Raw genomic sequence first — 144179 nt, forward strand, 5'->3', positions numbered from 1 at the left:
TCACTCTCACCTCACCTCTTGAGTTCAGCTCTTTTGTCCATGTTTGAACCAAGGCTGTAATAAGGTCAGGAGCTGAATGGCCCTGGCCGAACCCAAACTGAGCATCACTGAGCAGGTTATTGCTAAGCAAGTGCCGCTTGAAGGCACTGTTGATGACACCTTCCATCACTTTACTGATGTTTGAGAGTAGACTGATGGGGCGGTAATTGGCCGGGTTGGACTTGTCCTGCTTTTTGTGTACAGGACCTACTTGGGCAATTTTCCACATTGCAGGGTGAATGCCAGTGTTGTAGCTGTACTGGAACAGCTTGGCTAGGGGCACGTCAAGTTCTGGAGCACGGGTCTTCAGATGGGTGGTTGATGTTCGGCACAGACTCGGTGGGCCGAAGGGCCTGTTTCAGTGCTGTATCTCTAATCTAATCTACTATTGCCGGAATATTGTCAGGGCCCATAGCTTTTGCAGTATCCAGTGCCTTCAGTCGTTTCTTGATATCACGCGGAGTAAATCGAGTGAATCGGGTATATCCTGTCCCACTGGCAGGACAGACCCACCAGAGGTGGCAGCTATATGATATGCAGTCTGGAGGGAGTTGCCCTGAGGGTCCTCAATATTGACTCCAAACTAGAAGAATATGGGCAAGGAAACTTCTTGCTGATTACCACCTACTGCCTCTCGCCCCCTCGGCTATTGAATCAGTGCTTCTCCTTGTTGAACACCAATTGGAAGAAGCACTAAGGATAGCAAGGACACAAAATATACACTGGGTGGGGGACCTCAATGTCCATCACCAAGAGTGGTTCGGTAGCACCACTACTGACCGAGCTGGCTGAGTCCTAAAGGACATAGCTGCTAGACTGGGTATGCGACAGGTGGTGAGGGAACCAATAAGAGGGAAAAACCTACTTGACCTCGTCCTCACCAATCTGCCTGTCACAGATGCCTCTGTTGATGACAGTATTGGTAGGAGTGACCACCACACAGTCCTTGTGGAGATGAAGTCCCGTCTTCACATTGAGGATACCCTCCATTGTGTTGTGTGGCACTATCACCATGCTAAATGGGATAGATTTCGAACAGATCTAGCAATGCAAAACTGGGCATCTATGAGGCACTGTGGGCCATCAGCAGCAGCAGAATTGGACTCAACCACAATCTGTAACCTCATGGCCCAACATATCGCACTCTACCATCACCATCAAGCCAGGAGACCAACCCTGGTTCAATGAAGAGTTGAGGAGGGCATGCCAGGAGCAGCACCAGGCATACCTCAAAATGAGGTGTCAACCTGGTGAAGCTACAACACAGGACTACTTGCATACCAAACAGTGGAAGCAGCATGCGATAGACAGAGCTAAGCGATCTCATAACCAACGGATCAGATCTCAGCTCTGCAGTCCTGCCACATCCTGCCGTGAATGGTGGTGGAATATTAAACAACTGACATGAGGGGAAGACTCTACACACATCCGCATCCTCAACGGTGGCAGTGCCCAGCACATCAGTGCAAAAGACAAGGCTGAAGCATTTGCATCCATCTTCCGATGACCCATCTCGGCTTCCTCCTGAGGTCCCCAGCATCACAGTCTTCAGCCAATGCAATTCACTCCACATGATATCAAGAAACAACTGAAGGCACTGGATACTGCAAAGGCTGTGTGCCCTGACAATATTCTGGCAATAGTACTGAACCTGCCGCACTCCTAGCCAAACTGTTCCAGTACAGCTACAACACTGACATCTACCCGGCAATGTGAAAAATTGCCCAGGTATGTCCTGTACACAAAACGTAGGACGTTTAAGAGGCATCTTGACAAATACATGAATAGGATGGGAATAGAGGGATACGGTCCCCGGAAGTGCAGAAGGTTTTAGTTTAGGCAGGCATCAAGATCGGCGCAGGCTTGGAGGGCCGAATGGCCTGTTCCTGTGCTGTACTGTTCTTTGTTCTTTTTTTGTTCTTTTGAATCCAACCTGGCCAATTACTGCCCCATCAGTCTACTCTCAATCATCAGTAAAGTGATGGAAGGGGATAACAGCAGTGCTATCACTTGCTCAGCAATAACCTGCTCACTGATGCTCAGTGCCATTCAACTCCTGACCTCATTACAGCCTTGGTCCAAATATGGACAAAAGTGCTGAACTCCAGAGGTGAGGTGAGAGTGACTGCCCTTGACATCAAGGCAGCATTTGACCGAATATGGCATCAAGGAGCCCTAGCAAAATTGAAGTCAATGGGAATCAGAGGGAAAACTCTCTGCTGGTTGGAGTCATACCTCGCACAAAGCTAGTGTGGTTGTTGGAGGTCAATCATCTGAGCTCCAGGACATCACTGCAGGAGTTCGTCAGGGTAGTGTCCTAGGCCCAACCATCTTCAGCTGCTTCATCAATTACTTTCCCTCCATCATAAGGTCAGCAGTGGGAATGTTTTCTGATTGCGCAATGTTCAGCACCATTTGCGACTCTTCAGATACTGAAACAGTCCGTGTAGAAATGCAACAAGACCTGGACAATATCCAGGCTTGGGCTGATAAATGGCAAGTAACATTCGTGCCACACAAGTGCCAGGCAATGACCATCTCCAACAAGAGAGAATCTAACCATCTCCCCTTGACATTCAATGGCATTACCATCGCTGAATCCCCTGGGGGTTACCATTGACCAGAAACTCAACTGGACCAGCCACATAAATGCTGTGGCTACAACAGCAGGTCAGAGGCTAGGAATTCTGTGGCGAGTCCTGGTTCCCCAAAGCCTGTCCACCATCTAAAAGGCACAAATCAGGAATGTGATGGAATACTCTCCACTTGCCTGGATGGGTGCAGCTCCAACAACACTCCAGAAGTTCAACACCAGCCAGGACAAAGCAGCCCACTAAAGTGGCACCCCATCAACCATTTTAAACATTCACTCCATCCACTACCGATGCACAGTGGCAGCAATGTGTACCATCTACAAGATGCACTGCAGAACTCACCAAGGCTCCTTCGACAGCACCTTCCAAACGCGCAACTTCTACCATTTAGAAGGACAAGGGCAGCAAATGCATGGGAACATCACCACCTGCAAGTTCCCCTCCAAGCCACACACCATCCTGACTTGGAACTATATCGCCGTTCCTTCACTGTCGCTAGATCAAAATCCTGGAACTTCCTCCCTAACAGCACTGTGGGTGTACCTACCCCACATGGACTGCAGCGGTTCAAGAAAGCGGCTCGCTACCACCTTCTCAAGGGCAGTTAGGGATGGGCAATAAATGCTGGCCTAGCCTGCGACGCCCACATCCCACAAAAGAATGAAATCAATTTCTTGGTGGGGGGGGAAGAGAAATCGTACAGGTGGGAGAGAAATTCTGTAGGTAGAGAGGAATTCTACAAGGATTCAGGAATTCCACAGTCAAACAGGAATTCAATAGGAAAGCATGAATTCTACAGGCTGTACCAGAATTCTACAGGTAGAGAGGAATTCTATGGATGAGAACAGACACAGTGGCGCAGTGGTTAGCACCGCAGCCTCACAGCTCCAGCGACCCGGGTTCAATTCTGGGTACTGCCTGTGTGGAGTTTGCAAGTTCTCCCTGTGTCTGCGTGGGTTTCCTCCGGGTGCTCCGGTTTCCTCCCACAGCCAAAGACTTGCAGGTTGATAGGTTAATTGGCCTTTATAAATTGCCCCTAGTATGGGGTAGGTGGTAGGGAAATATAGGGACAGGTGGGGATGTGGTAGGAATATGGGATTAGTGTAGGATTAGTATAAATGGGTGGTTGATGGTCGGCACAGACTCGGTGGGCCGAAGGGCCTGTTTCAGTGCTGTATCTCTAAACTAAACTAAATTCTGCAGGTGGGAACGGGATTCTACAGATGGGACAGCAATCCTACAGGTGCGATAGGAATCCTACAGGTAGGACTTGAATTCTATCAGTGGACAGGAATTCTACAGGGAAAGGAATTGTACAGATGGGAAAGGAATTTTACAGTTGAGACAGGAATTCTACAGATGGGACAGGACCTTTACAGGGAGACATAATTCAACAGGTGGGATAGAAATTGCACAGACAGGTAACAATTTGTCAGGGAGACAGGTAATATACAGATGGGACAGGAATGCTAGATGTGGGAGTTGAATCCTACAGAGATGAAGAAATCATCTAGGTGGGAGAGGCATTCTACAGGTAGAACAGGAATTCTGCAGTTAGGCCAAGAACTCTATAGGGAAATGGGAATTCGACAGGGAGAAAGGAATCCTACAGGTGGAACTGGAATTCTGCAGGGAGCCTGGAATACATCGGTGGGAGATGAAGTCAAAATGTGAGACACGAATTCTACAGGTGGAACACAAAATATACATTGGAGGAATAATGCAGAACGGACAGGAATTTTACAGATGGGACAGGAATTCTAACAAGGGAGATGGGAATCTTGCTGGTGACACAGAATTCTACATGTGGGATAGGAATTCCACAGGTGGGAAAGGTATTTTGCAAGTAGGACAGGAGTTCTAATCGCAATCGCAAACCCACTGATATGCGACTTTCTCCATTGGTGGAGGGGGCAGGGGTGTGAGGTGATGCTGGATCCTCTGAGATTCTGTCCTCCCCCTTACAGGTGGCAGGTTCTCCCGCAGTCTTGGAGGCTCCTTGAGTAAACACCACGTGACGTGCGTGAGAGAACAGTGAAATGTAAGGGTCAAGGGCCTCGCACCACAACACATCACATACCCCTCCATTAGAGACCCCTGTCGGCACTGGACGCCTGATGAGCAGCATGACTTCATCGCTGCAGATTCACCCTTGTGCCCCACGATGATGTTACTGTCTTGGGAAGGTGCCCTGACTGACGTATGAAGAGAGATTGGGTTGATTATGTATTCGCTAGAGTTTAGAAAAAGGAGAGGGGATCTCATAGAAACCGACAAAATTCTATCAGGACTGGACAGACTAGATGCAGGAAGGATGTTCCCGATGGCGGGGAGTCCGGGACCAGGAGCCATAGTCTAAGGATAAGGGGTAAGCCATTTAGGACTGAGATGAGGAGGGATTTCTTCACCCAGAGACTGGTGAACCTGTGGAATTCTCTACCACAGAAAGCAGTTGAGGCCAAATCATTAAATATATTCAAGAAAAAGTTAGATATAGTTCTTAGGGCTAAAGGGATCAAGAGATACGGGGAGAAAGCAGGGACGAGTTTGGATGATCAGCCATGATGGTATTGAATGGCGGTGCAGGCTCGAAGGGCCGAGTGGCCTACTCCCGCTCCTATTTTTCTACGTTTCTATTAATTTTATTAATTTGCAGATGCTGATTGTGGTCCCGTCGCCAAGCAGTGGGGGGGGCACTGCTCCGGTGCCTCACCACCGCTGGGAGGATCATCGAGGGCTCCTTAAAATCCAGACCCAGGTCTTGAGCACAAAAATCAAGGCTGACATTCCAGAGCAATACTGAAGGAGTACTGCTCTGTCAGAGGTGCTGCTTTTCAGATGAGCTGTTAAGCTGAGGCCTTGTCTTCCCTCTCAGGCAGACTTAAAAAAAATCCCATGGCACTATTTTGAAGAAGAGCAGGGGATTTATCCCTGATGTCCTGGCCAATCTTTATCCCGAATCAACATCCCAGAAAAGATTGTTTGGTCATTATCACATTGCTGTTTGTGGGATCTTGCTGTGTGCAGATTTGCTGCTATTTCCAACAAGAGTAACTACACTTCAAAAAGTACTTCAATAGCTGTAAAGCACTTTGAAATGTCCAGTTCAGAAGCAGACTACTGCAGATGCTGGAAACCTGAAATAAAAACAGAAAATCTTGGAAATGCTCAGCAGTTCTGGCAGCCTCTGTGGAGAGCGAAACAGAGTTAATGGGTTAAACGATTTGCCCATGGCGAGGCTGAAAAGGCAGGGGGAATCCCACCTCGGCCAGCTAGAGCCCTTCCCTGGTACGATTCTATGGTGCGAGGCCAAAGAACAGCCCAGCACTCAAAGAGCTGCCAGACAACCAGAGAGCCTTAGCTCAACAGTATTAGCAGCACCACTGGGAGTAGTGGCCACTGCCGATACTGCAGAAGCCTTGGACTAAGGCCCAATGTTGGAGCTCCGATCCAAGATAAGTGAGTTGGGGTTGCCGGGGCCAGTCCTCAAGGCCCTGGCAAGGGTGATGGGGTGAAGGTGGGCGTTTATGGTGATTTGACATTAAATCTCTCCTGTCTTCCACCCTATCACAGACATTCCTTTTCATTCTTTTTGCCCCTCCCCTTTCACTTGCTTAGAATCTCTTACATTTATAACTTTTTCCAGTTCTGATGAAGGGTCATTGACATGAAACGTTGACTCTGCTTCTCTTTCGACAGATGCTGCCAGACGTGCTGAGTATTTCCAGCATTTTATATGAGACGTCCAGTGGTCATGAAAGGCATTATATAAATGCAAATCTTTGTTTTCTCTTTTTACAGGGAAACAAAAATTCTAAATCGGTGACACAGGAATGCTACAGGAAAACAGGAATTCTAGAAGCAGGTGAGACAGGAATTCTGCAGGGAGACAGGAATTTTACAGGGGAACAGGCATTCGACAGATGAGAAGGAATTATACAGGTGGGACATGAATCCTACATTGGGACAGGAATTTGACAGGGGAGAGAGGAATTCTGCAGGTGAGACAGGAATCTTACGGGTGGACAGGAATCCAGCAGTCGAACAGGACTTCTACAGCTGAGACATGGAAGATACAAATGCAACAGGAATTCGACAGGTGCAAATGGACTGTTATATGTTAGTCACGAATCCTACACATTGGACAGGAATTCAGAGAATTGTCACAGCACAGAAGGAGGCCATTCGGCCCCTCGTGTCTGCACCGGCTCTCCGAATGAGCAATTCACCTAATGTCAGTCCCCCAACTTCTCCCTGTGACCCTGCACATTCTTCCTTTTCAGATAGGAGTTAGGTAGTAAGTTAAAACAGGACCTCTAGGGTTGTAATCTCTGGATTACTCCCTGTGCCACATGCCAGTGAGGCTAGAAATAGGAAGATAGTGCAGCTAAACAGCTGAGCAGCTGGTGTAGAAGGGAGGGTTTCAGATATCTGGACCATTGGGCTCTCTTCAGGGACAGATGGGACCTGTACAAGAAGGACGGGTTGCATCTAAACTGGAAGGGCACTAATATCCTGGCTGCAAGGTTTGCTAGCGTCACTCGGGAGGGTTTAAACTAGTGTGGCAGGGGGGTGGGAACCAGAGCAGTAGGACAGCAAGTGAAGTAAATGAGGAGGACATAGCAAATAAGGCCAGTAGGACTAAGAGGAAGAGCAGGCAGGGAGATGTTGCTGAGCACAGCGGGACTGGTGGTCTGAAGTGCATTTGTTTCAATGTGAGAAGTATAACAGGTAAGGCAGATGAACTTAGAGCTGGATTAGTACTTGGAAATATGATGTTGTTGCTATTACAGAGACTTGGTTGAGGGAAGGACAGGATTGGCAGCTAAATGTTCCAGGCTTTAGAAGCATCAGGCGGGATAGAGGGGGATGTAAAAGGGGTGGGGGATTTGCATTACTGGTTAAGGAGAATATCACAGCTGTACTGCGGGAGGACACCTCAGAGGGGTCATGCAGCGAGGCAATATAGGTGGAGCTCAGGAATAGGAAGGGTGCAGTCACGATGTTGGGGGTTTACTACAGGCCTCCCAACAGCCAGCGGGAGGTAGAGGAGGAGATATGTAGACAGATTTTGGAAAGATGTAAAGGTAACAGGGTTGTAGTGGTGGGTGATTTTAACTTCCCCTATATTGACTGAGACTCATTTAGTGCTAGGGGCTTGGATGGGGCAGAATTTGTGAGGAGCATCCAGGAGGGCTTCTTGAAACAGTATGTAAATAGTCCAACGAGGGATGGGGCCATTCCGGACCTGGTATTGGGGAATGAGCCCGGCCAGGTGGTCGAAGTTTCAGTGGGGGAGCATTTCGGGAGCAGTGACCATAATTCCATAAATTTTAAGGTACTTGTGGATAAGGATAAGAGTAGTCCTCGGGTGAAGGTGCTAAATTGGGGGAAGGCTAATTATAACAATATTCGGCAGGAACTGAAGAATTTAGATTGGGGGCGGCTGTTTGAGGGTAAATCAACATCTGACATGTGGGAGTCTTTCAAACGTCAGCTGATTAGAATCCAGGACCAGCATGTTCCTGTGAGGAAGAAGGATAAGTTTGGCAAGTTTCGGGAAGCTTGCATAACACGGGATATTGTGAGCCTAGTCAAAAAGAAAAAGGAAGCATTTGTAAGGGCTGGAAGGCTAGGAACAGACGAAGCACTTGAGGAATATAAAGAAAGTAGGAAGGAACTTAAGCAAGGAGTCAGGAGGGCTAAAAGGGGTCATGAAAAGTCATTGGCAAACAGGATTAAGGAAAATCCCAAGGCTTTTTATACATATATAAAGAGCAAGAGGGTAACCAGGGAAAGGGTTGGTCCACTCAAGGACAGAGATGGGAATCTATGCGTGGAGCAAGAGGAAATGGGCGAGGTACTAAATGAGTACTTTGCATCAGTATTCACCAAGGAGAAGGACTTGGTGGATGATGAGCCTAGGGAAGGGAATGCAGATAGTCTCAGTCATCTCATTATCAAAAAGGAGGAGGTGTTGGGTGTCTTGCAAAGCATTAAGGTAGATAAGTCCCCAGGGCCTGATGGGATCTACCCTAGAATACTGAGGGAGGCAAGGGAAGAAATTGCTGGGGCCTTGACAGAAATCTTTGCATCCTCATTGGCTACAGGTGAGGTCCCAGAGGACTGGAGAATAGCCAATGTTGTTCCTTTGTTTAAGAAGGGTAGCAAGGATAATCCAGGAAATTATAGGCCGGTGAGCCTTACGTCAGTGGTAGGGAAACTATTAGAGAGGATTCTTCGGGACAGGATTTACTCCCATTTGGAAACAAACAAACTTATTAGCGAGAGGCAGCATGGTTTTGTGAAGGGGAGGTCGTGTCTTACTAATTTGATTGAGTTTTTTGAGGAAGTGACGAAGATCACTGATGAGGGAAGGGCGGTGGATGTTGTCTATATGGACTTTAGTAAAGCCTTTGACAAGGTCCCGCATGGCAGACTGGTGCAAAAGGTGAAGTCACACGGGATCAGAGGTAAGCTGGCAAGATGGATACAGAACTGGCTCAGTCACAGAAGACAGAGGGTACCAGTGGAAGGGTGTTTTTCTGAATGGAGGGATGTGACTAGTGGTGTTCCGCAGGGATCAGTGCTGGGACCTTTGCTGTTTGTAGTATATATAAATGATTTGGAGGAAAATGTAGCTGGTCTGATTAGTAAGTTTGCGGACGACACAAAGGTTGGTGGAGTTGCGGACAGTGATGAGGATTGTCAAAGGATACAGCAGGATATAGATCGGTTGGAGACTTGGGCGGAGAAATGGCAGATGGAGTTTAATCCGGACAAATGTGAGGTAATGCATTTTGGAAGGTCTAATGCAGGTGGGAGGTATACAGCAAATGGCAGAACCCTTAGGAGTATTGAGAGGCAGAGAGATCTGGGCATACAGGTCCACAGGTCACTGAAAGTGGCAACGCAGGTGGATAAGGTAGTCAAGAAGGCATACGGCATGCTTGCCTTCATCGGTCGGGGCATAGAGTATAAAAATTGGCAAGTCATGTTGCAGCTGTACAGAACTTTAGTTCGGCCACACTTGGAATATTGTGTGCAATTCTGGTCGCCACACTACCAGAAGGATGTGGAGGCTTTGGAGAGGGTACAGAGGAGGTTTACCAGGATGTTGCCTGGTCTGGAGAGCATTAGCTATGAGGAGAGGTTGGAAAAACTCGGATTGTTTTCACTGGAATGACGGAGGTGGAGGGGCGACATGATAAAGGTTTACAAAGTTATGAGCGGCATGGACAGAGTGGACAGTCAGAAGCTTTTTCCCAGGGTGGAAGAGTCAGTTACTAGAGGACATAGGTTTAAGGTGAGAAGGGCAAAGTTTAGAGGGGATGTGCGAGGCAAGTTTTTTACACAGAGGGTGGTGAGTGTCTGGAACTTGCTGCCAGGTGAGGTGGTGGAAGCAGATATGATAGCGACGTTTAAGAGACATCTTGACAAATATATGAATAGGAAGGGAATAGAGGGATATGGGCCCCGGAAGTGCAGAAAGTGTTAGTTTCGGCAGGCATCAAGATCAGCGCAGGCTTGGAGGGCCGAATGGCCTGTTCCTGTGCTGTACTGTTCTTTGTTCTTTTACAACAGTCTAATTCCCTTATGAAAGCCGAGCTGTAATACCTGCCCATTTACCTCCTCTCTCCTCACTATCCCAGGCCCCAAACACTCCTTTCAGGTGAAGCAGTGATTTACTTGTACTTCTTTCAATGTAGTATACTGTATTCGCTGCTCACAATCTGGTCTCCTCTACATTGGGGAGACCAAGCACAGACTGAGTGACCGCTTTGCGGGACACCTCAGCTCAGTCCGCAAGCAGGACCCTGAGCTTTCGGTTGCTTGCCATTTCAACACTCCCCCCTGCTCTCATGCTCACATCTCTGTCCTGGGATTGCTGCAGTGTTCCAGTGAACATCAACGCAAGCTCGAGGAACAGCATCTCATCTACCGAAAAGGCACACGACAGGCTGCCGGACTGAACATTGAGTTCAATAATTTCAGAGCATGACAGCCCCCCATTTTACTTTCATTTTTAGTTGTTTTTTCTTTTTCCTTTTTTTCTTTTTTACATTTTTTACAACCTTTTTTTGCATTTATTTCATTTCATCTTCGTTTGTTCAGTTTGCTTACCCACTGTTTTTTTTTCATGTTTGCACTTGCTGCTGTTCAATATTCAGTCCGTTAACACCTAATCTGTACGAATGCTTTGTCTTTCAACACACCATTAACATATTGTTTGCCTTTGCTCCATGACCTCTTGGTCAGCTATGTGGCCTGGTCCAATCTACACCTTCTCCTTTGTTATCTCTTGCCCCAACCCCACCTCACTTGCTTATAACCTGTGACATTTTTAATATTTGTCAGTTACGAAGAAGGGTCACTGACCCGAAACGTTAACTCTGCTTCTCTTTCCACAGATGCTGCCAGACCTGCTGAGTGGTTCCAGCATTTCTTGTTTTTATTTCAGATTTCCAGCATCCGCAGTATTTTGCTTTTATTTTAGTGCTCAATTCAACCTGCCTGCACCACACTCTCAGGCAGTGCATTCCAGATCCTAACCACTCGCTGCGTGAAAAAGGTTTTCTTCAAGTCGCTTTTGCTTCTCTTACCAATTACGTTAAATCTGTGCCCTCTCGATCTCGATTCTGCAGCTGAGGCACAAATCCTTTTAGGTAAGACATGTATTCTACAAGTGAGATAGAAAATCTACATGTGGTCAGGACAGGAATTGTACATGTGGAATAGATATTCTAAAGATGGCAGGAATGCTAAATTTGAGACAGAAGGAATTGTGCAGGTGTGACGTGTAACGAGTGGGACAGCAATTTTATCGGTGGGAGATGAATTCTACAGGTGGGTCAGGAATCGTACAGGTGAATGAGTTATATGTACTATTCTTATTCTATTAATGCAAGGGGAATAATATGTGGGAGACAAATCCAACAGTTAGAAAAGGAATTCTATCAGTGGGAAGGCCATCTGCAGAGAATCTTACACATAGGACAGAAATGCGGTGGGTGGAACAAAAGTTCTGCATTTTGGAGAGCTCTACAGGTGGGGCAGAAATCCTACGGGTTGACCAGGTGTCCTACGGATGGGACAGGAATTCACTTGAACATCGGAACAGGAGTAGACCATTTAACATTGCAGCTCATTACAGCCTTGGTTCAAACATGGACAAAAGAGTTGAACTCAAGAGGTGGGTTGAGAGTGACTGCCCTTGACATCAAGGCAGCATTTGACCGAGTGTGGTCTCAAGGAGCCCGAGCAAAACTGGAGTCAATGGGAATCAGGTGAAAGCTCTCCGCTGGTTGGAGTCATACCTAGTGCAAAGGAAGATGGTTGTGGTTGTTGGAGGTCAATCATCTCAGCTCCAGGACATCACTGCAGGGGTTCCTCAGGGTAGTGTCCTAGGCCCAACCATCTTCAGCTGCTTCATCAATGACCTTCCTTCAATCATAAGGTCAGAAGTGTGGATGTTCACTGATGATTGCATAATGTTCAGCACCATTCATGGCTCCTCAGATACTGAAGCAGTCCGTGTAGAAATGCAGCAAGACCTGGACAATATCCAGGCTTAGGCTGATAAAGAACAAAGAACAGTACAGCACAGGAACAGGCCATTCGGCCCTCCAAGCCTGCGGCGATCTTGATGCCTGCCTAAACTAAAACCTTCTGCACTTCCGGGGTCCGTATCCCTCTATTCCCATCCTATTCATGTATTTGTCAAGATGCCTCTTAAACGTCTCTATGGTACTTGCTTCCACCACCTCTCCCGGCAACAGGTTCCAGGCACTCACCACCCTCTGTGTAAAGAACTTGCCTCACACATCCCATCTAAACATTGCCCCTCTCACCTTAAACCTATGTCCCCTAGTAACTGACTCTTCCACACTGGGAAAAAAGCTTCTGACTATCCACTCTGTCCATGCCGCTTATAACTTTGTAAACCTCTATCATGTCGCCCCTCCACCTCCGTCGTTCCAGTGAAAACAATCCGAGTTTATCCAACCTCTCATCATAGCTAATGCCCTCCAGACCAGGCAACATCCTGGTAAACCTCCTCTGTACCGTCTCCAAAGCCTCCACATCCTTCTGGTAGTGTGACGACCAGAATTGCACACAGTATTCCAAGTGTGGCCTAACTAAAGTTCTGTACAGCTGCAGCATGACTTGCCAATTTTTATACTCTGTGCCCCGACCGATGAAGGCAAGCATGCCGTATGCCTTCTTGACTACCTTATCCACCTGCGTTGCCACTTTCAGTGACCTGTGGACCTGTACACCCAGATCTCTCTGCCTGTCAATACTCCTAAGGGTTCTGCCATTTATTGTATACTTTCCACCTGCATTAGACCTTCCAAAACGCATTACCTCACATTTGTCCAGATTAAACTCCATCGTCCATTTCTCCACCCAAGAGTCCAACCGATCGATATCCTGCTGTATCCTCTGACAATCCTCATCACTATCCGCAACTCCACCGACCTTTGTGTCATCCGCAAACTTACTAATCAGACCAGCTACATTTTCCTCCAAATCATTTATATATACTACAAACAGCAAAGGTCCCAGCACTGATCCCTGCGGAACACCACTAGTCACATCCCTCCATTCAGAAAAGCACCCTTCCACTGATACCGTCTGTCTTCTATGATCGAGTCAGTTCTGTATCCATCTTGCCAGCTCCCCTCTGATCCCGTGTGACTTCACCTTTTTTACCAGTCTGCCATGAGGGACCTTGTCAAAGGCTTTACTGAAGTCCATATAGATAACATCCACTGCCCTTCCTTCATCAATCATCTGTGTCACTTTCTCAAAAAACTCAATCAAATTAGTGAGACACGACCTCCCCTTCATATACATGGACTTCAGTAAGGCGTTTGATAAGGTTCCCCATGGCAGGCTGATGGAGAAAGTGAAGGCGCTTGGGGTCCAAGGTGTACTAGCTAGATGGATAAAGAACTGGCTGGGCAACAGGAGACAGAGAGTAGCAGTAGAAGGGAGTTTCTCAAAATGGAGACGTGTGACCAGTGGTGTTCCACAGGGATCCGTGCTGGGACCACTGTTGTTTGTGATATACATTAATGATTTGGAGGAAAGTATAGGTGGACTGATTAGCAAATTTGCAGACGACACTAAGATTGGTGGAGTAGCAGATAGTGAAGGGGACTGTCAGAGAATACAGCAGAATATAGATAGATTGGAGAGTTGGGCAGAGAAATGGCAGATGGAGTTCAATCAGGGCAAATGCGAGGTGATGCATTTTGGAAGATCCAATTCAAGAGTGAACTATACAGTAAATGGAAAAGTCCTGGGGAAAATTGATGTCCAGAGAGATTTGGGTGTTCAGGTCCATTGTTCCCTGAAGGTGGCAACGCAGGTAAATAGAGTGGTCAAGAAGGCATACGGCATGCTTTCCTTCATCGGACGGGGCATTGAGTACAAGAGTTGGCAGGTCATGTTACAGTTGTATAGGACTTTGGTTCGGCCACATTTGGAATACTGCGTACAGTTCTGGTCGCCACATTATCAAAAGGATGTGGATGCTTTGGAGAGGGTGCAGAGGAGGTTCACCAGGATGTTGCCTGGTATGGAGGGCGCTAGCTATGAAGAGAGGTTGAGCAGATTAGGATTATTTTCATTAGAAAGACGGAGGTTGAGGGGGGACCTGATTGAGGTGTACAAAATCATGAGAGGTATAGACAGGGTGGATAGCAAGAGACTTTTTCCCAGAGTGGGGGTTTCAATTACTAGAGGACACGAGTTCAAAGTGAGAGGGGAAAAGTTTAGGGGGGATATGCGTGGAAAGTTCTTTACGCAGAGGGTGGTGGGCACCTGGAACGCATTGCCAGCGGAGGTGGTAGATGCGGGCACGATGGAGTCTTTTAAGATGTATCTAGACAGATACATGAATGGGCAGGAAGAAAAGAGATACAGAACCTTAGAAAATAGGCGACATGTTTAGAGAGAGGATCTGGATCGGCGCAGGCTTGGAGGGCCGAAGGGCCTGTTCCTGTGCTGTAATTATCTTTGTTCTTTGTTCTTTGTAAAACCATGGCAAGTGTTAAGTGGTAAGTAACATTCGCGCCACACAAGTGCCAGGCAATGACCATCTCCAACAAGAGAGTATCTAACCATCTCCCCTTGACATTCAATGACATTACTATCGCTGAATCCCCCAATATCAACATCCTAGGGGCTACCATTGAAGAGAAACTGAACTGGAGTAGCCATATAAATACTGTGGCTACAAGAGCAGGTCAGAGGCTAGGAATCCTACAGTGCGTAACTCACCTCCTCACCCCCCAAAGCCTGCCCACCATATACAAGGCACAAGTCAGGAGTGTGATGGAATACGCTCCACTTGTGTGGATGGGTACAGGTCCAACAACACTCAAGAAGCTCGACACCATCCAGGACAAAGCAGCCCGCTTGATTGGCACACCATCGACAAACATTCACTCCCTCCACCACCGAAGCACAGTGGCAGCAGTGTGTACCATCTACAAGATGCACTGCAGCAACACACCGAGGTTCCTTAGACAGCACCTGCCAAATCCATGACCTCCACTAGAAGGCCAAGGGCAGCAGATGCATGGGAACATCACCATCTGCAAGTTCCCCTCCAAGTCACAAACCATCCTGACTTCGAACTCCTTCACTGTCACTGGGTCAAAATCCTGGAACTCCCTTCCTAACAGCACTGTGGGTGTACCTACCGCAAATGGACTGCAGTGGTTCACGAAGGCAGCTCACCACCTTCTCAAGGACAATTACGGATGGGCAATAAATGCTGGCCTAGACAGCGACACCCACATCCCATGAATGAATAAAAAAAACCTTTGAGCCTGTTTCACCTTGCAATGAGATCATGGTAGATCTGTGACTTAACTCCATATACCCATAACCTTTAATATATTTTGGTTAAAAAAATTAACAATTGATCTAGCATTACGTTTCCATTTGTGGAAGAGTGTTCCAAACATCCATCATCACCTTTTGCGTGAAGAAGTGTTTCCTAATTTCTTTCACAAAAGCTCTGGCTCTAATTTATGGACTATGTCTTAGGGGTCCTAGACTCCCCAACCAGCAGAAATAGTTTCCCTGTATCTACCCTGTTTCGCTTAATAACTTGAAAACTTTGATCACATCACCCCTTAACTCCTCCATGCTCCTTGATAGTGACCACAGGCCTGCCAATGCCCCATCATGTGTGTGTGCATGCTCATCATTCTTCTCCTGTACACTGCCCCATCAAAGTTCTCATTCCATCGTGTCTGTGCCAGCCATCAAGCACCTATCTATTCTCATCCCATGTCCCAGCACTTGGCCCGTAGCCTTGTATGCGTTTCAAGTGCTCATCTAAATACTTCTTAAGTGTTGTGAGGGTTCCTACCTCTACCACCCCTTCAGGCAGTGTGTTCCAGATTCCAACCACCCTCTGGGTGAAAAGATTTTTACTCAAATCCCCTCTAAACCTTCTGCCCCTAACCTTAAATCTATACCATAATAAAAACAAAATAATGCTGGAACCACTCAGCAGGTCTGGCAGCATCTGTGGAAAGAGAAGCAGAGTTAATGTTTCGGGTCAGTGACCCTTCGAAGAAGGGTCGATGCCCCTCATAATTTTGTATACCTCAATCAGGTCCCCCCTCAGCCTTCTCTGCTCTAAGGAAAACAACCCTAGCCTTTTCAGTCTCTCTTCATAGCTGAAATGCTCCTGCCCAGGCAACATCCTGGTGAATCTCCTCTGCACCCTCTCCAGTGCAATCACATCCTTCCTATAGTGTGGTGCCCAGAACTGTACAGAGTACTCCAACTGTGGCCTAACTAGCGTTTTATACAGATCCATCATAACCTCTAAAATAAAAGCAAAATACTGCGGATGCTGGAAATCTGAAATAAAAACAAGAAATGCTGGAATCACTCAGCAGGTCTGGCAGCATCTGTGGAAAGAGAAGCAGAGTTAACGTTTCGGGTCAGTGACCCTTCATCGGAACTCCCATGAAGGGTCACTGGCCCGAAATGTTAACTCTGCTTCTCTTTCCACAGATGCTGCCAGACCTGCTGAGTGATTCCAGCATTTCTTGTTTTTATTCCATCATAACCTCCCTGCTCTTATATTCTATGCCTTAGCTAATAAAGGCAAGTATCCCATATGCCTTCCTAACCACCTTATCTACATGTGCTGCTGCCTTCAGTGATCTATAGACAAGTACACTAAGGTCCCTCTGACCCTCTGTACTTCCTAGGGTCCATTGTATACCTTAAATTGTCTACCTTTAACTAAAAGCAATCATTGCCAGTAGAGAAAAAGTACTAGGAAAACTAATGGGACTAAAGATCGGCACAGGCTCGGAGGGCTGAATGGCCTGTTCCTGTGCTGTACTGTTCTTTGTTCTTAAAGGCTGACAGTCCCCTGGACCTGACGGCCTGCATCCAAAGGTCTTAAAAGAAGTGGCTGCAGAGATCGTGGATACCTGGTTGTAATCTTCCAAAATTTCCGAGATTCTGGAAAGGTCTCAGTGGATTGGAAAATTCAGGAAAGGAGGGAAACAGAAAGCATGAAACTATAGGCCAGTTAACCTATGGGAAAATGCTGGAATCCATTATTAAGGAAGTAGTATCAGGACATTTAGTAAATCATAATACAATCAGACAGAGTCAACATGGTTTTGTGAAAGGGAAATTGTGTTTGACAAATTTATTAGAATTCTTTGAGGTTGTAACAAACAGGGTGGATAAAGTGGAATCAGTAGATATAGTGTAATTGGATTTCCAAAAGGCATTCGATAAGGTGCCACATAAGAGGTTACTGCACAGGGTGGGCTGAATTTAATGGGCCCCCAGGAGATCGGTTTACAGGCGGGGGAGCCCATAGAATTGCAGTGGGGAATTGAGAGCCTATTGCCTTCCTGTTGCACTGGATTTTAGTCGGGGGAGGGATAAGCCGAAGACAGCCTTTCCGCCCAGAGGCCAATTGAGGCCCTTACGTGGCGTATTTCCAGCTATTTAAGAGCCTCTTTCTGCCGCCACTGGGATTTAACCAGAATTGGGGCAGATTTGAAGGGCCCTCCTCCATGGACAATCTGTGGCACATGGAGGACCCCACTCGGAAAAACTCCACGTATGTTAACACCCGTCCCCCTGAACTGAACGCCCACCCTCTGCCCCCTCCTTATCAGAGCCTGCCAGTCTGGCACCAGTGACCCTGCCTCACTTACCTGAAGTCTGGGGTTCCAGTGCTGGGCCTGGGTCCAAGGCCTCTTGTAGTACCGGTGGTGCTGCCGATACTACTGAGCTGCCAGGCCTCTGATTAGATGGCAGCTCTTAGAGGCGGGATCCCTGTCTTTAAAGGGGTGGGGATCCTGGCGCAAGGCACTTAAGTACCTGAGCACTGATAGATTGCGCTGGGCGGGGGGGCTCTGAAAGACTGAAGTGGGGTTCCCCTCACCTTTTCAGCCAGTCGCTGGGAGTCTCACCAATGCAACAAAATCCAGCCTGATGGGAAGAATTTAGTGGAGCTGTCAGGGCTCCCGGTGCCAGGCTGAAAAGGCGAGGGGAACCCCGCCTTGGCCTTTCGGAATCCCCTAGCTCTATTTAATGGTGCCTGGGCAATTAACATCTTGGTGCTGAGATCCCTGTCCCTTGACAGGGATCCTAGTCCTAGTGCTACCAGCCAATCAGAGAACTGGCAGCTCAGTAGTATTGGCAGCATCACTGGCAGCAGTGCCAGACTGGTAGGCCTGTGTGAAGGGGTGGGAGGATTGGGGGTTGAGTGCAGAGGGAGATTGGTTCAGGTAGGTGTTTTGTTTGCTGGCGGGGTCTCTCTGTGGGCCACAGATTGCGCACAGAGGAGGGCCCCCAACCGCCCCCTCAACCAAGCCCAAAAGGAGGTCACCTCGTTTTACTGGTTGACCTCCCTGCATGGAGGAGGCCCCCCGCAGTGGTGGGAAGAGGCCATAAGTGGTTGATAATAGGCCTCTTAAGGGCCTCAATTGGCCTCTGAGTTGTAAGGCCGTTGTCTGACTATTTCATTTATGACTAAATTGTGGTGCAACGAGGAGGCGACAGGCCCTCCACCCCCGTCGCAATTCTATGTGCCGCCCACTTCCTAGCTGGTTCCAGGGTGTAGACTCAGTAAAAATACATACAGTAAAAACATATAAGAACTTAGTTGAAACAAATGGCTAGTTACACATAATTACACAGTGTGTCGAAACATAGGGGGGTTGGGTAGAAATGGGAACAGCAAAGATGCGAGCAGACTCAGTGTCCTTGCACGTACCAGATAAAGGTGTCGCTATGGGCATGAGATACGATTAGACTCACAGTAGACAATGGGAAACTGTAAAGAAATGAACCAGGTTCTCACTGAGCCAAATAAGGAATTATCATTATGTCATTATACCAGACCCCTATGAGTAAGTCAAAGGGGAGGGTCTTGGAAACCAGATTTAACCCCTTACTGAAACTAGGACCGCAGAAACCAGTCAGTATGTGTGAAACCACATAATGATAGGGGCTATTGGATGTATTGTGTTGGGGAAAATAAAAAAAAGGACCGTTCCTATTCCAGGTTACCTCCCCATCCGGATTACCAATGAGTAGGGTTACCACCCCGCAGCCACAAGTGACTGGTCTCCCTTGCCCTGCTTTAACTGCAGGACCAGAAAATGGACTTCGGATAATAAAAACTCATAAAATTGTATATGATAATAAACAGCATGAGTTGGTACCGGTAATATTGAATATCTCAGATATCCAGCTACCTGACTAGTGCCTTGAGAATACCCGAGAGTTGTACAAGGTGTTACTGCAACAATTGCTGGGACAAGAATTTGCTGATGAGGGAATAATAAAGGGAAAGAGACGTAAATGTAGTTTAGTGAATGATGCAGCCACAGTCTTTAATACGGGAACTTCAATTGTCAATACTATAGATCTGGAAAGAGTGGACCAGAAGGTTAGAACTCTCAGCCAGCTAGTAAAGGATATTTTGAAAAAGGAACAAAAGGGACAGAGTGGTGTAGCTAAAGTAGGACAGGATCTGGCAAAAAACAGTGACAGGACTGGTGAGAGTACGGGAAGGTCATGCTCATACTATTAATGATATCATAGAAAAGGCAAAGGAGGTCAAATAATGAAATTTTATATTTCAAATAATGAAAGTGTTTGTAGTTCATACATTCGTGGATGTTAGAACAAACTCGGGAAAGTTTGAGGCAAATTGATGAGGGACAGGTGCCAATTTGGATAAATGACACCAGTTGGAGTAGTTACCAGTCACACAAATGATAAAATTACCAGGTGCCAACTCAGAAAACTTGTTAAGGTATGGAAAGGCCAGGAGTGTGTAAATACAGGATCTATGAACATTGGAGTAATATTGGGAATACTTGTAATTACAAGAGATAAGTTAGGGATGCAATTAGACAAAGTAGAAAATATGGGGTGATAAGGGCAAAAGATTACAAAAAATTGGATAAGAGATAGTTGGAACAACATTGTCTGAGTGTAGTCTGGAAAATCAGCTTGTCATATGTCCTCATCCTATATAAAAAACAGCAGAGTCAAAATGTGGATTCAATGCCACTATAAATTGCACCATGGAGACTAGTAAAGCATTGTCAGGGTTAACCCAAGTGGCCTATATGGGAAAGGGGAGATATTGTTTAACCACCACGGCGAAAGAATACCAGTATGGACATAACCGGACATGTCCGGTGAGCAACAGTACGTTTTGTTTCAACCCACAAATACCAACCAGAGGAGGAAAGATGGAGTTGGTAGACATATATAAACAAAAGACTGAAACGATAATTGTGACAGAAAGTATTAAGGAGGACTTGATAAATTTCCTCAGGGAATATGAATATACTATTCAGCCATAGTTTATTTTTATATATAGTAAGTAGTGTTTTTTCGGGAGTTCTGTAGTAATAAGGACCAGGGAAGAAGGACCCCAGAGTAATTGATGTTATTTGATATTAAGCATCTTCCAAAAGGTTTAATTTAAAGGGTTAAGTCATGGCAGGAAAGCTCAAAGCCATGGTGTGCTCCTCGTGCTCTATGTGGGAAGCCAGGAACAATTCCAGTGACCGGGACCAGCATGTGTTCAGGAAGTGTCACCAGCTGCAGCTCCTGGAAGCCCGGGTTTCAGAGCTGGAGCGGTGGCTGGGGACACTGTGGAGCATCCGCGAGGCGGAGAGTATCATGGATAGCACGTATAGAGAGGTGGTCACACCGCAGGCTCAGACTCCACAAGCAGGAGGGGAATGGGTGACCATCAGGCAGAGCAAGAGGACTAGGCAGGCAGTGCAGGAATCTCCTATGGCTATTCCCCTGTAAAACAGATATACTGCTTTGGATACTGTTGGGGGGAATGGCCTCTCAGGGGAAAGCAACAGCCCAATTCGTTGCACCACGGTTGACTCTGCTGCACAGGAGAGGAGCAAAAAGTGTGAGAATGCAATAGTTATAAGGGATTCAATTGTAAGGAGAATAGATAGTCATTTCTGTGGCTGCAAAAGAGACTCCAGGATGGTATGTTGCCTCCCTGGTGCTAGGGTCAAGGATGTCTCAGAGCAGTTACAGGACATTCTGAAGGAGGAAGGTGAACAGCCAGTGGTCGTGGTACACATTGGTACAAACGACACAGGTAAAAACAAAAAGGATGAGGTCCTAAAAGCAGAATATAGGGAGTTAGGAAGTAAGTTGAAAAGTAGGACCTGAAAGGTAGTGGATCTCAGGATTACTACCAGTGCCACGTGCTAGTCAGAGTAGAAATAGCAAGATATAGCAGATGAATAGGGTGGCGCAGTGGTTAGCACCGCAGCCTCACAGCTCCAGCGACCCGGGTTCGGTTCTGGGTACTGCCTGTGTGGAGTTTGCAAGTTCTCCCTGTGACTGTGTGGGTTTCTGCCGGGTGCTCCGGTTTCCTCCCACAGCCAAAGACTTGCAGTTTGATAGGTAAATTGGCCATTATAAGTTGCCCCTAGTATAGGTGGGGATGTGGTAGGGAATATGGGAATTAATGTAGGATTAGTATAAATGGGTGGTTGCTGGTCGGCACAGACTTGGTGGTACGAAGGGCCTGTTTCAGTGCTGTATCTCTCCATGACTCTATGAATAGATGGTGCGAGGGGGGAGGGTTTTAGATTCCTGGGACATTGGGACCAGTCCTGGAGGAGGTAAGACCAGTACAAACTGGATAGGTTATACCTGGGCAGGACTGGGACTGATTTGCTAGAGTAGTTAGGGATGGTTTAAACTTAAATGGCAGGGGGATGGGAACCTTTGCAAGGAGTCAGAGGAGAGGGGTGATCAAAGACAAGAACAAAAGACAGTAAGAGGAATATGAAATGTGATAGGCGTAGGAATCAAACGGGGCCACAGTGGGAAGGGAACAAGTAATGTTAAAAAGACAAACCGTAAGTGAGGAAGGATATAAAATGCTGGTTCGGCCACAGTCGGATTATTTATTTATTTAGAGATACAGCGCTGAAACAGGCCCTTCGGCCCACCGAGTCTGTGCTGACCAACAACCACCCATTTATACTAACCCTGCAGTAATCCCATATTCCCTACCATCTACCTACACTAGGGGCAATTTACAATGGCCAATTTACCTATTGTGTACAGTTCTGGTCACCACATTATAGGAAGGATGTGATTGCAATGGAGAGGGTGCAGAGGAGATTCACCAGGATGTTGCCTGGGCTGGAGCATTTCAGTTATGAAGACAGACTAGATAGGGTGGGGTTGTTTTCCTTGGAGCGGAGAAGGCTAAGGGGGGACATGATTGAGGTAGACAAAATTATGAGGGGCATTGATAGGATAGATCGGAAGAAACTTTTTCCCTTAGCGGAGAGGTCAATAACTAGGGGGCATAGATTTAAGGTAAGGTGCAGGAGGTTTAGAGGGGAGTTGAGGAGAAATTTTTTCACCCAGAGGGTGGTTGGAATCTGGAACACACTGCCTGAAGGGGTGGTAGAGGCAGCAACACTCATGACATTCAAGAAATATATAGATGAGCACTTGAAACGCCATAACATACAAGGCTACGGGCCAAGTGCGGGAAAATGGGATTAGTTAGGTTGGGTGCTTGATGGTTGGCGCAGGCGCATTGGGCCGAAGGGCCTGTTTCTGTACTGTAAAACTCTATGACTCTATGGTATTAGCTCTGACGATGTGGAATCTGTATGGGTAGAGCTAAGACACACTAAGGAGAAAATAAGTTAGTGGGGGTTGTATTTAGACCCCCAAACTGTAGTGCTGATGTTGGGAATGGCATTAAACAGGAAATTAGAGGCACATGCAATGAAGGAACATCTGTAATTATGGGTGAATTTAATCTGCATATAGACTGGGCAAACCAAATTAGTCACAATGCCATAGAGGAGGAATTCATGGAATGTATAAGGGATGGTTTTCTGGACCAATACGATGAGGAACCAACTAGAGAACAGGCAATCCTAGACTGGGTATTTGTGTAATGAGGGAAGAATAATTGACAATCTAGTTGTGTGAATTCTCTCGGGGATGAGCGATCATAATATGATAGAATTCTTCACAAGATGGAGAGTGATGTAGTTGATTCTGAGACTAGGGCCCTGAATCTTAGTAAAGGAAACTACGAAAGTATGAGGCGCGGGTTGGCTATGATGGATTGGGAAATGTTACTTAAAGGGATGACGGTGGATAGGCAATGGCAAACATTTAAAGAGCGCATGGATGAACTGCAACAATTGTTTATTCCTGTCTGGCGCAAAAGTAAAATGGGAAAGGTAGCCAAACCATAGCTTACAAGGGAAATTAGAGATAGCATTAGATCCAAGGAAGAGGCATACAAATTTGCCAGAAAAAACAACAGAGCTGAGGATTGGGAGCAGTTTAGAATTCAGCAAAGGAGGACCAATGGATTGATTAAGAAGGGGAAAATAGAGTACGAGAGTAAGCTTGCGGGGAACATAAAAACTGACTGTAAAAGTTTCTAAAGGTATGTGAAGAGAAAAAGATTGGTGAAGACAAATGTAGGTCCCTTACAGTTAGAAACAGGGGAATTTATTATGGGGAACAAAGAAATGGCTGACCAACTAAATGCATACTTTAGTTTTGTCTTCACAAGAGGAGGACACAAATATCATACCAGAAATGTTGGGGAACACAAGGTTTAGTGAGAGAGAGGAACTGAAGGAAATCAGTATTAGTAGAGAAATGGTGTTGGGGAAATTGATGGGATTGAAGGCCGATAAATCCCTAGGGCCTGATAATCTACATCCCAGAGTACTTAAGGAAGTGGCCCTAGAAATTGTGGATGCATTGGTGGTCATCTTCCAAGATTCTATAGACTCTGGAACAGTTCCTACAGATTGGAGGGTAGCTAATGTAACCCCACTATTTAAAAAGGGAGGTAGAGAGAAAACAGGGAATTATAGACCAGTCAGCCTGACATCGGTAGTGGGGAAAATTCTAGAGTCCATTATCAAACATTTTATAGCAGAGCACTGGGAGAACAGTGGTAGAATCGGACAGAGTCAGCATGGATTTACGAAAGGGAAATCATGCTTGACAAATCTACTAGAATTCTTCGAGGATGAAACTAGTGAAGTTGATGAGGGGGAGCCAGTGGATGTGATTTATTTGGACTTTCAGAAGGCTTTCGACAAAGTCCCATATAAGAGATTATCGGGTAAAATTAAAGTGCATGGGATTGGGGGTAGTGTATTGCGATGGATAGAAAATTGATTGGTAGACAAGAGACAAAGAGTAAGAATAAACGGGTCTTTTTGCAAATGGCAGGCAGTGACTAGTGGGGTACTGCAGGGATCGGTGCTAGGACCCCAGATATTCACAATATACATTAATGATTTAGATGAGGGAACTAAATGTAATATCTCCAAATTTGCAGATGACACAAAACTGGGTGGGAGGGTGAGTTGTGAGGAGGATGCAGAGAGGCTTCAGGGTGATTTGGACAAGTTGAGTGAGTGGGCAAATGCATAGCAGATGCAGTATAATGTGGATAAATGTGAGGTTATCCACTTTGGTAGCAAAAACAGGAAGGCAGATTATTATCTGAACGGCTATAAACTGAGAGAGGGGAATATGCACCGAGACCTGGGTGTTCTCGTACACCAGTCACTGAAGGTAAGCATGCAGGTGCAACAGGCGGTAAAAAAGGCAAATGGTATGTTGGCCTTCATAGCGAGAGGATTCGACTACAGGAGCAGGGATGTCTTGCTGCAATTATACAGGGCCTTGGTGAGGCCACACCTGGAATATTATGTGCAGTTTTGGTCTCCTTCTCTGAGGAAGGATGTTCTTGCTATCGAGGGAGTGCAGTGAAGGTTCACCAGACTGATTCCTGGGATGGCGGGACTGACGTATGAGGAGAGATTGAGTCGGTTAGGATTATATTCGCTGGAGTTCAGAAGAGTGAGGGGGGATCTCATAGAAATCTATAAAATTCTAACAGGACTTGACAGGGTAGATGCAGGAAGTATGGTCCCAATGATGGTGGAGTCCAGAACCAGGGGTCATGGTCTAAGGATACAGGGTAAACCTTTCAGGACTGAAATGAGGAGAAATTTCTTCACCCAGAGAGTGGTGAGCCTGTGGAATTCGCTACCACAAAGCAGTTGAGGCCAAAACATTGTATGTTTTTAAGAAGGAGTTAGATATAGCTCTTGGGGTGAAAGGGATCAAAGGATATGGGGGGAAAGCGGGAACAGGCTACTGAGGTGAATGATCAGCCATGATCATAATAAATGGCGCAGCAGGCTCGAAGGGCCAAATGGCCTACTCCTGCTCCTAGATTCTATGTTTCTAAGTGCAAGCTGCTAATGGTATGACCATGGAACACTTGCTTTCCACCCCACCCCACTTTCCTCACCAAAAAAGCACTGGTTAGGCCACAGCTGGAGTATTGTGTACAGTTCTGGTCACCACATTACAGGAAGGAGATAATTGCTCTGGAAAGAGTACAGAGGAGATTTACAAGAATGTGCCAAGGCTTGAAAATTGCAACTATGACGAAAGATTGGATAGGATAGGGTTGTTTTACTTGGAACAGAAGAGGCTGAGGGGTGACTTAATTGAGGTATACAAAATTATGAGGGGACTTAATAAAGTAGACAGGAAGGACCTGTTTCATTTAGCGGAGAGGTCGATTTAAGATGATTGGTAGAAGTGGAGGGGACATGAGGAAACACTTTTTCATGCAGAGGGTGGTGGGTATCTGGAATTCACTGCCCGGATCAGTGGTGGAGGCAGAAACCCTTAACTCATTTAAAAGGTACCTGGACCTGTATCTGAAGTGCTGTAACCTGCAAGGCTACAGACCAGGTGCTGGAAGGTGGGATTAGAATGGGCGGCTAGTTTTTTCAGCCGGTGCAGACATGATGGGTTGAATGACCTCTTTCTGTGCCATAACATTCCTATGGTTTCTAACCCTCCCCTTCTGATTTTCTGCTTGTGGGCACCCAAGAACTGCCACCAGCCCAGCCACAGGAGCCTAAGGAAGAAGGGCAAGAGCAATATCAGACCACTGCTGATGAATCTCTGCCATATGGATCATTTGAGGTACTCTGGGTCTGGATTGGTTGAGATTTCCAGACTGGCTGAGGAACTCCAGACCTGGATTGGCTCAGGGCGCTGGTGTCTCGACTAGATGGAACTTGGCGGGCTCTAGGGCCTGGTGGGAGCTGAGAGCTGAGTTGCTGCAGGAACGAGGTTGTTTACCAAAGAGTGGAGCTGCGATGGAGCGGGGCGGCGGACAGCGGGAGAGCCGGGGCCCGGGCCCGGGCCCGGGATCTCGGGGTAGGGTAGTCCCGGGGCTGCAGTTGCTGGCTGTATTCCTACAGGTTGTTTCGGCGATTGGAGCTGCCCAGTGGACAGGTAAACACTTGGGGGGGGGGGGGGGGTGGATGGGGAAGGGGTGTGGAGGGAGGGGTACTGGGGGAGGGGGTGTGGGTAATAGGTACTGGTGGATAAAGGGGAGGGGATTTGTACATTGTGTATTTTGTTTAATTGTAGGCACATGATGGACATTAACTGGGGATTGACTTGTGCTCATTTGAAACAGACTGAAACTATGGGGGTTGGATGAGGAGGTGCATGTTTGTAACTGTTAAATAGATGCTTCTAAAAGTGTGTAAAGATTGGGTCCAGTTCTATCCTTCACCAATTGGCTTTCTGGAATATAATATGATAGCAGAGAATGGATGCCTGAAAGTGGAAGTTGGAATCAAAGGAAAAGAAAATTCAGACAGAAAACAAATCCTAATAGCCAGTGCGGAAAATGGGAGAAAGCAAGTGTAAATTGGCTGGGTACAATTACTCTGATGATCTCAGAGTCTGAACCATATGGCCAGTGGAAGAATGAAGTAGATACGTGGACATGGGTTATGTCCCAACCAAAAGATAATAAGGTATGGCCTTGGCGTTACTGCTTTCTACAAGAAGTAAAATCAGAAGTAAAGTATTTCTATGTAAAGTTGGATAGTGATGAAGGTTTGGACCTTCTATTAGAGTTCTTGGATGAAATCTACAAGGAAGATGATCTGTTAAATGCCTCAGAGACACGATCAGAACTTGATAGATTTTGGAAAACAGATGGTCATTCCATGGAAGACTATATTATGGACTTTAACAGATTGTATAAAAGATTGACAAAAGTCTATTTGGGGATCCCTGGCTCAATACTAGTGTTTAAATTCCTGGATTGTGCTAAGGTGTCTTGTATGGACAGGTTACTGGTTTTAACTGGTGTCTGTTCTTGAAGAGCGAGACCCAGTTGGATCAGATGTCAGCTGCCTTGAAAAAAAAATCCTGGAGAAAGTTATTTCCTTCAACCTTCAAGGAACAAATGGGACATTGCGCGGTGACGCAGAGCACAGAGGATTCAAATATTATGAAATAGTCCAAATACTGGACACAGGCATCAGTACAATGGAAGGATTAAAGATAGGCAGAGTGAGGATAAAAGCACCTTTTAGCAAATCTAGCCATTACAGTAGAAGACAAAATTGGAATAAAAATAATGGGTGACTGGATCACAGGAATGCCCAAGGAACAGTTAATGCATGCTTCAAGTGGGATTCAAAGTATCATTATGTAGTGAACTATCCAAAGGGAAGAGGTAGGGTCATTGAAATGACATGACAAAAAGAGTTCTGAGAAGAAGGGTGAAGATAATGGTGAATCCAAACAAATTATACTGATCACAAGGAGTTTTTAGTCCTGTGATGAATTATTTGCAGATTCCTTTAACTGTGCAGTGCCATATAGTGCTTGTACTTCAACAGTATGTGGGCCAGATTTTTAAAGTGTTGTCTTGATTCACTAAGTTGTGAGGGTCGGCACTAGGTTAAAGAATATAAAAGTACTCCTTGCTTTAGATTTGGTGATGACAACACATTAACGTCACTGAAGACAGTTGCAATTCCATGTAAAATAGCTGCAGTAAGCTATTTTTTAAGTACTGATGTAGTCTTGAGTGAGATACCTTTACTGTTGAGTAAACCTTCTATGAAAAAGGCAAAAATGAAACTTAACATGGATAAGGCAATTATTTTTGCAAAGTCAGTAGATCTGCAGTTTATCCAGTCAGGATATTATTGTACAGTATGAAACAAATACTGAAATATTTTCATTCTACATATTGTAGACCTGGTGACCAGATTTAGTTCTGACTGATAATTGAGGGGTATTTGCCAATGACTAATTGAGAGACGTGTGAAAATATGAACATTGCGTTTATGAAAACTGCAGCTGAAAATTCTTTCAGCGTAAAATTTTAGCTGATCAACCAGGATGCAAGTTGACAGCCTCCCTGGCATGGGTGATTCATGCAAAGAATTCACTCCAGATGGTTGAAGGATATAGTCCCTATCAATTAGTCCATGGGCAGAATCCCAAATTGCCTTCTATTCGGTTCTCCTGCTATAGAAGGTAGTACCATTCTTTTCTGAGCATTTTAAATGCTTTACATGCAGGGAAACAGGTTTTCATTAAGTGCTGGAGGAAATTTTGAGAGCGCTGAGGCATCGTATAAGATCGTCCAAGACTGAGTTTAATTCAGGAGAATTGGCGTACTATAAAAAAAGAGGGCTATAGGGAATTGAAAGGCCCTGGTAAGGTAGTAGGTTGAGACATCAAGACAGTATTTGTGAAACACAAACATTTTTCATGATTAATCAGAACTAATTACAAAACCTCAGACTCTGAGTAGCTGATAGAAGTAAATGAGGCACCTTGTACCTCAAGTGCTCATGTGTTTTGTGATGAGGGTCCTGAGGAACAGAATGCAGTAAGGGCTGGTTAGTGGTAATATGAATGATCATGACACACAGGACAGAGCTATCACATCCAGAGGCCAATTGCCCAGAGTGGGTAATCAGATGATATATATTCCAGAGAGGGTCCAGTGATTGGAGGGATGGACAATTGTGGGGCGCGCAGGAAAGCTAGTGGCAAGTTTAAATATTAGTTGAGTGTTCAGGATTATGGCCAAGGAGTGAGGCCCATGGACTAGCAGAAATGGGGTAAAAGAGTGGAGAGTAAGAAAGTGCAGTAAGTGACAGAAAACAATCATCTACCAGAGGGAGAAAATCCTCCAATAGTGCAAGAGGGTGATTGTGCAGTAGTAGTCTTGACGGACACAAAAATGCAAGTAGAGGCCATAGCTTGAATCGATTAAAGGATGAAATAAAGAACACAGAACAGTCTCAGATCAGAACTAGAAGCGGAAATCCTCGTGACCGTGCAGTTTTGGTGGCTGCCAGTAAACTTGAGGATAAACTAATAAGAAAAGCAAAACAAAGGGAATTAGCTAGTTGGAGAGAGTTTGGAGTTTATTCTGAGGTACCAGCTTTGTCACACAGGTGAATTTGTACTTAAAAAATTCTTATAGATGGGACTTAAGGCTAAAGCAAGGCTAGTTGCGAGGGGTTTTGAAGAGCGACTGGGTAATACAGATGTTAGTGTATTCTCCCACATCTGGAAAAGTATTCTTAAAAATCTTTTTAGCTCTTTTGACCACATATTCTTGGGAGTGTAGGTCAGTCGAAATAAAAAGCTGTGCAATACTTTTCAGAGAAATGTTTCTGAAACTTCCCAAAGAGGCAGCAGATGCAGAAGGGAAAATATGGAATCTGAACAATTCTGTCTATAGTCTGAATGATGCTTCCAGGGTGTGCCATTTTTCGGTGAGATCTGTTTGGATGAAAATAGGTTTTCTTCAACTAAAAGTGGATCCTACAATGATTTAATGGTATCACGAAGGAAAACTTCTAGGCGTCTTCATGATGCATGTTGGTCTTTCAGAAATCATTTGATACGCATATTGTTCTTTGCTGTTGGAAATCAGCCATCATCATTCCGGTTGCCAAGAAATTGCGGCCTGTGGAGCTGAATGATTATTGACCAGTTGCTCTTGCATCAATAGTCATGAAGTGCTTTGAGCATATTGTGTCACAGCGTCTTTTAGATCCTCTTGTTCCACATATTGATCAGTTATCAACTTTAGGTCAGTGGACGATGCTGTTCTAACCTTGGTTCTTTTGACCCAACAGCACGTGCCACCTTTGTTGATTTCTCTTCAGCTTTTAAAACTATACAACCATTCAAACTTATTGACAAACTGAAAAACCTTGATGTTAATACTACTCTCCTACTTTGGATTAGTGACTTTCTTCACAACAGGACCCAACGGATGTTAGTCTCCAGGATTTACTCAGTCTATATAAATGAATACTGGATCTCCTCAGGGCTGTGTACTCTCACCCTTGCTTTTCATCCTCTACACGAATGATTGTCGATCAGAACACGAGGACATAACGATTCTGAAGTATACTGATGACACAGTACTTGTGGGCCTGATCATGGATAATGAAGTAAATTATAGGAACTTGGTGGAGGGGTTTGTAAAATGGTGTGATGGCAATTCCCTTAAATTGAATGGAAACCAGACAAAAGAACTAGTTATAGACTTTAGGAAGTCAGCTAATATTGTTCCTGTAAAGATTCATGATGTTGACATTGAAATATTCACCAGCTATAAGTATTTAGATATTAAAGTAGATGATAAGTTGAATTGGAGGGAACAGTATAGTGATGTGATGGCCAGGGGACATGCACGATTATATTAGAGTTAAAATCCTTTCGAGTAGATCCCACGATTATGAAACGCTTCTATATGGCTGTATTTGAGAGCGCTATCCTTTTTGGATGTCTCTTCTGGTACTGCTGTCTGGGGAATGGAGATTCTTTAAGAGTACGAAGATTGTTGAATCAGGTAGGAAGGGTGATTTCTTGACAAAGTCTGCTCTCGAAGAATTTTGAAGAAAGTAAAGAATGTTATGAACAGTGAGAATCACCCCCTTGTCACCGTATTACTGCTGGATGCATTCAGGAAAAAGGCTACAATCCCTTAGATGCAGGCCAAATCAGTTCGTGAAGTCGTTCATGCCTTTCTCTAGAGGAACTTTTAACACAAGCTTGATGAGGATACACACTCATGGGACACATTGATTATTTTAAAGCACTTGAATTAATTTTTAACATTTTTATTCAAGTTAGACTTTTTGTGATAAGGTAATTTTCTTTCTATTATTCATAGGTAATTTTAATGAATGAGTAATGTACTCAAAATGAATTTTTATATTGTTATGCCATTGTGTTTTTTTGAATGATGATTTTCTTCGATCCACTGACTGGAGATCTGAATTTTTTTTGGAAGAAGTTTAAAAGACATTTTAAAAAAGGATGACTGCTGGCAGCTTAAGTTAATATAGTATGCTACACTGTAACCTACATTGCAAAGGACTGTGAGGAGGAAGATGAAATGTCTGTGCGTTTCCCAGCAAGAACCAAGACCCAGGAAGTTTAAAGATTTTTCAGCAAGCAGAGAAATACCTGCTCGCTGCTATGTTTGAATCACTGAGTGACTGTCCTGTGGTTTTAAGATTTTTTTTTCTCAAATCCTGCTTGTTGACTGACCACATTTGCATACTGCAGCTACTATTGGAAACCCTGTTGGAAGAAATCATCCGCATCGCTGTCTCCAAGGGACTGTCATCTACCTCTTCAAAATAAAAGCCTCTGGACCACTGAATTCAGCTAGAAGCCAGCCAAATCACCAAACCTCACAGACAGTATACCCTTTTGTTTTATCAACTCTAACTCAACTAATCTTCCTTTCCCCACTCTGTAACCTATTTGTGTGTGTAAACCTCTAGTGTGCGTGCGTATGTATGGGACAACTTTGGCACGTTCTTTATTATTTTATTCAGTTTAGGTACAATAAAGTTAACAGTTTTCTTTGTTAACTGAAGAAAACCTGTCCAATTGGTTCTTGTTAAGGTCAAAGCAAGTAAGTAATCAAACACCTCCTGAATTGGCCAGTACATTCGCTTCAAGAAAGAATTAAACCTGTTGTGGTCAAACAAGGAGAGGGGAAACAAGGAAGCCCTTCGACCCCTCTTCACTTAAGGGCCTGTTTCTATGCTGTACGACTCTCTGACTATGACTTGACTGTAACAGTATAGACAATAAACTGCAATTGAATTGAAACTGATTTCTCATGGGGTGATACTGCAGAATTTGAGAAAAGATTAGAGTAAAGGCCGGCTACTCAACCCGAACCCGGTGGGACCCGACGACGTGTCGGGTTCGGGTCAGGTTGCACTTCCGGGTCCGGCATTCGGCCTTGGCTTGGGCCGGGTTGGACATGCTCTATCACAGGTAAGTGGCTCCACTGTTAATTTAATTTTTGGACGAGAGAGGTGGTTTTGTTATTTTAAGCTTGTGCAGTTCAGCAACAAAGTGAAAAATGGAAGGTAAGTTAACAGATGGTCGGGTTGTGTGCGGGTAAAAATGGAAGGGTGCAGGAAAAAATGGAAGGACTCTGGCTGGGTCGGGCCAGAGTCGGATGTGCTTCTGTCGGACTCCGGTCGGGATTTTTTTTTGCAGACCCGAGCAGGCCTTTCGAGTAGAATTTAAAATTGGCAGTCAGACTTGTGGGGCTTTGAAATATCTCCGTTTACATATTAAGCAGAGTAGGCCTGGAATAGCTTTAAATCAACAATCCTGTTTCGCTAGTGTTATTCCTCTCCCAGTTAATCATCCCAGGTCATCACAGAAAGATAGTGTTATATCTAAAGAAGAGACAGAGCGAGTTCGAGAAGCTGGAGTGGTCAGTTGAACTGGTTGTACAGTCAGACTGAATCTTATGCTAGTTTTGATGTGTTGGAGTTAAGTACTACAATGAAACACCCTAAAGTCCATAGTATTTTTAAGGGCAAATACAACATTGAGAAAATTAGAGCTGGATAAATACATACTCAAGTTCCCATCCTTATGTAACAGAGTATGAGAGCACCAATCAGCAAAACTAGCAGGGCTATAAACTAAGGAGAAGGAAGGCGGGAGCGCCGTTGGAGCAGCGCGAATCAGCGAGGCCAGCGTGACTGTAAACAGCAGGGAGAAGGCAGGGGAGAGCTCCGGCGGAGAAGCGCGAATCAGCGAGGCCAGCGTGACTGTAAACAGCAGGGAGAAGGCAGGGGAGAACTCCGGCGGAGCAGCGTGAATCAGCGAGACTAGCGTGACTGTAAACAGCAGGGAGAAGGCAGGGGAGAACTCCGGCGGAGCAGCGTGAATCAGCGAGGCCAGCGTGACTGTAAACAGCAGGGAGAAGGCAGGGGAGAGCTCCGGCGGAGCAGCGCGAATCAGCGAGGCCAGCGTGACTGTAAACAGCAGGGAGAAGGCAGGGGAGAGCTCCGTTGGAGCAGCGCGAATCAGCGAGGCCAGCGTGACTGTAAACAGCAGGGAGAAGGCAGGGGAGAGCTCCGGCGGAGCAGCGCGAATCAGCGAGACTAGCGTGACTGTAAACAGCAGGGAGAAGGCAGGGGAGAGCTCCGGCGGAGCAGCGTGAATCAGTGAGACTAGCGTGACTGTAAACAGCAGGGAGAAGGCAGGGGAGAGCTCCGGCGGAGCAGTGCGAATCAGTGAGACTAGCGTGACTGTAAACAGCAGGGAGAAGGCAGGGGAGAGCTCCGGCGGAGCAGCGCGAATTAGTGAGACTAGCGGGGCTCGCCATCGCCTGTAACCAGTCGGAGCCTGCATTGGGAAAGAGAAAAAAAGGTGTGACGTCACGAGGAAACAGGTAGATGATTGGCTGGTGAGTACTGCAGCTTAGGGGTTGCAACTCAACAACTGGCAGACTAAAAATGAGAAAAAAAATTAAGTAATAATGAACAAGTGAATAGCTGGTGAGTTTTTTTTTGAGTAAGGTTTATTTTAACTAGTGAACTGTATTGATTAGTAGTAGGATTTATCAGTACTGGTAAGGTTTTATTATTAGTTCTAAGGCGTTTTAGTATTGGTAAAAATTTTTTTTTAGCAGTAACAAGGGTCCAACAATAATGAAAGGAATGGCAGGGTTGCTTCAGCCTCAAGATTGCATCTCCTGTGCTATGTGGGAGTTCCAGGTTGCTTCCCGTATCCTGGCTAACCATTTGTGCAGGAAGTATCGTCAATTGCAGCAGCTTGAGCTCCAGACTTTGGAACTTGAGCGGCAGATGGCGACACTGCAGTGCATTTGTGAGCATGAGAGCTACATGCATTGCGCATTTATGGAGGTGGTCACCCTACAGCTTATGAGTATGCAGGGAGAGGGGGAATGGGTGACTGGCAGGCAATCAAAAAGAAATAATCAGGTAGTGCAGGAGACCCCTGTTCTGAATACTGATAAGAGTGATGGATCATCTGGGGAGTGCAGCCAGAGCCAAGTCCATGGCACCACAGGTGGCTCAGCTACACAGTGGGGTACAGGGAAGACTGGAAGAGCCATTGTGATAGGTGATTCGATAGTCAGGAGAACAAACAAGAGTAAAAGCAAAATACTGCGGATGCTGGAAATCTGAAACAAAAACAAGAAATGCTGGATTCACTCAGCAGGTCTGGCAGCATCTGTGGAAAGAGAAGCAGAGTTAACGTTTCGGGTCAGTGACCCTTCTTCGGAACAGGGTCCGAAGAAGGGTCACTGACCCGAAACGTTAACTCTGCTTCTCTTTCCACAGATGCTGCCAGACCTGCTGAGTGAATCCAGCATTTCTTGTTTTTGAACAAACAAGAGTTTCTGTGGCTGCAGACATGAATCCAGGATGGTGCCTCCCTGGTGCCAGGGTCAAGGATGTCACTGAGAGGTTGCAGAGCATCCTGAAGGGGGAGGGTGAACAGCCAGCAGTCGTGGTCCACATTGGAACCAACGACATAGGTAGAAAGAGGGATGTGGTCCTGCAGTCAGAATTTAGGGAGCTAGATAACAAATTAGCAAGCAGGACCTCAAAAGTAGTAATCTTCGGATTACTCCTAGTGCAACATGCAAGTAAGTACAGGAATGGAAGGATATGACCAATGAATGCGTGGCTGGAAAGATAGTGCAGGAGGGAGGGTTTTAGATTTGTGGGACATTGGGACCGGCTCTGGGGGAGATGGGACCTGTACAGGTCAGACGTGTTGCACTTGAACAGAGCCGGGACTAAGTTGCTTGCACGACATTTTGCTAGTGCTGTTGGGGAGGGTTTAAACTAGTTTGGCACGGGACTGGAGACCTGAGGGTAGACTCAGTTGGGACAAAATCAGAAATGAAAATGGAAGGCAAAAAATTAATGGATGAGTCTGGAAGACAGAGGAAACCAAGTTAGAAAGTTTAAAAAAAAAGTTTGGCAGCGTTCAAGCGTATCTATTTCAATGCAAGGAGTATAGCAAATAAAGCAGATGAGCTGAGGGTACAGATAGACATGTGGCAGTATGATATCATAGCTACTACAGAGACATGGTTTAAGTTGGGACAGGAATGGCAGCTCAACATTCCTGGTTACAGGTTTTACAAATGTGATGCGGAGGGGGATATGAAAGGAAGGGGAGTGGCAATTTTGGTCAAAGAAACAATTACAGCTGTGAGTTGGGGTGATCTGTTGGAAGGTTTATCAAATGAGGCCATATGGATCGAGCTAATGAACAAAAAAGGAGATGGTTACACTGCTGGGAGTGTACTATAGACCCCCAAACAGCCAGGGAGATAGAAGAGCAAATCTCTGAGAAGTGCAAGAACAATAGGGTAGTAATAGTAGGGGATTTTAACGAACCCAATGTTAACTGGGATAGTTTTAGTGTGAAAGGAATTGAGAGAACAGAATTCTTGAGGTGCATTCAGGAGAACTTTTTTGGCAGTGTGTAGCAAGTCGAACAAGAATGGGTGCAGTTTTTGACTTCGTTTTAGGAAATGAAGATGGGCAGGTGGAAGGAGTGGCAGTGGAAGAGCATTTTGGTGATAGTGATCATAATTCAGTCAGTTTAACTTAATTATGGAGAAGGACAGCGATAGAACAGGAGTTAGAGTTCTTAATTGGGACAAGACCAATTTTACTAAACTGAGGAGTAATTTAGCGAAAGTGGACTGGAAACAGCAGTGGGAGGCATTCAAAGAGGAGATTCAAGGGGTTCAGACTAAACCTTTTCCCACAAAGAAAAAGGGTGAGGCTGCCAAATCGAGAGCCCCATGGATGCTAAGGAGCCTACAGGCTCATTGTTTGTAATGAATATTTTGCATCTGTCTTCACAAAAGAGGGGGACAATGCAGATATTGTAGTTAAGGAGGAGGGGTGTGAAGTATTGGATATGATAAACAGGAAGAGAGGAAGTATTAAGGGATCAAGGGATATGGAGAGAAAGCGGGAACAGGGTATTGAATTAGACGATCAGTCATGATCTTTTTTTGAATGGCAGAGCAGGCCCGAAGGGCCTACTCCTCCTATTTTCTATGTTTCTATTAATCAGATTAGCATCCTTGAAAGTTGATAAATCACCAGGGCCAGATGAAATGTACCCCAGGCTGTTAAAAGAAGCACTAGAGGAAATGGCATTTTGCAGTCCTCACTGGATACAGGTGTGGTGCTGGGGGAATTGGAAGACTGCTAACGTTGTACCTTTGTTTAAAAAGGGAGCGAATAATTACAAGCCAGTCAGTCTAACCTCAGTAGCAGACAAATAATTAGAATCAAGTCTGAGCAACAGGATAAACTGTCACCTTAGAAATGCACAGATTAATCAAGGATAGTCAGCATGGATTTGTTAAGGGAGGATTTTGTGTGACCAACTTGATCAAATTTTTTGAAGAAGTAACAAAGGATAGTGCAGTTGATGTGGATTTTAGCAAGGCTTTTGACAAGGCACCACATGGCAGACTAGTTAAAGAGATAAAAGTCCATGGGATCCAGGGAAATGCAGCAAGGTGGATACAAAATTGGCTCAATGGCAGGAAAGAGGGTAATTGTTGATGGGCATTTTTGCGACTGGAGGGCTGTGTCCAGTACTGGAGGGTTCAGTACTGGGTCCCCTGCTTTTTGTGGTATATATTAACGATTTGGACGTAAATGTAGGAGGCATGATCAAGAAGTTTGCAGATGACAAAGATTGGCTGTGTGGTAGATAGAGAGGAGGATACCTGTAGGCTGCAGGAAAGATGTTGAGGGTCTGATCAGATGGGCAGAAAATATAGAAAGGATGTAATTGCACTAGAGAGTGTACAGAGGAGATTTACGAGGATGTTGCCGGCACTGGGAAAATGCAGCTATGAGGAAAGATTGGATAGGCTGGGGTTGTTCTTGGAATAGAGAAGGCTGAAGGGAGATCTGAAATGTACTAAATTTTGAGAGGCCTAGATAGAGTGGAGGGCCTATTTACCTTAGCAGAGAGGTCAGTGACAAGGGGGCATAGATTTAAAGTGATTGGTAGCAAGATTAGAGGGGAGATGAGGAAAAGTTCTTTCACCCAGAGGGTGGTGGGGGTCTGGAACGCACTGCCTGAAAGGGTAGTTGAGGCAGAGACCTTCAACTCTTTTAAAAGGAGTCTGGATTTGCACCTCAAGTGCCGTAATCTGCAGGGTTATGGACCAAATGCTGGAAGGTGGGATTAGAATCGGTGGATTGTTTTTTGGCCGGCACAGACACGATGGGCCAAGTGACCTCTTTCTGTGTTGTAAACTCTCTATGATTCTATGAAGCTAGTCATTTTTTGTGACTAGCTTCACATACTAGCCTTTGTGATGGGTATTCTACTGTAGCTGGTTTTATAGTACTTATTGGCAGAGTATTAGTATTTTTATTGCAACAGTACTTTTTAAATATAGGATTTCTAGTTATTCTCTTGCCAAAGACTAACAGTATTAAACTTCTCCCTCATGAGCACACGCTATGCTGAATGATGATTTTTAATTCATCGATTGGAAACCTAAATTAAACTTTAAAGATAAACCAGGAGACAAAGAACTTGAATTAAACTTTTAAAAATAAAGCAGCTAAAATGGCCACCACAATTTGCATTGAAATACCTCACATACCAAGGTAACGAGGTGGAGACAAATGTCTGGTTAATCTCCCACCAGAACAATGGCTTCTGCATTTTGAATGAGCAACCTGCTTCATCTCCACGAACAAGACATCCAAAGCCACATTGCAACATTAACACTGATAGAGAAGAACCTTAAAGGGCAAACACTGAAACAATGGGACCTAAGAGAGATTGAAATTCTTAGACTTGAACTAATTCAGATGCAGAGGAGAGAATACACTGGACAATCGTGTGACAGTCTCTCCATCTGTGTGAAAACATGCAGTTTCTTTTCGCTACAGCAGACGAGCATCTGCTTTTGACCAGTGCAGGACCCAAGTGGGTCTCTCTCTCTCTGTCCTCTCTGCCAGCGGACTACAAAACATCCAAGTCTAGCTTTGCTTCAGACAGAGACCCCAGGGAGAAAACCATCTACATCACTGTCTCTAAGAAAACCCTTAAACAGGTGGCCACCTCTATCAGCCAGGAACTTCAGGACCACAAGTTCAGCAGGAAGACCACTGAATTACCAGACTCCACAGACTGTATATTCTTATATTTGTTCTGGACTCTAATCCAATCAGTCTTCTCTTCTTCACTCTGCAACCTATTTGTGTGTGTGAAAGTTGGATTGTAGTTTACTATTTTACTTGGATCAGGGTTTGGTTTTAAGTACAATAAACTAACCTCTTGTGATGAAAGTACTTCCATTTTTTGTTAAATTTTGAGGACTTGTGTTTTAAACCTGAAAAAAGGATTCCATAGTTGCTGGACTTCGTGTTTTTGTTTTAAAGATGTCATTGTAAGGTATTTTGGACTTGGTTTGTAAACAGCCCTTACTGGAAGTCACCTGTCTTCAGATAATTACCCAGCAGGTGTTTTTTTGACTTGAAGATGTTCACAGAGAAGTGACAGGTCAAGATTTAAAGGGGCCAGGAGGCTTGACACTTGAGATATTGTTTTTGGTTTTGCTTTGGACAGTTAGTTGGAGTTTTAAAAATCAGCCAGGAGAGCAGTCACCTCAGCTCGGCCTATTCTATCTCTTTGAAAAGTCTGCCAGTTTTTCTATCTCTCTTTTTTCTTCAAGAATTAGCAAGTATTTGGCCAAAGTATTCTTTTTCTGTTTTTTTTTTGTAATGGAGCTCTAAAGAGAAAATCTCTTTATTTTTCATTTAACCTGTGTGTGTGTGAGAGAGTGTGAGGGGCGAAGGTAAAAGGGAACTTTCATATTTCAATCTGTGTGTTGATGCTTTGCTTCATTACTGGTTATATCTTGTTTTATAATCTGATATTTTTGTTTATTAAAGAAACCTGGTTGGTGTATTTTATTCTGGGTTAAAGAGTAGAGTCTGTGATTGACTATCAGTTACGGGGTAAACATTTAAATATATCTTGTGACCTGTGGAGAAGTGGAATTAGAAAAGACAGTGCACTCCTCCCACCTCGGTCGTAACATCGATTAAACTTGAGAAAACCTGTTCAAGTGGTCCTTTTTTATGATCATAGCACGTAAAGGGTTCGTTCGTTGGTGTCATCTTCTTCCCAGAAGGTTGACTGTCATGGAAAGCCATCTCATTTGTCCTTACACATACTGTGTAGATCAACTGCATCCAGTCCATTATATCTGTCATCTGTTTTCCTCTCTGCTTCTGTCTCCTATGTTTTCCATTGATCTTTCCTTCTGTCTACCTTCTGCTCAAATGATGTGACCAAAGTATTGTCTCTTTCTCTGTTTGATATGTACTAATTTCCTCTTTTCTCCAGCCATTTCCAGCACTTCCTTATTAGTCTTTCTGTCTGTGTAAGATATGCAGAACATTTTGAATGCACTCAGCATATCAATAGTCTCTCTATTTGTTGTCCATATCTCCGAGGCATAAAACATAGATGACAAAATGAAGTACCTCCGCATTCTTTTCCTAAGATTCAGGGTCAGTTTTTTGATAACAAGCCCTTCATTCTGACAAAGCTGGTCTTGGTTATCTCAGTTCATCTTTGGATCTCACAGTCAGGTCTCCCATCATCTGCGATAAGCTGCCCAAGGTATATAAACCTTTTCACATAAAGGGTTAAACACTCACTGAATTGCTAAGCATATCTACTGTTTAAAAGAAATAAATCCTATTCCGGACAAGGAGAGGTACAAGAAGGGAACCTTTCGACCCCCTCCTCACCTGATCATAACATTTCACTTTGCAAAACACTACATAAAGCTGTCCATGTGTAAAAACAGGTGTAGGAATATTAATATAGATTTTGTCAAGAGTCTGGCCATTTGCCTTGTTTATAGTTGTAAAGTATAAAGTCTAATTGGGAATTGTTTTCTCCTGTGTTGAGAAGGCAGGGATACATCTGATGGGCCCAGTGTTATTCGAGAGAATAAGCACTGTTTCCTTGAGGCCTGCTTGTTATAATTTAAGCATCTCTCATCGGAGGAAACAGCTTCTTAAGTATCAATCATGTTCCATAGCAGCATACTGCTCCTTTGAGTTTAAGTTTGTGCAGTGGTATGCTCTTTGGAATTAGACTGTGTAGAAACTCTGGAGGGTACAGACTGTTATCATCTTCGCCGAATCAACACTGATGTATTTTTTAAATTCACTTACAGGCTTTTCTAAAACTTTTTCATTCAAATCTAGTGAATCTTCATTTTTAGTACAAAGAATGGCTTTTTAATAAGTTGTATCAACTAATTGTTCATGCCATTTTGCCACACTTAACCAATCCCATCCCACTCTTGCCATCCCCATCCCTTCCATCAATCCCATCCCATCCCAGAAACAATCTCTCCAGCCAGGGTAACTGTTGTTAGGCTCCCCTTCCGCCAACACCCGCATCCCGTTGTTGGCACCACTAATTGTTGGTAGCTGCACATGTATCATGCATGCCAGTTCTCTGCACGCTCCACATGTACCAAGCACTGCCCACCAAATAGATGCGTCCCTTAAATTGACCATAGGTCATAGAAACATAGGTAATAGGAGCACGAGTAGGCCATTTGGCCCCTCGACACTGCTCTGCCATTCAACTAGATCATGGCTGATCTAGCTCAATGCCATCTTCCCACACTATCCCCATATCACTTGATATCTTTAATATCTAGAAATTTGTTGCTCTCTATTTAAATATATAAAAAGAAATAAATGACTCCATAAGTCAGCCTCCATAGCCCACTGGGGTAGAGAATTCCAAAGACGACTCCTCATCTCAGTCCTAAATGATCTACCTCTATATTTTGAGACTGTGTGCGCTCCCTGGTTCTAGACAACCCCACCCCCACCCACCCAAGCCAATAGAAACATCCTTCCTGCATCTACGCTGTTGCACCCAGTAAGAATTTTGTATGCCTCAATAAGATCACCTCTCATTCTTCTAAACTCTAGAGAATATAAATCCGATCTCCTCAATCTCTCCTCATAGGACAATCCCGACATCCAGAGATCAGTCTGGTGAACCTTCATTGCACTCCCTCTATGGCAAGTATATTCTTCCTTAGGTAAGGAGACCAAAACTATACACAATACTCCAGCTGCGGTCTCACCAAAGCTCTATACAGTTGCAGCAAGACGACTTTTCTCCTGAACACAAATCCTCTTGCAATAAAGGCCAACATACCATTTATAAGAACATAAGAAATAGGAGCAGAATGTCCTGCCATTCAATGAGATCATGGCTGATCTGCCCCAGACCTCAGCTCCTTTCTTGTGCCAGCTCCTCATAGCCCTCAACTCCCCAATGTTTCAAACATCTATCTACCTCCTTTAAATACTTTGTGATCTAGCCTCCACAGCTCTCTAGGGTAGAGAATTCCAGACATTCTCTACCCTCTGAGAGAAGAAATTCCTTCACATCTCAGTTTTAAATGTGTCATCCCAGGAATCAGCCTAGTGAATCTCTTTTGAATTGCCTCCAATGCCAGTATATCCTTTCTTAAATATGGTGACCAAAACTGTACACAGTACTCCAGGTGTGGCCTCACCAACACCCTGTACAGTTGTAACAAGACTGCCCTATTTTTAAACTCTAACCCCCTAGCAATAAAGGCCAAAATTCCATTTGACGCCTTAATTACTTGCTGCACCTGCCTGCTAACTTTTTGTGTTTCATGCACAAGAACACCCAGATCCCTCTGTGCTGCACTTTTTTGGAGTCTCTCTCCATTTAAATCATAGTCAGCCTTTTGATTCTTCCGACCAAAGTGCATGACCTCACACTTTCCTACACTAAACTCCATCTGCCAAGTTTTTGCCCACTCACTCAACCTATCTATATCCCCTTGCAAATTCCTTATGTTCTCATCACAACATGCCCTCCCACTATTTTTGTATTGTCAGTAAATCTGGATATATTACACTCTGCCCCCTCCTCCAAGTCATTAATATAGATAGTAAATAATTGAGGCCCTAGGACTGATCCTTGTTGCACTCCACTAGTTGTGTCTTTCCAACCTGAAAAAGACCCATTAATCCCGACTCTCTGTCTTCTGTGAGTTAACCAATCCTCAATCCATGCTAATACATTACCCCCAATACCGTGAGCTCCTATCTTGTGCAATAATATTTTATGTGGCACCTTATCGAATGCCTTCTGGAAATACAAATATACTACATCTACCGGTTCCCCTTTATCAACTCTGCTTGTTATATCCTCAAAGAAATCTAGCAAATTTGTCAAACATGATTTCCCTTTTACAAAACCATGTTGACTCTGATTGATTATGTTAAGCTTTTCTAAATGTCCTGCTATTTCTTCCTTAATAATGGACTCCAGCATTTTCCTAATGACCGCTGTTATGCTGACTAGACTATATTTTCCTGCTTTTTGTCTCCCTCCCTTCTTGGACAGGGGCATCACATTAGCGGTTTTCCAATCCAGTGAGTTCTGGAATATTTCGACCAATGCCTCCACTATCTCTGCAGCCACTTCCTTTAAAACCCTTGGATGTAGGCCATCAGGTCCTGGCAACTTGTCTGCCTTTAGTCCCCCGTGATAGAGACTGTTACAAGATCTTTCCTCCCATTAGCTCCTTGCTTATCTGATATCTGTGGGACGTTTATAGTGTCCTCCACCATGAAGACCGATGTAAAATATTGGTTTAAATTATTTGCCATTTCCCTATTCCCCGTTATTAATTCTCTAGTCGACTCCTCCAAGGGTCCTACACTCACTTTAGCTACTCTCTTTTTATATACCTATTTGTTTTTATATTTCTTGCCAATTTACTTTCATAATCAATTTTCTCCCTCTTTATTAGCTTTTTAGTCATCCGCTGCTGGTTCCTAAAAAAAAAATTCCCAATCCTCTGGTCTACCACTAGTTTTTGCCGCTTTGTATGCCTTAGGTTTTGCCTTCCTATTTGCTTGCTGCACCTGCATGTTATCTTTCAGTGACTTCTCAACAAGGACACCAGGTCCCTTTTGGATATCAACACTTCCCAATCTCTCTCCATTTAAGAAATAGTCTGCATTTCTGTTTTTCCTGTCTAAGTGGGTAACTTCACGTTAATCGAAACAGTCCGGACATACAAAAACTGTCTTTTATTTTAGATGAGTGTAAATGGGAAATGGTATGACTCTTAGCTTTCAAGCTAAAGGACAGTGGCACAGAAGGAGGCCATTTGGCCCATCGTGTTCGTGCCAACTCTGTAGAGCAATCCAATCAGTCCCATTCCCCTGCTCTATCCCTGGAGCTCTGCAAGTTTATTTTACTCAAGTGTTCTTCCAATTTCCTTTTGAAAAATGCATTGTCTCCGTTTCCACCACCCTTGTAAGCAGCGGCTTTCAGGTCATTTACCACTCACTGCATAAAAAGGTTCTCCCTCACAGCCCCCTGCATCTGTTGCCAAAACCTTGTGTCCCCTAGTCCTTGTATTATTCGCTATTGGGAACATCTAGCTTTGCCTACACTACCTAAAACCTAAATCTTTCACACCTTGATCAAATCTCCTCTCAATCTCCTTTGCTCCAAGGAGAAAACCCCAACCTAACCTCATAGCTAAAATCCCTCTTCCCTGTAACCATTCTGGTAAATCTCCTGTGCACCCTCCCAAGGACCTTCCTAAAGTGTGGTGACCAGACCTGAATGTAATACTCTAGTTGGGGCCTAACTAGAGCTTTATGCAGGTTTAACGTAACTTCCCTGCTTTTGTATACAATACCTCTATTTATGAAGCCCAAGATCCCAAATGCTTTGTAGGGAGATAGTTGCATAGTGGTAATGTCATTAAACTAGTAATCCCAGGCCCAGACTAATGCCTTGGGGATAGGGGCTCAAATCCCACTATGGCAGTTAGTGGAATTTAAATTCAATTAATTAATAAAAATCTGGAATTGAAGGCTAGTCTCAGTAATGGTGCCGTGAAACTATCATTGATTGCCATAAAAACCCACGTGGTTCACTAAAGTACATTAGGGAAGAAACTCTGCATTCCTTAACCTGGTCTGGTCTACATGTGACAGCAATGTGGATGACTCTCAACTACCCTCTGAAATGGCCGAGCAAGCCACTCAGTTGTCAAGGGCAATTAAGGATGGGCAACAAATACTGGCCTTGCCACAGGTGCCCACATTCCATGAAAGAATAAAAAAAAACTACTCTCAACATGTCCTATGGTGTTCAAAGATCTGTGCACATGAACTCCCAGGTCCCTCTGTCTCTGTACAATCTTTAGAACTGTACCATTCAGTCGAAAAAGCTTCTCCCTATGCCAAAAAGCATCACCTCTCACTTCTCTGCTAAATTCCATATGCCAGTTGTCTGCCCATTCTGCTAGCCTATCTTATGTCCTATTGCAATCGATTGGTATCAATCAGTACCTGCCACACTTCCAAGTTTGATATCATTAGCAAATTTTGAAATTTTACTCTGTGTTCCAGAGTGGGTTTTTATGGCAATTTTTTATCCAAGCTGACGCTGACCCTCCAATTCCATGAGCCTCAGTTTTGTTAGCCTTCCTTTTATTTTTTTTTAGAGATACAGCACTGAAACAGGCCCTTCGGCCCACCGAGTCTGTGCCGACCAACAACCACCCATTTATACTAACCCTACAGTAATCCCATATTCCCTACCACCTACCTACACGAGGGGCAATTTACAACGGCCAATTTACCTATCACCTGCAAGTCTTTGGATGTGGGAGGAAACCGGAGCACCCGGCGAAAACCCACGCAGACACAGGGAGAACTTGCAAACTCCGCAAAGGGTTTCTTAAGATCCATACAGACAACATCTATTGCTTTCCCTTTATTATCCTTCTCGGTTACTTCAACAAAAAAGTCAATTAGATTAGTCAAGCATGTTCTGCCTTTTACAAATCCATGCTGGCTCTCAATTAACTGTAACTTCTCCAAGTGTCTGTTGATTTCCTCCCCACCCCACCCCCCGATTATTGTTTCTAAAACGTTACCCGCCCCAAATGCTATAATAAAAAGGGTTGTTAAAAGTACTCTGGCTGCTGAAACAGGCTGTTGTGGAGACAGTGGATATGGGATTCTATCTGTCAAATATTTAATAAGTAAGATTCTGTGTCATTGGCGTACTGATGATTGTGTGCCCATTGGCGACTGTGGTGGAGGCAGATTCAAGGGAGAATTGGATTGTTATCTGTGATTCTGTGAATGTTATGGAGATAATTGTTCCTTGTGGGATAAATGTACACTCTTCAAAAAGAGAGTGAGAAAAGGCTACAGATTGACCTTGCTGGCTTGAAACAAATGTTGGAGAGAAAGGAAATCTTTAAATTTGCATCTACAGGATTAATTATCAACTATCTGAAAGCTTTACAAAAAGAAATGCATGTACGAAGAAATTGTTAGGGGTTCTGGAGGAGGGTTGTCTAAATATAATATATAGGTTGTTTCTGGAGGATGAGTCTCTGACACTGGGAAGCAATAATGGCTGAGTTATGTTGTGTGATTGTTTCATCAACTAATTTATTAATTTGTTCCAGATTGTATCCTTTCCAATGGGATGAATTACAGAGGAGAAAAGCAAATTACATCGCAAGGAGTAAAGTGTGTGAACTGGATGCAAAGTGAGCGTGATTATAACTTGACTCTGTATCCAGACAGTGTCACAGGTAATGAGAGTAAATTAACGCAGTAGTCTGTGGAACATCTTTGCTATGTTAATCTGAGCAAATGTGGCAGCATTGATGTAATGTTACTAAAATGTTGTGCACAGGTGTGGGAGACCACCATTTCTGTCGAAATCCAGATGGTGTGGATGGGCCCTGGTGCTACGTGAAGGCCCTGGGTGAGGAAAGGCCAGTTCGACAATTCTGCAGCATTGGAAGCTGTAACAGTAAGGCAGATCTTTTAATATTTGCACTGGAGTGCTGACGTGGGGCTGCATTAGTGTGCTAAAGTGGGAGTTTTGTGACTGAGGGTAATTAAGGGTTAGTTTTATCGAAAGTCTAGTCTTTATTTAGCAGATTAACTTAATAGTTGCTGTTTAAGTTGGAGAAGGTGAGTTTTAGACCAGCTTTAAACAGAGTTCACTCAGGCTTTGCTTGCAGCTGCACCTTGTTAATTAGATAACTGGCTTAAACCAGTTTTCAGGGGCTAGAGTCAGACAGTATAAAAGTGGGCCATCTTACAGTGCTGACTTAGTTTGCACTGGAGTGCTGACCTGGGGCTGCATTAGAGTGCTAAAGTGGGAGTTTTGTGACTGAGGGGAGTTCGGAGAGGAGGGAGCGAGGAGCTCCTTTCATTTCCTACCTGTCCTCAAAGAGCGTGAGGGGAGCCGAGAGTTTCCAAACAGTACAGCTGACTAGTGAATAAGTAGGTCCTGGTGGGTATTTTTCAAACTGGATTGAATTGTAAGTCAGTGTTTTAGCAAGACTTAGTTGATTTTTTTTATTATAATAGTCTTCTAAATTTAAAGGGTTTAGTCATGGCAGGAGAGCTTAAAGCCGTGATATGCTCCTCTTGCTGCCTGTGGGAATCCGGGAACATTTCCATTCCCCGGGACCAGCATGTGTGCAGGAAGTGTGTCCAGCTGCAGCTCCTGGAAGCTGGAACGGCAGCTGGAAACACTGTGGAGCATCCGCGAGTCTGAGAGCATTGTGGATAGCACCTTTGGAAAGGTGGTCACACTGCAGCTGAAGGGACTTGAGAAAGGAAGGGAATGGGTGACCACCAGGCAGTCCAAGAGAATCAGGCAGGTAGTTCAGGAGTCCCCTGGGGTCCCGCTTGTAAATCGGTATTCCATTTTGGAGGCTGATGAGGCTGGTTCCTCCAGGGAGTGCGGACAGAGCCAAGCTTCTGGCACCGCAAGCAGCCTGTCTGCACAGGAAGGGGGAAAGAGAGGAAGAGCAATAGTAATAGGGGATTCTGTAGTCAGGGGAACAGATAGGCGCTACTGTGGCCGTCAACGTGACTCCGGGATCGTGTGTTGCCTCCCTGGTGCCAGGGTCTGGGAGGTCACTGAACAGCTGCAGGGCATCCTGAAGGGGGAGGGTGATAAGGCAGAGGTCATGGTACATGTTGGTACCAATGACATAGGTAGAAAGAGGGATGAGGTCTTGCATCAAGAATTCAGGGAGTTAGGCAGTAGACTAAAAAGCAGGACCTCTCAGGTTGTAATCTCTGGATTACTCCCAGTGCCACGTGCTAGCGAGTATAGAAATAGGAGAATAGCACAGATGAATGCGTGGCTTAAGAGTTGATGCAGGAGGGAGGGTTTTAGATTCCTGGACCACTGGGACCGTTTCTGGGGAAGGTGGGACCTGTACAAGTGCGACGGTCTACATCTGAACCAGAGGGGGGCTAACATCCTTGCTAGCGGGTTTGCTAGTGCTGTTGGGAGGAGTTTAAACTAATTTGGCAGGGGGAGGGGCGCAGAGTCTTAGCAGAATAGGGACACAGCTAAACACAGGAAAGCAAACAAGTCAGAGGGAATACAACGGAAGTAAGTTTCAAGGGAGTAAGACCAGGATGGATGGCCTCTACTTTAATGCCAGGAGCATTACAGGTAAAACGGATGAGTTAAGAGCAAGAATTGACACGTGGAATTGTGATATAGTAGCCACCATGGAGACATGGTTGAGGGAGGGGCAGGATTGGCAGCTCAATATCCCGGGATATAGAATCTTCAGGCGAGACAGAGGAGGGGGTAAAAGAGGAGGGGGAATTGCAATATTAGTTAAGGAATCAGTTCCTGCAGTAAGGAGAGATGATATCTTGGAGGGGACATCAAATGAAGCTTTATGGGTCGGGTTTAGAAATAAAAAAGGGACAGCCACATTGATAGGTGTTTATTATAGACCCCCAGATAGTGAGCGGGAAATTGAGGAGCAAATATGTGCACAATTCGCAGAGTTGTTTAAAAATAATAGGGTAATTATATTAGGTGATTTCAACTTTCCCAACATTAATTGGGATAGTCATCGTGTTAAGGGCTTAGATGGAGTGGAGTTCTTAAAATGTACACAAGAGAACTTTTTAGCTCAATATGTAGAGAATCCAACAAGGGAGGGTGCAGTGCTGGACCTAATTCTGGGGAATGAAGCTGGACAGGTGGTTGATGTGTTGGTGGGGGAACATTTTGGTGATAGTGACCACAACACGGTACAATTTAAGCTTGTTATGGAGAAAGAAATAGACAAGATGCAAAAAAAGGTTTTGGATTGGGGGAGAGCGAATTTTAGTTAAATAAGGCAGGATCTGGCCAAGGTATACTGGAAAGAGTTACTTGTCGGGAAATTTACAGAAGAGCAGTGGGGGGCATTCAAAAAGGAAATCGGGAGGGTACAGGCCCAACGTGTTCCCTCTAGGGTAATAGGTAGGAGCAACAAGCCCAGAGAACCATGGATGACCAGAAACATTCAGGGTACGATGAGAAGGAAATGAGAGGCTTTTAGCAAATACAAGGAGAGCAAATCAACGGAAGCATTAGTGGAGTACAGAAAGTGTAGGATGAAGCTTAAGAAAGCAATTAGGGAGAGCGAAGAGGGGATATGAGAAAGTTCTGGTTGGTAAAAGTAGGGAAAATCCCAAGATATTCTATAAGTATATCAATGGGAAGAAGAATGGGAAAGAGTTGGACCCATTAAGGACCCGGGGTAAATCTGTGGGTGGAGCCAGAGGACATTGGTAGGGTGTTGAACGAATACTTCACATCTGTCTTCACCCAAGAGAATGAGGATGTAGATATGGAACTCCGAGAGAGAGACTGTGAGGTTCTTGAGCAAATTGTCATAGGGAGTGGCAAGGTATTGGAGGTTTTGGCAGGCTTAAAAGTGGACAAATCTCCAGGTCTGGACGTTTGTGTCCCAGGATGCTATGGGAGGCGAGGGTGAAGATTGCAGGGGCTCTGACCCCAATTTTTAATTCCTCTCTGGCCACAGGGGAGGTGCCAGAGGACTGGAGAACAGCTAATGTGGTCCCACTATTTAAGAAAGGTTGTAGAGATAAGCCAGGGAACTACAGACCAGTGAGTCTCGCGTCAGTGGTAGGGAAACTATTGGAGAAAATTCTGAAGGAGACAATCTATCTCCACTTGGAGAGACAAAATTTGATTAGGAATAGTCAACATGGCTTTGTCAGAGGGCGGTCATGCCTAACAAAATTGATTGAATTTTTTGAGCATGTGACCAGGTGTGTAGATGAGGGTAGTGCAGTTGATGTAGTTTACATGGATTTCAGCAAAGCCTTTGACAAGGTCCCACATGGGAGACTTATCAAGAAAGCAAATGCACATGGGATACAGGGTAACTTGTTAACTTAAGGTGGATTCAAAATTGGCTTAGCTGTAGGAGACAGAGAGTGATGACAGACGGCTGTTTTAGTGACTGGAAGCCAGTGTCCAGTGGCGTACCACAGGGATCTGTGCTGGGTCCCCTATTGTTTGTCATTTATATAAATGACATAGATGACTATGTGGGGGGTAGGATCAGTAAGTTCGCAGATGACACAAAGATTGGCCGAGTGGTTAACAGTGAGGTTGAGTGTCGTGGGTTACAGGAAGATATAGACGGGATGGTCAAATGGGCAGAAAAGTGGCAAATGGAATTTAACCTTGAAAAGAGTGAGGTGATACACTTTGGAAGGAGTAATGTGACCTGGAAGTATTCAATGAATGGCCTGACACTGGGAAGTTCCAAGGAACAAAGGGGCCTTGGTGTGTTTGTCCATAGATCTCTGAAGGCTGAAGGACAGGTTAATCGGGTGGTGAAAAAGGCATATGGGACACTTGCCTTTATCACTCGAGGCATAGATTATAAAAGCAGGGAGGTCATGTTGGAGTTGTATGGAACTTTGGTGAGGCCACAGCTGGAGTACTGTGTGCAATTCTGGTCGCCACAGGTTGCCTCACATCCTTCAATGATCCTTCAATCCTGGATGAGCACTTGGCACGTCATAACATTCAAGGCTATGGGCCAAGTGCTGGCAAATGGTATTAGGTACACAGATCAGGTGTTTTAATGCATCGGTGCAGACTCGATGGGCCATAGGGCCTCTTCTGCACTGTATTATTCTGTGATTCTGTGATCTGCCTTACCTGTTATACTTTTTTTTAGAGATACAGCACTGAAACAGGCCCTTCGGCCCACCGAGTCTGTGCCAACCATCAACCACCCATTTATACTAATCCTACACTAATCCCATATTCCTACCACATCACCACCTGTCCCTATATTTCCCTACCACCTACCTATACTCGGGGCAATTTATAATGGCCAATTTACCTATCAACCTGCAAGTCTTTTGGCTTGTGGGAGGAAACCGGAGCACCCGGAGAAAACCCACGCAGACACAGGGAGAACTTGCAAACTCCACACAGGCAGTACCCAGAATTGAACCTGGGTCGCTGGAGCTGTGAGGCTGCGGTGCTAACCACTGCTCCACTGTGCCGCCCCTAACTTCTCACATTGAAACAAATGCACTTCAGACCACCAGTCCCGCTGTGCTCAGCAACATCTCCCTGCCTGCTCTTCCTCTTAGTCTTACTGGCCTTATTTACTAGTTCCCCCTCAGTTATTTCACCTGCTTGCCTCCTGCTCTGGTTCCCACCCCCCTCCACACTAGTTTAAACCCTCCCGAGTGACGCTAGCAAACCTCGCAGCCAGGATATTTGTGCCCCTCCAGTTTAGATGCAACCCGTCCTTCTTGTACAGGTCCCACCTGTCCCTCAAGAGAGCCCAATGACCCAGATATCTGAAACCCTCCAACACCGGCTGTTCAGCCACGTGTTTCACTGCACTATCTTCCTATTTCTAGCCTCACTGGCACGTGGCACAGGGAGTAATCCCGAGATTACAACCCTAGAGGTCCTGTCTTTTAACTTTCTACCTAACTCCCCCTGCAGGACCTCGTCACTCTTCCTGCCTATGTCGTTGGTAGCGATGTGTACCAATGTGTTTAGGGCCTTGGACAGTGAGAAGGGCAGGTTTTGCATCTCCTGCACTAGCATGGAAAGGTGATATAGGAAAGGAAGGAGGTATTCGGGGTGATTGAGGAATAGACCAGGATATCCAGAAGGAATGGCCCCTTCGGAATGCTGAAAGGGGAGAGGAGGGGAAGATGTGTTTGGTGGTGGCATCATGCTGGAGGTGGTGGAAATGGTGGAGGATGATCCATTTGAATATGGAGGTTGGTGGGGTGGAAGGTGATGACAAGGGGAACTGGGAGGGAGGGGAAAGAGTGCGAGCAGAAGTGCATAAAATAGATTGGATACGGTCAACTATGGTGGGGGGGGGTTGGAGAAGATCCTCGGTTGAGGAAAAAGGAAGACGTATTGGAAGTGCTGATATCTAAGATTGCATTGTCTGAACCGTTAGAGTTGGAGAAACTGGGAGAATGGAATAGAGTCCTTGCAGGAAATGGTGTGTGAGGAAGTGTCGTCAAGGTAGCTGTGGGCTTAAAGTGAATATTGGTTGATAACCTATCCCCAGAAATGGAGACTGAAGGAAGGGAAGGGAAGAGTCAGAGATGGACCATGTGAAGGTAAGAGAAGGGTGGAAATTGGAAACAAAATCAATGAAATTTTCCAGCTCTGGGTGAGAACATGAAGCAGTCATCAATATACCGGGAAAAGAAGTGAGGGAGGGGGCCTGAGTAGGACTGGAACAAGGAATGTTGCACATGCCCCACAAAAAGACAGGCATAGCTAGGACACGTGGATACCCACAGCAACTATTTTAATTTGGAGGAAGTGAGTGGAATTGAAGGAGAAGTTTTTCAGTGTGAGAACAAGATCAGCTGGGTGGTGGTAGGTGGAGTCTGGTTGGGCCTCCGTTCAAGGAACAAGCGGAGAACCCTCAGAATGTCCAGGTGTGGTTGGAGGTGTTGAGAGATTGGACGTCCATGGTGAATTGGAGAGGGTGAGGGTTGGGAAACTGGAAACTGTCGAACTGATGGATGGCATCAGAAGAGTCATGGATGTAGGTGGGAAGAGACTTTACAAGAGGAGTAAAAATATAATCGAGATAGAAAGAAATTAGTTCACTGGGGCAGGAGCCGGCTGAAACGATGGGTCTACTAGGGCAGTCCTGCTTGTGGAATTTTGGAAGTAGGTAGAAGAGGGCTGTACGGGATTAGGGAGGCTATGGAGAGAGGATCTCCAGAGGAAGTATACAGTAAATGGCAGAACCCTTAGGAGTATTGACAGGCAGAGAGATCTGGGCGTACAGGCCCACAGATCACTGAAAGTGGCAACGCAGGTGGATAAGGTAGTCAAGAAGACATACGGCATGCTTGCCTTCATCGGTCGGGGCATAGAGTATATAAATTGGCAAATCCTGCTGCAGCTGTACAGAACTTTAGTTAGGCGACACTTGGAATATTGCGTACGATTCTGGTCGCCACACTACCAGAAGGATATGGAGGCTTTGGAGAGGGTACAGAAGAGGATTACCAGGATGTTGCCTGGTCTGGAGGGTATTAGCTATGAGGAGAGGTTGGATAAACTCGGATTGTTTTCACTGGAATGACGGAGGTGGAGGGGCAACCTGATGGGGGTTTATAAAGTTATGACTGGCATGGACAGAGTGGATAGTCAGAAGCTTTTTCCCAGGGTGTAAGAGTAAGTTTAGGTTTAAGGTGCGAGGGGCAAAGTTTAGAAGGGATGTGCGAGGCAAGTTTTTTTACACAGAGGGTGGTGAGTGCCTGGAACTTGCTGCCGGGGAAGGTGGTGGAAGCAGGTACGATAGTGACGTTTAAGTGGCATCTTGACAAATACATGAATAGGATGGGAATAGAGGGATACGGTCCCCGGAAGTGCAGAAAGTTTTAGTTTAGACAGGCGTCTTGATTGGCGCAGGCTTGGAGGGCCGAATGGCCTGTTCCTGTGCTGTACTGTTCTTTGTTCTTTGAGATGAGGTCAGTGACGGTCTTGGATACAATGGCTTGATGTTCAGTAATGGGGTTCTGGTCCAGTGGGAGGTAGGAGGAAGTGTCAGAGTTGGCGTTCGACCCTGCTAAAGTAGTAGTCAGTAAGTACGCCAGACAACAATGGCACACTCCCCCCTCCCACACTCCAGCTGTGTTATAAAGGTTTACCATCACTTCCACGCTTTTGTATTCTGCGCTTCTATTTATGAAGCCCAGGAACCCTCAAGCTTTCTTGAACCACTTTCTTAACCTGCCCTGCTATCTTCAAGGATTTGTGCATATATACCTGCAGGGTCTCTGTTCCTGCACACCCTTTACAATTGTACCCTTTGTTTTATATTGCCTCTCCTCTTCTTACCAAAATGTATCACTTTGTATTTCTCTGTGTTAAACTTCATCTGCCACGTGTCTGCCCATTCCACCAGCCTATCTCCTCTTAAAGTCCACCACCATTAGGAATAACAAGGGTCAGAAAATGCTGGTGGGAGTATTTTATAGGCTCCCTAACAGTGGTTACATCATTGGGCAATGTATTAAGCAAGAAATAATTGGAGCTTGTAACAGACAATGCAATAATTGTGGGGGACTCTAATCTTCTTGTACAAATCAAATGGGCAAAGATAGTCTGAAAGATGAGTTTGTAGAATGTTTTCACGACAGCTTGCTGGAACAATATGTTGTGGAGCCAACTATGGATAAAGTTATTTTAGATCTAGTATTGTGTGATTAGTAATCTCTTTGTAAAATATCCACTCGAAGGGAAGAGTGATCATAATACAATTACATTCCATATTAAACTTTAGAACGAGATACTGTACTCCAAAACAAGAATCTTGAACTTAACAAAGGCAATTACATTGATATGAGGGGAGAGCTTGCTCAGGTTGATTGGGTAAATAGATTAAGCGTAGTGTGTAAGTGGCAGTAAATAAGCAATGGGAAACATTTAAAGAAATGATGGAATATATTTTTGTTGAACATTTTCAATTTAAAAAAAAACAGAGAAATCCATCGTGGCTTCCTAGGGAAGTTAAGGATAATATTAGATTAAAAGAGGCTTATCTGTCGTGTAGAACAGTAGTAAGCTTGAGGATTGGGAGAGTTTTAGAGATCAGCAAAAGGTGACCAAAAAGTTGATTAAAAAGGGGGAAAAACAGAATGAGAATAAAGTAGCCAGGAATATAAAAAACGATTGTAAGAGATTTTACACGTAACATAAAAAGGAAGAGAGTAGCTAAAGGAAGCGTTGGTCCCTTTGAAACAGGAGAAATTATCATGGAGAATGAGGAATTGGCAGAGATGTTGAACAAAAATTTTGCTTGTCTTCACAGTAGAAGACAGGAATTACATATCACAAATAGAGGGTAACCAAGGGGCAAGTAAAGCCAACAAATTCCTTGGACCTGGTGGCCTACATCCCAAGGTTCTAAAAGAGGTAGCTGTAGATGGTGAACGCACTGGTTATAATTTTCCAGAATTCCTTAGATTCCAGAACGGTCCCAATGGATTGGAAATTAGCAAATCTAACACCGCTTTTCAAGAAAGGGGCGCGAGAGAACAGGGAACTAAAGGCCAGTTAGCCTGACAGTCATTGGGAAAATGCTGGAATCTAGTATGAAAGAAGTCTTACAGTACACGTAGACAATCAGAGCATGATGAGACAGAGTCAACATGGTTTTATGAAAAGAAAATAGTGCTTGATTATTTTGAGTTTTTTGAGGATGTAACTAGTAGGATAGATAAAGGGGAGCCAGTAATGCAGTTTACTTAGATTTCCAAAAGGCATTTGATAAGGTACCACACAAAAAAGTTAACTTGCCATATAAGAGCTCTTGGAGTGGGGGTAATATATGAGCATGGATTGAGGGTTGGTTAATGGACAGGAAACAGAGAGTAGGGATAAATGGGGCATTTTCTGGTTGGCAGGCTCTATCTAGTAGAGTGTTGCAAGGATCAGTGCTGGGGCCAAAAATATTTATAATCTTTATGAATGACTTGGATGAAGAGACTTAGAGTAATATATCCAAGATTGCTGACTATACAAAGCTAGGTGAGAATGTAAGCTGTGAAGAGGATACAAACAGGCTGCAAAGAGATATAAACAAGTTAAGTGGGCTACAAGATGGCAAATGGAGTATAATGTGGGGAAGTGTGAGATTATTCCCTTTGGTATTAAGGATAGAAAAGCAGAATGTTTTTGAAAAGGCATGCAACTTTTAAAGATTCATCCCGAGCAGCTCCGTAAAGCAGTTCACTGTGCTCTACGGGCTGTTCCCAGCGACGCACACGGAGATAAACATCAGCTGCTGCTGGAGGACCATCAGTTCGGTGAAAGACGCTCTTTGGTCTGCCTGAAACTTGCTGGTCTTCCAGAGCAAAGAGTTGTTCACAACCGAGTGTTGCAGACTGGCACATTCCGAGGTCCAGGACTATGTGCTGAGGGACGCACTAAAGATTGGGGCAACCGCCACAAAGGCTTAATGGGGAAAGACAACTGTGTAAAGCCCTCCTGCCATAGTGAAATGAGGGGCTGGAACCTGTCTAAAACCCCTTGGGCTGTATGTACCAGAATGTGCTTTTGCTGTGTAATGCAAATGTATATTGCATGTAAAATGGAATGGTAAAGGTTGTGAGGCAACTCACTTTCTGTATCGAAGGAAACTGATTTCTTTTGCACTTTCTGGAATGTCAAATTGGAACTGGTTAGTAATTCTTTTTTGTACAGATTTTTATGAATAAAGTATATTTTTAGAAAAAAAAGTTGATTTTCAGAGAGTTTGGGGAGTACTTGTACAAGGAACACAATGTTAGCATGCAGGTACAGCTAGCAATTTGGAAGGCAAGTGGCTTGTTGGCTTTTATTGCAAGGAGATTTCTCTTTGGCCTCCTTGTCTCGAGAGACAATGGGTAAGCGCCTGGAGGTGGTCAGTGGTGTGTGGAGCAGCGCCTGGAGTGGCTATAAAGGCCAATTCTAGAGTGACAGGCGCTTCCACAGGTGCTGCAGAAAGATTTGTGTATCGGGGCTGTTATACAGTTGGCTCTCCCCTTGCGCCTCTGTCTTTTGTCCTGCCAACTGCTAAGTCTCTTCGACTCGCCACACCTTAGCCCCGCCTTTATGGCTGCCCGCCAGCTCTGGAGAACGCTGGCAACTGACTCCCACGACTTGTGATCAACGTCACAGGACTTCATGTCGCGTTTGCAGACGTCTTTAAAGCGGAGACATGGACGGCCGGTGGGTATGATACCAGTGGCGAGCTCGCTGTACAATGTGTCTTTGGGGATCCTGCCATCTTCCATGCGGCTCACATGGCCAAGCCATCTCAAGCGCCGCTGACTCAGTAGTGCGTACAAGCTGGGGATGTTGGCCGCCTCGAGGACTTCTGTGTTGGAGATACGGTCCTGCCACCTAATGCCAAGTATTCTCGGGAGGCAGCGAAGATGGAATGAATTGAGACGTCGCTCTTGGCTGACATACGTTGTCCAGGCCTCGCTGCCATAGAGCAAGGTACTGAGGACACAGGCTTGATACACTCGGACTTTTGTGTTCCGTGTCAGTGGAGATTAGAGTACAAAAATTGCTACAATTGTATAGGGCTTTGGTGCGATCACACCCTGGAGTAGTGTGTGCATTTTTGGTCTCCATATCTAAGGAAGGATATACTTGCCGTGGAGGTGGTACAGCAAAGGATCACTAGATTGGTTTCTGGAATGACAGGATTGTTCTGTGATAGGCTGAGCAAATTTGGTCCATACTCTGGAGTTCAGAAGAATGAGAGGTGATTGCATTGAAACATACTGATTCACCTGCAGCAGTGGTGGACTTGGGTAGAGACTGAGCATAGTGACTGAGGAGTTAAAGTGGGGGCAAAAGCCTCCAGCAAACAGCTATAGTGATGTCACAACCAGGAAAGGAGCCAATTGGTGAGTCGCTGGTAAGTGTTTCTAGTGGAGAATGTAAAGGCATGGCAGGGCACCTCAGCCCTGTGGAATGCCATGTGCGAAATCCTGGATGCTTCTCGTGGCCTGGACAATGTAGGCTAGAGCAGCTCGAGCTCTGAGTTTTGGAGCTTGAGCAACTCCTGGAGTCACTATGCTATATCCGCGAGGCTGAGAGCGAAGTGGATAGCACGATTCTGGAGGTGGTCACCCCGCAGTTTAAAAATGTGCAGGCAGAGAGGGAATTGGTGACTGCCAGAAGGATGAGGACCACCAGGCAAACAGGCGGGGAGGGCATGGATCCCTCGAGTGCATCTCGCTCTTCAACTGGTATTCGGTTCTGAATACTGGTGAGTCGTGGTTCCTCTGAGGTAGGACTCTGCAACCATTCTTGCCGAAAGAGCCTTTATTAAAAAAACAATTGTCTAAAATAAAAACTATTGGGACCTGCAAGATGAAAACTCAGCATTTCTAAACCAAGTACTTGGCAAATTGCCAAGTGTCTCTGATAAAATGTGTAATTTACATACATAAATGCAACACCAGTATTTTATTTATTACATAGAAATGGAAAATAAATCTAAATTCAAAAAAACCTAACTGAAATATCATGTTTTTGACTTTTTATCATTTTGTTAGTAAAGTCATCTTCCAAACAAACTTTAACTTCAGATGCATAGAATTGAGACGATTTTTTTGCTATTGATTCCCGTGATCAAAAAAAGCTTCTCATAACACATTCATAATTATGTTTCCAATAATAAAATCTATTCCTTGAATCAAAGGCATTATCTATAACTATGGTGTAGCTATATCACTCAAACAGGTTTACATATGTACATACATACAAATTAGGAGTAGGCCATTTGGCCCCTCGAGCCTGCTCTGCCATTTGATAAGATCATGGCTGATCTTATTGTGACCTCACTTCCTGTCCACCTGCTATAACTTTTGACACCCTTGTCAATCAAGAATCTATCTAACTTGGCCTTAAAAAATAATCAATGACCCTGCATCCACTGTTCTCTGGGGAAGAGAATTTCACAGACTAACAACCCTCTGAGAGGAAAGATGTCTCCTCGTCTCCAACTTAAATGAGAGACCCCTTATTTTTAAACTGTGTTCCCTAGTTTTAGTCTCTCCCATAAGGGGAAACATCCTTTCACAATCCAACCTGTCAATTTCCCTCATAATCTTATGTTTCAATAAGATCACCTCTCATTCTTCTAAACTCCAATGAATACAGACCCAACCTGTCCAACCTTTCTTCATAAGATACACCCCCCCTCACCCCCAACCCCAATCCCAGGTATCAGTTGAGTGAACCTTCTCTGAACTGTTCGTCATGCAGTTATATCCGTCCTTCAGTAAGGGGACCAAAACTGTACACAGTGCTCCAGAAGTGGTCTCACATTCCACTTGCCTTCCTAATCACTTACTGTACCTGCATACTAACTTTTTGTGAATCATGTGCCAGGACACCCAGATCCCTCTAGCGCAGAGTTCTGCAATCTCTCTCCATTTAAATAATATACTGTTTTTTATTCTTCCTGCCAAAGTGGACAAACAAAGTTCACATTTTCCCACATTCTACTCCATCTGTCAAATGTTTGCCCACTCACTTAACCTATCTTTATCCTTTGTAGACTCTTTATGTCCTCATCACAACTTACTCTGCTACCTATCTTTCTGTCATCAACAAATTTAGCAACCATGCATTTGGTCCCTTCATCCAAGTCATTGATATAGATTGTAAATAATTGAGGCCCCAGCACTGATCCCTGTGGCACACAGCTTAACATAATTACAGCTTGGCAACCTGAAAATGCCCCATTTATCTCTACTGTCTGTTTCCTGTTAGCAAACCAGTCCTGTATCCATGTGTGTTTATTAGGAGCACAATGATGCTTTATGTTAAAATAATCATTTGAAATCATTAAGTGCAGCATTAGCCTTTTATCCTCCACAGTAAAAACACGGCTCTTACTTTTCTTGACTTAATTTTTAGGCTTTTTTCATGTTATTGTGCTCCACTGGAAAATGTCTCCTGCTCTGGGGAGAGCAGCTAGAGCCAAGTCACCATGGATGGCTCAGCTGCACAATGGAAGAGGAAGAAGAGTGGAAGAGCAATAGTAGTAGCGGATTCGATAGTGAGGGAAACAGACAGGCGTCGCTGTGGCCACAGACGTGACTCCACGTGATATGTTGCTTCCTTGGTGCCAGGGTCAAGGATGTCACTGAGCAGGATGTTCTGAGGGGAGAGGGTGAACAGCCAGAGGTCATGGTCTATAACGGCTCCAATGACATAGGCGGAAAGAGGGATGAGGTCCTGAAGGCAGAGTTTAGGGAGCTAGGAGAGAGATTGAAAAACAGAGTCTCAAAGTTAGTCATCTCCGGATTACTCCCAGTGGCACATGCTAGTGAGTACAGAACTGAGAAGATAGAACTGATGAATATGTGACTGGAGAGATGGTGCAGGAGGGAGGGCTTTAGATTCCTCGGGCATTGGGGCCGATTCTAGGGGAGGTGGGACCTGAATAGAATCGGGACCAATAACCTTGCAGGGGGTTTTGCTAGTGCTGTTGGGGAGGGTTTAAACCAGCACAGCAGAGGAATGGGAACCTGAGCGTAGATTCAAAAGGGAGAAAAGACAAGTAGGAAATGGATGAAAGGCAGAAAATTAGAAAGTATGTTTGGAAGGCAGAGGAAACAAAGAAGGTTAGAAATTAGACAGCAAGAGATTTTGGCAGAGCTAAATGGTATATATTTCAATGCAAGAAAATCTGCCTTATTCCCCAGTCGAGTTGAGAGCATAGATTGAGACACAAGGGAGTATGATATTATAGCTGTTACTGAGACATGGTTAAAAGGCCAGGAATGGCAACTCTGTGTTCCTCGTTACAGGGTTTTGAGAAGAAATTGGGGAGGGAGGGGTTTGTAATTTTATAAAGAAACAATTATAGTTGTGAGGAGGAATGATCTGGTAGAAGGATCATCACATGAGGCCATATGGGTTGAAGTGAAGAACAAAAAAAGAGGCAACCAAGCTATTGGGCGTGTATGTAGACTCCCAAACAGTCAGAGGGTGATAGAAGAGCAAATATGCAGGTAAATCTGAAATGCAAAAACAATAGGGCTGTACTAGTGGGTCAATTCAATTACCCTAATATTAAATGTGATAGAATTAGTGTGAAAGGCACAGAGAGCGCAGCATTCCTAATATGTATTCAGGAGAGCTTTTTTGGCACACACATAGAAAGCCCAACAAAAGAGGGGGTGGTTCTGGCCTTACAGTCATAGGGCTGGAATTTGTATTCCTGCCACTGGGAGCGGCAGTGGGTGCAGAACATGGTGGCCGTTCTCAGACGGAACCCATGCTGACAGGATTACACGGTGGACAGCTATTTTACATATTCACGGCGGCTGCCCCCCAAAATCATATTGTGGGGGTGGCATCGGCGATGTGTTCACGCGTCACCTGTTGAAGGAGCAGGTTTCTGGCACCATTTTTAAAAAGCTGCCACTGCTTCCACTGCCTTTTGAGGAAGAGAGTTCCAAAGACTCAAGACCCTCTGAGAGAAAACAAATTTGCCTCATCTCTGTCTTAAATGGGCGATCCCTTATTTTTAAACTGTGACCCCTAGTTCTTGATCCTCCCATAGGAGGAAACATCCTTTCCACATCCACCCTGTCAAGATCCCTCAGAATCTTTTATGTTTCAATCAAGTCGCCTCTTCGTCTTCTAAACTCCAGCGGATACAAGCCTAGCGGGTCCAACCTTTCCTCATAAGACAATCTGTCCATTCCAGGCATTAGTTTAGAATTAGAACATTACAGCGCAGTACAGGCCCTTCGGCCCTCGATGTTGAGCCGACCTGTGAAACCATCTGACCTACACTATTCCATTTTCATCCATATGTCTATCCAATGACCACTTAAATGCCCTTAAAGTTGGCGAATCTACTACTGTTGCAGGCAGTTCGTTCCACGCCCCTACTACTCTCTGAGTAAAGAAACTACCTCTGACATCTGTCCTATATCTAACACCCCTCAACTTAAAGCTATGTCCCCTCGTGTTTGCCATCACCATCCGAGGAAAATGACTCTCACTATCCACCCTATCTAACCCTCTGATTATCTTATATGTCTCTATTAAGTCACCTCTCCTCCTCCTTCTCTCCAACGAAAACAACCTCAAGTCCCTCAGCCTTTCCTCATAAGACCTTCCCTCCATACCAGGCAACATCCTAGTAAATAAAAGCAAAATACTGCGGATGCTGGAAATCTGAAACAAAAACAAGAAATGCTGGATTCACTCAGCAGGTCTGGCAGCATCTGTGGAAAGAGAAGCAGAGTTAACGTTTCGGGTCAGTGACCCTTCTTCGGAACATCCTAGTAAATCTCCTCTGCACCCTTTCCATAGCTTCCACATCCTTCCTATAATGCGGTGAACAGAACTGCACGCAATACTCCAGGTGCGGTCTCACCAGAGTTTTGTACAGCTGCAGCATGACCTCGTGGCTCCGAAACTCGATCCCCCTACTAATAAAAGCTAACACACCATATGCCTTCTTAACAGCCCTATTAACCTGGGTAGCAACTTTCAGGGATTTATGTACCTGGACACCAAGATCTCTCTGCTCATCTACACTACCAAGAATCTTCCCATTAGCCCAGTACTCTGCATTTCTGTTACTCCTTCCAAAGTGAATCACCTCACACTTTTCCGCATTAAACTCCATTTGCCATCTCTCAGCCCAGCTCTGCAGCCTATCTATGGCCCTCTGTACCCTACAACATCCTTCGGCACTATCCACAACTCCACCGACCTTAGTGACATCTGCAAATTTACTAACCCACCCTTCTACACCCTCATCCAGGTCATTTATAAAAATGACAAACAGCAGTGGCCCCAAAACAGATCCTTGCGGTACACCACTAGTAACTAAACTCCAGGATGAACATTTGCCATCAACCACCACCCTCTGTCTTCTTTCAGCTAGCCAATTTCTGATCCAAAGCACTAAATCACCTTCAACCCCATACTTCCGTATTTTCTGCAATAGTCTAGTAAAACCTTCTCTGAACTGTTTTTAATGCATTTACATCCATAAATAAGGAGACCAATATTGTACACAGTACTCCAGATGTGCTCTCACCAATGTCCTGTATAACTGTAGCGTAACCTCCCTACTTTTGTATACAATTCCCCTTGCAATAAATGATAACATTATTAGCTTTCCTAAATACTTGCTGTACCTGCATACTAACGCTTTGTGATTCATGCAAGGGTATCAGTTGGGAGCACTTTAGTGGAATTGGGGAAAAGCTAATTTTACTAAGCTGAGATGTGATTTAGCTAAAGTGGACTGCAAACAGCTCCTTGAAGGTAAATCAGTGTGAGATCAATGGGAGGCATTCAAGGAAGAGATAGTGAGAGTTCAGAGCAAGTATATTCCCTTCAAGAAAATAGGTCGGTCTAATAAATCCAGAAGCCCCGGACGTCAAGGGGCTTAAAGGAGAGGATAAAGAAAAGGGCGAAACTTAGATACTGAGTGTTCAATACTGTGGAAAACCTAGAGGAGGATAAAAAGTGTAGGGGTGAAATTTAAAAGGAAATTAGGAAAGCAAAGAGAGGGCATGAAAAAATAATTGGCTAGTAAAATCAAGGAAAACCAAAAGATGAAATGTATCCTAGGCTGTTAAGGGAAGCAAGAGAAGAAATAGTGGAGACTCTGACCATCATTTTCCAATCCTCTTTGGCTACAGGTGTGGTGCCAGAGGACTGGAGGACAGCTAACATTGTACCATTGTTTAAAAAGGGAGAAAGGGATAGACCGAGTAATTACAGGCCAATCAGCCTAACCTGGTGGGAAAAGTATTAGAAAAAAATTCTGAAGGACAGGATAAATCTTCATTTAGAAAGACATGGATTAATCAAAGACAGTGCATGGATTTGTTAAGGAAAGGTTGTTTCTGACCAACATGATTGAATTTTTTGAGGAGGTAACAAGGAGGGTCAATGAGAGTAGTGCATTTGATTAGTCAATATGGATTTTAGCAAGGCTTTTGACAAGGTCGCGCGTGGCAGACTTGTCACAAAAGTAAAAGCCCATGGGATTTAAGGCAAAGTGGCAAGTGGGTTCTAAAATTGGCTCAGAGGCAGGAAGCAAAGGGTAATGGGGCGGCACAGTGGTTAGCACCGCAGCCTCACAGCTCCAGCGACCCGGGTTCAATTCTGGGTACTGCCTGTGTGGAGTTTGCAAGTTCTCCCTGTGTCTGCGTGGGTTTTCTCCGGGTTTTCCGGTTTCCTCCCACAAGCCAAAAGACTTGCAGGTTGGTAGGTAAATTGGCCATTATAAATTGTCCCTAGTATAGGTAGGTGGTAGGGAAATATAGGGACAGGTGGGGATGTGGTAGGAATATGGGATTAGTGTAGGATTAGTATAAATGGGTGGTTGATGGTCGGCACAGACTCGGTGGGCCGAAGGGCCTGTTTCAGTGCTGTATCTCTAAAATGGTCGATGGGTGTTTTTGCAACTGGAATGGAAGGCTGTTTCCAGTGGGGTTAGGAGCAGGGCTCCGTACTAAGTCCCTTGTATCTTGTGGTATATAAAAATGATTAGGGCTTGAATGTAGGGGTTATGATTAAGAAGTTTGCAGACGATAAAAAAATTGGACTTGTTAGGTGGGCAGAATAGATGCAAATGAAGTTCAGTCTGGAGAGTATTATGTAATGCATTTGGGGAGGGCTAATAAGACAAGGGAATACACAATAAATGGTAGGAAACCGAAGTGTAGAAGGAACAGAGGGACCTTGCAGTGCATGTCCACAGATCCCTGAAGGTGCCTGGACATGTAAATAAGATCTTCAAGAAGGCATATGGGATACTTGTCTCTATTAGTCAAGGCATAGAATATAACACCATGGAGTTTATGCTGGAGCGCTGCGTGCTGTTCTGGTCACCACACTATAGGAAAGATGTGATTGCGGTAGAGGAAGTACATAGGAGGTTTACAAGGATGTTGCCTGGACTGGAGAATTTTAGTTCTGAGGAAAGATTTGATAGATCAGGGTTGTTTTCTTTGGAACAGAGGAGGCTGAGAGGAAACCTAATCGAAGTGTATAAAATTGTGGGGTCTAGATAGAATGGATAGGACGGCCCTATTCCCCATCCATAACCAGGTGTCATAGATTGAGGGTAGGAGGTTTAGAGAGATTCAAAGGTCAATTTTTTTCCACCAGAGGGTAGTGGGATCGGCAACTCTATGCCTGATAGATCCGTAGAGGCAGAAACCCTCATAACATTTAAGAAGTAATGGATGTGCACTTGAAGGTCTGTAATCTACAAGGCTATGGACTAGGCACTGGATGGCTCGCCGTTGGCCGGTGCACATACGATGGGCCAAGTGGCCTCCTTCCATGTTGTAAATTTCTCTGATTCTGAAGGGGCTTGACAGGATCGACACAGGTTGTTTTCCCTGGTTGAGGAGTCTCGAAACTAAGGCACAGCCTGAGGACAAGCGGCCAATCATTTTAGGACTGAGATAAGAAATTTCACAGATCACAACTGCCACAGCGCAGGAGGAGGCCACTTGGCCCACTGTGTCAGCACCGGCTCTCTGAATGAGCAATAATATAATTCCCCTGCCTTCTCCCCATAAACCTGCACATTCTTTTCAGATGACAGTCTAATTCCTTTTTGAATGCTGCAATTGAACCTGCCTCCGCCACACTCTCAGGCAGTGCATTCCAGATCTTAAGTACTCGCTGCATGAAGAGGTTGTTCCACTTGTCATTTTTGCTTCTTTTGCCAATCACTTTAAATTTGAGCCCCCTCGTTTTCGATCCTTTCACGAGTGGGAGCAGTTTTTCCCAGCTGCTCTGTCCAGACCCCTCATGATTTTGAATCCCTTTATCAAATCTCCTCTCAACCTTCTCATCTTCAAGAAAAACAGTCCCAACATAACTGAAGTTCGTCATCCCTGGAACCATTCTCGTGAATCTTTTCTGTACTCTTTAATGCCATCACATCTTTCTTAAAGTGTGGCGCCCAGAACTGGATGCAATACTCCAGCTGAGGCCGAACTAGTGTCTTATACAAGTTCAACCTTGTCCTTGTTCTTGTACTCTATGCGCCCATTTATAAAGCCTAGATTATTGTATGCTTTATTAACTCAGTCTGTCCTGCCACCTTCAATGACCTATGCACATATACCCCAGGTCCCTCTGCTCTTGCACTCCCTTTCGAATGTACCCTTAATGTTGTATTGTCTCTCCATGTTCTTCCTACCAAATGAATCACTTCACATTTTGAAGTTCTACACTCTCCTCACAGTTCAGAATTGTTCCAAGTTTCATACCATCTGCAAATTTTGAAATTGTGCCCCGTACACCAAGGTCGTGGTCATTAATATATATCCGGAAGAGTAAGGGTCCCAACACTAACCCTTGGGAATTCACTACAAACATTCCTCCAGCCCGAAGAGTAGTGGTTAATGGATATTCTCTATTTCCTGTCACTCAGCCAATTCCATATCCATGTTGCTACTTTTATTCCTTGAGCTATAATTTGACTCACAAGTCTGTTGTGTGGCACTGTATCAAATGCCATTTGAAAATCCATATACACCACATCAACAGCATTGTCCTCATCAACCCTCTCTGTTACCTCTTTAAAAAAAACTCCAGCAAGTTATTTAAATATGATTTTCCCTTAACAAATCTATGCTGGCTTTCTTTAATTAACCTGCATTTGTCCATGTGACCATTAATTTTGTCCTGAATTATTGTTTCTAAAGTTTCCCCACCACCGAAGTTAAACTGACTGGCCTATAGTTGCTGAACTTATCCTTGCATCGTTTTTGAACAAGGGTGTAACATTTGCAATTCTCCAGTCCTTTGGCATCACTCCTGAGCCTAAGGATGACTGGAAAATTATGGCCAGTGCCTCTGCAATTTCCACTCTCTCTTCCCTCAGTATCCTTGAATGCATCTCATCCGACCCTGGTGTTTTATCAACTTTTCAGTATAGACAGCATATCTAATGCCTGCTCATTAATTTATATCCTTCTAGTGCACTCTTCTTTCACCGTGCCTTGGGTAGCATCTTCTTCCTTGGTAAAAACAGATGCAGAGTATTCATTTAATACCTCAGCTATTCCCACACCTCCATGTGTAAATCCCCCTTTTGGTCCCTAATTGGCCATACTCCATCTTTTACCACCCTTTTATTATTTTATGCCTATAGAAGACTTTGGGATTCCCTTTTATGTTAGCTGCCAGTCTCTTTTCGTAATCTCTCTTTGCATTTTACATCTGAACCTTCTATATTGAGCCTGGTTCTCCATTGTATTATCTACCTGGCATCTGTCATAAGCATACTTTTTCTCTTTCATCTTCATCTCTATCTCTTTTGCTATCCAGGGAGCTCTGGATTTGTTGGCCCTACCTTTTCCCTTCAAGGGACAATACCTTGACTGTGCCCAAACTCTCTCCTCTTTGAAGGTAGCCCATTGTTCAGCTACTGTTTTTCCTGCGAGCCTGTGATTCTAATTTATTCGGCCCAGAACCATTCTTAACCCATCGAAGTTGGCTTTCCCCCAGTTAATTATTCTTACTCTAGATTGTTCTTTGTCCTTTCTCATAGCCAACCTAAGCCTTATAATATAATGATCACTGTCCCCTAAATGTTCTCTTACTGACATTTGATCCACTTGGACCACCTCATTCCCAAGAACCAGCTCCAGCAGTGCCTTCCCTCTCATTGGACTGAGATTGGATTGAACAATGCTAACCTTCCTGAACACAATCTAGGAACTCTTGCCCTTCTTTACCCTTTACACTACTACTGTCCCAGTCGATATTTGGATAATGTCCCCCATTATAACCAATTCTTGCATCTCTCTGTAATGTCCTTGCAAATTTGTTCCTCTTCATTCTTTCCATTAGTTGGTGGCCTATAGGCTACACCAATCAATGTAATTGCACCTTTTTTGTTCCTTAACTCTAGCCAAATAGACCCCTTTCTCTCCAGCTTCGCAGTGCTCTCAATCAATACCGCCACTCCTCCCACTTTTCTTCCTTTTCTATCTTTCCAGGAATAATTAAGACCCAGTCCTGCCCTTCTTTGAGCCAGGTCTCTGTTATAACCACATGGTCATATTTCCACATGTCAATCATATTAACAAAACTGTGCATTCACATAGAGTCATAGAGTTATACAGCACAGAAACAGGCCCTTCGGCCCATTGTGTCTGTGCCGGCCATCAAGCACCTAACTATTCTAATCCCATTTTCCAGCACTTGGCCCGTAGCCTTGTATGCAATGTCGTTTCGAGTGCTCATCTGAATACTACTTAAATGTTGTGAGGGTTCCTGCCTCTACCACCCCTTCAGGCAGTGTGTTCCAGATTCCAACCACCCTCTGGGTGAAAAATGTTTCACTCAAATCCCCTCTAAATCTCCTTCCCCTTACCTTAAATCTATGCCCCCTGGTTATTGACCCTGCCGCTAAGGGAAAAAGTCTCTTCCTATCTAACCTATCAATGCCCCTCATAATTTTGTATACCTCAATCATGTCCCCCCTCAGCCTTCTCTGCTCTAAGGAAAACAACCCTAGCCTTTTCAGTCTCTCTTCATAGCTGAAATGCTCCAGCCCAGGCAATATCCTCATGAATCTCCTCTGCACCCTCTCCAGTGCAATCACATCCTTCCTATAGTGTGGTGCCCAGAACTGTACACCGTACTCCAGCTGTGGTCTAACTAGCGTTTTATACAGCTCCATCATAACCTCCCTGCTCTTATATTCTGTGCCTCAACTGATAAAGGCAAGTATCCCATATGCCTTCCTAACCACTTTATCTACCTGTGCTGCTGCCTTCAGTGATCTATGGACAAGTACACCAAGGTCCCTCTAACCTTCTGTACTTCCGAGGGTCCTACCGTTCATTGTATATTCCCTTGCCTTGTTAGTCCTCCCAAAATGCATCACCTCACACTTCTCAGGATTAAATTCCATTTGCCACAGCTCTGCCCATCTTACCAGCCCAACTATATCATCCTGTAATCTAAGGCTTTCCTCCTCACTATTTACAACACCACCAATATTCGTGTCATCTACGAGCTTATTGATCATACCTCCTATATTCATGTCTAAATCATTAATGTACACTACAAACAGCAAGGGTCCCAGCACCAATCCCTGTGGTACACCACTGGTCATAGGCTTCCACTCGCAAAAACAGTCCTCGACCATCACCCTCTGCCACCTGCCACAAAGCCAATTTTGGATCCACTTTGCAAAATTGCCCTGAATCCCATGGGCTCTTACCTTCTTAACCAATCTCCCATGTGGGACCTGATCAAAAGCCTTACTGAAATCCATGTAGACTACATCAACTGCTTTATCCTCATCTACACATCTAGTCATCACCTCGAAAAATTCAATCAAGTTAGTTAGACACGATCTCCCCCTGACAAAGCCATGCTGACTATCCCTGATTAATCCCTGCCTCTCCAAGTGGAGATTAATCCTGTCCCTCAGAACTTTTTCCAATAGTTTTCCAACCACTGATATTAGACTCACTGACCTGTAATTACCTGGTTTATCACTACTACCCTTTTGAATAATGGTACCACATTCGCTGTCCTCCAGTCCTCTGGCACCTCTCCCGTGGCCAGAGAGGATCTGAAAATTTGTGTCAGAGCCCCTGCAATCTCCTCCCTTGCCTCACAAAACAGCGTGGGATACATCCATGCACATTAACCCTGATTTAGACTTTATTACTTTCTCCCTTACTTTGCCCCACCTAGTAACTCAGCTTTACCTACTCTCTAGTGTTTTCTATCTTTCCCAGTATTCTGTGCACCTTGGTGTTCCTCTCTTGTATTATCTCCTGGTTCCCATACGCCTGCCAAGTTAGTTTAAACCCTCCCCAATAGCACTAGCAAATCACCCTGCAAAGAAATGAGTCCCAGCTCTATTTAGCTGCAATCTGTCCGGCCTGTACACCTTCTCCAGAACTGATCCCTGTGTCTCAGGAGTCTAAAGCCCTCCCTCCTGCACCATCTTTCCAGCCATGCACTCATGTGCACTATCCTCCTATTTCTGTATTCAGTTACGCGTGGTACTGGGAGTAATCCGTAAATTAATAGTTTTGAGGTCCTGCTTGCTAATTTCTTACCTAGCTCACTAAACTCTTTCTGCAGGACTACAACCTTCTTCCTACCTATGTTGTACCAATGTGGACCACAACTGCTGGCTGTTCACCCTTCCCCCTCAGGGTGCTCTGCAGCTGTTGGACATTCTTGACCCTGGCACCAGGGAGGCAGCGCACCAATCTGGATTCACGTCTGCGGCCACAGAAACACCTGTCTGTTCCCCTGACTATCAAATCTCCTATCATTATCACTCTTCCAGTATTCTTTGTGCACCTCTGTGCAGCTGAGCCAGCTGTGGTGCCATGGCCTTGGCTCTGTCTGCACTCCCCAGATGAACCATCACTTTCCTCAGTATTCTTCACAGTTTTCGGAATTCTGTACCCCAGAGTGTTGTGGATGCTCTATCATTGAATATATTCAAGGCTGGGATTGATAAAATCAAGGGTTATTGGGAGTGGGCGGGACAGTGGAGTTGAGGCAGGAGATCAGCCATGATCATATAGAATTGCACTGCAGGTTTGAAGGGCCTTAAGCTCTAGTCCTGCTCCTATTTCTTATGCTCCTCACTGTTCACAATACTTCCAGGTTTTGTACCATCTGTATATTTTACAATTGTGCCTTTTACACCCAAGTCCAATTCATGAGTCTAGATCATGAGGAGAAGTATCCTGGTACCGGCCCTTGGGGAACCCCACTGCATACCCTCGTCCAGTTCAAGAAACAACCATTCACTGCTGCTCTCTGTTTCCTGTCCTTTAGCCATTTGTATCCATGTTGTCACTGCCACTCCAGGGACTTCAAATTTGCTGACAAGCCAAAGGACAAAGACACTTTATCAAACGCCTTTTGGAAATCCAAATGCACCACATCGATTGCATTCCCCTCATCAGCCATCTCTGTTACCTCATCAAAAAACTCAGTCAAGTTAATTAAGTATGATTTACCTTTAACAAATCCATGTTGGATTTCGTTAATTAATCCACATTAGTCCAAGTGACTGTTAATTTAGTCCAAGATTATCGTTTCAGAAAGCTTCCCCACCACTGAGGTTAAACTGACTAGCCTGTGGTTGCTGGGTTTATCCTTGCACCCTTTTTTGAACAAGGGTGTAATGTCTACAATTCTCCAGTCCTCTGGTACCAACCCCATATCGATGGAAGATTGGTGGATTAGGGCCAGTACCACTGCAACTTCCACCCTTACTTCCCTCAGGTACATTCCATTGGGACCTGATGACTTATAGAAACATAGAAAATAGGAGCAGGAGTTGGCCATTTGGCCCTTCAAGCCTGCTCTGCCATTCATTATGATCATGGCTGATCATCCAACTCAGTAACCTGTTCCCGCTTTCGCCCCACACCCTTTGATCCCTTTAGACCCTTGAGCTATATCTAACTCCTTCTTCTCAACTGCTTTCTGTGGTAGCGAATTCCACAGGCTCACTACTCTCTGGGTGAAGAAATTTCTCCTCATCTTAGACCTGAAAGGTTTACCCTGTATCCTGAGATTATAACCCTTGGTTCTGGACTCCCCCACCATCGAGAACATCCTTCCTGCATCTACCCTGTCCTGTTAGAATTTTATAGGTTTCTATGAGATTTCCCCCCTCATTCTTCTGAACTCCAGCGAATATAATCCTAACCGACTCAATCTCTCCTCATACGTCAGTCCCGCCATCCCAGGATTCGGTCTGGTAAACCTTCGCAGCACTCCCTCGATAGCAAGAACATCCTTCCTCAGATAAGGAGACCAAAACTGCACACAATATTCCAGGTGTGGCCTCACCAAGGCCCTGTATAATTGCAGCAAGACATCCTTGCTCCTGTACTCGAATCCTCTCGCTATGAAGGCCAACATACCATTTGTCTTTTTTACCACCTGCTGCACCTGCATGCTTACCTTCAGCGACTAGTACACAAGAACACCCAGGTCTCGCTGCATATTCCCCTCTCTCAGTTTCTAGCCGTTCAGATAATCTGCATTCCTGTTTTTGCTACCAAAGTGGATAACCTCACATTTATCCACATTATACTGCATCTGCCATGCATTAGCCTACTCACTCAACTTGTCCAAATCATCCTAAAGCCTCTCTGCATCTTCCTCACAACTCGCCCTCCCACCCAGTTTTGTGTCATCTGCAAATTTGGAGACATTACATTTAGTTCCCTCATCTAAATCATTAATATATATTGTTAATAGCTGGGGTCCTAGCACCGATCCCTGCGGTACCCCACTGGTCACTGTCTGCCATTCGGAAAAAAGACCTGTTTATTCCTACTCTTTGTTTCCTGTCTGTCAACCAATTTTCTATTGATCGCAATACACTACCCCCAATCCCATGCGCTTTCATTTTACACGCTAATCTCTTATGTGGGACTTTGTCGAAAGCCTTCTGAAAGTCCAAATAAACCACATCCACTGGCTCCCCCTCATCAACTCTACTAGTTACATCCTCGAAGATTTCTAGTAGATTTGTCAAGCATGATTTCCCTTTCATAAATCCATGCTGACTCTGTCCGATTTACCATTGTTCTCCAAGTGCTCTGCTATAAAATCTTTGATAATGGACTCTAGAATTTTCCCCACTACCAACGTCAGGCTGACTAGTCTATAATTCCCTGCTTTCTCTCTACCTCCCTTTTTTAAATAGTGGGGTTACATTAGCTACCCTCCAATCTGTAGGAACTGTTCCAGAGTCTATAGCATCTTGGAAGATGACCACCCATGCATCCACTATTTTTGGGCCACTTCTTTAAATACTCTGGGATGTAGATTATCAGGCCCTGGGGATTTATCGGCCTTCAATCCCATCAATTTCCCCAACACTATTTCTCGACCATTACTGATTTCCTTCAGTTCCTCTCTCTCACTAAACCCTGTGTTCCGCAACATTTCTGGTATATTATTTGTGTCTTCCTTTGTGAAGGCAGAACCAAAGTATGCATTTAGTTAGTTTAGTTTAGAGATACAGCACTGAAACAGGCCCTTCGGCCCACCGAGTCTGTGCTGACCATCAACCACCCATTTATACTAATCCTACACTAATTCCATATTCCTACCACATCCCCACCTGTCCCTATATTTTCCCTACCACCTACCTATACTAGGGGCAATTTATAATGGCCAACTTACCTATCAACCTGCAAGTCTTTGGCATAGTTGGTCAGCCACTTCTTTGTTCCCCATAATAAATTCCCCTGTTTCTGACTGTAAGGGACCTACATTTGCCTTCGCCAATCTTTTTCTCTTCGGCGGCGCAGTGGTTAGCACTGCAGCCTCACAGCTCCAGCAACCCAGGTTCAATTCCGGGTACTGCCTGTGTGGAGTTTGCAAGTTCTCCCTGTGTCTGCGTGGGTTTTCTCCGGGTGCTCCGATTTCCTCCCACAAGCCAAAAAGACTTGCAGGTTGATAGGTAAATTGGCCATTATAAATTGTCACTAGTATAGGTAGGTGGTAGGGAAATATAGGGACAGGTGGGGATGTTTGGTGGGAATATGGGATTAGTGTAGGATTAGTCTCAATGGGTGGTTGACGGTCGGCACAGACTCGGTGGGCCGAAGGGCCTGTTTCAGTGCTGTATCTCTAATCTAATCTAATCTTCACATACCTTTAGAAGCTTTTACAGTCAGTTTTTATGTTCCCCACAAGCTTGCTCTCGTACTCCATTTTCCCCTTCTTAATCAATCCCTTGGTCCTCCTTTGCTGAATTCTAAACTGCTCCCAATCCTCAGATCTGTTTTTTCTGGCAAATTTATATGCCTTTTCCTTGGATCTAATGCTATCTCTAATTTCCCTTGTAAGCCATGGTTTGGCTACCTTTCCCGTTCTACTTTTGCGCCAGACAGGGATAAACAATTGTTGCAGTTCATCCATGCGCTCTTTGAATGTTTGCCATTGCCTCTCCACCGTCATCCCTTTAAGTAATGTTTCGCAATTCGTCATAGCCAACTCGCGCCTCATACCTTCGTAGTTTCCTTTATTAAGATTCAGGACCTTAGTCTCAGAATCAACTGCGTCACTGTCCATCTCGATCAAGAATTCTATCATATTATGGTTGCTCAATCCCAAGGGGCCTCGCACAACTAGATTGTTGCTTTCTAATCAACTTTTTAGCCTGTCCAGTATCTCACACATCGCCTCTTTTATTGTCACTTTGGCAATATCTTCTTTCTTGGTAAGGACAAATGCAGAGTACTCACTTAGTACCTCAACCATGTCTTCTGCTTCCTTTTTGGTCGCTAATTGGTTCCATAGCTCCCGTTGCTACCCATCTACTACTTATGTGCATATAGAAGACCTCTGGATTTCCTTTTATGTTAGCTGTCAGTCTCTTTTTGCCCCTCTTTATTCTTTCAAGTGAAAGGGAAATGAGAGCTATATATCCATGTTTTTGACGACACTAAATTAGGTTGGACAATAAATAGTGCAGATGGAGCTGAAAGTTGCAAAGGGACATTAATAGATTGAATGAGTGGGCAAAACTGTGGTGGATGGAGTTCAATGTGGGGAAGTGTGACAGCATCCACTTTGGACCTAAGGAAGAAATCATAGTATTTTCTAAATGGCGAGACGGTGTAGCAGAGAGATTAAGGGGACTACGTACAGAAATCACTAAAAACTAGTTAAGAGGTACAAAAAATAATTAAAAGGGCTAATGAAATGATGGCTTTTATCTCAGGAGGGCTGCAATACAAAGGGGTGGAAGTTATGCTTCAGTTGTATAGAGCTTTGGTGAGACTGCGCCTGGAGTTCTGTGTTCACTTCTAGGCACTGCACCTCAGGAAGGATATATTGGCCTTGGAGGGAGTGCAGTGCAGATTCACCAGAATTTACTGGGGCTTAGATGGTTAAACTAAGGGGCAGGTTGCATAGACTAGGATTGCATTCCCTTGAATTTAGAAGATTAAGAGGTGATCTAATTGAGGTGTGTAAAATGACTAAAGGATTTGATGGGGTCAATAGAGAGAAACTATTTCCTCTGGTGGAGGAACCAGAACAAAACCTTAAAATTAAAGCTAGACTGTTCAGGGTGATGCCAGGAAGCACTATTTCACACTAAGGGTAGTGCAAACTGGATCTCTGTCCCAAAAAAAAGCTGTTGAAGCTGGGGGTCAATTGAAAAGTTCAAAACTGAGATTGATAGATTTTTGTTAGGTGCAACAGAACCAAGGTCAGTCGATCGAGCTGCATACAGATCAACCATGATCGAACTGAATGGTAGAGCAGGCTTGAATGGCCGCCTCCTATTCCTTTGTTCCCATGTTCTCCTCACCTTGGTTTCTATCTAATGAGCCCTGCTTGAACGAGAAGCTGGGACAAGAGAGCCAGTGATCCCCATCTAATCCAATAGCCCTGTCAACACTCACAGTTTAAGTCCAGACATAAAGAGTAACTGCAACAGTTTACAGCCCCAGTCTAAATCAATGAGTCCACAACAAGAAAGAACAGTATTGGTTCCAGTGAGCAATCCTTTCATGGTCATTGCCCCTGGTGATTTTTGCTGCATAGTGTTAATGAGACAAGTTTATAAGGTTTTCCCAATGCATACATGGTAATTCGCTCCCTGCTCCCCTCAATCATTTGTTTTTCCCTCTTGTCTTTTCATTAGGTGCTTCTCTGTATGAAGATCTTCATCCCACAGCAGCACAGCTGGAAACAGTGAGTGTTGAATCGAGTGCAGGTCAAATTGATCAAGTTCTATCGGTGCCCTCCAAGAGTGACCATACTGTGGAGCAACCAGTCAGTGGAATTCAGAAGAAGGATCTTGGAATTCTAGGTATGGTGCCTGAACTCCCAGATCGGGGGATTACTGACAACATTGTTCAATCAGTCTACAGTGTCGGGGAGCAGCATTAGATGGGATTCAGTGTGCACAGTGTTAGACTGCAGCCAGTCTGCACTGTGTATCACTGCACTATGTCAGGCCACAGTTGTAGAATCATAGAAATTTACAGCACAGGAGACCATTTAGCCCATTGTGCTCGTGCTGGCTGAAAAAGAGCTATACATTGTAATCCCACTTTGCTGCTCTTGTTCCATAGCCCTGTAGGCTATAGCACTGCAGGTACTTTTTAATGTGATGAGGGCTTTTGCCTCTACTACTCTTTTTTTTTTTCAGGCAGGGAATTCTAGAGCCCCACCATCCGAGCGGGGGAAAAAAAATGTTTTCCTCAGCTCCCCTTTAATCCGTCTATTACTTTAAATCTATGCCTCCTGGTTATTAACTTCTCTGCTGAGGGCAGTAGGTCCTTCCTTCCTATCCACTCTATCTAGGTCCCTCATAATTTTATACACCTCAATTACACCTCCCCTCAGCCTCATCTGTTCCAGAGAAAGCAACCCAGCCTATCCATTCTTTCCTTATTGCTCAAATTCTCCATTCTTAGCAACATCCTTGTAAATTTTCTCTGTATCCTCTCTAGTGTGATCATATCCTTCATGTAATGTGGTGACCAGAACTGTACGCAGTACTCTAGATGTAGTCTTAACTAGTGTTTTATATAGTTCTAGCATAATCTGTCTGCTCTTATACTTTATGCCTCAGCTAATAAAGGAAACTATCCTGTATGCCTTAACCACCTTATCTTCACCTCTCCCATTGTATCCACACACCTCAACACCAAGAACATCGCATTTGAAAGGAACAAGTCTGGGATCTGGGGATGGAGGTCAGAGAAGAGTGAAGTAGTGAATGGTTATGAAGCCAAGGTGTACAGTGCCAGTAATGTGGAGCTTGTGACTCGGAGTCACCTTCAGCGATCTGTGGACATGCACTCCAAGGTCCCTTTGTCCTCTACACTTCTCAGTATCCTACCATTTATTGTGTATTCCCTTGCCTTGTTTGTTCTCCCAATAGCATTACCTTACACTTCTCTGGATTGAATTTCATTTGCTACTTTTCTGCCCACCTGACTAGTCCATTGTTATCTAACCTCACAGTCAGTGTGAATGGGCCACAGCGTATTTGGCAGGCACGGGTTAAGGATACAGTAAGTGTGTAGTATCAGTGCACAGTCAATCAGGGTCAGGGTCCAGTTAGTGTGAACTGTCTCGGCATGGTCAGTTCATTGTGTTGGGCTGTGTGCAGCTTCAGGCCGTGGTGTCAAGATGCAGAGCGTACAATGGGTGCAAAATATGAGGAACGTTCTGTCCATCAGGAATCTTCGTGGCCCAGGCAATGCTGGCTGAGATTAGTTAACTGCACAGACAGGGCAGAATTTAGTGGAGCTGATGGGGCTCCCCGTGCCAGGACGAAATAGTGGTGGGAACCCCGTCTTGGCCAATTGGAGATCCCCGCCCCCGGCTCTATTTAATGGCAACCGGGCAATTGACAGCCTGACGCCAGGATCCCTGTCCCTTTAAAGACAGAGATCCTGCCGCCAAGAAATGCTGACCAATCAAAGGACCAGCAGTTTAATAAGGTCGGTAGTGCCACCTGGAGCGGTGGCCACTGCCGGTACTGCAGGAGGCAGGCCCAGCGCTGAGACCTGAGGCTGGGTCACTGGGGCCTGCCGACTAGCCTGGTTTGGGGGAGGGGGGGTTGCGTGTTGAGTGGAGGGGAGGGTTCAGAGAAGTGGATTGTTTGGTGGCGGGGTCACTCGCTGGGCCACAGATTGTCCACCTCCCAAAGCCCGCATGGACATTGCCTCGTTTTACTGGGCGACCTCTCCGCATGACAGAGGCCCCCACCGCTGGCTTAATGCCAGTGGTGCGATGAAAAGGCCCTTAAGGGGTTGATAATCATAGAAACATAGAAAATAGGAGCAGGAGTAGGCCAATCAGCCCTTCGAGCCTGCTCTGTCAGTCATTATGATCATGGCTGATCATCCAACTCAATAACCTGTTCCCACTTTCGCTCCATATCCTTTGATCCCTTTAAACCCAAGAGCTATATCTAACTCCTTCTTGAAAACATACAATGTTTTGGCCTCAACTGCTTTCTGTGGTAGCGAATTCCACAGGCTCACCACTCTCTGGGTGAAGAAATTTCTCCTCATCTCAGTCCTGAAAGGTTTACCCTGTGTCTTTAGACTATGACCCCTGGTTCTGGACTCCCCCACCATCGGGAACATCCTTCTTGCATCTACCCTGTCAAGTCCTGCTAGAATTTTATAGGTTTCTATGAGATCCCCCCTCACTCTTCTGAACTCCAGCGAATATAATCCTAACCGACTCAATCTCTCCTCATACGTCAGTCTCCCCATCCCAGGAATCAGTCTGGTGAACCTTCGCTGCACTCCCTCTATAGCAAGAACATCCTTCCTCAGATAAGGAGACCAAAACTGCACACAATATTCCAGGTGTGGCCTCACCAAGACCCTGTATAATTGCAGCAAAACATCCCTGCTCCTGTACTCAAATCCTCTCGCTATGAGGGCCAACATATAAAGGGCGACACAGTGGCGCAGTGGTTAGCACCGCAGCCTCACAGCTCCAGCAACCCGGGTTCAATTCTGGGTACTGCCTGTGTGGAGTTTGCAAGTTCTCCCTGTGTCTGCGTGGGTTTTCTCTGGGTGCTCCGGTTTCCTCCCACAAGCCAAAAGACTTGCAGGTTGATAGGTAAATTGGCCATTATAAATTGCCCCTAGTATAGATAGGTGGTAGGGAAATATAGGGACAGGTAGGAATATGGGATTAGTGTAGGATTAGTATAAATGGGTGGTTGATGGTCGGCACAGACTCGGTGGGCCGAAGGGCCTGTTTCAGTGCTGTATCTCTTTAAAAAAAAACCATTTGCCTTTTTTACCGCCTGTTGCACCTGCATGCTTACCTTCAGCGACTTGTGTACGAGAACACCCAGGTCTCGCTGCATATTCCCCTCTCTCAGTTTATAGACGTTCAGATAATCTGCCTTCCTGTTTTTGCTACCAAAGTGGATAACCTCACATTTATCCACATTATACTGCATCTGCCATGCATTTGCCCACTCACTCAACTTGTCCAAATCACCCTAAAGCCTCTCTGCATCCTCCTCACAACTCACCCTCCCACGCAGTTTTGTCTGATCTGCAAATTTGGAGATATTGCATTTAGCTCCCTCATCTAAATCATTAATATATATTGTGAATAGCTGGGGTCCTAGCACCAATCCCTGCGGTACCCTGCTAGTCACTGCCTGCCATTCGGAAAAAGACCCATTTATCCCTCTTTGTTCCTGTCTGCTGACCAATTTTCTATCCATCACAATACACTACCCCCAATCCCATGCGCTTTAATTTTACATGCTAATCTCTTTTATGTGGGACTTTGTTGAAAGCCTTCTGAAAGTCCAAATAAACCACATCCACTGGCTCCCCCTCATCAACTCTACTAGTTACATCCTCGAAGAATTCTAGTAGATTTGTCAAGCATGATTTCCCTTTCGTAAATCCATGCTGACTCTGTCTGATTCTACCACTGTTCTCCAAGTGCTCTGCTATAAAATCTTTGTTAATGGACTCTAGAATTTTCCCCACTACCGACGTCAGGCTGACTGGTCTATAATTCCCTGTTTTCTCTCTACCTCCCTTTTTAAATAGTGGGGTTACATTAGCTACCCTCCAATCTGTAGGAAATGTTCCAGAGTCTGTGGAATCTTGGAAGATGACCACCAATGCATCCACTATTTCTAGGGCTACTTCCTTAAGTACTCTGGGATGCAGACCATCAGGCCCTAGGGATTTATCAGCCTTCAATCCTGTCAATTTCCCCAACACTATTTCTCTACTCATACTGATTTCCTTCAGTTCCTCTCTCTCACTAAACCCTGTGTTCCCCAACATTTCTGGTATGATATTTGTGTCCTCCTTTGTGAAGACAGAACCAAAGTATGTATTTAGTTGGTCAGCCACTTCTTTGTTCCCTACAATAAATTCCCCTGTTTCTGACTGTAAGAGAACTACATTTGTCTTCACTAACCTTTTTCTCTTCACATACCTATAGAAACTTTTACAGTCAGTTTTTATGTTCCCTGCAAGCTTGCTCTTGAACTCTATTTTCCCCTTCTTAATCAATCCCTAGCACCTCTTTTGCTGAATTCTAAACTGCTCCCAATCCTCAGCTCTGTTGTTTTTTTTGGCAAATTTATATGCCTCTTCCTTGGATCTAATGCTATCTCTAATTTCCCTTGTAAGCCATGGTTTGGCTACCTTTCCCATTTTACTTTTGCGCCAGACAGGAATAAACAATTGTTGCAGTTCATCCATGTGCTCTTTGAATGTTTGCCATTGCCTATCCACAGTCATCCCTTTAAGTAACGTTTCCCAATCCATCATAGCCAACTCGCGCCTCATACTTTCATAGTTTCCTTTATGAAGATTCAGGACCCTTGTCTCAGAATCAAATACGTCACTCTCCATCTTGATGAAGAATTCTTCATAAGGCCTCTTAAGGGCCTTAACTGGCACTGGGTAGGTTGGCCTATCCTGCCTCTGACTAAATTGCGGTGCGACGGGAAGGCAACAGGCTCTCTGAACCTACCCCCCGACCCCCACCCAACCTTTTAACCTCACAATTCAGTGGGCCCCCCACCTCCTAGCCCATCTCTGGGGAACCCATTAAATTCAGCCCACATGTATCTCTCTCCATATAATAAAAGCAAAATACTGCGTATGCTGGAAATCTGAATAAAACAAGAAATGCTGGAAATACTCAGTAGGTCTGGCAGCATCCATGGAGAGAGAAGCAGAAGTTCTGATGAACGGTCACTGACCTGAAATATTAACTCTGCTTCTCTCTCCACAGATGCTGCCAGACCTGCTGAGTATTTTCAGCATTTCTTATTACTATTATATCTCTCTCCAGCTCAGGGTGAATGCCATACTTGTCAATATGCTTTCATAAATATCCAACAAGGTTGAAAATGTTGTCCCTATTCAGTATGGTATAATTATCATTGAATTATAGAATAATACAGGACAGAAGGAGGCCATTTGCCCTATCGAATCTGGCTAGACAAAAAAGACTTGCAAAGTTCTTCTGACTTGTGTATTATAGCGAAATGGAGAACAATGCAGTCAACAAAATTCAGAAAGGTGGTGCATCATATTCACACCAAAACACTAGCATTTCAGCACGGGAGGAGACCATTTGGCCCACTGAATCTGCACTGGCTTTCAAAGAACAATGAAGTTAGTCCCACTCACTCGTTCCCCATATCCTTGCAATTTTGTCTCATAGAGTCATAGAGAGATACAGCACTGAAACAGGCCCTTCGGCCCACCAAATCTGTGCCGACCATCAACCACCCATTTATACTAATCCTACATTCATCCCATGTTCCCTACCACATCCCCACCTTCCCTCAATTCTCCTACCACCTACCTACACTAGGGGAAATTTACAATGGCCAATTTACCTATCAACCTGCAAGTCTTTGGCTGTGGGAGGAAACCGGAGCACCCGGCGGAAACCCACACAGTCACAGGGAGAACTTGCAAACTCCACACAGGCAGTACCCAGAACCGAACCCAGGTCGCTGGAGCTGTGAGGCTGCAGTTCCCTTTCTAAGAACAAAGAACAGCACAGGAACAGGCCATTCGGCCCTCCAAGCCTGCGCCGATCTTGATGCCTGTCTAAACTAAAATCTACTGCACATCCGGGGTCACTATCCCTCTATTCCCATCCTATTCATGTATTTGTCAAGATGCCTCTTAAACGTCGCTATCGTACCTGCTTCCACCACCTCCCCCGGCAGCAAGTTCCAGGCACTCACCACCCTCTGTGTAAAGAACTTGCCTCGCACATCCCCTCTAAACTTTGCCCCTCGCACCTTAAACCTATGTCCCCTAGTAACTGACTCTTCCACCCTGGGAAAAAGCTTCTGACTATTCACTCTGTCCATGTCGCTCATAACTTTGTAAACCTCTATCATGTCGCCCCTCCATCTCCGTCGTTCCAGTGAAAACAATCTGAGTTTATCCAACCTCTCCTCATAGCTAATGCCCTCCAGACCAGGCAAAATCCTGGTAATCCTCTTCTGTACCCTCTCCAAAGCCTCCACATCCTTCTGGTAGTGTGGCGACCAGAATTGCACGCAATATTCTAAGTGTGGCCTAACTAAAGTTCTGTACAGCTGCAGCACGACTTGCCAATTTTTATACTCTATGCCCCGACCAATGAAGGCAAGCATGCCATATGCCTTCTTGACTACCCTTATCCACCTGCGTTGCCACTTTCAGTAACCTGTGGACCTGTACGCCCATATATCTCTGCCTGTCAATACTCCTAAGGGTTCTGCCATTTACTGTATACTTCCCACCTATATTTGATCTTCCAAAATGCATTACCTCACATTTGTCCGGATTAAACTCCATCTGCCATTTCTCCGCCCAAGTCTCCAACCGATCTATATCCTGCTGTATCCTCTGACAATCCTCATCATTATCCGCAACTCCACCAACATTTGTGTCATCCACAAACTTACTAATCAGACCAGCTACATTTTCCTCCAGATCATTTATATATACTACAAACAGCAAAGGTCCCAGCACTGATCCCTGCGGAACACCACTAGTCACATCCCTCCATTCAGAAAGCTATTAGCCATCACGAAGGCGATTATTGAATTGTATCACCTCTATAAAATTTCCTCTTAGCCTTCTCTGCTCAACCTCAACTTCTCCAGTCTATCCATATAACTTTAATCCCTCATCCTTGGAACCATTCTGGTAAACTTTCTCCACTTCACATTCTTCCTAAAGTGTAGTGCCCAGAATCAGATACAATACTCCAGCTGGGGCTAAACTATTGCTTTACATAGGTTGAGCATAATTTCCTGGCTTCTGTACTCTGCCTTTATTTATAAAGCCCAGGATCCCTTATGCCTTATCAACTTATGCTTTATGCTTGTTAACCTGAATTCTCACAACGTTTAAGCAGCCCTTAATTTATCACATCTTTCCTCACTTGATCCCTTGTCTCTGCTATTTAGTTTAAAGCCCTCTCTACCGCCCTAGTTATACGACTTGCCAGAAAAACTTGTCCCAGCACTGTTCAGGTGAAGACCCATCCCAACACTGCAGCTCCCACTTTCCCTGGTACTGGTGCCAGTGCCCCATGAATCAAAATATTTTTCTCCCGCACCAATCTTTCAGCCATGCATTTAACACTCTAATCTTATTTACTGTGCTCCAATTTGCTTGTGGCACAGATAATAATCCAGAGATTATTGCCTTTGAGGTTCTGCTTTATAATTTAGCCCCTAGCTGCTCATACTATCCAAGCAGAACCTCTTTCTTAGTCCCACCTATGTCATTGGTACCTACATGGACCACGACAATTTGATCCTCCCACTTCCACTGCAAGTTGCAGGAAGGATGTTCCCGATGGCGGGGGAGTCCAGGACCAGGTGACACAGTCTAAGGATAAGGGGTAAGCCATTTAGGACTGAGATGAGGAGAGATTTCTTCACCCAGAGAGTGGTGAACCTGTGGAATTCTCTACCACAGAAAGCAGTTGACGCCAAATCATTAAATATATTCAAGAAAGAGTTAGATATAGTTATTAGGGCTAATGGGATCAAGGGATACGGGAAGAAAGCGGGAACAGGTTACTGAGTTTTGATGATCAGCCCTGATTGTATTGAATGGCAGAGCAGGCTCAAAGGGCTGAATGGCCTACTCCTCCTATTTTTCTATGTTTCTTAGTTCCTCTCTAGCTCCTGGCACTGGGCAGGCAACACAGCCTTCTGGACTCTCGCTCACGACTGCAGGAACTGTTTCTATCCCCATGACTATACTGTCCCCTACTACCACGACATTCCTATGAGCTCCCTCCCATGCCCACACCCCCAGAATGGCTTCCTGTACCACAGTGCCATGGTGAGTTCGCTCATCCACCCTGCAGCCCTCCCTATCATCCATACAAGCTGAAAGAACCTCAAACCTGTTGGAGAATTGCAAGTGCCTAGGCTCCTCCAATTCTACCTTCTTGTTCCCCATACTTGCCTCACGCACAGTCACACCCTCCTGTCTCTGACCGTGGACCAAATAAGACTACCCTATCGTAAGGGATGTGACCACTTTCAGGAACTAGGTGTCCAAGTAACTTTCTCCATCCCTGATGTGTCACAGTGTCTGCAGTTTGGCCTCTAGCTCAAAGACTTTGAGCCAAAGTTCCTCCAGCCATATACACTTACTGCAGATTTGTTTACAGTCAGGTGTCCACGAGCTCCCACATTCTGCAGGTGTCACACATCACCTGCCCTGCCATCTGTTTAATAATTTTACTAATTAAATTTTAATTAATGTCTCTAGTCCTGCCTGTGAACAATCGAACATACGTACGAATTTGGAGTGGGAGTAGGCCACTCGGCCCCTCGAGCCTGCTCTGCCATTCAGTAAAATCATGGCTGATCGCATTGTTACCTCAACTCCACATTCCTGCCTACGCCCAATAACCTTTCACCCCTTGCTCATCAAGAATCGATCTACCTCTGCCTTAAAGATATTCAAAGACTCTGCTTCCCGTGCCTTTTGAGGAAGAAAGTTCCAAAGACTCATGACCCTCTGAGAGAAAAACATTCTCCTCATCTCTGTCTTAAATGGGCGACCGCTTATTTTTAAACAGTGACCCCTAGTTTTAGATTCTCCCACAAGAGGAAACATCCTTTCCACATCCACCCTGTCAAGACCCATCAGGATCTTTTATATGTTTCAATCAAGTTGCCTCTAACTCTTCTAAACTCCAGCGGATACAAGCCTAACCTATCCAACCTTTCCTCATAAGACAATCTGTCCATTCTAGGCCGAAGGGCCTGTACTGTACTGTGCTGTACTGTTCCATGTTCTATGTAAACCTTCTCTGAACTGCTTCCAACGCATTTACATCCTTCCTTAAATAAGGAGACCAATACTGTACACAGCACTCCAGATGTGGACTCACCAATGCCCTGTATAGCTGAAGCATAACCTCCCTACTTTTGTATTCAATTCCCCTCACGATAAATAACATTCTATTAGCTTTCCTAATTACGTGCTTTACCTGCATACTAACCTTTTGCGATTCATGCACCAGGACACCCAGATTCCTCTGCATCTCAGAGCTCTGCAATCTCTCACCATTTAGATATGATTCTTTTTTATTCTTCCTGCCAAAATTGACAATTTCACATTTTCCCACTATATTCCATTTGCCAGATCTTTGCCCACTCACTTAACCTATCTATATCTCTTTGTAGCCTCCTTATGTCCTCTTCACAACTTACATTCCTACCTATCTTTGTGTCATTAGCAAATTTAGCCACCATACCTTCAATCCCTTCATCCAGGTCATTTATATAAATTGTAAAAAGTTGACGCCCCAGCACTTGTGGCACACCTCACGTTACATCTTGCCACACAGAAAATTTGCCCAATTATGCCTACTCTCTGTTTCCTGTTTGCTAGCCAATCCACGCCAGAATGATACCCCCTACACCATGAGCTTTTATTTTCCAGAATAATGTGCTTCTATTCTTTTTTCAATAAATAACTAGGAGGCATAGATTTAAAGTAATTGGTAAAAAGATTAAAGGGGAGTTAAGAATTTTTTTTTACCCAGAGGGTGGTTGAGGGTCTGCAACTCGCTGGCAGAAAAGATGGTAGAGGCAAAAACCCTCATCACATTTAAAAAAAAAAAGTACTTGGAAATGCACGTGATGTGCTGGAACCTAAAGGGCTCGGGTCCAAGAGCTGGAAACTGGGATTTGGCTGGACAGCTCTTTTTTGGCTGGCACAGACTTGAAGAGCCGAATGGCCTCCTGTGTTGTAAATTTTCTACATTTCTAACCTGTTGTGCAGCCTTCAAAGATTTGTGCATAAACACCTCCAGACCTCTCAATTCTTGCACCCCTTTAAAATTGTACCATACAGCTGCTTCTTCTCTCCTCATTCTTCCTACCATAATATACCACCTCATACTTTCCTACATTGAATTTCATTTGGCCATGTGTCTGCCCATTCCACCAGCCTGTCTGTATCACAGAATTGCTACAGTGCAGAAGGAGGCCATTTGGCCCATCATGTCTGCCCCGGCTCTCCAAATGAGCAATTCACCTAATCCTGCACATTCTTCCTTTTCAGATAACAATTCCCTTTTGAATACCTTGATTGAACCTGCCTCTCGCCTTGTGAAGAAGATTTGCTGCATGTCGCTTTTGCTTCTTTTACCAATCGTTTTAAATCTGTGCCCTCTTGTTCTCGATCCTTTCACGAGTGGGAACAGTTTTTCCTTGTCCACTCTGTCCAGAACCCTCATGATTTTGAATCTCCTCTCAGCCTTCTCTAAGGATAATAGTCCCAACTTCTCTGTCTTCATACCTGAAGTTACTCATCCCTGAAACCGTTCTGTTTTCTGTACTCTCTCCAATGTCTTCATAGCTTGCCTACTCGTGCAGCCCCCAGTACTGGTCGCAGTACTCCAGCTGAGGCTGAACTAGTGTCTTAAACAAGTTCAGCATAACTTCTTGTACTCTTTGCTCCTATTAATAAAGCCTAAGGACACTGTATGCTTTATTAAGAAATAATATGAAACCGGATGGACCACCCAGCATCCCAGCAAACCCAGCCCTGTCAATCCTGCAAAGTCGTCCTTACTAACGTCAGGGAGCTTGTGCCAAAATTGGGAGAGCTGTCCCACAGACTAGTCAAGCAACAGCCTGACACAGCTGATGATTGCACAATGTTCAGCACCATTCGCGACTCCTCAGATACTGAGTAGCCCATCTCCATAGTAGCAAGACCTGGACAGCATGTAGGCTTCGGCTGATGAGTGGCAAGTAACATTTGTGCCACAAAAGTGCCAGGCAATGACCATCTTAAACAAGAGAGAATCCAACCATCTCCCCTTGATGTTGAATGGCATTACCATCGCTGAATCCCCCACTATCAACATTCTGGGGGTCACCATTGACCAGAAACTGAACTGGAGCAGCCACATAAATACTGTGGCTACAGGAGCAGGTTAGAGGCTGGGACTTCTGCAGTGAGTAGCTCACCTCCTGACTCCCCAATGCCTGTCCACCATCTACAAGGCACAAGTCAGGAGCATGATGGAATACTCTCCATTTGCTTGGATGGGTGCAGCTCCAACAGCACTCAAGAAGCTCAACACCATCCAGGACAAAACAGCCCACTTGATTGGCACCCCATCCGCCACCCTCAACATTCACTCCCTTCACCACCGATTCTAAGTGACAGTAGTGTGTACCATCTACAAGATGCACTGCAGCAACTCACCAAGGCTCCTTTGACAGCACCTTCCAAACCCGTGACCTCTACCACCTAGAAGGACAAGGGCAGCAGATGCATGGGAACACCACCACCTGAAAGTTCCCCTCCAAGCCACACACCATCCTGACTTGGAATTATATTGCCGTTCCTTCACTGTCGCTGTGTCAAAATTCTGGAACTCCATTCCTAACAGCACTGCAGTGGTTCAAGAAGGCAGTACACCACCACCTTCTCAAAGGCAATTAGGGATGGGCAATAAATGCTGGTCTTGCCAGTGATGCCCACTTCCCATGAATGAATTAAAAAAACATAAGAACAGGAGTAGGCCTTTTAACCCCTCAAGCATGTTTTGCCATTCAGTGAGATAATGGCTGATCTGCGACCTAACCGGCCTTGCCGGTTAACACAAATCTATTAATCTCAGACTTAAAATCTACAATTGATCTAGCATCGATTGCCATTTGTGGAAAACAGTTTTCTTTTTCGACACACTAACTTACACTAAGCACTAAAACACTGGACAAATATTTGAAATTTTTACTGCCCCAAGCTTACATGAACAACTTTTGGAGGCAAAAAGCAGAACTCCTTTCCCCTCTGCGCCAAATTTCTAACTTTTGCACTGTTTAGGACGCACTCACTCTGTGCTGAACACTCCCAGAATGCTCCCCCACTGTGACAATATGTATTTCATTGCTCAGGACTAGATCCAGCATTGTCTCCTTCCTTGTTGGGCAGGAAACATATTAATCAAGAAAATTCTCCTCTTCTCTGCCCTCACTGTATCATTTAATTTTGGGTTAGTTAAAGTCTCCCATTATCACTCATCTATAGTTCTTGCAACTCTGTGATTTCCTTGCAAATCTGCCCCTCTATCTCTTTCCCACTATTTGGTGGCCTACAAAATCTACCAATTAGTGTAATAGTTCCTTTATTGTGCTAATTGATGTGTGGGACTGATTTAGCTGTATGTTTCATTTATGAGTATTGGTTCTACTTATCCATTTGTCTCCAAGCTTCCCTTATTCAACCTATGACTTAATTCGGTAGAACAGAAGCCGGCAACTAAATTAAAGGATATCAGTTCTAATGAAGGGTCATTGCCCTGAAACGATAACTCTGCTTCTCTCTCCACAGATGCTGCCAGACCTGCTGAGTGTCTCCAGCATTTCATGTTTTTATTTCAGATTTCCAACATCTGCAGTATTTTGCTTTTATTAAAGGACTCAATGTTGTGATATTGAGCTAAGATGGCACCCATTAGCTACTCACCCTCAGGCGCTGAGCAGTTTCCCTGTAACTGTTGAACTAATCAAGAGAAACACAACCTCTGGGATTGGGTCATTTACAGTGCTTGAGGAAGGTTGGAAGTAAGAGGGGATTTGATTGAAGTTTCTGTTTTTGTCCCCCCCTCTTTTCCACAGTGTAACATTGGTTTACTTTTATCTCTAGGTCAGGCTTTGGCGATTGGAATGATGATCATTATAATAGTGTTGGGTACTGGCATTACCTTGGGCTACATGTACAAACGGTAAGGATGTGCCATACACAGGATTCCATGGAGATACTCGAGATAGGTTATATGGAACAAATGAAGTGGAGCTGGGTTACAGATGCTGTACTGGGAGCTAATTTCACTTCTGCTGCATCATTTGCTTCAGATTTTACACTCCACCAGCCCTGGCTCTGGTCTTTATTAGTTTCTATGGATTTGATGAATGGTGGAGAGGTGTGAAAAATCAACGAGGTAGCAACATTTCCCAGTTGCCCTGAGCTGGGTCCTGCAGCTTCCCATCTCCTGCTTCTGTATATGGCCCCTCCCGAGTTCCAATCACTGCTTTCTCAATTTGGGTCAGGGTTGGGATTTGGTGGTGGTGGTGGGGGGAGAGGGCAGGGGCGGGTGGTGGTTGGGGCTCCTCCGAGGTGGACCTTAAAATAGGATTTATAGCACAGAAACAGGCCATTTGGTTCAGCTGATCTATGCCAGTGTTTATATATGATCATAGAATCAGAAACGTTTACAGCATGGAAGGAGGCCATTTGGCCCATCATGTCTACACCGGCCGACAAGGAGCCATCCAGGCTAATCCCACTCAGCAGCCTTTGGTCCCTAGCCTTGTAGATTACGGCATTTCAAGTGCATGTCCAAAGTACTTTTTAAATGTTATGAGGGTTTCTGCCTCTACCAGCTTTTCAGGCAGTGAGTTCCAGATCCCCACCACCCACTGGGTGAAAATATTTCCCCTTGAATCCTGTCTAAACTTCTCTGCCCCCTGGTAATGGACATATCAACCAAGGGGAATAGGGCCTTCCTATTCATTCTATCTAGACCCCTCAGACTTTTATACTCTTCAGTTATGTCTCCCCAGAGCCTCCTTTGTTCCAAAGAAAACAACCCTAGTCTGTCCAATCTTTCCTGATAACTAAAATTCTCCAGTCCAGGGAACATCCTCGTAAATCTCTTCTGTACCCTCTTTAGTGCAATCAGATCTTTCCTATAGTGCGATGACTGCATGTACTACTCCACCTGTGGCCTAACTGGTGTTTTATACAGTTCCAGTATAACCTCCCAGTTCTTATATTCTGTGCTTCAACTAATAAAGGAAATTATCCCATATGCCGCCTTGAGCAACTTAGCTATCTGTCCAGCCACCTTCAGGGATCTGTGGACATGCACTCCAAGAGCCCTCTGTTCCTCTACGCATCTTAATCCTACCATTTATTATGTATTCCCTTGCCTTGTTTGCTTTCCGCAAATGGATTACCTCACACTTCTCAGGATTGAACTCCATTTGCCACTGTTACGCCCACCTTGCTGGTCCATTGATATCTTCCTGAAGTCTGCAGCCTGCTTCTTCATTATCAACCACATGGCCAATTTTTGTATTGTCTGCAAACTTCTTAGGAACATAGGAGCAGAAGTAGGCCATTCAGTCTGTCGAGCCTGCTCCGTCATTTAGTTCGATCATCTACCTCAGTGCCAGTTTTCTGTGCTGTCGTCATATCCCTTGATCTCGTTAATATCCAGATATCTGTTGATTTCTGTCTTGAACATGGGCAGAGAATTCCAAAGATTCACCACCCTCTGAGTGAAGAAATTCCTCCTCCTCTCAGTCTTAAATGGCCTACCCCTGCAAGGTGATTGGTTGGTGAGTAACTGCTGTTAGGGAATAACTCTAAATAGCTGGATACTACTGTTAGGGTGTGTGTGTAAATAGCTTAATAATCAGGAACAAGTGAGTAGCTGTTTTTTTTGAGTAAGGTTTATTTTAACTAATCAACTGTATTGATTTTTAGTAGGATTTTTCAGTACTGGTAAGGTTTTATTCTAAGCTGCTGTAGTATTGGTAAGGTTTTTTTTAGCAGTAGCAAAGGGTCAACTAATAATTAAAGGAATGGCAAGGTTGCTTCAACCTTGAGAGTGCACCTTCTGTGCTATGTGGGATGCTTCCCCTATCCCGGAGAACCATTTGTGCAGGAAGTGTCATCAATTGAAGCAGCTGGAGCTCCGGGTTTTGGAACTTGAACAGCAGCTGGCGACACTCCAGTGTATTCATGAGGGTGAGGGCTATGTAGATAGCATGTTTATGGATGTGGTCACCTCACAGCTTAAGAGTATGCAGGGAGAGAGGGAATGGGTGACCACCAGACAGTCAAAAAGAATCAGGCAGGTAGTGCAGGAGACCCCTGAGTGCATCTCACTCTCCAACAGGTATTCAGTTCTGAATACTGAGGAAAGTGATGCTTCACCTGGGGAGTGCAGCCAGAGCCAAGTCCGTGGCACCGTGGGTGGCTCAACTACACTGGGGGTGTCACTGAGCGGCTGCAGAGCATCCTGAAGCGGGAGGGTGAACAGCCAGCAGTCGTGGTCCACATCAGAACCAGCGACGTAGGTGGAAAGAGGGATGTGGACTTGCAGTCAGAATTTAGGGAGCTAGGTAAGAAATTAGCAAGCAGGACCTCAAAAGTAGTGCCACACGCAGGTGAGTATAGAAATAGAAGGATAAGACAGATGAATGCGTGGCTGGAAAGATGGTGCAGGAGAGAGGGCTTCATATTCCTGGGACATTGGGACTAGCTCTGGGGAGATGGAACCTGTACAGGCCGGGTTGCACCTGAACAGAGCCGAGACTGAGTTCCTTGCGGGACGTTTTGCTAGTGCTGTTGGGGAGGGTTTAAACTAGTTTGGCAGGGGGATGGAGATCTGAGGGTAGACTCAGCTGGGACAAAATCAGAAATGAAAATGGAAGTCAGAAAATTAATGGATGAGTCTGAAAGACAGAGGAAACAAGGGTTAGAAAATTAAAAAACAGAGGTTGGCAATGCTTAAGGGGATCTATTTCAATGCAAGGAGTATAGTAAATAAAGCAGATGAGCTGAGGGCACAGATAGACACGTAGCAGTATGATATCATAGCTATTACAGAGAAATGGCTTAAGTTGGGACAGGAATGGCAGCTCAACGTTCCTGGTTACAGGGTTTTCAGACGTGATACGGAGGGGGATAAGAAATGAGGGGGAGTGGCAATTTTGGTGAAGGAAACTATTACAGCTGTGTGGAGGGATGATGTGTTGGAAAGTTTATCAAATGAGGCCATATGGATTGAGCTAAGGAACAAAAAAGGGACAATCACACTGCTGGGAGTGTACTATAGACCCCCAAACAGTCAGAGGGAGATAGAAGAGCAGATATGTAGGCAAATCTCTGAGAAGTAATTACTCCAATATTAACTGTGATAGTTTTAGTGTGAAAGGAATTGAGGGAACAGAACTCTTGAGGTGCATTCAGGAGAACCTTTTTGCCCATTATGCAGCAAGTCCAACAAGAGTGCAGGTGCAGTTTTAGACTTAGTTTTAGGAAATGAAGATGGGCAGGTGGAAGGAATGGCTGTGGGAGAGCATTTTGGTGGAAGTGATCATAATTCAGTCAGTTTTAACATAATTATGGAAAAGGACAGAGATAGAACAGGAGTTAGAATTCTCAATTGGGGCAAGGCCAATTTTACTAAACTGAGGAGTGATTTAGTGAAAGTGGACTGGAAACAGCTACTTGAAGGTTAATCAGTGTCAGAATAGTGGGAGGCATTCAAAAGGGATTTTGATTTGATTTTTGATTTAGAGATACAGCACTGAAACAGGCCCTTCGGCCCACCGAGTCTGTGCCGACCATTAACCACCCATTTATATTAATCCTACACTAATCCCATATTCCTACCACATCCTCACCTGTCCCTATATTTCCCTACCACCTACCTATACTAGGGGCAATTTATAATGGCCAATTTACCTACCAACCTGCAAGTCTTTTGGCTTGTGGGAGGAAACCGGAGCACCCGGAGAAAAACCCACGCAGACACAGGTAGAACTTGCAAACTCCACACAGGCAGTACCCAGAATTGAACCCAGGTCGCTGGAGCTGTGAGGCTGCAGTGCTAACCACTGCGCCACTGTGCAGCAGTATGATATCATAGCTATTACAGACGTGATACGGAGGGGGATAAGAAAGGAGGGGGAGTGGCAATTTTGGTGAAGGAAACTATTACAGCTGTGTGGAGGGATGATTCAAGGGGTTCAGGGTAAACCTGTTCCCAAAAAGAAAAAGGGTGAGGCGACCACATCTAGAGCCCCATGGATGTCAAGGAGCCTACAGGGTAAGATGAGGCAGAAAGGGAAAGCTTATATGCGACACCAAGAACTCAATACTACAGAAAGCCGAGAGGAATATAGAAAGTGGAGGGGTGAAATCAAAAAGGAAATTAGGAAAGCAAAGAGAGGTCATGAAAGAATATTGGCAAGCAAAATCAAGGTGAACCCAAAGATCTTTTATCAATGCATTAAGAGTAAGAGGATAACTAAGGAGTATGGCCCATAAAAGACGAAAAAGGAAACCTATGTGTAGGAGTGGAAGATATTGGTATGGTTCTTAATGAATGCTTTGCATCTGTCTTCACAAAAGAGGGGGACGATGGAGATATTGTAGTTAAGGAGGAAGAGTGTGAAGTACTGGATGTGATGAACCTAAGGAGAGAGGAAATATTAATGGGATTAGCATCCTTAAAAGTTGATAAAGCACCAGGGCCAGATGAAATATATCCTAGGCTGTTAAATGAAGCAAGAGCGGAAATAGCAGAGGGTCTGACCATCATTTTCCAGTCCTCACTGAATACAGATGTGGTGCTTGGATTGGAGAATTGCTAACGTACCTCTGTTTAAAAAGAGAGCAAAGGATTGACTGAAAAATTACAGGCCAGTCAGTCTAACTTCAGAAGTGGGCAAATTATTGGAATCTATTCTGAGAGACAGGATAAACTGTGACTTGGAAAAGTACAGGTTAATCAAGGATCGTCAGCATGGATTTGTTAGGGGAAGATCTTGTTTGACCAACTTGATCGAATTTTTTGAAGAAGTAACAAAATAGATGAGGCCAGTGCAGTTGATGTGGTCCACATGGATTTTAGCAAGGCTTTTGACAAGATCCCACATGGCAGACTGGTTTAAAAAAAAAAATCCCATGGGATCCTGGGAAATGCAACAAGGTGGATACAAAATTGGCTCAGTGGCAGGAAACAAAGGGTAATTGTTGATGGCTGTTTTAGCGACTGGAGGGTTGTTTCCAGTGGCATTCCGCAGGGCTCAGTACTGGGTGCCCTGCTTTTTGTGGTGTTCGTTAACAATTTGGACGTAAATGTAGGGGGCATGATCAAGAATTTTGTGAACGACACAAAGATTGCCCATGTGGTAGGCTGCAGGAAGATATTGATGGCCTGGTCAGATGGGCAGAAAAGTGGCAAATGGAGAAGTGTGAGGTGATGCATTTGGGGAGGTCAAACAAGGCAAAGAACAGTACAGGAACAAGCCATTCGGCCCTCCAAGCCTGCGCCGATCTTGATGCCTGTCTAAACTAAAACCTTCTGCACTTCCGGGGACCGTATCCCTCTATTCCCATCCTATTCATGTATTTGTCAAGATGCCTCTTAAACGTCGCTATCGTACCTGCTTCCACCACCTCCCCCGGCAGCAAGTTCCAGGCACTCACCACCCTGTGTGTAAAGAACCTGCCTCGCACATCCCATCTAAACTTTGCCCCTCGCACCTTAAACCTATGTCCTCTAGTAACTGTCTCTTCCACCCTGGGAAAAAGCTTCTGACTATCCACTCTGTCCATGCCGCTCATAACTTTGTAAACCTCTATCATGTCACCCCTCCACCTCCGTCGTTCCAGTGAAAACAATCCGAGTTTATCCAACCTCTCCTCATAGCTAATACCCTCCAGCCCAGGCAACATCCTGGTAATCCTCTTCTGTACCCTCGCCAAAGCCTCGCAATCCTTCTGGTAGTGTGGCGACCAGAATTGCACGCAATATTCTAAGTGTGGCCTAACTAAGGTTCTGTACAGCTGCAGCATGACTTGCCAATTTATATACTGTATGCCCCGACTGATGAAGGCAAGCATGCCGTATGCCTTCTTGACTCCCTTATCCACCTGTGTTGCCACTTTCAGTGACCTGTGGACCTGTACGCCCAGATCTCTCTGCCTGTCAGTACTCCTAAGGGTTCTGCGATTTACTGTATACTTCCCACCTGTATTAGACCTTCCAAAATGCATTACCTCACATTTGTCCGGATTAAACTTCACCTGCCATTTCTCCGCCCAAGTCTCCAACCGATCTATATCCTGCTGTATCCTCTGACAATCCTCATCACTATCCGCAACTCCACCAACCTTTGTGTCATCTGCAAACTTACTAATCAGACCAGCTACATTTTCCTCCAAATCATTTATATATACTACAAACAGCAAAGGTCCCAGCACTGATCCCTGCGGAACACCACTAGTCACAGCCCTGCTTTCAGAAAAGCACCCTTCCACTGCTACCCTCTGTCTTCTATGACCGAGCCAGTTCTGTATCCATCTTGCCAGCTCACCTCTGATTCCCTGTGACTTCACCTTTTGTACCAGTCTGCCATGAGGGACCTTGTCAAAGGCTTTACTGAAGTCCATATAGACAACATCCACAGCCCTTCCTTCATCAATCATCTTTGTCACTTCCTCAAAAAACTCAATCAAGTTGGTGAGACACGACCTCCCCTTCACAAAACCATGCTGCCTCTCGCTAATAAGTTTATTTGTTTCCAAATGGGAGTAAATCCTGTCCCAAAGAATTCTCTCTTAATAATTTCCCTACCGCTGACATAAGGCTCACCGGCCTATAATTTCCTGGATTATCCTTGCTACCCTTCTTAAACAAAGGAACAACACTGGCCAATCTCCAGTCCTCTGGGACCTCACCTGTAGCCAATGAGGATACAAAGATTTCTGCCAAGGCCCCAGCAATTTCTTGCCTTGCCTCCCTCAGTATTCTGGGGTAGATCCCATCAGGCCCTGGGGACTTATCTACCTTACTGTTTTGCAAGACGCCCATTACCACCTACTTTTTGATAACGACATGACCCAGACTATCTACACTCCCTTCCCTAGACCCATCATCCACCAAGTCCTTCTCTTTGGTGAATACTGATGCAAAGTACTCATTTAGTACCTCGCCCATTTCCTCTGGCTCCACACATAGATTCCCTCCTCTGTCCTTGAGTGGGCCAACCCTTTCCCTGGTTACCCTCTTGCTCTTTATATATGTATAAAAAGCCTTGGGATTCTCCTTAATCCTGTTTGCCAATGACTTTTCATGACCCCTTTTAGCCCTCCTGACTCCTTGCTTAAGTTCCTTCCTACTTTCTTTATATTCCTCAAGGGCTTTGTCTGTTCCCAGCCTTCTAGCCCTTACGACTGCTTCCTTTTTCTTTTTGACTAGGCTCCCAATATCCCTCGTTATCCAAGGTTCCCGAAACTTGCCAAACTTATCCTTGTTCCTCACAGGAACATGCCATTCCTGGATTCTAATCATCTGACGTTTGAAAGACTCCCACATGTCAGATGTTGATTTACCCTCAAACAGCCGCCCCCAATCTAAATTCTTCAGTTCCTGCCTAATATTGTTATAATTAGCCTTCCCCCAATTTAGCACCTTCACCCGAGGACTACTCTTGTCCTTATCCACAAGTACCTTAAAACTTACGGAATTCTGGTCACTGTTCCCGAAATGCTCTCCGACTAAAACTTCGACCACTTGGCCGGGCTCATTCCCCAATACCAGGTCCAATACGGCCCCTTCCCTAGTTGGACTATCTACATACTGTTTCAAGAAGCTCTCCTGGATGCTCCTCACAAATTCTGCCCCATCCAAGCCCCTAGCACTGAGAGTCCCAGTCAATATAGGGGAAGTTAAAATCACCCACCACCACAACCCTGCTACCTTTACATCTTTCCAAAATCTGTCTACATATCTGCTCCTCTACCTCCCGCTGGCTGTTGGGAGGCCTGTAGTAAACCCCCAACATCGTGACTGCACCCTTCCTATTCCTGAGCTCCACCCATATTGCCTCACTGCATGACCCCTCCGAGGTGTCCTCCCGCAGTGCAGTTGTGATATTCTCCTTAACCAGTAATGCAACTCCCCCACCCCTTTTACATCCCCCTCTATCCCGCCTGAAGCTTCTTAATCCCGGAACATTTAGCTGCCAATCCTGTCCTTCCCGCGATTACTGGGAAAATACTGAGAAGTGTGGAGCAAGTCAGGGACCTTGGAGTGAATGTCCACAGATCCCTGAAGGTAGCAGGACAGGTCGATAAGGTGGTTAAGAAGGCATATGGAATCCTTTCCTTCATAGCTAAGGTATAGAATACAGGAGCAGGGAGGTTATGCTGGAACTGTATAACTCATTGGTTAGGCCAGAACTTGAGTACTGTGTGCAGTTCTGGTCACCTCATTACAGAAAGGATGTAATTGCACTATAGATGGTATAGGAGATTTACGAGGATGTTTCCAGGACTGGAAAAATGCAGCTATGAGGAAAGATTGGATAGGCTGGGGTTGTTCTCCTTGGAACAGAGAAGGCTGAGGGAGATCTGATTGAAATGTAAAAAATTTTGAGAAGCCTGGATAGAGTGGAGGTGAAGGTTCTATTCACCTCAGCAGAGAGATCAGTGACGAGGGGACATAGATCTAAAGTGATTCTGTTCTGAGAACATGTTCCCTGATTCCAGACTCACAAGCCAGGGGAAACATTCTATCTGCATTCATCCTGTCACGTGCTGAAATAATTTTGTAAGTTTCAATGACATCACCTCTCATTCTTCAAAATTTTAGAAGAATACAGGCCCATTTTCCTCAGTCTCTCCTTGTAAGACAATCCTGCCATTCCAAGGATTAGTCTGGTGAACTTCCAAGGCACTCCTGCTATAGCAACTATATCCTTCCTTGGATGAGGAGAACAAAACTGTAGAAAATATTCCAGGTGCGGTCTCAATTACAGCAAGACCTATTTACTCCTGTACTCACAACCCCTAGTAATGAAGGCCAGCATACCATTTGCCTTGCTAGTTGCACCTTTTTTTTCATTCATTCAGTGGATTGTGCATGGCGCTGGCTAGGCCAGCATTTATTGCTCATCCCTAATTTCCCTTGAGAAGGTGGTAAGCTGCCTTATTCAACCATTGCAGTCCATGTGAGGTAGGTACACCCACTGTGCTGTTAGGAAGGGAGTTCCAGGATTTTGACCCAGCGACAGTGAAGGAATGGCGATATAGTTCTAAGTCAGGTTGGTGGGTGACTTGGAGGGGAATTTGCAGGTGGTGATGTTCCTATGCATTTGCTGTCCGTGTCCTTCTAGTTGGTAGAGGTCGTGGGTTTGGAAGGTGCTGTCTAAGGAGCCTTGGTTCGTTGCTGCAGTGCATCTTGTAGATGGTACACACTGCTGCCACTGTGTGTCGGTGTGGAGGGAGTGAATGTTTGTGGATGAGGTGCTAATCAAGTGGGCTGCTTTGTCCTGGATGGTGTCGAGCTTCTTGAATGTTGTTGGAGCTGCACCCATCCAGGCAATTGGAGAGTATTCTATCACTCTCCTGACTTGTGCCTTGTAGATGGTTGACAGGCTTTGGGGAGTCAGGTGAGTTACTCGCTGCAGGATTCCTAGCCTCTGACCTGCTCTTGTAGCCACGGTATTTATATGGCTACTCCAGTTCAGTTTCTGGTCAATGGTAGCCCCTAGGATGTTGATAGTTGGAGGATTCAGCGATGGTAATGCCATTGAATGTCAAGGGGAGATGGTTAGATTCTCTCTTGTTGGAGATGGTCATTGCCTGGCACTTGTGTGGCACGAATATTACTTGCCACTTATCAGCCTAAGCCTGGATATTGTCCAGGTCTTGCTGCATTTCTACACGGACTGCTTCAGTATCTGAGGAGTCGCGAATGGTGTTGAACATTGTGCAATCATCAGCGAACATCCCCACTTCTGACCTTATGATTGAAGGTAGGTCATTGATGAAGCAGCTGAAGATGGTTGTGCCTAAGACACTACCCTGAGGAACTCCTGCAGTGATGTCCTGGAGCTGAGATAATTGACCTCCAACAACCACAACCATCTTCCTTTGCACTAGGTATGACTCCAACCAGCGGAGAGTTTTCCCCCTGATTCCCATTGACTTCAGTTTTGCCAAGATCCCTTGATGCCATACTCAGTCAAATGCTGCTTTGATGTCAAGGGCAGTCACTCTCACCTCACCTCTTGAGTTCAGCTCTATTGTCCTTGTTTGAACCAAGGCTCTAATGAGGTCAGGAGCTGAGTGGCCCTGGCGGAACCCAAACTGAGCAGGTTATTGCTAAGCAAATGCCGCTTGATGGCACCTTCCATCACTTTACTGATGATTAAGAGTAGACTGATGGGACTGCATGCGAGCTTTTAGTGACACATGAACAGCATGCCCAGGTCCCTTTGGGCATCAACACTTCCCAACCTTTCACCATTTAAGAAATACTATGTCTTTCTGGTTTTTTTTCTAGCAAAGTGGATAACTTCATACTTACTCACATTATATTCCATCTGCCATGTTCTTGACAATTCACTTATCCTGTCCAAGACCCCTTGATGCCTCCTTGCATCCTCCTCACAGCTTGCATTCCCACTTAGTTTTATTTATTTTTTTATTTATTATTATTTAGAGATTCAGCACTGAAACAGGCCCTTCGGCCCACCAAGTCCGTGCCGACCAACAGCCACCCATTTATACTAATCCTACATTAACCCCATATTCTCTACCACATCCCCACCATTCTCCTACCACCTACCTACACGAGGGGCAATTTACAATGGCCAATTTACCTATCAACCTGCAAGACTTTGGCTGTGGGAGGAAACCGGAGCATCCGGAGAAAACCCACGCAGATACAGAGAGAACTTGCAAACTCCGCACAGGCAGTACCCAGAACTGAACCCGGGTCACTGGAGCTGTGAGGCTGCATTGCTAACCACTGCGCCACTGTGCCGCCTGTGTCATCAGAAAATTGGAAATGTCACATTTGGTCTCCACATGCAAATCATTTTTATAGATTGTGAACTGCTGTGGCCCAAGCATTGGTCGTTGCAGTACTCCACGAGTTAACACCCTGCCATGTTGAGAATGACCCATTTATTTCTGTCTGTTAACCAATTCTTAATCCATACCAGTATATTACCCCCAATCCCATGTGCTCTAATTTTGTTTACTAACTTCCAGTGTGGGACCTTATTAAAAGCCTTCTGAAAATTCAAATATTCCACATCCAGTGGTTCTCCTCTACAAATAACATCCTCTAAAACTCCCAACAGGTTTGTCAAACATGATTTTCCTTTCATAAATCCATGCTGACTCTGCCCAATCATATTATTATTTTCTAAGTGTCTAGTTATCGCATCCTTTATAATAGATACAATATTTTCCCTACTACTGATGTCAAACTAACAGGTCTGTAGTTCTCCTTTTTCTCTCTCCCACCTTTCTTAAATAGTGGGTTTACATTTGCTACTTTCCAGTCTGCAGGACTTCTTAATTATACCCACTACATTCAAGACCAAATCATTGATATATATCACCAAATATAAAGGACCTAATACTGAACCCTGAGGAGCCCCACTGGAAACAGCCTTCCAGTCACAAAAACACCGATTGACCCTTTGCTTCTTCCCTCTGAACCAATTATTGATCCAACTTGTCAATTTGCCTTGGATCCCATTGGGTTTTACTTTCATGACTAGTCTGCCTTGTGGGACCTTATCAAAGTCTTGTTAAAATCCATATTGATTACATCAAATGCACTACCCTCATTGACCCTCCTTGTTACCTCTTCAAAAAATTCAATCGTGTTGGTCAGACACGACCTTCCCTTAAAAAATCTGTACCGATAGTCTTTGGTTAATCCATGTCCTTCTAATGTCCTTCTGTCTCTCAGAATTTTTTCCAATAATTTTCCCACCACTGAGGTTAGGCTGATTTGCCTATAATTACTCAGCCTATCCCTTTCTCCCTTTTTAAATAAGGTCCTCCACACCTGTAGCCAGAGAGGATTGGAAAATGAAGGTCAGAGTCACTGCTATTTCTTCGCTTGCTTCCCTTAACAGCCTAGGATACATTTTTTCCGGGCCTGGGGATTTGTCCACTTTCAAAGGTTATTGCTGAAAAAAAGAGGCATGCTGTTGAAGCTTTTAGTCTTGCACTCATTAGGACAGATGCAAGAATGCCAAACTTCAAAGGGAGCAACAATTTATACTGTATGAGAACAGGGTGCTGATTGGTTGGCAAGTCGATTCTGGACGAGACATTGCCATGGCGAATGCACCAAGGAACCTATTGTCCCTAACACTTTTGTTTACTTTATAAAAAGGCCAAAGCCTGGGCATGTTCCTTTTGCCTGCAGAGGACAGGTCCCTGCGTATGAATATATGTAGCTTCTAGCAAGTCTAAGTGAGCCACATTGCGAGCCCGACTGATGATCTTAAATTGGTTATTAGTGTAATTCTTAGCACACTCGGGATTGTTCAAGTGCTGACCAATTGCGGAATCTCATTTAATGTTGGACATTATGTTCTTGAGTTTTGCAAGCACGGACTGGTTGAGTATGGTCAATACTGAGAATCACAATTATTATAGCACAGAAGGAGGCCATTTGGCCCATCATGTCTGCACCAGCTCTCCTAATGAGCAATTCACTTAGTGCCATTCCCCCACCTTCTCCCCATAACCCTACACACTCTTCCTTTTCATACAACAGTCTAAGTCCCTTTTCAATGCCTCGATTGAACCTGACTCCACCACATTCTCAGGCAGCGCATTCCAGACCTAACCACTCACTGCGTGAAAGTTTTTTTTCCTCATGTCACTTTTGCTTCTACCAATTACAGTTTGCCTATTGTGAACAACCGAAGGGATGTGCTGTTTGATTCGACCTGCCAGTCATTGGGATGTATGGCCGATGTACCTGGCATCGCACTGGAAGTCACAGCTTTTCAACATCTACCCTGTCAAACACTCTAAGAATATCACGTTTCATTCTTCTCAGCTTCAGAGAATATAAGACTACTCACTCTCAGCATAGGATAGTCCTCTCATCCCATTATCACCTTTGTTGCAATTCCTCCCCCCAAAACCACCTGCCCAAGTTAAGTATATCCTTCCTTGGGTAAGGAGAACAAAACTGTACACAGCACTCCAGGTGTGGTTTCTTTGCAGCAAGACTTCCTTACTCTTGGACTGGAAACCCCTTTCAATAAAGGCCAACATTCCATTTACCTTCCTAATTGCATGCTGTACCTGCATGCTAACTTTGTGATTTGTGTATAAGGAAACTCCTCGAATCCCAACATTAACTTGCCTCTCACATTTTTAAAAAAAAATCTCCTTTTCCAGTCTTCCTACCAAAGTGGATAATTTCACACTTCCCCACATTATTATGAGGAGAGGTTGGAAAAACTCGGATTGTTTACACTGGAACGACGGAGGTGGAGGGGCGACATGATAGAGGTTTACAAAGTTATGAGCGGCATGGACAGAGTGGATAGTCAGAAGCTTTTTCCCAGGGTGGAAGAGTCAGTTACTAGGGGACATAGGTTTAAGGTGAGAGGGGCAAAGTTTAGAGGGGATGTGCGAGGCAAGTTCTTTACACAGAGGGTGGTGAGTGCCTGGAACCTGCTGCCAGGGGAGGTGGTGGAAGCAGATACGATAGCGACGTTTAAGAGACATCTTGACAAATACATGAATAGGAAGGGAATAGAGGGATATGGGCCCCGGAAGTGCAGAAGGTGTTAGTTTAGGCAGGCATCAAGGCTTGGAGGGCCGAATGGCCTGTTCCTGTGCTGTACTGTTCTTTGTTCTTTATACTCCATCTGCCACCTTCTTAGAGTCATAGAGTTATACAGCACTGAAACAGGCCCTTCGGCCCATCGTGTCCGTGCTGGCCATCAAGCACCTAACTATTCTAATCCCATTTTCCAGCACTTGGCCCATAGCCTTGTATGCTATGGCGTTTCAAGTGCTCATCTAAATACTTCTTAAATGTTGTGAGGTTCTTGCCCAGATCTCCATCCCTGTGCAGCCTCTTTGCATCCTCTTCACAGCTTACTTGTCCAGCAAATTTAGTTATATTCCATTCCATCCTGTTATCAAAGTGTCTGATCTGGATTGTAAATAGCTGATCCTTGCACCACTCTCTAATTACACCCTGCCATCCCAAAAATAATCCATTTATTCCTACTCTTGTTTTCTGCCCATTAATCAGTCCTCGATCTATGCTAATATATTACCTGCAATCCATGAGCTCTAATCTTGGTCACAGATTCATAGAGTTATACAGCACAGAAACAGGCTCTTCAGCCCATCATGTCTGTGCTGGCCATCAAGCACCTAACTATTCTAGTCCCATTTTCCAGCACTTGGCCAGTAGCCTTGTATGCTATAGTGTTTCAAGTGCTCATCTAAATACTTCTTAAATGTTGTGAGGGTTCCCTCTCCACCACCCCTTCAGGCAGTGCATTCCAGATTCCAACCACCCTCTGGGTGAAATTTTTTTTCCTCAAATCCCCTCTAAACCTCCTGCACCTTTGCCTTAAATCTATGCCCCTTGGTTATTGACCCTTCCACTAAGGGAAAAAGTTTCTTTCTATCTAACCTATCAATGCTCCTCATAATTTTGTACACCTCAATCATATCCCCCCTCAGCCTTCTCTGCTCCAAGGAAAACAACTCTAGTCTTTTCAGTCTCTCTTCATAGCTGAAATGCTCCAGCCCAGGCAACATCCTGGTGAATCTCCTCTGCACCCTCTCCAGTGCAATCACATCCTTCTTATCGTGTGGTGTCCAGAACTGTACACAGTACTCCAGCTGTGGCCTAACTAGCATTTTATATTGCTCCATCATAACCTCCCTGCTCCTATATTCTATGCCTCGGCTGATAAAGGCAAATATCCCATATGCCTTCCTTACCACCTTATCTACCTGTGCTGCTGCCTTCAGTGATCTATGGACAAGTACACCAAGGTCCCTCTGACCTTCTGTACTTCCGAGGGTCCTACCATCCATTGTATATTCCCTTGCCTTGTTAGTCCTCCCAAAATGCATCACCTCACACTTCACAGGATTAAATTCCATTTGCCACTGCTCTGCCCATCTTACCAGCCCATCTATATCGTCCTGTAATCTAAGGCTTTCCTCCTCACTATTTACGACACCACCAAATTTCGTGTCATCTGCAAACTTACTGATCATACCTCCTATATTCACATCTAAATCATTAATGCACACTACAAACAGCAAGGGTCCCAGCACCGATCCCTGCGGTACACCACTGGTTACAGGCTTCCACTCGCAAAAAGAACCCTTGACCATCACCCTCTGCCTCCTGCCACTAAACCAATTTTGGATCCAAATTGCCTTGGATCCCATGGGTCCTTACCTTCTTAACCAATCTCCCATGCGGGAGCTTATCAAAAGCCTTAATGAGGTCCATACAGACTACATCAACTGCTCTATCCTCATCTACACATTTCGTCACCGCTTCAAAAAATTCAGTCAAGTTAGTCAGACACGATCTCCTCCTGACAAAGCCAGGCTGACTATCCCTGCATCTCCAAGTGGAGATTAATCCTGTCCCTCAGAATTTTTCCCAATAATTTCCCTACCACTGATATTAGACTCACCGGCCTGTAATTACCTGGTTTATCCCCGCTACCCTTCTTGAATAATGGTACCACATTCGTTGTCCTCCAGTCCTCCGGTACCTCTCCTGTGGCCAGAGAGGATTTGAAAATTTGTGTCAGAGCCCCTGCAATCTCCTCCCTTGCCTCACATAACAGCCTGGGTTACATCTCATCTGGGCCTGGGGATTTATCCACTTTTAAGCCCGCTAAAACAGCTAATACTTCCTCCCTTTCAATGCTAATATGTTCAAGTATATCACAATCCCCCTGCCTGATCTCTACACCTGCATCGTCCTTCTCCATAGTGAACACAGACGAAAAGTAATCATTTAAAACCTCAATTATGTCCTCCGGCTTCACACACAGATTGCCACTTTGTTCCCTAATGGTCCTTCTTTCTGTGGTTATCCTCTTGCCCTTAATATACTTATAAAACGCCTTAGGATTTTCCTTTATCTTGCCCGCCAGTGTTTTTTCATGTCCCCTCTTTGCTTTCCTAATTACTTTTTTAAGTATCCCCCTACACTTTCTGTACTCCTCTAGTGCCTCTGCTGTTTTCAGCATGCTGAATCTGCCATAAGCCTCCTTTTTCTTTTCCTTATCCAATCCTCTATATCCCTCAACATCCAGGGTTCCCTGGACTTGTTGGTCCCACCCGTCACCTTAATGGGTACATGTTGGCTCTGAACTCTTACTATTTCTTCTTTAAATAACTCCCACTGATCTGATGTTGACTTTCCTACAAGTAGCTGCTCCCAGTCCACTCTGGCCAGATTCTGTTTTACTACTCCGTCTGGTGGTCATAATCTTTTTTGCCTGTGCCGTGCTATCCACGACTTCCTCAGCATCGCAGATGCTCCACACTGAATCCACCCGCAGCTCCAGCTCCATAATGCGGGTAGCCAGTAGCTGCAGCTGGATACATTTCCTGCACACATGGTGGTCGGGGACACTGGAAGCGTCCCTGATTTCCCACATAGCGCAAAGAACAAAGAACAGAACAAAGAACAGTACAGCACAGGAACAGGCCATTCGGCCCTCCAAACCTGCGCCGATCTTGATGCCTGCCTAAACTAAAACCTTCTGCACTTCCGGGGCCCATATCCCTCTATTCCCATCCTATTCATGTATTTGTCAAAATGTCTCTTAAACGTCTCTATGGTACTTGCTTCCACCACCTCCCCCGGCAACAAGTTCCAGGCACTCACCACTCACCACAGGAGGAGCATGTCACGGGGCTGAGCTGTCCTGCCACGACTTAGCCTTAGATTAAGCTCCTTCGTTCTTCTTTTGGGCCTCCTTATCTCGAGAGACAATGGATACGCGCCTGGAGGTGGTCAGTGGTTTGTGAAGCAGCGCCTGGAGTGGCTATAAAGGCCAATTCTGGAGTGACAGGCTCTTCCACAGGTGCTGCAGAGAAATTTGTTTGTTGGGGCTGTTGCACAGTTGGCTCTCCCCTTGCGCCTCTGTCTTTTTTCCTGCCAACTACTAAGTCTCTTCGACTCGCCACAATTTAGCCCTGTCTTTATGGCTGCCCGCCAGCTCTGGCGAATGCTGGCAACTGACTCCCACGACTTGTGATCAATGTCACACGATTTCATGTCGCGTTTGCAGACGTCTTTATAACGGAGACATGGACGGCCGGTGGGTCTGATACCAGTGGCGAGCTCGCTGTACAATGTGTCTTTGGGGATCCTGCCATCTTCCATGCGGCTCACATGGCCAAGCCATCTCAAGCGCCGCTGACTCAGTAGTGTGTATAAGCTGGGGATGTTGGCCGCTTCAAGGACTTCTGTGTTGGAGATATAGTCCTGCCACCTGATGCCAAGTATTCTCCGAAGGCAGCGAAGATGGAATGAATTGAGACGTCGCTCTTGGCTGGCATACGTTGTCCAGGCCTCGCTGCCGTAGAGCAAGGTACTGAGGACACAGGCCTGATACACTCGGACTTTTGTGTTCCGTGTCAGTGCGCCATTTTCCCACACTCTCTTGGCCAGTCTGAACATAGCAGTGGAAGCCTTACCCATGCGCTTGTTGATTTCTGCATCTAGAGACAGGTTACTGGTGATAGTTGAGCCTAGGTAGGTGAACTCTTGAACCACTTCCAGAGCGTGGTCGCCCATATTGATGGATGGAGCATTTCTGACATCCTGCCCCATGATGTTCGTTTTCTTGAGGCTGATGGTTAGGCCAAATTCATTGCAGGCAGACGCAAACCTGTCGATGAGACTCTGCAGGCATTCTTCAGTGTGAGATGTTAAAGCAGCATCGTCAGCAAAGAGGAGTTCTCTGATGAGGACTTTCCGTACTTTGGACTTCGCTCTTAGACGGGCAAGGTTGAACAACCTGCCCCCTGATCTTGTGTGGAGGAAAATTCCTTCTTCAGAGGATTTGAACGCATGTGAAAGCAGCAGGGAGAAGAAAATCCCAAAAAGTGTGGGTGCGAGAACACAGCCCTGTTTCACACCACTCAGGATAGGAAAGGGCTCTGATGAGGAGCCACCATGTTGAATTGTGCCTTTCATATTGTCATGGAATGAGGTGATGATACTTAGTAGCTTTGGTGGACATCCGATCTTTTCTAGTAGTCTGAAGAGACCACGTCTGCTGACGAGGTCAAAGGCTTTGGTGAGATCAATGAAAGCAATGTAGAGGGGCATCTGTTGTTCACGGCATTTCTCCTGTATCTGACGAAGGGAGAACAGCATGTCAATAGTCGATCTCTCTGCACGAAAGCCACACTGTGCCTCAGGGTAGACGCGCTCGGCCAGCTTCTGGAGCCTGTTCAGAGCGACTCGAGCAAAGACTTTCCCCACTATGCTGAGCAGGGAGATTCCACGGTAGTTGTTGCAGTCACCGCGGTCATCCTTCGTTACTCCCTTTAATTTAGGGTACTAATTACGCTAGGGACCTTATTCTACTCCAAACACTAGTACAATCTCCGAAGAAGGGTCACTGACCCGAAACGTTAACTCTGCTTCTCTTTTCACAGATGCTGCCAGACCTGCTGAGTGGTTCCAGCATTTCTTGTTTTTATTTCAGATTTCCAGCATCCGCAGTATTTTGCTTTTATTATACTAGTACAATCTCAATTCCCTACCTTTACTTTTACTTCAGCTATTGAAAATAGTTTTAAAAAAAGGGTAGAAATACCCACGTGTTCCTACTTACCAATCAACTGCCTCCCCTTGCATTGCGTCACTTTCTGAACTGTGACGTCAGTCATGGAAATCTCTCGCTGTCCCTGTGAGAGTGTGTGAGAGTATGCCTCTTTTAAACTGCTGGAACTCCTGCTCGCCTGTCTCCTCGCAGGTCCACTCGGTCTCACGTCTCTTGTGTGATGTCTTAGCAAATTCTTTCTGAGAATCCAATATGCTACATCCACTGGTTCCCCTTTAGATACTCTGCTGGTTACATCCTCAAAAAATTCTAATAAATTTGTCAAACATGATGTCCCTTTCATAAAACTATTTTGACGCTGCCTAACCATATTGTGATTTATCAAGTGCTCTGATGCCATGTTCTTAGTTTTTAGCAGTTTCCCTGCTACTCATGTCAGGCTAACTGGCCTATAGTTCCCTGTTTTCTCTCCCTCCTTTCTTATACAGACTGGTTACATTTGCTAACTTCCAATCCACAGGGACCATTCTAGAACCTAGGAAATTCTGGAAGATGCAAACCAATGCATTCACTATATCTGCAACCACTTCTTCTGAAATCCCCAGATGTAGACCATCAGGTCCAGGAGCTTTTAGTCCCATTAATTTCTCAATCAGTTTTTCTTAAATTAATTATTAGTAAAGTTACTCACTGTAATTAGACCCTTGGTTCCCCACAGATGTTCTTTGTGTCTTCTATCCTACCATTTATAATGCCCAATTATAATTTCTCATGTCTCTGCTTCTAAAGGACCCATGTTTCCATTTGCTCATCTCTTCCTTTTTATATACTTGCAGAAGCTCCTACAATCTGTTTTTATATTTCTTACTAGTTTACTGTCATTCCACTTTCTTTTTATCAATTTCTTGGTGATCTTTTGCTGATCTTTAAAACTCTATGAAGCTTCCAGCTTACTATTCATTTTGGCAACATTATAAGCCTCTTCTTTTACTTTTGTACTATTAACTTCTTTTATTAGCCGTGAGGTACCTTTTTCCAGTGGAGTTTTTATTCCTCAAGGGAATGTATATTGAGAATTATGAATTATTCCTTTAAATGTTTGCCAGAGCTTATCTACTGTTATATCTTTTAATCTAATTTCCCAATCTATCTCAGCCAACTTGGTCCTGAAGTCTCCGTAATTGGCTTTGTTCAGATTTAAGACCCTAGTTTCAGCCTTGACCACATCACTGACAAATTCATCATGTGATCATCACTCTTCCTAAGAGGGTCCTTTTACTGTAAGATTACTAATTAATGCTGTCTAGTTACACAATGCTAGATATAAAATAGTTGTTCCCTCGTTGGTTCCTTGACATATTGTTCTAGACAACTGTCCCGAATGCATTCCATCAACTCTTCTTCCAAGCCAATTTGGTCTGCCAACTTGTATGAAGATTAAAGTTACCCTGCGATTATTGCATTAGACTTGCTAAATGCTCCTGTAATTTCCTGATTTATACTCTGTCCAGCATTGATTAATGATAGTGAGCCTATAATGTACTGCCAACCAGTGTTTTCTGCCCTTTGTTATTTCTTAGTTCCATCTGTACTGATTATATATACGGATTTATAGGCTAGGCTCCTTTCTCAGTACTGCCTATGTTTCTTTTTATCAGGGTAGCCTCCACCCCCTTTTCTAATGTGCCTATCTTTTCTAAAATCAAGTACCCTGCAATATTTAGTTCCCAACCTTGGTCACCCTGCAGTCACATCTCAGCAATGGCTACTAGATCAAACCTATCTATCGCTGTACCATTCATTAATTTATTATAAATGCTTTCATTTGAACTTGAGAATTAGAATTAGAACATTACAGCGCAGTACAGGCCCTTCGGCCCTCGATGTTGCGCCGACCTGTGAAACCATCTGACCTACACTATTCCATTTTCATCCATATGTCTATCCAATGATCACTTAAATGCCCTTAAAGTTGGCGAGTCTACTACTGTTGCAGGCAGGGCGTTCCACGCCCCTACTACTCTCTGAGTAAAGAAACTACCTCGAACATCTGTCCTATATCTATCACCCCTCAACTTAAAGCTATGTCCCCTCGTGTTTGCCATCACCATCCGAGGAAAAAGACTCTCACTATCCACCCTATCTAACCCTCTGATTATCTTATATGTCTCTATTAAGTCACCTCTCCTCCTGCTTCTCTCCAACGAAAACAACCTCAAGTCCCTCAGCCTTTCCTCGTAAGACCTTCCCTCCATACCAGGCAACATCCTAGTAAATCTCCTCTGCACCCTTTCCAAAGCTTCCACATCCTTCCTATAATGCGGTGACCAGAACTGCACGCAATACTCCAGGTGCGGCCTCACCAGAGTTTTGTACAGCTGCAGCATGACCTCGTGGCTCCGAAACTCGATTCCCCCTACTAATAAAAGCTAACACACCATATGCCTTCTTAACAGCCCTCTTAACCTGGGTAGCAACTTTCAGGGATTTATGTACCTGGACACCAAGATCTCTCTGTTCATCTACACTACCAAGAATCTTCCCATTAGCCCAGTACTCTGCATTCCTGTTACTCCTTCCAAAGTGAATCACCTCACACTTTTCCGCATTAAACTCCATTTGCCATCTCTCAGTCCAGCTCTGCAGCCTATCTATGTCCCTCTGTAACCTACAACATCCTTCGGCACTATCCACAACTCCACCGACCTTCGTGTCATCCGCAAATTTACTAACCCATCCTTCTACACCCTCATCCAGGTCATTTATAAAAATGACAAACACCAGTGGCCCCAAAACAGATCCTTGCGGTACACCACTAGTAACTAAACTCCAGGATGAACATTTGCCATCAACCACCACCCTCTGTCTTCTTTCAGCTAGCCAATTTCTTATTGTATTACTTATTGTATTTTTCGCTAATGTGACCTTATTTGCTACTGTTAAACTGTCTTCCTTCCTGACAATCTGCTTAATTTTACCCCAAATGGCTACGCTGTTCGATAGGTGTGACTTTCATCTTCGGACTTGGAGATTTACCCTTTCCTGAACGCCCACCTCACCACCCCAAACAAACTATTAATTTAAAGCCCTTTCTACTGCCCTAGTTATTTGATTTACTAGCACGCTGGTCCCAGCCCAGTTTAACTGGAGTCTGTCCCAGTGTCCCTTTTTGCCCTGTACTGATGCCAGTGGCCCACGAATTGAAAATCCTGCCTCCCACATCACTCTTTCAGCCGCACATTTCAAATTCTAATCCAGTTGTCTCTGCACGAATTTGTGCATGGCTCAGGTAATAATCCGGAGTATTGCCTTTGACATTCGGCCTTTTTGCACCCATTTACGAATCATATGTTAGCCTTTATTGCAAGGGGCTAGAATATCAGGGAAGACTGGTTGCAATCATATAGCACTTTGATGAGATAACACCTGCAGTACGATGTACAATTTTGGTCTCCTTACCCAAGGAATGATATACGTGCCTTCATGGGATGTAGTAAACGTTCAATAGATTGATTCCTGGGCTGAGAGAGCTGTCCGGTGATTGAGTAGAATGGGCCAATATTCTTTGGAATTTAAGAATAAGAGGTAATCTCATTGAAATACATAAAATGCTTCATGGGATTGAGGGGGGGGGGGGGCAGGAAAGTAGGGCAGAGCAAGCTCGAGGGGCCGAATGGCCTACTCCTGCTCCTATTTCTTATGTTATGTTCTTATGGAAGATGCTGAGAGGCTGTTTACCCTGGCTGGAGAGTCTGGAACCAGAGGTCATAGCCTAAGGGTAAGGAATCGGCCATTTAGTATGAGCTGAAATTCTTTTACTCAGAGGGTTGTAGGGTTGTGAATGTTTGGAATTCTCTACCCAGAGAGCTGTGGATGCTCAGTTGATGAGTATTTTCAAAATTGAGTTCAATCGATTTTTGGGCACTAAGGGATACAGGGATAGACAGAAAAGTGAAGTTGATGTAGAAGTTCATCCCTGATCTTATTGAATGGCAGAGCAGACTCGAGGAGCAGTATGGCCTATTCCTGCTCCCATTTCTGATGGTATATGATCTAACTCCTCTAACGCCCTCAACGGAACCTCATTACTAGTTCTATCTCTGTCATTGGTTCCCACATGGACCATGACAACTGGATCTACCCTCTCCTGCTCAAATCCTTCTCCAGCCTCGAGGAGATGTCCTTTTAATCCTGGCACTGAGCAGACAACACAGCCATGAGGACTGTCGGTCACGGCTGCAGAGAACAGCATATATCCCCTGTCTCCTATCACGATCACATTCCTTTTCACTTCCCTTAGAGTTATAGAGTTTTGCTGGCACAGTAGGCAGCCATTCAGCCCATCCAGTTCCTGCAGGCTCACTGTTCAGCAATCCAGTTGCTCCCATTCTCCTTGCACCATCCCTGCAAGTTTATTTCCCTCAAGTGCCCATCCAGTTTCCTTTTGAAATCATTGATCATCATCGCTTCCACCACCCTCGTAGGCAGCGAGTTCCAGCTGATTACCACTCGCTGTGTTAAAAAAAAAGTTCTACCTCATATTTCCCCTTTATCTCTTGCCCAAAACCTTGCATCTATATCCCCTAGTCCTTGCATCATCAGCTAATGGGGACTTTTGTCTACCCTATCCAAACCTTTTACAATCTTGTACACCTCTATCAAGTCTCCTTTGCTCCAAGGAGAACAACCCCAGCTTCTCTACCTCGCCTTGTCGCTAATATCCCTCATCCCTGAAACTGGTAAATCTCTGCTCCACCCTCTCAAGGACCTTCACATTCTTCCTGAAGTGTGGTGACCAGAACTGAATACAATACTCCAGTTGTGGCCTGACCACAGCTTGAGAAAGGCTCAACATAACTCACTGCCTTTGTACTCAATCCCTTTATTTATGATGCCCAAGATCCCGTATGCTTTGCTAACTATTCTCATTTATGTCCTGCCACCTTCAAAGATCTATGCACATGAGCTCGCAGGTCCCTCTGTCCCTGTATATCGTTTAAAACTGTATTATTTTGTATATATTGCCACTCCCTATCCCTTTTGCCAATATGCATCACCTCACACTTCTCCATATTAAATTCCATCAGCCACTTGTCTGCCCATTCTGCTAGCCTGTTGCAGTCGATTGGTATCATCCTCACTGCCATACTTCCAAGTTTGGTATCATCAGCAAATTTTGATATTTTACTCTGTATTCCAATATCCAAGTCATTTGTTTGTATCAAAAAAAAGCAGTGGTCCAAGCACTGAACTTGGGGAATACCACTGGCTACCATCTTCCAGTCTGAAAAACAACCATCGACAATGACCAAATTGAAACAAAGCCAGGTTTTTATTCAAGCTGACACTGTCCCTCCTATACCATGAACCTCAATTTTGTTAACCAGCTGTTTATGTTGTACTTCGTTAAATGCTTTCTTAAAATCCATATCACGGTATCCCCTTCATTAACCTTCTCTTACTTCATCAAAAAATTTAATTTGATTAGTGGAACGCAATCTGCGTTTTCCAAATCCATCCTGCGCCTCTTTAATTAACTCAAACCTCTCCAAGTACCTGTCAGTTTTTTTCTTTGATTATTGTTCCTAAAACCTTACCCACTTGCTGGTTGATAGGTTAATTGGCCATTATAAATTGCCCCTAGTATAGGTAGGTGGTCGGGAAATATAGTGACAGGTGGGGATGTGGTAGGAGTGTGGGATTGGTGTAGGATTGGTATAGATGGGTGGTTGATGGTCGGCACAGACTCGGCGGGCCGAAGGGCCTGTTTCAGTGCTGTATCTCTAAACTAAACTAAACACTACTGATGTTTAACTGTCCTGCCTGTAGTTACGAGGTATGTCCTTGCACCCTTTTTTGAACAAGGATGTCACATTTGCCACTCTCCAATCCTCCTGTATCTATGGAAGGTTATGGCAAGCCCTTCCCCTATCTGCTACCCCACTTCCCTCAGCAACCTGGGATGCAAGCTTTCTGGACCAGGCAACGTATCCACTCTTAAGCATATGGGCGGCGCAGTGGTTAGCACCACGGCCTCACAGCTCCAGCGACCCGGGTTCAATTCTGGGTGCTGCCTGTGCGGAGTTTGCAAGTTCTCCCTGTGTCTACGTGGGTTTCCGCCGGGTGCTCCGGTTTCCTCCCACAGCCAAAGACTTGCAGGTTTATAGGGAAATTGGCCATTGTAAATTTCCCCTAGTGTAGGTAGGTGGTAGGAGAATGGTGGGGATGTAGTAGGGAATATGGGATTAATGTAGGATTAGTATTAATAGGTGGTTGTTGGTCGGCACAGAAGGACCTGTTTCAATGCTGTATCTCTATGACTATGACATAGCCAGCCTTTCCAGTGCAACCTGTGTATCAATTTTCATCCCTTACCTCTACCATTTCTACTTCTACTTATATTTTATCAGTACCCTCTTACTTTGTAAACACTGATGCAAAGTACTCAAAGCTTTGCCCTGCACCTTTAACCATATATCATCTTCTTTGGCCTGATAGGCCCTACTCCACCTCTTTCTTGAATGGCCTCCTGTTCCAGGATGCAGATCAAATTTCAAACCTTCAATCCATGAGCAATCCCATGAGCCACCATTGAATGTCAGGCAGGCAGTCCAAGGATGTACATCCAGTACTAGATGAGCAGAACTTGCCTCTGACTAAATATTGGATAGACTGAAGCAGTTGTCTTTGGTCCCTGCCTCAAATTGCATTCCCTCGCCACGGACTCCATTCCTCTCCCTGGTCACTGTCTGAGATTGAACCAAATTGTTTAGAACCTTGGTGTTCTCTATTTGGCCCAAGTTGAGTTTCCAGACCCTACATATGTTTCATCACCAACACAGCCTACTTCCAGCTGTGCAGCATTGCCCAACTGTGACCCTGTCTCTGCTCATCTTTTGCTGAAACCTATATATATGTCTTTATTACCTCCAGACTTGGCTATTCCCTGCTAGCCTTCCACTTTGCACCCTCTATAAACTGGAGCTCATCCAGAGCTGTGCTGACGATATCCTAACTCACACCATATCTCATTCACCCATCTCTCCTGTGCTCACTGTCCAGCAAGCCTCAATTTTAAAATTGTCATCTTTGTATTCAAGTTTTTCCAGGGACCCGGCGCCCCTCCCTACCTACATAACCTCCTCCAGCCCTGCAATCTTCTGAGATCTCGGTGCTCCTCCAATTCTGTCCTTTTATGCTTCTTTGATTTCCTTTACTCCACCATTGGCAGTCATGCCTCCAGGTGTCCTTAAGCTCTGGAATTGCCTTCCTAAACCTTTCTGCCTCTCCATCTGTCTGTTCTCCTTTAAGATGCTCCTTAAAACCTATCTCTTTATGCAAGCTTTTGGTCATGTGTCCTAATGTCTCATTGTCAAGATGTGCTTGATAATGTTCCTGTGAAGCACCTTGGGACATTTTTTTATTCGTTCATGAGATGTGGTCATCACTGCCTAGGACAGCATGTATTGCCCATTCCTAATTGCCCTCGAGAAGGTGGTGGTGAGCTGTCTTCTTGAACCGCTGCAGTCCTTGGGGTGTAGGTACACCCACAGTGTGTTAGGAAGGGGACTTAATGTGTTAAGTATGCTATATAAGTACAAGTTGTTTCTGCAGTGTGTGGAATTAATGGGCATTTATATCATTTTATTCCAGGGGACAAGACTTAAAGAAAGAGCAGGAGCAGCGAGCCTCTGAACGCGAAATGCATCGTATTATGTTGCCGTTGTCGGCCTTCTCCAACCCCGGCTGTGAGCTAGTCGATGAGATAACGCTGGTAGTGGAAAACCCTCAGACGCAAACTGATGTAAACAGTGAGAGGACCAATCCCCTCATAGGCACAGCCGGCACTCCTGGGGCTTGAGTTTGGAAGCAAACCAACTGAAACGGCTCTCTGGATCTGGATCTCAGATTTCCGATAAGCAAGCAGGATGCGAATGGCGTTTGCATTTGAACCCATACTCAGACCAGTGTGATTAATAAAATCTCTGGACAGAGAACTCAGTCTGGGAACTACCAGGGAATAGCCTGGCATGGCACAAAGTGTCTGCTTCACCTGCTGTGTAGGGTAGGACCAGGCCATATCTGGGTGTCAGCCAGCAGTGCATGAATTCAGCATTTATTACATTATGTGACAGCAAATCAAGTGATGGTTGTTTGTATTTTAAGAGCAGCAGACTGTGTGTTGCAAGCATGCTCAGTGGAGTCCCTTCCTCCAATATCCACTTCTATCGTGTGCCAATTTATTGGGGATGGGGGTTTAACATGTTAAAAGTAAACAGCCTGGTTAGCAGTGTTTTAAATTCTGGTGAACATTGTTTAATATACTATTGAATATAAACATTTATGAGAAAGCGTTCAAGTTTTTGTGAATTCTTTGACTGAAGAAGTGAGTACTACAAAAAGACATAAGAAATAGGAGCAGGATTAGGTCATATGACCCCTTGCACCTGCTCTGCCATTCAGTAAGATCACGGCTGAACTTGTACATCCAACACTTTTTCACCCTATCTCCATATCCCTTGGAAGCCAAAAATTAATTTATCTCTTTCTTGAATGTATTCATTGAGCGTCCAGAACCCACTGGGGTAGAAAATTCCAAAGATTCACCCTCTCTCTAAGTGAAGAAATTTCTCACCTCAGTCTCAGGATAAGGGAACAGGTTTAGGAATATGGCCCCTAGTTCTAGGCTGTCATGGTAGGGAACATAGAAAATTACAGCGCAGTACAGGCCCTTCGGCCCTCGATGTTGCTCCGACCTGTGAAACCATCTGACCTAAACTATTCCATTTTCATCCATATGTCTATCCAATGACCACTTAAATGCCCTTAAAGTTGGCGAGTCTACTACTGTTGCAGGCAGGGCGTTCCACGCCCCTACTACTCTCTGTGTAAAGAAACTACCTCTGACATCTGTCCTATATCTATCACCCCTCAACTTAAAGCTATGTCCCCTCGTGTTTGCCATCACCATCCGAGGAAAAAGACTCTCACTATCCACCCTATCTAACCCTCTGATTATCTTGTATGTCTCTATTAAGTCACCTCTCCTCCTCCTTCTCTCTAACGAAAACAACCCCAAGTCCCTCAGCCTTTCCTCGTAAGACCTTCCCTCCATACCAGGCAACATCCTAGTAAATCTCCTCTGCACCCTTTCCAAAGCTTCCACATCCTTCCTATAATGCGGTGACCAGAACTGCACGCAATACTCCAGGTGCGGCCGCACCAGAGTTTTGCACAGCTGCAGCATGACCTCGTGGCTCCGAAACTCGATTCCCCCTACTAATAAAAGCTAACACACCATATGCCTTCTTAACAGCCCTATTAACCTGGGTAGCAACTTTCAGGGATTTATGTACCTGGACACCAAGATCTCTCTGCTCATCTACACTACCAAGAATCTTCCCATTAGCCCAGTACTCTGCATTCCTGTTACTCCTTCCAAAGTGAATCACCTCACACTTTTCCGCATTAAACTCCATTTGCCATCTCTCAGCCCAGCTCTGCAGCCTATCTATGTCCCTTTGTAACCTACAACATCCTTCAGCACTATCCACAACTCCACCGACCTTCATGTCATCCGCAAATTTACTAACCCACCCTTCTACACCCTCATCCAGGTCGTTTATAAAAATGACAAACAGCAGTGGCCCCAAAACACATCCTTGTGGTACACCACTAGTAACTAAACTCCAGGATGAACAGGAGGAACAGCCTCTAAGCATCAATGAGATCACCTCTCATTCTTCTAAACGCCAGAGACTGTAGGCCCACTTTACTCAATCTCTCCTCATAGGCCAGCCCTCTCATCCCAGGAATCAATTGAGTGAACCTTTTTTTTTTAAGAGATACAGCACTGAAACAGGCCCTTCGGCCCACCGAGTCTGTGCTGACCATCAACCACCCATTTATACTAATCCTACACTAATCCCATATTCCTACCTGTCCCTATATTTCCCTACCACCTACCTATACTAGGGGCAATTTATAATGGCCAATTTACCTATCTTTTGGCTGTGGGAGGAAACCAGAGCACCCGGTGGAAACCCACGCAGACACGGAGAACTTGCAAACTCCACACAGGCAGCACCCAGAATTGAACCCGGGTCGCTGGAGCTGTGAGGCTGCGCTGTTAACCACTGCGCCACTGTGACCGCCCTTTATATGTTGGCCTTCATAGTGAGAGGATTCGAGTACAGGAGCAGGGATGTCTTGCTGCAATTATACAGGGTATGTTGCACCCCTTCTAGGTCCTTCCTTTGCTAAGGAGACCAAAACTTTACAAAGTACTGTCCGCAAAGTCCTACATAATTGCAGCAAGATTTCCTTACTCTTCTACTTCAACCTCCCTGCAATAAAGGCTGGCATTGGTCTTCCTAACTGTCGTACATCTGCATGTAAACTCTGATTTGTGTACAAGGACAGACAAATCTTTCTGCATATCGACATTGACTGGGCACTCATCTTTTTCAGAAAGTCTGCTTTTCCATTCTTCCTACCGAAGTAGATAAATTTCACATCTGCCCACATAGTCCATCTACCCGCTCACTTAACCCGTCTATATTCCATTGTCGACAGAGATCAAGAGTGGCTCATTGCCCCCTGACCCCAGACATTACAGTCGCTTCAGAGCTTTCCCCCCTCCTGACCCAGCCACCCTCAAACATCAACCTCATGCATGTCCTTGCCCCACGTCAATCCCTCCAGCTGACATCCTCACCAACGCACAGGCACCCAGCCACGCATGTGGGTACACCCACACCTGCACTCCTTGCACACACCACACAACTAGAGAGTAAAAACAAAATGCTGGTGATATCAGCAGGTCGGGTAACATCTGTGGAGAGAGAAACAGAGTTAACATTTCAGGCTGATGACCTGACATCAGAACTCTGTTTCTCTCCCCACAGATGCTACCTAACCTGATGACCTCCAACATTTTCTGTTTTCATTTCAGCTTTCCAGCATCTGCAGTATATTGTTTAAGTGGCAAGGAATTCCTGGCGGAGAGTACTGCAAATGGGTACGGCAGCATAGTGATTATATAGTGATTATGTTAAATAGAAAATAGGAGCAGGAGTAGGCCCGAAGGGCCTGCTCTGCCATTCAAAAAAAGATCGTGCCTGACCATCTAATCAGTATCCTGTTCCCACTTTCTCCCCATATCCCTTGATCCCTTTTCACAGATGCTGCCAGACCTGCTGAGTGATTCCAGCATTTCTTGTTGTTCAATATTCAGTGTATTAACACGTAATCTGGACTAATGCTTTGTCTTTCAACACACCATTAACATATTGTTTGCCTTTGCTCCGTGACCTTTTGGTCAGCTATGTGGCCTGGTCCAATCTAGACCTCCTTTGTTATCTCTTGCCCCACCCCCACCTCACTTGCTTATAACCTGTGACTTTTCTAATATTTGTCAGTTCCGAAGAAGGGTCAGTGACCCGAACCGTTAACTCTGCTTCTCTTTTCACAGATGCTGCCAGACCTGCTGAGTGATTTCAGCATTTCTTGTTATTATCCCTTGATCCCTTTGCCTTGAACAAAGAACAAAGAAAATTACAGCACAGGAACAGGCCCTTCGGCCCTCCAAGCCTGCGTCGATCCAAATCCTCTATCTAAACATGTCGCCTATTTTCTAAGGGTCTGTATCTCTTTTCTTCCTGCCCATTCATGTATCTGTCTAGATACATCTTAAAAGACGCTATCGTGCCCGCGTCTACCATCTCCACTGGCAACGCGTTCCAGGCACCCACCACCCTCTGTGTAAAGAACTTTCCACGCATATCCCCCCTAAACTTTTCCCCTCTCACTTTGAACTCGTGTCCTCTAGTAATTGAATCCCCCACTCTGGGAAAAAGCTTCTTGCTATCCACCCTGTCCATAGCTCTCATGATTTTGTACACCTCAATCAGGTCCCCCCTCAATCTCCGTCTTTCTAATGAAAATAATCCTAATCTACTCAACCTCTCTTCATAGCTAGCGCCCTCCATACCAGGCAACATCCTGGTGAACCTCCTCTGCACCCTCTCCAAAGCATCCACATCCTTTTGGTAATGTGGCGACCAGAACTGCACGCAGTATTCCAAATGTGGCCGAACCAAAGTCTTATACAACTGTAACATGACCTGCCAACCCTTGTACTCAATACCCCGTCCGATGAAGGAAAGCATGCCGTATGCCTTCTTGACCACTCTATTGACCTGCGTTGCCACCTTCAGGGAACAATGGACCTGAACACCCAAATCTCTCTGTACATCAATTTTCCCCAGGACTTTTCCATTTACTGTATAGTTCACTCTTGAATTGGATCTTCCAAAATGCATCACTTCGCATTTGCCCTGATTGAACTCCATCTGCCATTTCTCTGCCCAACTCTCCAATCTATCTATATTCTGCTGTATCCTCTGACAGTCCCCTTCACTATCTGCTACTCCACTAATCTTAGTGTCGTCTGCAAACTTGCTAATCAGACCACCTATACCTTCCTCCAAATCATTTATGTATATCACAAACAACAGTGGTCCCAGCACGGATCCCTGTGGAACACCACGTCTCCATTTTGAGAAACTCCCTTCCACTACTACTCTCTGTCTCCTGTTGCCCAGCCAGTTCTTTATCCATCTAGCTAGTACACCTTGGACCCCATGCGACTTCACTTTCTCCATCAGCCTGCCATGGGGAACCTTATCAAACGCCTTACTGAAGTCCATGTATATGACATCTACAGCCCTTCCCTCATCAATCAACTTTGTCACTTCCTCAAAAAATTCTATTAAGTTGGTAAGACGTGACCTTCCCTGCACAAAACCATGTTGCCTATCACTGATAAGCCCATTTTCTTCCAAATGGGAATAGATCCTATCCCTCAGTATCTTCTCCAGCAGCTTCCCTACCACTGACGTCAGGCTCACCGGTCTATAAATACCTGGATTATCCCTGCTACCCTTCTTAAACAAGGGGACAACATTAGCAATTCTCCAGTCCTCCGAGACCTCACCCGTGTTTAAGGATGCTGCAAAGATATCTGTTAAGGCCCCAGCTATTTCCTCTCTCGCTTCCCTCAGTAACCTGGGATAGATCCCATCCGGACCTGGGGACTTGTCCACCTTAATGCCTTTTAGAATACCCAACACTTCCTCCCTCCTTATGCCGACTTGACCTAGAGTAATCAAACACCTGTCCCTAACCTCAACATCCGTCATGTCCCTCTCCTCGGTGAATACCGATGCAAAGTACTCGTTTAGAATCTCACCTATTTTCTCTGACTCCACGCATAGAAATATATCTATCTCCTTCTTGAAAATATTTAATGACTTGGCCTCCTGCCTTCTGCGGTAGAGAATTCCACAGGTTCACCACCCTCTGAGTGAAGACATTTCTCTTCATCTCAGTTCTAAATGGCATGCCCCGTATCCTGAGACTGCGACCCCTGGTTCTGGACTCCCCAGCCATCGGGAACATCCTCCATGCATCTAGCCTGTCTCGTCCTGTTAGAATTTTATAGGTTTCTATGAGATCCCCTCTCATTCTTCTAAACTGTAGTGAATATAGGACTAGTCGACCCAATCTCTCTTCATACATCAATCCTGCCATCCCAGGAATCAGCCTAGTAAATCTTCTTTGCACTCCCTCCATGGCAAGAATATCCTTCCTCAGATAAGGAGACCAAAACTGCACACAATACTCCAGATGTGGTTTCACCAAGGCCCTGTATAACTGCAGTAAGACATGCTTGCTCCTTTACTCAAATCCTCTTGCAATGAAAGCCAACATACCACTTGCCTTCCGAACTGTTTGCTGCACCTGAATACTTGCTTTCAGAGACTGGTGTATAAGGATATCCAGGTCTCGTTGCACCTCCCCCTTTCCCAATATATCACCATTCAGATTAAAGGCCTGCTCGGGTCTGCAAATGAGATCCGACCCGAGCCTGACAGAACCCCATCTGACCCTGAGCCCGACCCGAGTCCTTCCATTTTTTCCCGTGCCCGACCCGACCATCAGTTAACCTACCTTCTGTTTTTCACTTTGTTCCTTACCTGCACAAGCTTAAAATAACTAACAAAACCACCTTTAAAGTCCAAAAAGTAAATTAACATTAGAGTCACTCACCTGAGGTGGTGATGGAGTGTGTCCAATCCGGCCCGACCTGAGCCCCAATGCCGGACCTGGAAGTGCAACCCGACACATGTCCTCGGGTCCCGTCAGGTTCGGGTGTGGTAGCAGGCCTTTAATTCAGATAATAATCTGCCTTTCTGTTTTTACAACAATGTGGATAACCTCAGATTTATCCACGTTATACTGTATCTGCCATGCATTTGCCCACTCACTCAACCTGTCCAAATCACATTGGAGCCTCTTTGCATCCTCCTCACAGCTCACATTCCCCCCCAGCTTTGTGTCATCTGCAAACTTGGAAATGTTACATTTAGTTCCCTCACCCAAGTCATCAGTATATATTGTGAATAGCTGGGGCCCAAGCACTGATTCCTGCAGTACCCCACTAGTCACTGCCTGCCACCCGGAAAAAGACCCGTTTATTCCTACTCTCTGTTTCCTGTCAGTCAAACAATTCTCAATCCATGCCAGTATATTACCCCCAATCCCATGTGTTTTACTTTTGCACACTAACCTCTTACATGGGACCTTATCAAAAGCCTTCTGAAATTCCAAATACACCACATCTCCCTTATCTATTCTACTAGTTACATCCTCAAAAAACTCCAGTAGATTTGTTGAGCATGATTTCCCCTTTGTAAACCCATGCTGACTTTGCCCAATCCTGTTTATGCTTTCCAGGTGTTCTGCTATCACATCCTTTATAATAGACTCTAGCATTTTCCCCACTACTGATGTAAGGCTAACTGGTCTGTAATTCCCTGTTTTTTCTCTCCCTCCTTTTTTAAATAGTGGGGTTACATTTGCCACCCTCCAATCTGTAGGGACTGCTCCAGAGTCTATAGAATTTTGGAAGATGACCACCAATGCATCCACTATTTCCAGGGCCACTTCCTTTAGTACTCTGGGATGTAGATTATCAGGCCCTGGGGATTTGTCAGCCTTTAACCCCATTAATTTCCCTAGCACTATTTTTTTTTTTACTAATAGTGATTTCCTTCAGTTCCTCTCTCTCATTAGACCCTTGGTTCCCTAACATTTCTGGGAGGTTATTTGTATCCTCCTTTGTGAAGACTGAACCAAAGTATGTGTTTAATTATTCTGCCATTTCTTTGTTCCCCATTATAATTTCCCCCATTTCTGACTAATTTATCTTCACTAATCTTTTTCTCTTCACATATTTATAGAAGCTTTTACAGTCAGTTTTTATGTTCCCGCAAGTTTACTCTCATACTCTATTTTCCCCCTGCTTAATCAACCTCTTTGTCCTCCTTTGCTGAATTCTAAATTGCTCCCAATCCTCAGACTTGTAGCTTTTTCTGGCAATTTTATATGCCTCCTCTTTGGATCTAATACAATCCCTAATTTCTTTTGTAAGCCACGGTTGAGCCACCTTTCCTGTTTTATTTTTGCGCCAGACAGGAATGAATAATTGTTGTCATTCGTGCATACGTTCTTTAAATTTTATCCATTGCCTATCCACCGTCAACCCTTTTAGTAAAGTTTCCCAATCAACCATCGCCAACTCGCGCCTCATACCTTCGTAGTTTCCTTTATTTAGATTCCGGACCCTAGTTTCAGATTCAACTACTTCACCCTCCAGCTTAATGAAGAATTCTATCATGTTATGGTCGCTCCTCCCCAAGGAACCTCGCACAAAAAAATTGTTAATTAATCCTTTCTCATTGAATAATACCCAGTCTAGGATAGCCTGTTCTCTAGTTGGTTCCTCAATGTATTGGTCTAAAAACCCGTCATGTACACTCTCCAGGAAATCCTCCTCACAGTATTATTGCTAATTTGGTTTGACCAATCTATATGTAGATGAAAGTCACCCATGATTACAGTTGTACCCTTATTGCATGTGTCTCTAATTTCCTGTGTAATGCCATCCCTTACATCTCCACTACTGTTTGGGGGCCTATAGACAACCCCCAACAATGTTTTCTGCCCCTTGGTGTTTCTTATCACTATAACCCTGCCACTCGTCTTCCCTCCTGAGTGCCTGGAAATTGCTGCCGGGGGAGGTGGTGGAAACAGGTACGATAGCGACGTTTAAGAGGCATCTTGACAAATACATGAATAGGAGGGGAATAGAGGGTTACGGACCCCGGAAATGCAGAAGGTTTTAGTTTGGACAGGCATCAAGATCGGCGCAGGCTTGGAGGGCTAATTGGCCTGTTCCTGTGCTGTACTGTTCTTTGTTCTGTGCAGCAGAGTCACCCATGAACTTGGCTCTTGCTGCTTTCCCGGAGCCATCTCCCCCAACAATATCCAAAGCAGTATATCTGTTAGAGAGGGGGATGGCCACAGGGGCTTCCTGCACTACCTGCCTTCCTCTACTCTGCCTGGTGGTCATCCATTCCCTTTCTGCCTTTGCAGCATTTGCCTGCGGTGTGACCACCTTGCTAAACGTGCTATTCACGACGATCTCAGCATTGCAGATGCTCCACAGTGAATCCACCTGCAGCTCCAGCTCTGTAATGCAGGTAGTCAGTAGCTGCAGATGGATACACTTCCTGCACACATGGTCGTCAGAGACACTGGAAGCGTCCCTGATTTCCCACATAGCGCAGGAGGAGCAGATCACGGGTGCAAGCTCTCCTGCCATGACTTACCTTTAGATTACTTAATTACTTCCTTTAATTAAAAAATACTAATTATGCTCGGGGCCTTGTTCTACTCCAAACACTACTCACTGCATTCTAAAGTCCTGACCTTTACTTTTGAAGCTGATGGACTGCAGTAGTATAAATAGTAGAAAAACTCACTTTAACCTACTTACCAATCAGCTGCTTCCCTGCGCCTGTGTCACTTTTTGAATCCGGGAAGTCACTTGGAATTCCGCAGCCTGAAGGTCCCAAAGGTACGCCTCTCCTCAGCTCCTCTTGGGTCTCGGCCTCTCTGCCTCTGTTCGCACCCTTTTCGTGTCATGGAGTCAGAGTTATACAGCACAGAAACAGGCCCTTCGGCCCATTATGTCTGTGCTGACCATCAAGCACCTAACTATTCTAATCCCATTTTCCAGCACTTGGCCCGTAGCCTTGTATGCTATGGCGTTTCAAGTGCTCATCTAAATACTTCTTCAATGTTGTGAGGGTTCCTGCCTCTACCACCCCTTCAGGCAGTGTGTTCCAGATTCCAACCACCCTCTGAAATTTATTTCCCTCAAATCCCCTCTAAACCTCCTGCCCCTTACCTTAAATCTATGACCCCTGGTTATTGACCCCTCTGCTAAAGGAAAAAGTTTCTTCCTATCGAACCTATCAATGCCCCTCATAATCTTGTACACCTCAATCATGTTCCTCCCTCAGCCTTCTCTGCTCCAAGGAAAACAACCCTAGCCTTTTCAGTCTCTCTTCATAGCTGAAATGCTCCAGCCCAGGCAACATCCTGGTGAATCTCTTCTGCACCCTCTCCAGTGCAATCACATCCTTCCTATAGTGTGGTGACCAGAACTGTACACAGTACTCCAGCTGTGGCCTAACTAGTGTTTTATACAGCTCCCTCATAACCTCCCTGCTCTTATATTCCGTGCCTCGGCTAATAAAGGCAAGTATCCCGTATGCCTTCCTAACCACCTTATCTACCTGTGCTGCTGCCTTCAGTGATCTATGGACAAGTACACCAAGGTCCCTCTCACCTTCTGTACTTCCTATGGTCCTACCATCCATTGTATATTCCCTTGCCTTGTTAGTCCTCCCAAAGTGCATCACCTCACACTTCTCAGGATTAAATTCCATTTTCCACAGCTCTGCCCATCTTACCAGCCCATCTATATCATCCTGTAATCTGAGGCTTTCTTTCTTACTATTTACTACACCACCAATTTTCCTGTCATCTGTGAACTTACTTATCATACCTCCTATAGTCATGTCTATATCATTAACGTACACTATAAACAGCAAGGGTCCCAGCACTGATCCCTGTGGTACACCACTGGTCACAGGCTTTAAGAAAAAACATATAATTAATGATCTGGCCTCAACTGCTTTCCGTGGTAGAGAACTCCACAGGTTCACCACTCTCTGGGTGAAGAAATCTCTCCTCATCTCAGTCCTAAATGGCTAACCCCTTATCCTTAGACTGTGACCCCTGGTCCTGGACTCCCCCGCCATCGGGAACATCCTTCCTGCATCTAGTCTGCCTAGTCATAGAGAGATACAGCACTGAAACAGTGCCTTCAGCCCACCGAGTCTGTGCCGACCAACAACCACCCATTTATACTAATCCTACATTGATCCCATATTCTCTACCACATCCCCACCATTCTCCAGCACCTACCTACACTGGGGGCAATTTACAATGGCCAATTTACCTATCAACCTGCAAGTCTGTGGGAGGAAACCAGAGCACCCAGCGGAAACCCACGCAGTCACAGGGAGAACTGCAAACTCCTCTCAGGCAGTACCCAGAACCGCACCCGGGTCGCTGGAGCTGTGAGGCTGCAGTGCTAACCACTGCGCCACTGTGCCGCCCTGTTAGAATTTTGTAGGTTTCTATAAGATCCCCTCTCATTCGTCTAAACTCTAGCAAAATACAAGCCTAATCAACCCAATCTTTCTTGTCAGTCCCAATGTCAGTCCTGCCACCCCAGGAATCAGTCTGGTGAACCTTCACTGCACTCCCTCCATAGCAAGAACATCCTTCCTCAGATAAGGAGACCAAAACGGCACACAATACTTCAGATGTGGTCTCACCAAGGCCTTGTATAATTGCAGCAAGACATCCTTGCTCCTGCACTTGAATCCTCTTGCTATGAAGGCCAACATACCATTTGCCTTCTTAACCGTCTGCTGCACCTGCATGCTTACTTTCAGCGACTGGTGCATAAGGACACCCAGGTCTCGCTGCACCTCCCCCTTTCCCAATCTATTGCTGTTCAGATAATAATCTGCCTTACTGTTTTTGCCACCAAAGTGGATAACCTCACATTTATCCACATTATACTGCATCTGCCATGTATTTGCCCACTCACTCAACCTGTCCAAATCACACTGGAACTTCCCTGCATCCTCCTCACCACTCTCACACGCACCCAGCTTTGTGTTGCCTGCAAACTTGGATATATTACATTTACTTCCCTCACCTATATCATTAATATATATTGTGAATATCTGGGATACTAGCACTGACCCCTGCAGTATCCCACTAGTCACTGCCCGCACTCGGAAAAAGACCCGTTTATTCCTGCTCTTTGTTTCCTGTCTTGCCAACCAGTTCTCTATCCATGTCAATACCTTACCCCCAATCCTATGTGCTTTAATTTTGCACGCTAATGTGGGATCTTATCGAAAGCCTTCTGAAAGTCCAAATATACCACATCCACTGGTTCTCCCTTATCTATTCTATAGTTACGTCCTCGAAAAATTCTAGTAGATTTGTCAAGTATGATTTCCCTTTCTTAAATCCATGTTGACTTTGTCCGATCCTGTCATTGTTTTCCAAGTGCTCTGCTTTTACATCTTTTATAATGGACTCTAGCATTTTCCCCACTACTGATGTCAGGCTAACCAGTCTATAATTCCCTGTTTTCTCTCTTTTTTAAATAGTGGGGTTACATTAGCTACTCTCCAATCCGTTGGAACTGTTCCGGAGTCTATAGAATTTTGAAAAATGACCAGCAATGCATCTACTATTTCTTGGCCCACTTCCTAAGTAGTCTGGGATGTAGATTATCAGGCCCTGGGGATTTATTGGCCTTCAATCCAGTCAATTTCCCGAACACCATTTCCCTACTAATCCTGATTTCATATAGTTCCTCCTTCTCACTTGACCTTATGTTCCCCAACATTTCTGGGAGGTAATTTGTGTCCTCCTTTGTGAGAACAGAACTGAAGTATGTATTTAATTAGTCAGCCTTTTCTTTGTTCCCTATTATAAATTCCCCTGTTTCTGACTGTAAGGGACCCACATTTGTCTTCACTAATCTTTTTCTTTTCACATATCTATAGAAGCTTTGACAGTCAGTTTTTATGTTCTCTGCAAGCTTACTCTCATACTCTATTTTCCCCTTCTTAATCCCTTTGTCCTCCTTTGCTGAATTCTAAACTGCTCCCAATCCTCAGGTTTGCTACATTTAATATGGAATTCATTGTGAGTGCGACATACGTGACTCCAAAACAAGAACCGTAAACTTAAACTAAGTCAATTACATAGATATGCAGGGAGAGATTGTTGAGATTGATTGTTATGGTGATAAATAAACTGTGGGAAACATTTAAAGCAACAATTCCAATGTTCAACAAAAATGCATTCCTTTAAAAAACAAAATGTCTGCCAGAAAGATCTATCTGTGGCTTACTCGGGAAATTAAGGATCGTGTTTGATGAAAAGAGGTTATATAATGTTGTAAAGAGTAGTAAGCCTAAGGATTGGGAAAGTATTAGAAACCAGCAAAGGGTGACCAAAAAGTTGATGAAAAGGGGGAAAAAAATAGAATATACATGTAAACAAACCAGGAGTATAAAAACAGATTTTAAGAGGGTTTACAATAATATAAAAGAGGAGGGTAGTTAAAGTAAATCTTGGTCCCTTAGAGGCAGAAACTAGAGAGTTAATGTCTCTGCCATTTGTACTTTCCCCATGATAAATATTTTGTGTCTGTCTTCACAGTAGAAGACACAAATTACAGACCTTTCTCTAATACTTTTTCTCTGTTGGTATGACTTTATGAAACTAAAGGCCAACAAATCCTTGGGTTCTAAAAGAGGTTGCTGCAGAGATAGTGCATGCACTGGTTATGAGTTTCCAACATTCCCTAGATTCTTGAATGGTCCCAGTGGATTACAAGTCAGGAAATGCAACACTGCTATTCAAGAAAGGTGGGAGAGAGAAAACAGGGAACTACAAGCCACTTAACCTACATCAGCCATTGGAAAAGTGCTGGAATTAATTATTAAGGAAGTCTTAACAATGCACTTAGAAAATTCTAGCATGATAAGAGAGTCAACAGGGTTTTACAAAAGGAAAATTGTGTTTAAACACAAGAACTAGGAGCAGGATTGGACCATATGGCCCATCGAGCCTGCTCCACCATTCAAAACGATCACGGCTGATCTTAGGATTCAACTTCACTTTCCTGCCCGATCACCATACCCTTTGATTCCTGAGAGTCCAAAAATCCATCTATCCTAGCCTTAAATGTATTCAATGATGGAGCATCCACAATCCTCTGGGGTAGAGAATTCCAAAGATTCACAAACCCTTTGTGTGAGGTAATTTCTCCTCATCTCAGTCCTAAATGATCAGCCCCTTATCCTGAGACTGTGTCCCTGTGTTCTAGATTTCCTGACCAGCAGAAATAATCTCAGTGTTTACCCTAACCAGCCCCTTTAGAATCTTATACGTTTCAATGAGCTCACCTCTCATTCCAGAGAATACAGACACAATTTACTTCGCCTCTCATCACAGGACAACCCAGGGACCAATCTAGTGAACCTTCGCTGTACCTCCTCCAATGCAAGTATATCCTTTCTTAAATATGGAGACCAAAACTGCACACAGTATTCCAGATGTGGTCTCACCAAAACCTTGTACAACTGTAGTAATACTTCCTTATTCCTGTCCCCTTGCAATAACGGCCAACATGCCAAATGCCTTCCTAATTGCTTGTTGTACCTGCATGTTAACTTTCTACGTTCCTTGTACAAGCACACCCAAGTCTCTTACAACAGCGACACTTACAAGTTGCACACCTTTTAAAAAATATTCTGCTTTTCTATTCTTACGACCAAAGTACGTAACTTCATACTTTCCTACATTATACTTCATCTGCCATCTTGTTTCCCACTCACTTAACCTGTCTATATCTCTTTGCAGCCTCGCTGTGTCCTCCCCACAGTTCATGGGTGGCTCTGCTGCACAGAACAAAGAACAGTACAGCACAGGAACAGGCCATTCGGCCCTCCAAGCCTGCGCCGATCTTGATGCCTGCCTAAACTAACACCTTCTGCACTTCCGGGGACCGTATCCCTCTATTCCCATCCTATTCATGTATTTCTCAAGATGCCTCTTAAACGTCGCTATCGTACATGCTTCCACCACCTCCCCCGGCAGCAAGTTCCAGGCACTCACCACCCTCTGTGTAAAGAATTTGCCTCGCACATCCCCTCTAAACTTTGCCCCTCGCACCTTAAACCTATGTCTCCTAGTAACTGACTTTTCCACCCTGGGAAAAAGCTTCTGACTATCCACTCTGTCCATGCCGCTCATAACTTTGTAAACCTCTATCATGTCGCCCCTCCACCTCCGTCGTTCCAGTGAAAACAATCCGAGTGTATCCAGCCTCTCCTCATAGCCAAGGCCCTCCAGACCAGGCAACATCCTGGTAAACCTCCTCTGTACCCTCTCCAAAGCCTCCATGTCCTTCTGGTAGTGTGGCGACCAGAATCGTACGCAATATTCTAAGTGTCGCCTAACTAAAGTTCTGTACAGCTGCAGCATGACTTGTCAATTTTTATACTCTATGCCCCGACTGATGAAGGCAAGCATGCCGCATGCCTTCTTGACTACCTTATCCACCTGCGTTTCTACCTTCAGTGACCTGTGGACCTGTACACCCAGATCTCTCTGCCTGTCAATACTCCTGAGGGTTCTGCCATTTACTGTATACATCCCACCTGCATTAGATCTTCCAAAACGCATTACCTCACATTTGTCCGGATTAAACTCCATCTGCCATTTCTCTGCCAAGTCTCCAACCGATCTATATCCTGCTGTATCCTCGGACAATCCTCATCATTATCTGCAACTCCACCAACCTTTGTGTCATCCACAAACTTACTAATCAGACCAGCTACATTTTCCTCCAAATCATTTATATATACTACAAACAGCAAAGGTCCCAGCACTGATCCCTGCGGAACACCACTAGTCACATCCCTCCATTCAGAAAAGCACCCTTCCACTGCTACCCTCTGTCTTCTATGACCAAGCCAGCTCTGTATCCATCTTGCCAGCTCACCTCTGATCCCATGTGACTTCACCTTTTGTAGCAGTCTGCCATGAGGGACCTTGTCAAAGGCTTTACTGAAGTCCATATAGACAACATCCACTGCCCTTCCTTCATCAATCATCTTTTTCACTTCCTCAAATAACTCAATCAAGTTAGTGAGACACGACCTCCCCTTCACAAAACCATGCTGCCTCTCGCTAATAAGTTCATTTGTTTCCAAATGGGAGTAAATCCTGTCCCGAAGAATCCTCTCCAATAATTCCCCTACCACTGACGTAAGGCTCACCGGCCTATAATTTCCTGGATTATCCTTGCTACCCTTCTTAAACAAAGGAACAACATTGACTATTCTCCCGTCCTCTGGGATCTTGCCTGTAGCCAATGAGGATACAAAGATTTCTGTCAAGGCCCCAGCAATTTCTTGCCTTGCCTCCCTCAGTATTCTGGGGTAGATCCCATCGGGCCCTGGGGACTTATCTACCTTAATGCTTTGCAAGATGCCCAACACCTCCTCTTTTTTGATAACGACATGACCCAGACTATCTACACTCCCTTCCCGAGACTCATCATCCACCAAGTCCTTCTCTTTGGTGAATACTGATGCAAAGTACTCATTTAGTACCTCGCCCATTTCCTCTGGCTCCACACATAGATTCATTCCTCTGTCCTTGATTGGGCCTACCCTTTCCCTGGTTACCCTCTTGCTCTTTATAAACGTATAAAAAGCCTTGGGATTCTCCTTAATCCTGTTTGCCAATGACTTCTCATGACCCCTTTTAGCCCTCCTGACTCCTTGCTTAAGTTCCTTCCTACTTTCTTTATATTCCTCAAGTGCTTCGTCCATTCCCAGCCTTCTAGCCCTTACGAATGCTTCCTTTTTGTTTTTGACCAGGCTCACAATATCCCTCGTTATCCAAGGTTCCCGAAACTTGCCAAACTTATCCTTCTTCCTCACAGGAACATGCCGGTTCTGGATTCTAATCAACTGATGTTTGAAAGATTCCCACATGTCAGATGTTGATTTACCCTCAAACAGCCACCCCCAATCTAAATTCTTCAGTTCCTGCCTAATATTGTTATAATTAGCCTTCCCCCAATTTAGCACCTTCACCCGAGGACTACTCTTATCCTTATCCACAAGTACCTTAAAACTTACGGAATTATGGTCACTGTTCCCGAAATGCTCTCCTACTGAGACTTCGACCACTTGGCCGGGCTCATTCTCCAATACCAGGTCCAGTATGGCCCCTTCCGTGGTGGATGGAGTGAATGTTTGTAGATGGTGTGCCAAACCAGCGGCTGCTTTGTCCTGAATGGTGTCGAGCTTCTTGAGTGTTGTTGGAGCTGCACCCATCCAGGCAAGTGGAGAGTGTTCCATCACACTCCTGACTTGTGCCTTGGAGATGGTGGACAGGCTTTGGGGAGTCAGGAGGTGAGTTACTCACCGCAGGATTCCTAGACTCTGACCTACTCTTGTAGTCACGGTATTTCTACGGCTACTCCAGTCCAGATTCTGGTCAATGGTAGCCCCTAGGATGTTGATAGTGGGGGATTCAGCAATGGTAATGCCATTGAATGTCAAGGGGAGATGGTTAGATTCTATCTTGTTTGAGATGGTCATTGCCTGGCACTTGTTGGCGCAAATGTTACTTGCCACTTATCAGCCCAAGCCTGGATATTGTCCAGGTCTTGCTGCATTTCTACACGGTCTGCTTCAGTATTTGAGGAGTCGCGAATGGTGCTGAACATTATGCAATCATCAGTGAACATCCACATTTCTGACCTTATGATTGAAGGAAGGTCATTGATGAAGCAGCTGTAGATGGTTAGGCCTAGGACACTACCCTGAAGAACTCCTGCAGTGATGTCCTGGAGCTCAGATGATTGACCTCCAACAACCACAGCCATCTTCCTTTGCGCTCGCTATGACTCTAACCAGCAGAGTTTTCCCCTGATTCCCATTGACCTCAGTTTTGCCAGGGCTCCTTGATGCCATACTCGGTCAAATGCTGCCTTGATGTCAAGAGCAGTCACTCTCACCTTACCTCTTGAGTTCAGCTCTTTTGTCCATGTTTGAACCAAGGCTGTAATGAGGTCAGGTGCTCAGTGGCCCTGGCGGAACCCAAACTGGGTATCACTGAGCAGGTTATTGCTAAGCAAGTGCTGCTTGATGGCACTGTTGATGACACCTTCCATCACTTTACTGATGATTGAGAGTAGACTGATGGGGCAGTAATTGGCCGGGTTGGACTTGTCCTGCTTTTTGTGTACAGGACATACCTGGGCAATTTTCCACATTGCCGGCTAGATGCCAGTGATGTAGCTGTACTGGAACAGCTCGGCTCGGGGTGCGGCAAGTTCTGGAGCACAGGTCTTCAGTACTATTGCCGGAATATTGGCAGGGCCCATAGCCTTTGCAGTATCCAGTGCCTTCAGTCGTTTCTTGATATCACGCGGAGTGAATCGAATTGGATGAAGACTGGCATTTGTGATGCTGGGGACTTCAGGAGGAGGCCGAGATGGATCATCAACTTGGCACTTCTGGCTGAAGATTGTTGCAAATGCTTCTGCCTTATCTTTCGCACTGATGTGCTGGGCTCCCCCATCATTGAGGATGGGGATATTTGTGGAGCCACCTCCTCCAGTTAGTTGTTTAATTGTCCACCACAATTCACGGCTGGATGTGACAGGACTGCAGAGCTTAGATTTGATCCGTTGGTTATGGAATCGCTTGGCTCTGTCTATGGCATGCTCCTTATGCAGTTTGGCATGCAAATCGTCCTGGGTTGTAGCTTCACCAGGTTGACACCTCATTTTGAGGTATGCCTGGTGCTGCTCCTGGCATGCCCTCCTGCATTCTTCATTGAACCAGGGTTGGTCTCCTGGCTTGATGGTAATGGTAGAGTGGGGGATATGCCGGGCCATGAGGTTACAGATTGTGGCTGAGTACAATTCTGCTGCTGCTGATGGCCCACAGTGCCTCAAGGATGCCCAGTTTTGCATTGCTTGATCTGTTCGAAATCTATCCCATTTAGCATGGTGATACACAACACGATGGACGGTATCCTCAATGTGAAGGCGGGACTTCGTCTCCAGAAGCACTGTGCGGTGGTCACTCCTACCAATACAGTCATGGACAGACACATCTGCGACAGGCAGATTGGTGAAGACAAGGTCAAGTATGTTTTTCCTTCGTGTTGGTTCCCCCACCACCTGCCCCAGACCCAGTCTAGCAGCTATGTCCTTTAGTACTCGGCCAGCTCAATCAGTAGTGGTGTTACCGAGCCACTCTTGGTGATGGACATTGAAGTCCCCCACCCAGAGTACATTTTGTGCCCTTGCCACCCTCAGTGCTTCCTCCAAGTGGTGTTCAACATGGAGGAGTACTGAGTCATCAGCTGAGGGAGGGCGGTAGGTGGTAATCAGTAGGAGGTTACCTTGCCCATGTTTGACCTGATGCCATGAGACTTCATGGGGTCCGGAGTAAATGTTGAGGACTCCCAGGGCAACTCCCTCCCTACTGTAGACCACTGTCCCGCCACCTCTGCTGGGTCTGTCCTGCCGGTGGGACAGGTCATACCCAGGGATAGTGATTGCAGTGTCTGGGACATTGTCTGTAAGGTATGATTCTGTGAGTATGACTATGTCAGGCTGTTGCTTGACTAGTCTGTGGGACAGCTCTCCCAACTTTGGCACAAGCCCCCAGATGTTAGTAAGGAGGACTTTGAAGGGTCGACAGGGCTGGGTTTGCCGATGTCGTTTCCAGTGCCTAGGTCGATGCCGGGTGGTCCGTCCGGTTACATTCCTTTTTATTGGCTTCGTCGCGGTTAGGTATAACTGAGCGGCTTGCTAGGCCATTTCAGAGGAAATCTAAGAGTTAACCACATTGCTGTGGGTCTGGAGACACATGTAGGCCAGACCAGGTAAGGGCAGCAGATTTCCTTCCCTAAAGGACATTAGTGAACCAGATGGATTTTTACAACAATCGACAATGGTTTCATGGTCATTATTAGACTAGCTTTTAATTCCAGATTTATTAATTAAATTCAAATTCCACCTTCTGCTGTGGTGGTATTCGAACCCATGTCCCCAGAGAAATACCCAGGTGTCTGAGTTACTTGTCCAGTGATAATACCATTTTCAATTTTTTCCTTTTTTATCAACTTAATTAATTCATCGGAAATATTCACCAGCCAATCTATTAAGCTTAACTAGTATTAGTAAATAAAATGTTACAATTAGTAAAATTACCCGAGTTTTGAAAGATAAACTGCAAAAAAACTCACCAACCAACTACCAGTTTTCCTCTGACGTCACACTTTGGTTTATTTTTCTGTTCACAGAACGAAGTCAGTCTGCTCTGGTGGCTTAGACTGGCAAGGCTAGATTTTTTAAACTGCTCACTGGTCCCAATCTCTCTCTCTGCTTCCCACTGCCGCTCTTTTAAACTGCCTGCTGGTCCCGCTCGCTCTCTCTCTCTCTCTCTGCCACCACTCTTTTGAACTGCCTGCTGGTCCATTTGACAAAGTTATTAGCTTTTTTGAGGATGTAACTAGTAAGGTAAATAAAGGGAGCGAGTAGATGTAGTATACTTAGATTTCCAAAAGGCATTCGATAAGGTTAATAATGGAGTTGGCGGCAGGGATAGGCACCAACATGTTGCATTATGGGCTTTTGACAAAATTATTGACTCGGCCATGGATATGGGGGCAAGTAATCCATATATAAAATGTTTAGCCATCAAAACAGAGTCTGAATGAAGACACATTTCTCCCAAAAATAAAGTAGCGAAGCATACAAACATCAATGGAGAGCAGCACAACTGTATTAGCTAGCTAGAAAGCAAAGTAGTATGCACTGCGAATGCGAATTACTTTTGTTGACAGAATAAAGCTTCAGTTCATCACAGTGTTCCCTGAAATCTAAGTTATGAAATTTCAGCACTCAGCAATAGAGCCCTTGGTTTTCTGTTTATAACATTTTTTTTTTAACAATCAGTGCTAATCTCTGTTTTAAACTTGGTGTGATGATAACTTTAGGAACCTGAAAGAAACCTGAAATAATAACTTCCTTGGTTTTGTTTTTAAAACTTCTACCTCATCATAAAACTCAAATCAGTTTCCATCCTTTTGGATAGGAATATGCACCCATCTATGTAGCTGAGGAATCCCTCAAATTTTGGGGGTGTGGGAGAAATAAGGAAAAGGTGAAAAATGTCTCTGAATCAGCCTAAATAACCTGCAGATGTACAAGATTCCGATTTAATTTTCAATTTCATAACTTTAATTGCACTATTTTACTGACTTATATAGATTGGTATAAGGATTTTTAAAACTACTTATCTCTGAAATTCTTTTCCTGTCGGAAGGCACTGATTCTCTTTAGTAGAGTACAGTTCCATGGAAAACCGTTGCTCTTCAACATGTGATTCAAGAATACAACATTCCTGCATGAGCCTTGACAGGCTACAGCAGTGCACAACATCACCACTGAATCAGACCCTGTCCTCGCCCAACAATCATATTTACATACTTCAAGCAGAGCTCATTACATAATGACAATTACAATTTTCCTTCCCTCACCCAAGGACTTTTGCACAATCACTCAGATGAAATCAGTTAACTCTGTGTGGACACAGGATTAATTTGGCACTTTCCTTGGCAGTAACTTTTCTGAGCTTGGTTACTTTTATAGACTGGCTGAATATCTTGTGCATTGTACCGAATACAAAAACTTCCCCCACCCCAAATAAGAAAACAGAAGTTTAATTCCCAGAGTTTACCTGTTTCCATTGGAGAGTTTTGTTTCAAGTTTTGGCTTTTACTTTGGCCCTTCAGTCTGAATACTCCCCCTGCGCCCGTCTGTTTGCTGGCGATGAGGAGGGAGGGGGAGCGAGTGGGATGCAGCAGTGAGCAGATGAGCACAGGAGAGACTGGCAAAGAGAAGCAGCGATCGTGGGAGGGAGTGGGGAAGAGAAGCGGCAATTGAAGCAGCGATTGCGGGATGGAGCAGGGTACAGTTGGGGGGAGATGAAGGCGCCGATCGTGGCCATTGTGGGGTGAGGAGGTTTGGGTTAAATTTTTTTCTGAAATTGAGCAGCGTCATCTGTTTTACTGGCAGCTGCCTGAGGTGTGGCAGACAACGAAGTTTCAGTCTATGAGGCTGCATTTACGCATGTGCCAGTACTGCGCCACCTAGTGGCTGCATTGTCAGAAATCGCAGCCTTTAAAATTACCGGTCACGGACCTCAAAATCTTTACCATGGACACTGGTGTCTGTTTACAGCCACATTGCCAATCCTGGTTGGGGGTAATATATCAGCATGGATGGAGGATTCATTAAAGGACAATTACCCCAATATCAACTGGGATACAAACAGTGTGAAGGGCACAAAGGGGACAAAATTCTTGAACTGCGTTCAAGAGAACTTTTTAGCCAGCATGTAACAAGCCCAACGAGAGGGGGCGCAATTCTAGATTTAGTCTTCGGTAATGAAGCTGGGCAAGTGGAGGAAGTAACAGTGGGTGACCATTTTGGAGATAGTGACCATAATACTGTTAAGTTTTAGTATAATCATGGAAAAGGACCAAGATAAAACAGAATAAGAATTCTAAATTAGGGGAAGGGGAATTTTAAGAAGCTGAGAGGTGACCTGGCGAAAGTGGACTGGACACAGCTACTTGAAGGAAAATCAGTGGCAAACCAGTGAGAGGCATTCAAAAGCGAGATTCTAAAAGGCACAGTGTAGGCATGTCCCCACAAAGATAAAGGGTGGTACGGCCAAATCTAGAGCCCCTGGCTATCTAGACGCTTACTGGGTAAGTTTAAGCAGAAAAAGAAAGCTTATGACGATCATAAAAATCTTAAAACTTTAGAAAGCCTAGAGGAGTATAGAAAGTGCAAGGGTGAAGTAAAAAAGGAAATTAGGAAAGCAAAGAGAGCACATGAAAAATTATTGGCAGGTAAAATCAAGGAAAACCCTAAGATGTTTTATCAGTATATTAAGAGCAAGAGGATAACTAAGGAAAGGGTAGGGCCTATCAGAGATGTACAAGAGAACTACTACGTGGACACAGACACATGGAGACATAGAAAATAGGAGCAGGAGTAGGCCATTCGGCCCTTCGAGCCTGCTCCACCATTCATTATGATCATGGCTGATCATCCAACTCAGTAACCTATTCCCGCTTTCCCCCCATATCCTTTGATCCCTTTCAGCCCAAGAGCTATATCTAACTCCTTCTTGAAAACATACAATGGTTTGGCCTCAACTGCTTTCTGTGGTAGCGAATTGGACAGGCTCATTACTCTCTGGGTGAAGTAATTTCTCCTCATCTCAGTCCTGAAAAGTTTACCCCGTATCCCTGGTTCTGGACTCCCCCACCATCGGGAACATCCTTCCTGCATCTACCCAGGTTTCGGTGCATATTCCCCTCTCTCTGTTTATAGATTTCCTGTTTTTGCTTCCAAAGTGGATAACCTCACATTTATCCACGTTATACTGCATCTGCTATGCATTTGCCCACTCACTCAACTTGTCCAAATCACACTGAAGCCTCTCTGCATCCTCCTCACAACTCACCTTCCCACCCAGTTTTGTGTCATCTGCAAATTTGGAGATATTACATTTAGTTCCCTCATCTAAATCATTAATATATATTGTGAATAGCTGGGGTCCTAGCACCAATCCCTGCGGTACCCCACTGGTCACTGTCTGCTATTCGGAAAAAGACCCATTTATCCCTACTCTTTGTTTCCTGTCTGCCAACCAATTTTCTATCCATCGCAATACACTACCCCCAATCCCATGCACTTTAATTTTACATGCAAACCTCTCATGTGGGACTTTGTCGAAAGTCTTCTGAAAGTCCAAATAAATCACATCCACTGGCTCCCCCTCATCAACTCTACTAGTTACATCCTCGAAGAATTCTAGTAGGTTTATCAAGCATGATTTCCCTTTTGTAAATCCATGCTGACACTGTCCAATTCTACCACTCTTCTCCAAGTGCTCTGCTATAAAATCTTTGATAATGGACTCTAGAATTTTCCCCACTACCGACGTCAGGCTGACATGTCTATAATTCCCTGCTTTCTCTCTACCTTCCTTTTTAAATAGTGGGGTTACATTAGCTACCCTCCAATCTGTAGGAACTGTTCCAGAGTCTGTGGAATCTTGGAAGACGACCACCAGTGCATCCACTATTTCTAGGGCCACTTCCTTAAGTAGTCTGGGATGCAGACAATCAGGTCCTGGGGATTTATCAGCCTTCAATCCCATCAATTTCCCTGACACTATTTCTTTACTAATACTGATTTCCTTCAGTTCCTCTCTCTCACTAAACCCTGTGTTCCCCAACATTTCTGGTATGATATTTGTGTCCTCCTTTGTGAAGACAGAACCAAAGTATGTATTTAGTTGGTCAGCCACTTCTTTGTTCCCCATAATAAATTCCCCTGGTTCTGACTGTAAAGGACCTACATTTGTCTTCACCAATCTTTTTCTCTTCACATACCTATGGAAATTTTTACAGTCAGTTTTTATGTTCCCCGCAAACTTAGTCTATTTTCCCCTTCTCCTCCTTAATCAATCCCTTCGTCCTCCTTTGCCGAATTCTAAACTGCTCCCAATCCTCAGGTCTGTTGTTTTTTCCGGCGAATTTGTATGCCTCTTCCTTGGATCTAATGCTATCTCTAATTTCCCTTGTAAGTCATGGTTTGGCTACCTTTCCCGTTTTATTTTTGCACCAGACAGGAATAAACAATTGTTGCAAGTTCATCCATGCGCTCTTTGAATGTTTGCCATTGCCTTTCCACCGTCATCCCTTTAAGTAACGTTTCCCAACCCATCATAGCCAACCCGCGCCTCAAACCTTTGTACTTTCCTTTATTAAGATTCAGGACCCAAGTCTCAGAATCAACTACGTCACTCTCCATCTTGATGAAGAATTCTATTATGGTCTCGCACAACTAGATTGTCATTTATTCCTCTCTCATTACACAATACCCAGTCTAGGATGGCCTGTTATCTAGTTGGTTCCTCAACGTATTGGTCCAGAAAACAATCCCGTATACACTCCATGGATTCCTCCTCTACAGTATTGTCTGACATCCTTGAAAGTGGATAAATGGCCAGGGCCGGATGGATTGCATCCCAGGTTGTTAAAAGGAAGCCAGGGAGGAAATAGCGGATGCACTGAGGATCATCTTCAAATCCTCACTAGATACAGGAGAGGTACCAGACGATTGGAGGTCTGCGAACATTGTACCATTATTTAAAAAGGGTGCAAGGGATAGGCCAAATTACAGGCCGGTCAGATTGATCTCAGTGGTGGGTAAATTGTTGGAATGTATTCTGAGGGACAGGTTAAACTGCCACTCAGAAAGGCACTGATTAATCAGGGATAGTCAGCATGGATTTGTTAAGGTAAGGTCATGTCTTACCAACTTAATTGAGTTTTTTGAGGAAGTAACAAGAAGGATTGATGAGGGAAGTGCAGTGGATGTGGTCTACATGGATTTTAGTAAGACATTTGACAAGGTCCCACACGGCAGACTGGTCACTAAAATGAAAGCCCATGGGATACAGGGGAATGTGGCAGGTTGGATCCAGAATTGGCTCAGGGCCAGGAAACAAACAGCAGTCGTCGTCAGATGTTTTTGTGAATGGAAAGCTGTTTCCAGTGGCATTCAACAGGGCTGAGTGTTGGGTCCCTTGCTGTTTGTGGTATATATAAATGATCTGGACTTAAATGTGGGAAGCATGATTGGGAAATTTGCTGATGACCCAAAATTGGCCATGTAGTTGACAGTGAAGAGGATAGCTGTAGACTTCAGAAAGATATCAATGGTTTGGTTGAGTGGGCGGGAAAGTGGCAAATGGAATTCAATCGAGATAAGTCTGAGGTAATGCACTTGGGGAGGGCAAATAAAGCGAGGGAATACACAATAAATGGGAGGGTATTGAGAGGGGTTGAAGAAGTGAGAGACCTTGGAGTGCATGTACACAGGTCCCTGAAGGTGGTAGGACAGGTAGATAAGAGTGGTGAAGAAGGCATATGGAATGCTTTCCTTTATTGGCCGAGGTATAGAATTCAAAAGCAGGGATGTAATGCTGGAACTGTATAAAACACTGGTTAAGCCACAGTTGAAGTATTGTGTACAGTTCTGGTCATCACATTACAGGAAGGACATAATTGCTCTGGAGAGAGTACAGAGGAGATTTACAAGAACATTGCCAGGGCTCGAAAGTTGCACTGGATGGGCTAGGGTTGTTTTCCTTAGAACAGAGGAGGCTGAGGGGTGACTTAATAGAGGCCATAGTCATAGAGTTATACAGCACAGAAACAGTCCCTTCGGCCCATCATGTCTGTGCCGGCCATCCAGCACCCAACTATTCTAATCCCATATTCCTGCACTTGGCCCATAGCCTTGTATGCTATGGCATTTCAAGTGCTCATCTAAATACTTCTTAAATGTTGTGAGGGTTCCTGCCTCTACCACCTCTTCAGGCAGTGCGTTCCAGATTCCAACCACCCTCTGGGTGAAATTTTTTTTCCTCAAATCCCCTCTAAACCTCCTGACCCTTACCCTAAATCTATGCCCCCTGGTTATTGACCCCTCTGCTAAGGGAAAAAGTTTCTTCCTATCTAAACTATCAGTGTCCCTCATAATCTTATACACCTTAATCATGTCCCCCATCAGCCTTCTCTGCTCCAAGGAAAACAACCCTAGCCTTTCCAGTCTCTCTTCATAGCTGAAATGCTCCAGCCCAGGCAACATCCTGGTGAATCTCCTCTGCACCCTCTCCAGTGCAATCACATCCTTCCTATAGTGTGGTGCCCAGAACTGTACACAGACCTCCAGCTGTGGCCTAACTAGCGTTTTATACAGCTCCATCATAACCTCCCTGCTCTTATATTCTATGCCTCGGCTGATAAAGGCAAGTATCCCGTATGCCTTCCTAACCACCTTATCCACCTGTGCTGCTGCCTTCAGTGATCTAGGGACAAGTACACCAAGGTCCATTGTATATTCCCTTGCCTTGTTAGTCCTCCCAAAGTGCATCACCTCACACTTTTCAGGATTAAATTCCATTCGCCACTGCTCCACCCATCTTACCAGCCGATCTATATTTCCCTGTAATCTAAGCCTTTCCTCCTTACTATTTACACCACCACCAATTTTCGTGTCATCTGCAAACTTACTATACCTCCTATGTTCACATCTAAATCATTAATGTACACTACAAACAGCAAGGGTCCCAGCACTGATCCCTGTGGTACACCACTGGTCACAGGCTTCCAATCGCAAAAGGTGTATAAAATTTTGCGGGGCCTAGGTAGAGTAGACAGGAAGGACCTGTTTCCCCTCGCAGAGAGATCAATTACTGGGGGCACAGATTGGTACAGGAGACCTGAGGAAAAACATTTTCACCCAGAGGGTGATGGGTGTCTGGAATTCACTGCCCGGATCGGTGATGGAGGTAGAAACCCTCAATTCTTTTAAAAGGTACCTGGACATGCACCTGAAGGGCTGTAACCGGCAAGGCTATGGACCAGGTGCTGGAAAGTGGGATTAGATTGGGCAGCTAGTTTTTTCGGCCGGCGTGGATATGACGGGCTGAATAGCCTCCTTCTGTGCCATAATGTTTCTATGGTTCTAGGACAAGACACAGAGGGATAAATGGGGCACTTTCAACTTGGCAGGTTGTAACAAGGATCAGTGCTATGGCCTCAGCTAGTTACTCTCGGTCTCCAAGTCATTAATATAGACTGAAATGTCTACACATTAGGAGGCCATTTGGCCCATCACGTCTGCACCATTTCACCTAATGCCATTCTCCCGCCTTCTCCCCATAACCCTGCACCTTCTTCCTTTTCAGATAACAGTCCAATTCCCTTTTGAATGCCTTGACTGAACTTGCCTCTACCACACTCTCAGGCAGTGCATTCCAGGCCTTAACCGCAGGCTGTGTGGAAAAGTTTTTCCTCATGTCGCCATTGCTTCTGTTGGCAATTACTTTAAATCTGTGCCCTCTCGTACTCAATCCTTTCACGAGTGGGAACAGTTTTTCCTTACCCATCCTGTCCAGACCCCTCATGATTTTGAATACTTCTTTCAAATCACCTCTCAGCCTTCTCTTCTCCAAGGAAAATAATTTCAACTTCTCCAATCTATCTTCATAACTGAAGTTCCTCATCCCTGGAACCATTCTCGTGAATCTTTTCTGCACTGTCTCCAATGCCTTCACATCTTTTCTTAAATGCGGTGCCCAGAACTGAACGCAATACTCTAGCTGAGGCCGAATTAGTGTCTTTTATAAGTTCAACATAACCTCCTTGCTCTTGCACTCTATGCCCCTATTAATAAAGCCCAGGATATTGTATGCTTTATTAACTGCGCTCTCAACCTTCCATCTGCCAACATGTCACCTTCAATGACTTATGCACCCAGGCCCCGCTGCTCCTGCACCCATTTAGAGTTGCACACTTTATTTTATATTGTCTCTCCACGATCAAAATGAATCACTTCACATTTCTCTACATTGAACTTCATCTGCCACTTGTCCACCCATTCCACCATCTTGTCTATGTCCTTTTGAAGTTCTACACTATCCTCCTCACAGTTCACAATGCTTCCAATTTTCATATCATCCGCAAATTTTGAGTATTTTTAAAAGGCATGAAACTTCTAAATGTTGACATTCAGAGACTTGGGTGTACTTGTACAAGGAACAAAATGGAAAATGCTGGAAATACTCAGCAGGTCTGGCAACATCTGTGGAGAGAGAAGCAGAGTTAAAATTTTGTTGACCTTTCATCAGAACTGGGAAAAGTTACAAATGTAATAGATTTTAAGCAAGTGAAAGAGGGGAGGGTGGAAAAAGTAATGTCTGTGATAGAAGAACTTGAATGACAAGAGTTGGTGGTGCAGGGCCAAAGAGAATGGTAATGGGACAAGAAACAAAACAGAGGAGGTGAGAATGACAGAATGATGAACAGTTGGCGTCCGAAAGCAAGAGAAAAACGCAACAAAATCTGATACCTGCAAAGTGAAAGGCAACAAAATGGGGGCAGAGAAACGGTCTGAAATTGTTGAACTCAAGTGTTGAGTCTGGAAGGCTGTAAAGTGCCTAATCGGAAGATGAAGTGCTGTTCCTTGAGCTTCTCTGGAACACTGCAGGAAGCCGAGACAGAGTGGTCAACGTGAGAGCAAGGTGGAGAATCAAAGTGACAGGTGACCAGAAGCTTAGGGTCATTCTTGCGGACTGAATGGAGATGTTCCGCAAAGTGGTCGACCAATCTGCATTTGGTTTCCCCTATGTACCGCAGACCACATTGTGAACAGCAAATACATAGTACATGTAAATCAGTTTCACTGGCAGGAGTGTTTGGGCCTTGGAGGGTGAGGAGAGGGAAGAGGTAAAAGGGCAGGTGTTGCATTTCCTGTGTATGCATGGAAAGGCGCCATGGGAAGGGGAGAGGGTTTGGAGTGATTGAGGAGTGGACCAAGGTGTTGCAGAGGGAATGGTCCCTTCAAAATACTGAAAGGGGAGGTAAGTGGAAGATGTGTTTTATGGTGGCATCACACTGGAGGTGGCGGAAATGGCGGAGGATGATCCATTGCATACGGAGATTGGTGGGGTGGAAGATAAGGACAAAGGGAACTCTATCATGGTTCTGCGAGCAAGGTGAAGGGGTGAGAGCAGAAATGTAGACAACGAGACAGACATTGTTGAGGGTCTTGTTAACCATGGTGGGGGGAATCCTCGGTTGAGGAAAAAATACATATCAGAATGCTAGCATGCAGGCACAGCAAGCAACTAGGTAGGCAAATGGCATGTCATACTCCAATCCCCTTACAATAAAGACCAAGAATAGGAAGTCTGGCTACAATTGTTTAGGGCTTTCTCGAGATCACACCTGGAATACTGTGCAGTTTTGGTGTCTAAATTTAAGGAAGATATACTTGCTTTGGAGACAGTACAGCAAAGGTTCGCTAGATAGGTGCCTGGGATGAGAGGATTGTCCTATGATGAGAGGCTGAGTAAAATGGGCCTAAACTCGCTAGAGCTTAGAAGAATGAGAGGTGAACTCATTGAAACATACAGAATTCTGAAGGGGCTTGACAGGGTAGACACTGGGAGGTTGTTTCCCCTGGCTGGGCATAGTCTCAGGATAAAGGGTCGATTATGTAGGACTGAAATGAGGAGAAATTTCTTTACTCAGAGGGTTGTGAATCTTTGGAATTGTCTACCCCAGAGGGTTGTGGA

At 44.9% G+C, this 144179-nt stretch overlaps 1 protein-coding gene across 3 annotated transcripts; it reads left to right on the forward strand.

Annotated features, from left to right (window-relative positions):
• Positions 1 to 6068: 6068 nt before the first annotated feature.
• Positions 6069 to 115184, forward strand: pik3ip1 (phosphoinositide-3-kinase interacting protein 1). 3 transcript variants are annotated; one of them, XM_068055634.1, is made up of 7 exons: positions 6069 to 6150; positions 6435 to 6498; positions 45976 to 46104; positions 46209 to 46328; positions 75067 to 75234; positions 88100 to 88178; positions 114484 to 115184. In XM_068055634.1, exons 3-7 carry the CDS (start codon positions 45996 to 45998, stop codon positions 114689 to 114691), a joined length of 684 nt encoding a protein of 227 aa, XP_067911735.1. In that variant the 5' UTR covers positions 6069 to 6150; positions 6435 to 6498; positions 45976 to 45995; the 3' UTR covers positions 114692 to 115184. The 3 variants fall into 3 exon arrangements, with proteins under 3 accessions (XP_067911735.1, XP_067911734.1, XP_067911733.1); XM_068055633.1 differs by having other exon boundaries at positions 6146 to 6163; XM_068055632.1 differs by lacking the exons at positions 6069 to 6150; positions 6435 to 6498 and adding an exon at positions 26237 to 26531.
• The last annotated feature ends 28995 nt before the right edge of the window (positions 115185 to 144179 follow it).

The sequence above is a fragment of the Heterodontus francisci genome, chromosome 23, assembly GCF_036365525.1.
Source record: "Heterodontus francisci isolate sHetFra1 chromosome 23, sHetFra1.hap1, whole genome shotgun sequence".
Lineage (NCBI taxonomy): Eukaryota > Metazoa > Chordata > Chondrichthyes > Heterodontiformes > Heterodontidae > Heterodontus > Heterodontus francisci.

Coding starts and splice junctions, on each gene's coding strand:
- pik3ip1 (XM_068055632.1), top strand. CDS start 26,393: ATGGAGCGGGGCGGCGGACAGCGGGAGAGCCGGGGCCCGGGCCCGGGC. Junction 26,532..45,975: donor TGGAGCTGCCCAGTGGACAG/GTAAACACTTGG, acceptor AATTTGTTCCAG/ATTGTATCCTTTCCAATGGG. Junction 46,329..75,066: donor CAGCATTGGAAGCTGTAACA/GTAAGGCAGATC, acceptor TCTTTTCATTAG/GTGCTTCTCTGTATGAAGAT.